At 42.7% G+C, this 144179-nt stretch overlaps 10 protein-coding genes across 12 annotated transcripts in view; 4 read left to right on the forward strand and 6 right to left on the reverse strand.

The window, feature by feature from the left end:
* Window positions 1–6592: 6592 nt before the first annotated feature.
* LOC306711013 (very long chain fatty acid elongase 4-like) lies at window positions 6593–11935 on the forward strand (the record flags this gene model as incomplete). The annotated part of the gene is made up of 7 exons (XM_079179781.1): window positions 6593–6728; window positions 8458–8550; window positions 9106–9293; window positions 10169–10249; window positions 10997–11168; window positions 11335–11462; window positions 11654–11935. The coding sequence occupies exons 2-7, from the start codon at window positions 8484–8486 to the stop codon at window positions 11933–11935; spliced, it is 918 nt and encodes a 305-aa protein (XP_079035907.1). The 5' UTR covers window positions 6593–6728; window positions 8458–8483.
* A 3635-nt stretch (window positions 11936–15570) lies between these two features.
* LOC306711060 (microtubule cross-linking factor 3-like) lies at window positions 15571–20482 on the forward strand (the record flags this gene model as incomplete). The annotated part of the gene is made up of 8 exons (XM_079179835.1): window positions 15571–16314; window positions 16969–17193; window positions 17463–17621; window positions 17868–17936; window positions 18491–18760; window positions 18847–19209; window positions 19583–20248; window positions 20372–20482. The coding sequence occupies 8 exons, from the start codon at window positions 15571–15573 to the stop codon at window positions 20480–20482; spliced, it is 2607 nt and encodes an 868-aa protein (XP_079035961.1).
* A 2179-nt stretch (window positions 20483–22661) lies between these two features.
* Window positions 22662–28007, forward strand: LOC306711326 (uncharacterized protein). Its single transcript, XM_079180204.1, has 6 exons — window positions 22662–22971; window positions 24118–24375; window positions 25326–25625; window positions 26030–26094; window positions 26183–27083; window positions 27188–28007. The coding sequence occupies exons 2-6, from the start codon at window positions 24232–24234 to the stop codon at window positions 27443–27445; spliced, it is 1668 nt and encodes a 555-aa protein (XP_079036330.1). The 5' UTR covers window positions 22662–22971; window positions 24118–24231; the 3' UTR covers window positions 27446–28007.
* Window positions 28008–35967: 7960 nt separating this feature from the next.
* On the reverse strand, window positions 35968–39061 carry LOC306711600 (E3 ubiquitin-protein ligase rnf146-like). The gene is made up of 2 exons (XM_079180611.1): window positions 38926–39061; window positions 35968–38309 (listed from the first exon to the last, which is right to left on the reverse strand). Exon 2 carries the CDS (start codon window positions 38306–38308, stop codon window positions 37250–37252), a length of 1059 nt encoding a protein of 352 aa, XP_079036737.1. The 5' UTR covers window position 38309; window positions 38926–39061; the 3' UTR covers window positions 35968–37249.
* A 759-nt stretch (window positions 39062–39820) lies between these two features.
* On the reverse strand, window positions 39821–42084 carry LOC306711167 (R-spondin-3-like). 2 transcript variants are annotated; one of them, XM_079179974.1, is made up of 5 exons: window positions 41693–42084; window positions 41107–41298; window positions 40830–40970; window positions 40550–40696; window positions 39821–40150 (listed from the first exon to the last, which is right to left on the reverse strand). In XM_079179974.1, the coding sequence occupies exons 1-5, from the start codon at window positions 41760–41762 to the stop codon at window positions 39966–39968; spliced, it is 735 nt and encodes a 244-aa protein (XP_079036100.1). In that variant the 5' UTR covers window positions 41763–42084; the 3' UTR covers window positions 39821–39965. The 2 variants fall into 2 exon arrangements, with proteins under 2 accessions (XP_079036100.1, XP_079036101.1); XM_079179975.1 differs by having other exon boundaries at window positions 40007–40448.
* A 2265-nt stretch (window positions 42085–44349) lies between these two features.
* Window positions 44350–46676, reverse strand: cenpw (centromere protein W). Its single transcript, XM_079180205.1, has 3 exons — window positions 46533–46676; window positions 46296–46409; window positions 44350–45084 (listed from the first exon to the last, which is right to left on the reverse strand). The coding sequence occupies exons 1-3, from the start codon at window positions 46617–46619 to the stop codon at window positions 45058–45060; spliced, it is 228 nt and encodes a 75-aa protein (XP_079036331.1). The 5' UTR covers window positions 46620–46676; the 3' UTR covers window positions 44350–45057.
* A 331-nt stretch (window positions 46677–47007) lies between these two features.
* hddc2 (HD domain containing 2) lies at window positions 47008–48773 on the forward strand (the record flags this gene model as incomplete). The annotated part of the gene is made up of 6 exons (XM_079180726.1): window positions 47008–47086; window positions 47535–47656; window positions 47843–47945; window positions 48078–48146; window positions 48255–48393; window positions 48616–48773. Exons 1-6 carry the CDS (start codon window positions 47012–47014, stop codon window positions 48771–48773), a joined length of 666 nt encoding a protein of 221 aa, XP_079036852.1. The 5' UTR covers window positions 47008–47011.
* On the reverse strand, window positions 48708–63626 carry tpd52l1 (tpd52 like 1). The gene is made up of 11 exons (XM_079180586.1): window positions 63520–63626; window positions 61347–61445; window positions 59885–60091; window positions 58440–58460; window positions 56995–57110; window positions 56751–56899; window positions 55250–55351; window positions 54268–54300; window positions 52903–52941; window positions 52457–52517; window positions 48708–51669 (listed from the first exon to the last, which is right to left on the reverse strand). The coding sequence occupies exons 1-11, from the start codon at window positions 63536–63538 to the stop codon at window positions 51547–51549; spliced, it is 969 nt and encodes a 322-aa protein (XP_079036712.1). The 5' UTR covers window positions 63539–63626; the 3' UTR covers window positions 48708–51546.
* Window positions 63627–64304: 678 nt separating this feature from the next.
* On the reverse strand, window positions 64305–75986 carry rnf217 (ring finger protein 217). The gene is made up of 7 exons (XM_079180460.1): window positions 74981–75986; window positions 72276–72497; window positions 72003–72167; window positions 70982–71079; window positions 70785–70888; window positions 69271–69342; window positions 64305–68678 (listed from the first exon to the last, which is right to left on the reverse strand). Exons 1-7 carry the CDS (start codon window positions 75938–75940, stop codon window positions 68599–68601), a joined length of 1701 nt encoding a protein of 566 aa, XP_079036586.1. The 5' UTR covers window positions 75941–75986; the 3' UTR covers window positions 64305–68598.
* Window positions 75987–84991: 9005 nt separating this feature from the next.
* The window catches only part of nkain2 (sodium/potassium transporting ATPase interacting 2), a gene marked incomplete at both ends in the record, with an annotated part of 59725 nt that continues 537 nt past the window's right edge, over window positions 84992–144179 (reverse strand). Inside the window, 5 exons of one of the 2 annotated variants that reach the window (XM_079179770.1) lie at window positions 84992–85077; window positions 90618–90678; window positions 100703–100903; window positions 113030–113110; window positions 114122–114259. In XM_079179770.1, the coding sequence (XP_079035896.1) occupies window positions 84992–85077; window positions 90618–90678; window positions 100703–100903; window positions 113030–113110; window positions 114122–114259 (567 nt within the window). The remainder of the gene's footprint in view (window positions 85078–90617; window positions 90679–100702; window positions 100904–113029; window positions 113111–114121; window positions 114260–144179) is intronic. The other variant, XM_079179771.1, reaches the window with a different exon arrangement.

Raw genomic sequence — 144179 nt, forward strand, 5'->3', positions numbered from 1 at the left:
ATTTTGCTCCATGCAGTCAAAATAAATGGCCGCACCGCCTGCCAGCGAGGAAAAGTCCTGAGAATCAGATTTCCTGCAGTTAACGCCAAGTCAGTGAACAAAGAGTAACGGCTCCCAGGAAGCTTTAGTCGAAGCAGAAAAATATTTCCCCTCGAGACATAGGCATAGACAACAATACTGTTCACATCACAAGAGTGATGCATCGCTGTGTACAGTACGAACGTGGTGTAAAGAAGACGTATGAAGTGGGCAATGAAGAGCTTGAAACTGTGTTTCACATTATGTAAATATACGCTTAATATGATCTAGGTTGTTGAATAACAAGTGGATTTTTACAAGTGGTTACTGGTGTCCATTTGCTGCTGTGTCTGTGAACAAAGAGTGACGACATCACCGCAGGGTTACAGAGGATGTATATTCACGACAACAAAAAGTGCCAGATCATTACATTTTGAGAACTACTTCAGACGGAAATCCATCTTCGTAATATTAACCGGAAGGCCGAGCAGTTACTTTACAATCCCGGTTTCCATCAAGTGCATTAAGTAACAGTTTTTTTTAGGATCACTGCGTAGGTACGAGCAAAGCCAGGACTAAGAATGTCATTCCTTACTAACCGAGGCCGCAGCTTAGAGCAAAGACGAGAGGAGAAGAAGCCCGACACAGCACCTCCAGATGCCCCCCTGTAGTACGTCAGTGGTTTGCTCTCAGCGGTGATGGACGTTCAAGAGGTAATTCAAATATTCCTATTTGTACAGAACAGACGCCTAATAATCTGTAAGACATCCTGACTTCTCGCTGAGTTGTAGGGAGAAGGGCTCTTGAAGCAGTTAGTTCATCCTCCACACTTAGTTTGAGTTAACCATTCAGCTCTTAGATTAACTACTGGAGATAATTATAATACTCGCCATTCTAAATGATATGGTTGGTCGGCCCTCCCTGCATGCGAGATGTAATAATTACTGGTGGGGTTTTTTTTTATTTCAAGAAGTCAGAAAATCCCCATCTCTACATTTCATCTTTACTTCTCTGGATCTGTGGTTCATATTTGTCTTGCTGCAATGATTAACTGAGGCTTCACTGGAAAGGTTTGAATAAAGGTGACTTTTACTGGGATTAAAGCACCGATATCCCTCTGTAATTTCAAGACCATCTTGAATAATCACCCATACGTGTCTGCAACCGCTTCAATCAACTCTGTTTGTTTATTGCTGCGTTCTGTCTGAGTCTGTCCCTGCATGCACTGCAATGTTAAATTCAGTGTTCAGTATAACTGTGGACAGGGCGTCGCTGCAGGCTCAGCCAATCTACTGTAGACTAAAGGTTAACAAATGTGTGACACAGCTCAGTTTAATCCGGTGGAAAGTGGAACACAGAGTCCACCTCAGTAGAGACGGCAGAAATACATCCTGAGTCTGATACAAAGTGGGACTGCTGAGCCCCGAGCACGGCCATGAATATGTATTGGTCCTGTCCACAACTGCAGGGATTCAAGTCTTCAGTGTTTAATACTTTATCTTCTGTCTTACAGCTACAACCATGCCCACTGCTATAGCCATACAGCCTGATTTCCTTTAAAACACTCTGAGCAAGAAGAAGTCTATTACTATTGTGGAAGTCTGTAAAACCACCCTCCTCTTCAATAGTTGATGTTTTTTCTACGCATGGAAAAATAATAAAAGATATGAAGACCATTTATTACGTTTTTTAATAACCGGTCAACCATCTCTCCAGACAAAGAATCAAATATCTGGCCAGTTTACAAGCTTAATCTGTTTTTCCTAACGTGATACTTGATTAAGTATACTGGTGCCGTTGTCCCATTTTACTGACATTTTTCTTTCTTTCTCATTGTTGTTGTTTGGTTTTGGTTTGTTTATCTATTTACGTAAATATATGTGAATGTTATACCTGTCCCATTTCCACTAATAACAATAGTTTTTCTGTTTTGTGCGTGTAAAGCAGACTAAATAGTGTGGATGGACACGTGGCATGTGGTCGAAAAAGCAAACGAAAAACAGAAGAGAAACTGTCTGGGAAAAAACGATGATTAATGAAAATGAGAGTTGAGAGACAGGAAGCATACCCAATGAATGACTGAAAACTGAACAAATAGAAACTGATTGGAGCAGGAGGTTTTGGCTGAGAGGGGGGGGGTTAGGGTTGGGGGGGGGGGGGCACTAATTGGCAAAGACAAACAAAGGAAGTAAGAGTGACAGTATAGGCCTGAAACAGGAAAACCATCACCAGCTCTGTGCTGAGGTACTTCTGGCCACACACTATAGCAGGGATGGGGTTCCTTTATGCAGAGGCCAAATGAGGACAAGACACTGTGTGTGTGTGTGTGTGTGTGTGTGTGTGTGTGTGTGTGTGTGTGTGTGTGTGTGTGTGTGTGTGTGTGTGCGTGCGTGTGATGGTGTGTGTGTGTGCAAATGTAGAGTACATATAAATGTGTGCAGCTCAAATCCTGGTTTTATGGGAATAAAAAAGAGCCAAGTTATCCTCAAAGATGGCACAAGCTGTGACCTAATGCCACATCTAGACAGCCACTATACACAGAGAGGGATCTGCTACTGAATGAAGACAGTTAAATATCAGTCTTTCAAATTAAAACCATATGAAAAGACTGATGTAAAGGACTTGATCCAGATTACACAGAAACTGTAAAATAAAAGGACTCACGGCAATTAGATGCAATTGGAGACACTGTAGTATATATACTGTGCACTTTTTCAACTGTGCACATGTTGAAAAAGAAACAGGCCTTCGTGGGTACATCTTGAGTGAGCTATATCTGTGCTCTCACACATCATGAAACATGTTCTGCATGTGCAAATATATGCAAACAGATACTTCAAGTTGCAAGATTGGGATCGTGCAGTGACGGCCCTCGTGAAAGAAATTACCACCTTATTCTTTTTCCCAAAAGTCTTTTCTTTTACAGCAGAGCACCGCTCCAGAGGTATGTGGAAAGGGGTTCGTCCCAGGTGGTTGGCTGTGAATACGCCCTGCAGAAAGAAATGTCCTTGACAAGAGATTTTGGTGGTTTGTGCACAGTGCGTTCCAGCATAAATCGCCAGCTAATATGTCTTTGATGGCTGCTTTGGGGGCCCACAAAGAGATGGCTATGCTGGGTTGGAAATTGTGAAATGTTTACCCTATTTGAAAATGGCAGAGCCAGATGTACGATGAAATATGAAGACCATAAAGAGTGTGCAAGATTAACAGACGCTAACTTTACAAGCCGTGAAAACACAACACGAGGGACCGGGTGTGAAGTGAAGTGAAAGGAGCAGCCAACGGGACACGAATGAAAAAGAAAAGAAAGAAAGAAGCCGAGGGGGAAGAAAATAGGAAGGGTGAAAACAGGAAGTTCAGTCACCAGCACATGACACTTAAACTCTACTGTAAAGCCACTTTGACACATTCAAAAGAGCATACAGATACAATCTTTTCTCTGTCCTGGCCCCACAGTGGCGGAATGAACTCCCCACTGACGTCAGGACAGCAGAGTCGCTGCCCATCTTTCGGCGCAGGCTGAAAACTCACCTCTTCAAGAAGTGCTACCCTGAGCCTTCCACTCAGCACTTAACTGTATTCATACTAGTTTGTTGCACTTATTGTATTCCATCCATCCATTCTCTTGAATGCCTGTGTTGAATACACTTATTGTAAGTCACTTTGGATAAAAGCGTCTGCTAAATGACTGTAATGTAATGTAATGTAATCAATCAGGCAGCCGGAGAAGCATTAGATTGGTTGGTTGCAACAACCATTTTTTTAAAGTCTCTAAATGTTGCGGGAACTTTCCATCATGAGAATCAAAACTCTGTGGGAATACAACAAACATGCTTCTCTGATGACAGTATTGAAACCTTATGAAGCTCATATTAACCTTTACTAATATAATTATAATGCCAATATGGTCTTTTAGGTCTTACATAACTGTTGAAGAACGTATGTTGTTCTTCCTGTCGTACATGGATGTAGTCAAATTCATCTGAATATGCGTAAACACTGTGCTTCCTTCTTCTTGACTCTCATTCCTCTCACATAATATGTCCAATATGATCCTACTCTTCGATTGTCTTTTCCATTTCGTCTCCTTCTTGTCTTTTATTTTCATCAACTTGAATATCTGATTTCAGTGTCTCCTCACGTTAGATTTAACCACAAAGAAACAATCTTAAAAATGTTTATTGTCATAATTGAAATGTTATTATTTCACTCGTATGACACCACAAAACACGAAGCCAATAACATTGTATCACCATATATTTACTGTAATAAGCACATCGATCTTAAATCAACTCTTTATCGTGTAGAAAGTACGGAAAGAAAACACCACAAATCCGAGCAACCACAACGCAATGGGACTCTCTCCAGATGTCACATATCGTGAGCCATACCACTTTACACACAAACTCTGCAATAAAGCCAAGAGCTGTGCACCGTTTAGGGCTGTTCTAATATTAAGTATATTTATTCACCCAGCGATCTGCAGCCAACACAACCTTCCAGGTTGCCCTGATGTGGTCGGTGCAGCTGCAGACCAGCAGTCGTGACATTTCTCATTACAGAACCGCCAACGTGCCTCCTTCAAATTCTGCGCTGACCACATTTTGAATACACCAAACTGAAGGACCACACAGATATGAGAATGTGTGTGTGTGTGTGTGTGTGTGTGTGTGCTAGGGAGGTATGGCCAATAGTGTGTTGTGCAATTGTGCAGACACCTCATGAAGTTGTATCGCACTCTCAAACTCACACATTCACACTAAAAAGGCTGCAAGTTCTCCTCATTGGGGATCTGTTTTGGTGATTTTCAGACCAGTACACGTGTTAACCCTGCACCACCTAAAGGACGGGAAGCTGATATCAGCAGCAGTTTAAGCTGCATATGTAGAAATATAGCTTAAAGACTAAAGACTGAGCATAAAGGCTGTTGGCCTGTAGACGACAGATGTCAATATGTTTAGCTGCAAGTTACTTTGTCCAATTAATTTAATAAAGCGGACCACTTTCTTCCTCAACCCTGAGGCCAGGATGGGGAGGATGCTCTTAAGATTAGCAATTTTAGAAATAACAGCTTTTCTGTGCTATTATTACAAGGTAAATGTGAAAGAAAGTGTGCCTGCGGCAACAATTTTTCAAGTGCATTCTTTGAAATGTGCATTCATAATTGACTTTAGAGTTGACTTATTATTCGCGTTAAGTGGATTAAATAGATGTCTTCACTGAGTTGATACATTACATTACAGTCATTTAGCTGACGCTTTTATCCAAAGCAACTTACATTCAGATGCTAATACCGTAGGCACAGCTATGGGAGCAATTTTTGGGGTTAAGTGTCTTGCTCAAGGACACATCGACATGGAACCAGTGGTGCCGGAGCCGGGGTTTGAACCGCCAACCGCCAAAGACGGCCCTGCTCTCCACTCAGCCACAGTCGCCCCAAGATACAAGATACTTCAGCTGCAGTAAAAATATGGGGTACTGCACAGTGTTATTTTGTAGAAAGTGTCCATATTATTGTGTCCACACCCTTAATACTCTGAAATATGCCAATGTTTTCTCAATTTATTTTGACACATTATACTTCATGCACACACACACACACACACACACACACACACACACACACACACACACACACACACACACACACACACACACACACACATATACACACACTCCAATTCTTCACTAATTTTAATATTATTTTTAGCGGCTTTACTTCGGGCCATGTTAACACAGTCCAGCTGCATCTGTAAGCCTATAAGAATTACATAAATGAAAAAAGGAAAAGGATAGAGCCTTTCTGAATGAACCAAAAATGACACCGTCCACACAATGCTGTGCCAAAAAGGCCCTGGATGTGCACGAGGCTCCACGGACGCTACCTGTCACATCACAACTAAATATTCCCTTGTTGTATGTACAGTGTTTGTGTCAAATAACATAATAAACTCTGTCAGACACAGACTGCAATGTGCCTTGCTAGCAGGATGTTTGGGTAGACTACAGAGAAAGGGGAACTTCTCTTTATTCTTGACTCACTGTCAAAGAACCCTCATCCCTCCAGAGGTAGAAGATCCAACGATGGATTGACAGCACCACCTAGTGGTACAACCCGGCCAGAGACGACAAGGGAAGAACATGGTGTCACCATCTGCCTGCAGAGCCAGAGGAGATAAATGGATTTGGGCAAATTGTGTAGAAACATATGCTTAGCTTATCCATTCACAAAAAAAACCATAGTAGAAATTTAATTAGATTTATTACATGATTTACCTCGTTTTTTTGGTTAATTAGTTAGTTCATTGTTGCTTTTAGTTATTTAGTAATAGTAAATACCGAGGATAAACGACTGCCGCGCGCACGCACGCGCACGAGACACGGGAGCGAATTCCCGCATGCGCAATGCCATCTGGCTTCTCGGCGTCAAGGAGATTGCAAGAAGATGATGCGGCTGAGCGGCCGGCACGGACTGAATGCATGATTGGCCCATCCGAGACATATATTTCCACTTGCCTTGTCTAGTTTCTTGCCAAATCGCTGTTTAATGTCGAACTGTAACCGGAGCGGCGTAGAAACTGATTAGCAGTAAGAGGAAGCAGCAGCAGAAGAAGAAGAAAAAGAAGAGGAGCGAAAGCGAAGCAGTAATTGAGAGGAGTTGGGCATCAAATTGCACCGGATGTCATTACACGCTCTTAAATATCGAGGACGTGAGTAACGTTTGTACGATTGTGGATGTGTGCTGCGTTGTAATTTAGTTTTTTCGGCATGCTAAATGTTTTTTCTGCATGTAGGCCTACATATATAAAAAAGAAACACCCAGTGTTTATTCGTATTTGGGGGCTTAATTAAGAAGCCTTGCTGGATAAGAGCCCAGCCCTTTGTCCACGTCAAGTCAATTATTTCTACGTGGTCGCGAGAGACACTTTTCACCACGTTTTTATACTTTTGTTGCTAATATTATTCTCTTATTCTTAATCTACTCTCAGCACCGTTCACCCACCCACCTGTTTATTAAAAAACAACAACATTTTAATTATATTTCAATTAAATCCCTAAGAGAAAACAAGTGTAAATAATTCATTGGCTGTGGAAAAGCTGAGTTTTTTTAATTGTTGTATTATTACTACAACATTACAATAACTGTTATCATAACAGTGTGTTATTCACTATTTTCCTCGTGAACAAGGTACTCTTTTAGTGTGTCACATAGCACATGGAGGCAGATAACCATCAAACAGGCTTGTGGGTCGTCGGGCATTTGTACTTAGGCCTACAGATCTAAGCTCGTTGATCAATTGAATTTAAGCCTCTTGAGCGGTCCGAGCGAAACCTGCTGACACATGCGCCTCTGTCTTTTTGTGTGCGCACAAACCCGGTTAACCCCTCTCTGTCTGAGTTCCCTCCGCGGCCCACTGCAACTAAACTAAACCCCGGGTGGGTATATGTTGTTTTAGGAAGTCCTGTAACAATAACAAAACAAAAAAAAGTCAGATTATCTAGTGCACACTGGTGTGCAATAATACTCAGCATTTCCTCGTCAGTGAACTCTCATTGGTGGACAGTAGTCACTGTATACAGAGCAATTAATTATTGAAAGGGAATCTGATCTGAGGCATCGGATTAATTATAGATTAATATGGAGACACCTGCTCTCAGCTGTCAGGTGGATAAGGAGTGTCTGTTATGTAATGCTGCTTAATTACAGTCAATTGGGTGCACATTTCTCTTGATGTACCACACCATTATTCTACATGTTAGTTTGATGTGTTTCTGTCATATTTGTCCCAGTCAGTGAGTAAGTTAAAGGAGGTTAATAGAATAATCATGAAGTCTAGTATCAGAAACGGGCGGGAAACGAATTACCCCGTATCATTGATCCTATTCCCTGCAGTTATCTCAAACCGTTGTGACTCGCCAGATTCTTTATAAGAATCGATGGAAAGTGCATTAACCTCTTGTGGAGGTTAATGTTACCATACTGTTTCCAATGAGGGCCAGAAAAGAGAGGCCTGACATGGTCCTTTAGGGTGTTTGCAGCAATGCTACAATGTACAATCCATTCATTTATAATGCGCTGAATGATTCTACTCTGTAGCATATATGACACAAGATACAAATCCCTTTCTAAAAGGCTTTCACTTGCCACATGATCCGATAAGACACCCTGCGACGTTTGACACGATGCTGAAAATGGTCGTCGTTGGGGTCAGCCTAGACGTCTTCGGCTTGATTATCTGCACATCAGCAATCACGAGCTAACGATGATTCAGTAGTTTACAAGAGTGTTTTGTAGAGAGGAACACGTATCATGGTTACGCAGCGTAGCTCCTCGTGCTGCTAGTTAGGATGATAGGAGACGTACGGCCTGTAATTTGATTTGGGTGACTCTCACTGACGCTGCCTGTCTTGCCTTCCGTCTCTTTCTCTCTTTTTCAGTATAATCAGGACCCAAAGGCAGAGCCATGGAGGCTGTAACACATCTGGTGAATGACACTGTAGAATTTTACAAATGGGGCCTTACTATAGCAGGTAAGATCTTTATAATCACTTGTTTCTAAACACGCAAGAGCAGTTGTTATCATTGTCGGGAGATTTTAGTCACTAGCTTATACTTGCTCAGCTCGGGGACAGAAAACTGCCCAATTTGACCATGTTGGGTTTCTGGTTAAAAAAAAAAAAAAGAGTCATACTTGATATGTATGTGAGAGCATAACTGCATAGCAGAGTCTGAAAAGTCAAAGTTGGACCAGGAAGCATCGGGCAAAGAGGTTTGTTTTCACCCACAAATACGTAGTTTAAACAAAATGGTCAAACTAAATGCTTATCATTACCCATAAGGGTAATGTCCACAGAAACAAAAGGACAAACACTGCACAAAATGTATTGTAAAAGCACTGGATTGTACTTGAACTTTTCTTTTAGCTGTTCATCAGAATGCTACAATGTAATATTCAGCACAAAGTGTCATAAAGGTTGTGCCTGTTGTGCATTACTCATGTGTTCACTTTAACAACAGTGGTTCTGTTGTTGAACTATCATACCTCACATTTTTCCCACCATTGAAACCACCCCTGTGTCCTCCAGACAAGAGGGTGGAGAGCTGGCCGATGATGTCGTCTCCCGTCCCCACTCTGGCCATCAGCTGCCTGTACCTGCTCTTCCTGTGGGCGGGGCCTAGATACATGCAGGACCGCCAGCCCTACATACTCAGGAAGACCCTCATAGTCTACAACTTCAGCATGGTGGTCCTCAACTTCTACATCGCCAAAGAGGTTAGGACGTGTTGGTTATCGTCATGTGTTACAGTAGCACACATAGCACGTAGTCGTTTTTTTGTCGGGATGTTAAAGGGATGTCGTGGCAACTACGTAGCAAAACAAGACACACAAGTGTTACCAAATGGCTTTTCCTCAGGCGACATCGAAAAAACACTTTGTGACAGTCAATCATGGATTCATGGTCACATTTAAACATTAAAAGCAGAGACATTTTGCACAGAGTGCTATGTTTATAGACTCTATACGTCTACTTAAAAAAAAGGAAATGCAGCTTAATACACTATAAAAACACTTGCTTTACTGCAGCTAGTTATGCATGTTTCATTTTGGTTGTTGCTCACTCAGAATACATGAAAAGGCAAGAAAAGACAATAATGGACGGATACTGCCCTCTGTGACAAACCTACTACTTAACGTTAAGAGACAAAACAATCACTCGCAGTTGAACCACTTCATCGGTTGAACACAAAGGTTTATGTATGGGTGTTCTCTCAACATATTATCTCAACCAAGCACCTACAAATTTGTTCTTTTAGAGCAAATAATGTAGAGATGCTTTGTGTTTTGTGACCGATCCACTCTAATCAAAAATAAGCTGCAGCAGTTCCTGCAAGATGCAGATTCTACTGTAGCAATGATTTCCAATCCGTGATGTCTAATAGCTCTGACTTGTTTACAACAATCCGCTGTTTTTTTTTAGAAAAACTCCAAAACGTATGTGTTAGCAACCTGTTTTTGTTTTTTTTAAAAAGAGTGTGTCAACACGGATTACTCGTGGTCGCTGCTGTAGTTTCTCCATATCTTAGAAAATGTCGACCAGTTTCCTCGCAGCCGTTTCCTGAGTTTGTGCTTTTCTTTCTTCCCATCAGCTCCTACTAGCCTCTAGATCAGCCGGGTACAGCTACCTCTGTCAGCCTGTCAGCTCCTCCAACGACGTCAACGAAGTCAGGGTAAGCTCCCTCCAACACACACACACACCTAACACATCTACGCACAGACACACACCTGTGTACACGACTACCAAAATAAATGTTTTTACTTTTGATAATCGCAACAGCAGTAGCAAGTGCCTTTAGTTTAGTCGGCGGGTTGAAGGAGAAAAGAGAGATTTTCAACTTTAAGTCTCCAGGGATTTCAGTACAAACAGGGTGTGGCCTACTCACATAGGCGGGGGTAATTAATAATAATTAATAATCAGGCCTTGCTCTTTCATGATGGCATGATACCACTCCGCCGTGGCTTAGAGAGCAACCATGTGCATCATGTGCATGTGTGTATCAGGCTGCGAGGAATCAGGAGTTTAAATAGGAGAACACACGAGTGATTTGTGACATATTGCTGTGGGACAGTGGGACGGCTAATAGTGAATCTGCAATATATACATGTATATATACTGTATATCATACAATTACTCTTAATATATGATATATAAGTGGTATCAAATATGTTAATATGTTACCTTGTTCACTAATGTATTCATAAAAACTGCTCTCTGCAGTATTAATACTTCACTCAACTCTCCTACACGAGTGGACTGAGGTGGGGCTTTAAGGGGTGATTAATTAAGAACTTAAAGCGACTGTAAGGAGTACTACATCAATGTCTGCTCATTGTAGTCGCAGGCTAAAGCCGTTATCTATCATCGGTGCTATCGAGAGCTGCAATAGTTCACTCCACCCTGTGTTTTACGTCTTCAGATAGCATCCGCTCTCTGGTGGTACTACATCTCCAAAGGAGTGGAATTCCTGGACACCGTCTTCTTCATCCTGAGGAAGAAGTTCACCCAGGTCAGCTTCCTCCACGTCTACCATCACTGCACCATGTTCATCCTCTGGTGGATCGGCATCAAGTGGGTCCCCGGTGGACAATGTGAGTGAAAGGATCGTAATGGTCGTGACGTCCAGCTGTTGAATTCATCAGATTGACGTTGTCTTCGTGCCACTTATAGAAGAGCTGGCATTCATTTGCATGGCAGCCATGTATAAATAACACGATGACAGCTGATGCAAAACTCAACCCTTTCATCTTTCCACAGCATTTTTTGGTGCAACCATCAACTCTTCCATCCACGTGCTCATGTACGGATACTACGGCCTGGCAGCTTTGGGACCTCAGATGCAGAAGTACCTCTGGTGGAAGAAATACCTCACCATTATTCAGATAGTGGGTATTTTGTTAATCTTTATGCATTTGCCTCTGTTGTGTGTGTTCTGTGGATGTTTCTGGTGAAATATCCTCCTTAAAATTAACAATGGTCTGCTTTTTCATATCGTACATTCTGCAAGTTTGTTGCATTTTTACTGCGCTTTAGTTGTTTTATTGTGCTTAATTATTTGAATTATGTGCATACACAGATCCAGTTCCACGTGACCATCGGCCATGCTGGCCACTCCCTCTACACAGGCTGTCCGTTCCCCGCCTGGATGCAGTGGGCTCTGATCGGCTACGCCGTCACCTTCATCATCCTTTTCGCCAACTTCTACTACCACGCTTACCGACGCAAACCCTCCTCCTCCCAGAAGGGAGGCAAGCCCGTGGCGAACGGCACCTCGGCGGTAGCTAACGGTCACAGCAAAGTGGAGGAGGTGGAGGATAACGGGAAGAGGCAAAAGAGAGGAAGAGCGAAGAGGGAGTAAAGACGGATGAGTGCTTGCTCGGCCGATTTTAAAAAAGAAAAAGAAAAAAAAAGACAGTTGTTTTAAGGGCCAGAGAAGGAGAGTGGGTAGGGATCATCCCTGCACATAGTGTAGAAAGATGTGATTCGTGACCAACTTGGAAAGGTGAATGGGTAGAAGTGTGTGTTTGTGTCTGTAAGGGGTTTTGAGAGGAAGAGAGGGGTGTTGGTTGTCTCCACAACAAGTACGATGCTGATCATGTAGGCTCCATGCTCTTCTGTCCAACTGGCTTTTGGACCGTAATAGGACCAAAGTATTATTGGACCTACAATCTGCTCAGCATCCGCTAACCTATCGACCAAAATTCACCTCCAACTTTTGTACTCTGGATTCCAGTATTGTTTTAACTGAAAGCTTAAATAGTCTTTAATATGCTAATTTATTTTCTAGTGCTCAATAAGAGTTTTAACGAATTTAACTATTACCAACAAAACGACATGCAGACGCATTTCTTTCTTGGTTCGGGGGGTAAATTTATGTTTGCTCATGATTAGAGTTGAGCAAAGTTAAGTGGACAAAATCACAGTACGGCATTCTCACAATTGCCATTTACTGTACTTTTCATTCATCTACTTCACCTACCAATCCAACATGTCCGGGACTTTACATCTCTCCGCTGTCTGAAACTGATTTAACTGTGCTGCATTTACAGAATGACATATTTTCTTTGTGATCATTGTGAATTAAAACTTGGTTTGATTCACTTTGTGGGAGGGGGACTGTAGTTTATTTTATTTATGCAAATTTGTGGGTATCTTTGTTTTAATCGTTTTTTGTGGGTCCTCGTGATTTTTTTTCTTTTTGCTCTGCAATGTAGCCGAGGTGCAAAAATAAGAGATTTGAAACTCGGTTGAATATTGTCTCACTGCCATGTAGGACTCTTTTTTTCTTTTTTTAAAGAAAACAAATGGTTATTTCATTGTCTTAAAAAGAATGAAAGCAACACAGCTTCTGGCTGCACATAGAACTGAAATAAAGACAATGTCAGCACCCCATAGTTTGTTTGTGTGTCTTTGTGTTGGTGCGCAAAATCAATTGTAAATCACCTAATTCAATGCTCAAGCAACATTGTACTCCACGTATACAGGATCAAGCTGTCATGCATTAGGAACCTAATCTAAAGACAAAGCCTTTGTCTTTCTTTTCCTATCCTTCCTCTATCTCTCTTCCATCCTGGGAATTTGGAAGTAGCTCTTCTATATGTGTGAGAGAGTCAAAGGTATACTGTGTCTTTGGCCTGTCCAGACAGATCTGCCCTAATCTTTGGGGGTAAATTGGCTTTAGCTCCAAAAGAGCTTACTTCCACGTCACTCCATGAGATACCCAGGAAAGCAGGTCACTGGAAGAGAAGCCTTCACTAATCTGCCATGAGGTTGCTCCTGTAACTCTCAAACTGTGTCGTTTTTATATAGTTTTGATTAATTATGCAAATGACTATACAATACAGGCAGGGCAAGTAAGAGATGCACATTTCGCCCCAAATATTGGCAAATACATACTTTTTTTTTTGCAAAAGAACCAGCCAAGTGATGTCTGCTGTGAATTTAATATACTGGTTAATTAAAAAAAACTTTACCCCTCCTTCTGCATCCATTTCTTCATTACCCTGCAACAATCTCACTACATCCCATTGCTCCTTCACCACATTGTGGTTACACTAATAGAGTCTATTAAATCATTCTTCCTCCACATTTTTCCTGTTGTCCAAATGCCTCAGATCTGTTATTCCTGATATGTCTCCTCTCAGGCCACAGTTTGGTTTTTTTTCTCATGCTTAGCCACTTTTTCGACCAATCTATCGCACAGTACATGACCTACTTTGCAGCCTTCCATCTTATCATGGTGCACCTCTCTGTAACTTGGCATCAGGGTGGAGGTGTACGGGTGAAGTTGTGAATGATAGACTGGATGAGATCAGTGAGAAGAGGAGTATTTGTCCTCCATGGGGACACAGAGGGATCTAAGCCAGGCCCTAAGAGGATTGCAAAGGGCGAAGGCTTTTCTACTGAAGGCATTTAGCACAGGTCACTATAACCTGCAGACATACAGCTGTACGCAGACATTCAGTGGAGCTGTGGCACAGGTTTGTGTGCCAGATTAAGTAGTATACATCCCAATACATTGTTAACAGTTAATACATCCCTATGCAACTCTTTAAAGAAAACTACTTAAGTGTAAATCAAATTGCTGGTTCCCAAACTCTTTCTCTGCCTTTGATAATGTGTAGCAAAAAGGCCTGTAATTTTCATAGGGTTACTGGCGGTCGACGGACCCCACCCGGCCTTCTGAGAGCGCCCGTCTGTTTAGAGAGTGAAGGGTAAGTTTTCAGGGGTTAAATCTTTGCAAACCTGCCCATCACTCACTCATCTCATTAGCAATTATATGACTAAGGAGCTCATTCTAGCCTAACGGAGTGGAAACAGTCAGCATTTTACTGGCCCGCCGTCTGTGTGTGGGACGGATTGCCTTCAGAGCTTGGACCGACTCGGTTTTACGTGAGGAGGGCACCCTCTTCTGGGCCTGAAGTTAGTTACAGGACATGCATTGGGTCGGAAGCGGATGAGATGAGGGGGATGTGTTGTGTGATTCCTGGCCAGAGTGAGTGAGGCATGTCATATGCACATGCCAGGAATCTTTTCTGTATTAAAATCTGTATTGTCAAGCAAGAAAAAAACGTAATCTTAAACTGAGGGAACAACAACATTGAACTGAGGGAACAAGAGACAATTTAAAAAAAGAAAATAACGGTCACTTCTCACAAGATATGCCAACTTTTAGTCACAGGCTTTCTGTTAAAAATGATATGTCTCAAACTCAACCGGAGATGTTATCAGTTATTTACTCAGACATTAGAAATCCACCGTCAGAGCTACAGAAGATATTATAGGCTTACAACTGCTTCCACAGGTGTACATTTGACTAGAATAATAATTAAAAAAGTTATTAATAATACATTTAAGAGATTATATCTGCATGTAAGTTAGGTATTCTGCTCATTCATTTCAATTTGTATACCTACATTGTAAATAGTGTGCAGCCTGCTTTGGCAACTCTGTAACTACTTAATCATGGATGTGCATGCCAATGAAACTCATTTAAATGTGAGACACTTCCTGGTGTGACGTACATCCTCGCGTCATATGGTCAGTGCCCCTAAACTGCCTGGTGGTGCCCCGTGTCAGCGACTCTCCTTAATGCCCCGCGGTAAGAATTCCCCCATTATGTGGAGCTCTCTGTGTAAAATGCATTAGTCTGGGCTTTAAGAATACATCTGTCGGTCAGGGCCAGCAGGTTACAGTCCATGTTTAGTGGTCAAACAGTAGCCTCGGCCTACACCTCCCGTGTAAAGTTATGGTTCAGCATGATGAGGGGTGAAGCAGTTGCACAAAAGCGGCTTCTAGTGGCGTGCATGCAGGAAGCATCTTCCTCTAAGTTGCGACTCTAGTTGAAGAATGTTTAAATGTAATTAAAACCGGGTTTAGCTTTGTAATATAGTGCATTTGGAGTTTTCTGTGCAGCTTTTGTCAATGTTCACTTGTGATAAACAACTAGAAAATCACAGCCTATGTTTGGAGCTTATTTCAGTGGAGCAGAAAATGAAGCCTGCCGCCAGCGGCGCTGCAGATCCTCCATCATCGTCAACATCGTCGGCAGACAATAGCGCAGGGAGGAGGAGGCAACACCGGGCTCCCTCGCCGGCCACAGCCCAGGAAGGGGCAACCAAACGAGCTCCAAGACACCCAGGCAGGTCCAAGTCTCCTCTCCCCGCAGGAACGAGCAGACACATCGGGGCAAGGGACAGTTTGAGGTCCGCCGACGGAAGGGAGAGGGAGCCCGAGAGCCGCGCCGGTGCAGCTGTTCACCCGGATGGTGCTGAGGCTGATGTAGTCGGACCAAACAGGGCGGATGCTGCCGGGGAAGATCCGACAGATTCATCAGCATCGGCCCGTCGCTCCGCTTTACGCCTGCCCTGTCTCAAAGGCGACCCCTCTCAGCGCCTATTGCCCGGAAGAGCTTCGTCTTCGTCGGCAGAGAAAGGGAAGAACCCCGGTGAGGAAGGAGGCCGTAGGGAGAGGAGCGGCTGCGGCGCGGGCCTCGGTTTGGGTTTGTGGAGGGGGGGATGCTTGCAGGCTGAACTCATCCAGTTCCACCTGCAGAAGAAACTGAGAAGAAGCGGGGCGAGGATGCAAACCAAGACAGACAACATGGGGACAGAGGAGGCCGCTCTGGGAGAGCCGGAGCCGGCTGCAGAGGAGATAGAGGCGGGGTCCGTGACACAGCAGGACCAGGCCTTCGAAGACGAGATGGAGAGACTGCTTGACGAAAATGAAGATCTTAAGGTTTGATACAGTTTAGTTTTGTGTGTGGAGCTGAGTAATTAGCAAGGAATGATTATAAATGTGTAGATACAAATACACCTCCGCAAAATCCACTGCAAAACAGTCGAAATGAGTTTGTTTCCCCATATTAGAATGACCATGTTTGTAGTTGAAGCCTGTGGGCCCATGAAACCCTGTTGGCACATTACTCTAGATTGTGTGTTTGCAGAACCACGGATAAGTAAACATCAATTGATTTGTCTGTTGAACATCCTCCACGTCTTCACAGAATATAAAGATTAGATTAAAATTGAAAATACACTGGCTACAGATGACTAATTGGTTATTGATCATATCGATCTGCCAGGATCAATTATATTTGTTAAAATGGGGGACAAAGGGAGTCAACAACTGGGATTTGCATGTGCCATGTTGGTAGAAGACATCGTGTTTAAGAATAAAATTTAAGCAATTCATTTGAATTCAGATAATTTTGTGTTGTTTCTTCTTAAAATCCTGTGCACATCTCTGAAGCTGACTACATTTGGCTCAAGTCCAAAACTTCCATCACTGACTCTGCAGAGTCAAAAGTCGACCAAACAGCAGAGATTTTCCTGGTCTTAATCTTGACCGTCTCATAACTGTGACACACAATCTTTACTGCGCACCCACCAGTGTGAGATTGAGGAGATGAGGACCGAGATGGACGAGATGCGGGACACATTCTACGAGGAAGACACGTGTCAGCTGCAGGAGATGAGACGTGAGCTGGAGAGGGCCAATAAAAACTGCCGGATCCTGCAGTACCGTCTGAGGAAGGCCGAGAGGAAGAGGCTGCGCTACGCCCAGACGGGAGAGATCGATGAGGAGCTGCTCAGGAGTCTGGAGCAGGACCTGAAGGTGCAGAGGGGAGGGGAAGGTTGTTCAACTCTCTGTGTCTGTTTGGGAGCCGTCCCAAAGGATGTGTATGCTAGCTTTTAATATAGCCACAGGGGGAAACATTGCCTTTCGAGAAACAATTGCCATGGTTGTAGCTGTGACTACTGTGCCCAAAGATAGTAAAGTTAAGTGTTAAGAGATAATTGAAAAGTGAAGATAAATAAAAGAATCTGCAAAGCTGGTGTGAAAACATTCTAAAATGATATCCTCACAATAACTCGACAATGCAGGTAGCGAAGGACGTGTCTGTGAGGCTGCACCACGAGCTGGAAAAGGTGGAGGAGAAGCGCACAAAGACGGAGGAGGAGAATGAAAAGCTGAGGCAGAAACTCATCGAGGTCGAGGTGACCAAACAAGCCCTGCAGAATGAATTAGACAAAACCAAAGAGGTGAGTAGACACTGACCCACATCCATCTCCATCACATGGCATTAACGAGCACCACACAATTCACGTTGATGTTCGGCTAAAGCTTTTATCACATGGCCTGTCACCTTTTTGAGTAGTGCACTTTATTCTAAATGCTTTCCTTCAAATTGCAAGCGGAGGAATAGTTGAACAAAAAGCTGCACAATCTGCTCAAATACTGTACATACTGGCACACGTTAATGTTCCAGTTTTCTGTCCTCCCAACAGTCTCAAAAGAGAAGAGGAAGCAAGGACATCCAGAAGACAGACAGGAAATTGGCACAGACTCCTACAGAGGTGAGAGGTGGTTGTTGTTTTTTTACAAATGTACAGAAATAATGCTGTTTTTCCTTTTCTTGCATGAACGATCATGGTGCCCAACATAATGGAGATAATCACCAGGAAGTATCTTTTTAAGTAACATCTGCTGTCCTGATTTAATTCTTTATCTTTTTCCTTTGGCCTCCTTGGTGCATATTTGTGAGAAGTCGTCAATAAGACAAATTAAAACTCATCGATGCTGAAGGTTTCGTTTGCTTTTCACCTCGGGGCCACGACAGGCCAAAGCAAGGGCTCCAATCATTTGAAAGAAAAGTATATTTTAAATGAAAGTTGAGAGTTTGCAGAGCTCCAAAATTACTTTAGACTTAGAAGACGTCAAACATCCTCTCTGTCCAATGATAGATAACGTTTTCGCTTTGAGAGACTGTGCTGCAAAATCTTCTCTTTAATCTTAAATCCTTCCGTCTTTATGTCTTATTGCGGAGACCAACTTTTTGAACTTCAGGATTACGTTTGAGCCGTTTCTACTCAAAGGCACCCACGGTCTGTGTTGTCTCTTTTTGCTCCAGGAGGACAATGAGGACCTCAAGTGCCAGCTAGCTTTCATCAAAGAGGAAGCGGTGCTTATGAGAAAGAAGACGGCCAAGATTGACAAAGAGAAGGACCGTCTGGAGCAAGAGCTGCAGAAGTACCGCTCCTTCTACGGTGAGCTGGACAGCACCCATCATAAAGGAGAGGCTGGGGGTCCGCCCACCACCCGGGAGTCAGAGCTGAAGCTCCGGCTCCGCCTGGTGGAGGAGGAGGCCAACATCCTAGGGAGGAAAATAGTCGAGCTGGAGGTAAGAGCAGACGATGCTACCTGGGTCTAATAAGGGAATACTACCTCATTGGGAGTCATGTGAGCTATTCTCTCTCTTCCCCACAGGTTGAGAACCGTGGCCTGAGGGCCGAGCTCGACGACCTCCGCGGGGAAGGAGAGGGCGACGGGAGCGGAGCGACTGGTAGGTCGGGCTCGGGGCGAGGCTTCGGCGACGATCTGACGGAGCTCCGACAGCAGCTGCAGCTAGTGGAGGATGAGGCAGAGCTGCTGAGGAGGAACCTGGCTGACGTGGAAGATCAAAACAAGAGAGTGACAGCTGAGCTGAACAAGCTACGGTTCAAAGCCCACGAGGGAAGCGGCAGGCATGGGAGCGGAGCGGGAGGCGGAGGGATTGATGGAGCAAAGGCAGAAGCCCTGCAGGAGGAGTTAAAGGCAGCAAGGCTGCAGATTAATGACCTAAGTGGCAAGGTATTAAAGTTGATTGGTAATATTACCATTCATGTCCTTTTTGAATATATTCTGAAATTCTGTTTATGACGTTTCTATAGTCATAGAACACAAAGTATCTTGTTAAACCTCATGAACTTGTATTATCTAATCATGTCCTTTTTGTAGGTATTTCATCCAAGACGGAAAAAAAGAGAGTCCTTGTTAGCCATCTTAATTTAGCATGTCAGCATACTCACTTTTGCTAATTATTGTTAAACACAAAGTACAGCTGAAGCTAATGGGAATGTGATTAGTTTTGCAGGACATACATAGCAACATGTCTCTATTTATAAAAATAAAAATCTTGATTACCAATTGTTATTACTCTTAACATCCCTTTGTCTTAATTCAGGTGATGCAGCTGCAGTACGAGAACCGTGTGCTCCTCTCCAACATGCAGCGCTATGACCTGGCCTCCCACCTCTCCCTGCGGCCCAGCCCGAGGGACAGCGACGCAGACAGCGATGGCGGCGGTGCCACAAGTGGTCGCCGCGAGAGCGACGAGGACTCCACCTCCTCCCGCCTCCTCCCGCCGCACCGCAAACGCGAGGGCCCTGTAGGCGGGGAAAGTGACTCGGATGAGGTCAGAAACACTAACGGAAGCAGCCGCTGCCTGACGCCCACACGGGGCCTCTACACCCCCACTGGGCCCGAGGGTGCCGCCGCCACCTCCGCCTTGGCCCGCTTCCTGCCCGGTGGCCGGTGCAGCCTGCGCGAGAGGCAGCACATGACCGACATCCGCGTCGAGGCGGAGAGGCTCGTCCGGACCATCGACCGGCTCATCGCCGACACGGCCACCATCATCTCGGAGGCGAGGGTCTTCGTCTCAAACGGCGACATGATGTTCGGGAGGGGAGGAGAGGAGGGTGGAGAGGAAGACGGGGGCAGGATCAGGGAACATGAGCTGCTGTATCGCATTAACGCCCAGATGAAGGCCTTCCGCAAAGAACTGCAGACCTTCATAGACAGACTGGAAGTGCCGAGGCTCGAGGACAGGGACGCGGAGGAGCCACTGTCGGTGAGACATGCACTTCAAATGTTTATTGGTTGTATTAAAAATGTCACAAAGAGTTAAAGCTGATTCTGTTTCTTCCCTTTTCTCACTAAATCCTCCTGGTTTGTCCACTCTTCCTCCACCCAGATGTTCCAGCCTATCATTTTGCTCATCCTCATACTTGTGTTATTCTCTTCCCTCTCTTACGCCACCATCTTTAAACTAGTCTTTCTTTTTACTCTTTTCTTTGTTCTGTGATGTACGCCTCCCTTTATTCACATCATCCCTTATTGTTTTTTTTTGTTTTTTGGCTCTGTCGTTATTCTTTCCTCCCCGCATCATTTGTTGCCAAGGTAACCAAAAGCACAGAAAAAGCCCAGCACTTCCCAAAGCTGCAGTCGCATTCAAGAGAGTGTGGCTAGATCCAACACTGGAGTCCACATTATCCACAACACACCGCTGTCCACATCTGTCCCCCCAAGAAGGTGAGGTACAAAGCGAATCCTATAAAAAGTGACTATTGCCCAAACGATGTGTCACGGATCTGATGTTTGTAGTGCTGCAGGACAAAATGTGTAAATAATGAAGATAACAAAGAAGCAAATATAATTTGTATTCTTTCATATTGGACCACGTTTATAAGGGGCAAGTTTGTAGCATATCAAGCAGCAGTCTCTTTAAATTGTTTATTACAATTGGATGTGTCCTCTTTGTCCTCAGAAAATGTGGCTGATCATAAAAAACGCGCACAGATAAGGTCACAGAACATGGTCGACTCAGCCTTGACGGTCTGAGTGTCAAGCGTGACCACAAGCCCCATCTTGAGTGTGTCCGGGCACATGGAAATTGAGTCTAATTTAGCCATTTAATGACCTCTGGGTCAGGACAAAGTTTATTAGTTCAGACGGCGTCATAGACACTTCCCAAGAGAAATCTGTGGCTGTCCACTACACTGCAGTACCCTTGCTATGTCTCGATGCTAAATGTGAAGGTAGAGCCAGCCGATGGTTAGCTTAGCACAAACACTGGAAGCAGGGGAAAACAGCTAGCCTAGCTTTCACGTTTACATTTCCTCTGCTTACACCAGTGAGATAAATCAAGTTGATTGCTTTAGAGGTGCGGATAGGCGTATTACATTTTTTTTTTTTATCTTTGAAAAGAGTCTTTATGCTAAGCTAGCTAGCTAGCTAACTGCTGCTGGCTCTAGCTTCATCTTTAGCAGAGTGGTATTTATCTTGTTGTCCAAGCCTTAGCAAGAAAGTGAATAAACTTATTTTTATGTATTTTGTTTTCTTTAAGCCAACAGGAAATTGGACAAAAGCCTTCCGTCTCCTTCTATTGCTGATGAAGACCATGAGATAAGGCCCTGCAAGCCAGTAAGTGGTCCATTAAGTTGATGTTATCACACATAATTAGACAGACACTGTAGATGAAGTATGTTTCAGAAATAGAGGGCATATAGGGTTTAGCATTGCTTACATCAAGCTTAGAGATCACAAGGCTGTAAGGGAGAAAACCAAAATCACCTTGCCTCACCCTTTTATGTCCTGGTTTAAGCTTGTTACTAAACATAGCCTAATTTATCCGGTAACAGGTTATGGAAGCAGTCGCTTCTTCTTAGGTAAAGTAAGGATACAGTTTGTTTTTGTCCCCTCTCCTTAACCCCCGAAGTATTTGTCATTTATCAGGGAACATAACAGGTGGAGGAATAATGGTGATGATCCCGGGGCTTTAAACTGGAAGGAATTCGGACGATCACATTGAGAGCCAAATGTCAGACCTTGTCCGAGGGAGGCCCCCCAAAAGTCCCTGCAGGAGCACTGATTAGTAATTGATGGCGTGTCAGATGAACAGTAGCAACTGTCTTCAGACGTCACTGCAGCGGGATGATTCAAGAACACGCACACACAGGTTCGGGTTACTCCAGGACACCGAAGGAGATTTCACACATTTTGGCTCTATTGAAGCAACAATATGCCAGAAAATGTTGTATAACATTGAAATTGCCGAGACCATGTGACATTTAATGACTTACAAGTAAAACATGTTCCAGTCATGCCAGGCATCCACCTTGCAGTTTCCTTTTAGTGACTATACCTATAATAAAGATATTATTGACTATGACACATCATTACTCACCCTGTCACACACACCCATTTGGCATCCCTTGGAAAAAATGATTTGCAGTAGGGTATGGTCACAAGACAAAATCTGCCCAAGCATCCCAAAGCAGAGTGGCAACAGAGAAGCCCATTGGCTGAGAGATTCCAGCAGCTGAAATAGCTATGTAAACACTTTCCCTCGCTCCGTGAGCCCCCAGTAATTATAGCCAGGATGCCGGTGACGACAGTTGTCCCATCGAGACTTCAAATGGCGGAATAAATTTAACATTATGATATTTGATCCCGGCTCCAATGGCGCGCCCACGTAAACAGTGGGGAGCGGTATAAAGGCCGGGTACCCCCGGCTGGAACAGAAGTTGTTTACCCTCTGGCTCAACGCTCCGGACTTAACCCCGACGCCGAAGGGGTAACTAGAAGAACTTGAGGGCCCTTTAAATCCAGTCAGCGGGGGTTTACGTAACACAGAGGAGGAAAAGCAAAAGGGGGAAGCACCGGAGAGAGGGGACTTGACAATTAGGCGCAGAGCGGAGTGAATCCGTCGGAGAGGCCGGAGCGCACAGCGCAGGAACTTAGAGCAGGCTGAGGATTTATACTGGAGCAGTGACAACGTTTATATTGAGAGAGGTAAGAACAGTTGAAATGGCTGTAGTTCAAATTGATTATGGTTTAGTGCCATGTGGAACGATGCAATTTGAAATTAATTGTATATAATTAATTGTATCCAAAATATTTATACAATTTAGACTGCATGAATGGCAAACCCTGCAGTTGCCTGACTTCTCTTTTGTCATATTTTAGCCTTGTGATGATTTTTTTTTTTTTTTCAATTTTATTATTCTCAATTTATCTCATTTATTTCTATTATCTTGGGCTGTCATTTTTTTACGTTTTGATTTAGTCTCTGATGTACATTCCCTCTCTCTCTCTCTCTCTGTCCCTCACCCATGCGCACAGGACATGCAGCCAGTTTACTATGCATAGTTACAAGATTATTAATATCTCTACTCTTGCATCACAAGTGGGAGGGAAGCGGCTGGTACATTCGTGCACTTTCTACAAGGCTACTTGTCATATTTAATGACGCAACGACGACGACAAAGCAAGGGGGCTGCAAAAATAGTTCGGCTATTAGTGCTCCCATTGGGACTCAACGCCACCATGTGATTAATGAAGGTTGACCAGCACACTATTACAGTGTTTGGGGATCCATCTGAGGGCAAACAAATACATCTGAGATATAACTCAGCACAGTTGACATTTTGATGTTGAACACTTACATTTTTTTCCCATGTGATGAGGCGCACAGAGGCAGACTGGATGTCACAGTGACCAAGAGATGTCATGCCACACTCTTGTCCTCACGTGCTGTATTAGTAGGCTTACATGCCTGTGAATTTTTTTTAAGATCTTGAAAGGAGAGGGACGCAAATGCCTGACCTTTGTGAGGGAAGAAAGTGTCCAACAATACAAGTAATTAAATAAGTAGAGACGAGTAGAAATGACTCAAACTGAATGGGATTATATGGGTTTCACTTGCTGTGATTTAACCTCAGTTTGGTGTCATCGCCACTGATGCAGCAGTAGACCAGCAGTATTCTGCCTTGTTTTAAGACGTTGAAACAGGTTGACCGGCATTGTAAAAAAGTGAAACAAAAAGATTCTCACTTGTCTGAAGAAACAGTGAGATTTCGAAATCATGTTTGGCGCTAAATGACACAGAAACACAGAGAAATAAGTATTCCATCCTCTTTTTTCCCCCCGTCTTTATAGGGTTTCCAGGCCATCGATCGCTCCAACCCTCTGTGACGTCTGACAGGAAAGTGGAACAGGAGAAAGGGGAAATTACCATCTAAAGAGGCCTCAGGGTATTGAACGGCCTGCGTCATGGCAGCCATTGATCTGGAGCGTGGGCTGGAACACAGTGGCCGAGCCTGGGGGAAGGAGAGGCCCGAGCTGATGGACAACTTTGACTCAGAGATGCAGGAGTGGGAGGACCAGCTGCAGGACATCCAGAGGAAAATCGAAGACGTAAGATTTCCCATAAAAACTGTTTCAAATCCTTTAGAGACCTGACTAAGTTCATTTCCAAAAAAGGTGATTTCAAGCTGCCGTTTGCCCTGAGAACACACATTATTTTACTGTAGTTAATGCATCATATATTCCATAGCTGGGTCTATGCAGTGTGGACTTCATGTGGATTAGTTGACAGTGTGTGCCAGTGCATGAAAATTGGACTTCATCATGCATGAAAATGGGATTTGAGGAGCAAACTGGAAGCTGGACTCTTAAACTGTCAGTATCATCAACAGTCTCCTCTTATTGATCTCTTCTGTACAATACTACACCGAATGATGTAGAAATATAGGGCTTACATTCAGTAGCTAATTATTTTATACACCTTTAACTCTAGAACGGAGTAATTTAGGTTTTTACAAGGAAGATAAAGGAATTCAGCATCATAGAATCTCTAAGATTTATTTAGGAGTTTTAGTTTAACTATGATCCAAATGTGGTTGAATCAAATATTCTAATGGTTTTGTTTCCGGGTTAGGAAGTGCTTCCGTAGTACCTTGAGTGTGTGTTAATTGGTGTGTGTGTATGTGTGTGTGCACCATAATAAACTGTTGGCAGCACACCAACTGATTCAACCTCATGGCCTTTGTTGGAGCAATGATACAGACAAATGTTAACAAGATAATTAAACTGATGTGCCGACAGACTTGCTGAACACACACGCACACACACACACACACACACACACAGTCTGAAAGTGGATACGAAAGGAGTATGAAGGGTTGCGACGGGAAACAGATGGTGCTGCAGAGTGGAATAACATGTGCTGATCATAAATATAGGCCGTGTAATGATTTTGTGATAATTATAAGACTTGTTTGTTGTGTAAACCCAGTTGTTTTTTTGCGTGTACAACACGTGCATGTAGGAGGTTGTTCATGTTTTCTCCCGTTTCCATTTCACAGTTGTACAATGACGTTCAGGCCCGCAGAGGAGCAAACGACGTCACTGCTGACAACCAGAAAAATGGCGGCGAGCTGGAGTGCGGCCTAGGCCATCACAGCAAGAATCACCCTGGAGCCATAACTGTGCCACATCACTATAGTAACGGCTGTAACTATAGCCCCAGTGGGTACAGCTACCCTGTGAGTCATCAGAATGGCTACGGGTACTGCAACGCCAACTCGGAGATCGGAGACTTGTTGCAGGATTATTTGGGGCAGGGTCAGCAAATGAGCCCAAAGAACAGTAGAGCTCGCCACGTGGTAAGTGAAGGCAGATCATGTCGTTTCCCTTTCTTGTGTCTCATTCTGTTGGCCTCTGCACATCTTGTGGAAACCAGATATGTGGATGTGATACGAGTCAAAGCTGGGGTTCAGTCAGGAACATATGGGTTTCAGTTAGCTGGTTCCTTCCAGTCTGCTTACACAGACAGACCGCCAGATAGGAGTTAGTTTCACATACTTTCACCGACTCCTGACAAAGCAGTCGGGAAGAAAGACAAGACGTTAAACTGTTTCCTGTGAAACATGAAAGGCCGTTAAAGTACAGTAAAGTAGTTTTAGCAGTGCTTTATCGAGTGATGATCAAGGGTCAGCTTTAAAGCTTCTAAATATAGCAGATGGAGGTTGATTTTAAAATATATATATATTTCTCCCATCTCTCTCAGCGCTTCAGTGACACAATCAAGGTGAGCCCGGCAACAGAGGTCAGAAAAAGCTCTGGAAATGAAAGGTAAGTGCACTGGAGCCACATTCATGAGCCCATTTGCAGAATGATGCGATTTTGAAACACCTGTTAATCTTATTTCTTATTGTTTCAGGCTCGGTCAAGAGCAGCTTTTGGCCAGTTTCGAACAGACTGAAAACAGGAAGAACCAAGTGTCCCACATGAAGAGCTCCCCCAACAAAGAAAACACAGGTGCCAAGCCCCCTCTCGGACAAAGGGATGCTCCTGCTTTAACGCCGCGCTCGCAGCTGCCAATCACAACAGCCGAATCTCCTGCCCTGGAGAGGAAGGCCTTCGGTCCGGGCGTCCTGGGAGATAGGAAGTGCGGCAGCCCCTCTGTCCTCAGGAAGTTTGGAGCCATGCTTCAGGAAAACGAGGGCAAAATGCTCACCGAGTCAGGGGTTGTGACACATCAGGGGCTGGCACCGGAGCCAAAGAGCCCCACCCCGGGCTGTCAGCGCAGAGCTCTGGGAGCCACTGCAGTCGCCGGCAAGGCGCCCGTGCGCGTGCCTACCCAGAAATGCCAAGCAAATTCCGACGTGCTGACAGCAGAGCTAGAGCCCGGCCAAGAGTGGGGGTTAGCATCAGACTCTGGTAGACAGAACCACAAGGATCACAGAGGAGCCTATAGTGGTTCAAAATGTTCCCAGCGGGGGCCCCAGCAGTCCCAGAGGAGATCACAGGCGGCGGGGAGCCCAAAGATAAGACCCAGGGCTAACAGTGGGGCAGACAGAGATGGAGGACTGGCTCAAGGAGAGAGAGCAAGGAAGCCTGCATCCCAACATGTGGAGCCCAAAATGGACTACAGGGTCTTAAGTGCTTCCTCTGGAGCTCAGAAGATCCAGAGGGCTGGGTTAGCGGGACAGGAGTCGGCAGGTTGTGGCCGAGTGAGGGATGAAGGACTTATTGAGCTGCTGGACATGCTGGAGATCCAACACGAGTACAGCTCCAGTCCCAGAGCGGGACACACAGCTTACAGACAGGATCCACAACAGGTAGGTGTTGTTTCTGCTTCTTTATATGTTTAGCTTACCAACCAACGCAACTTGTGTTGATGCTGCACAAGCTGACAAGTGTGTCCCGTTATGTCTCCGTTCAGGTAAACCCGGCGCAGCTGTCTCCAGACGATCTTAAGAGGAGCTTCTCTCGTCCTGCACGACCGGCCAACCAGCGGCCTCCTTCCAGGTGGGCCGGCCGCACCCCTACTGCCATCATCACCACCCCGTCAGGCCCCATCTACAGTCCCCCAAACCCCCGGACTCGCCCCCCTAGCCCCATGACCAGAACACCTAGCCCCGCTCTGAAGCACCGGCCTCTCATCTCCTATTCTCTTCAGACTGAGACCGTTATTATGTGATCCTTTCCTCCAGGAAAACCCATCTCTCTCTCTCTGTAAATATCAAAAACTTTTCTGTGAAACAAAGTGCTTTAAGAGAGTTAAAGAAAGGCTGAATCTCATCTTGATGCCACGTTCAGGATGAAAAAAAAACAAAAACATCCACAACATTCTCCAGTGTTGCTGTGGCTTTTTGCTTCGTCTGTGCTGAAACCTTTGCCAACACATCAACGTATTGCTTAGTTGCAGTCCACCCCCCTTTATCCTCTTTTTTTGTATTAAATTTCAGGTGTTTTCTGTATAATGAGATTTTGCATGCAGCCCTAGTTTGAGGGTGCATGCTCACGTGTTTAATCCTCATGGTTGCCAGGTTGGATCAAATTCAACCTGGCAACCAAGAGGAGGAGATTAAGTCGCAACTCTGCTCCCAGCAGCAATCTGCTCACCGTCAACAACAGTGTGTTTTACTCTATCATATTGTCAAAGTAATATATTTAAGATGTTCAGCTGTGACAAACAACTATGATATGCCTTTAATGTATTTTTTTTTTCTTTCTTGTTAATAAATATGACAGTGCTTTGACATACAGACTCTTGAGTCTCTCCATTGCAGCATTGCATTGTTCAATTAACGATGGCTCATATTTCAGGGTGTTGATGATTTACTGCATGTCGAGCCTATGGATATCTGATATCGGCAGCGCCCCACATGCCAGTGCGACGGCAGCTCAAGTGGTGTCAGTCGCTGTCGCAAATGAGCTAACTGTCCACCAACTTCCAACACACCAACTGGTTCAAACATACCCGAGGAACTGTATGATAAAAAACGTGCCAATTCACAGATTGTCCTCTTAAAAAGAGGGGGTTTCTGAGGCCTGTATTATGACACAGTGCTTGGATTGTGTGGCTTTAATTATATATTTCTAAAAAGCATTTGTCACTGATTATGCTGTGAAGTACATAAATGAGGCACAGTGTTGGTTCAAGAGCAGTTATGTTATTCGTCATTACCAGGATATCCAGTGTGCAGCGCACACACACTGATTCTGTAGCATGAGGGATCACTTTACATGCTCTTGTGTTTCTCGCCTCATAAGATCGCATCAACAACCTCTGGCTCCTCCGACACCTCCTGCACTGTGGAAAGTGAGGAAACGCACTCTCAGCTTCACACCGACGCCAAAGCTTGAGTTACACAATCGCACATATCTTGCAGTTTTCTCACCCAATACAACATTTTTTCGGTACACAAAAGCACACGTGTGTGTGCTCTGCCACACTTTAGTTATACACGCACTCTTCTGGCAGAGGCAGCCAACGTGTGAAATGTCATGTAAAAGGCTGGGGCGGGTGTACGGAAGTCACTTGGACGCCTCAGCCCTGTCACCCCACCTCGCGGTGCTATGTGGCACCTCAGACAGAAATAGCAAGCGTGACGTGCGTTATCGGTGCCAGAAATCTTACCCTGCTGTCTTTTGGGGGGGGGGGGGGTATAAATAAAGAGTGGAAGGGGGACGTTGGTTCCTCTCTCTGTCTCCCAAGCTTCTTTCATCTTACCCGTCGCTGTTTCTGCCTCCCAATGAAACATCGAACACGTACTATCAAACAAGTGTCGACAAATCTGGGATTTAGTTTGATTTGTCGTTTATCCATCACATCTATCCACTAATTAGATTTTTGGTTTGGTTTTAAGGCAGCACCATTCCCATATCTGCTTCTCTGCTTTCTCTTCACTCCTTTCCTGCCGCTTCCTGTCTCTATTCTCAGTTTGTATGTGTGCAAATGAGAGCCTATCTTACAGGTTGGCACCTACTTGGGCTGCATGAGTGTATTTTAACAAGGCGTCCATTTTAGCCATCACTCCTGTCTTCATCAGGCCCCCAGACTAACTCTTGGGAAGCTTCTTCTGCCTGCATGCTCCAATTGCTCAACATGCCCACCAAAGACACATGGTGTGGTGTGTATGTATTCCCCTCCTGTTGCTTCACCCTTTCACTCCCTTTGTTTCCCTGCTTCCCTGGCTGAGGACACTCTTTGCATGACAGCATGGCAGAGCTTGGCACAGCATGTACTCCAAAGGGACGGGCTATTCATGAGAGCAGAGACAGACAGATGACAGAAACAGAAAGAACATAAGAGCAGACAGCTGAGCTGTAGCTATGGCTCCCCTGACGTCAGCGGACCACGATACCACACCCACTGTGACCCCGGCAGAGGCAACACCCACCAAAAAATATCTCCACTGGGTTAGAAGATACTCTTACAATAATACTTAAACATACACCTACTCTGTTTACACCTATAGAGCGGATTTATCACACCTGATGGGCTGCATCTAATGTCATGGTTTTGATCATGGTAAAAGTGCTGACCAGCCCTTTTGAATAAGTACCTAGAGAGTGTGTGGGTGTGTGTGTGTGTGCGTGTACTTGTGCACGTACAACCGGCGCAGACATTGGAGAACACCCACTCTCAGTTGTGTCCCATGGTGCATCTGTTCTCATGGCTTTGATCATGGTAAGGGTGCTGATTTGCCCTTTTGAATGATTTACTAGAGCGTGTGTGTGTGTGTGTGTGCATGTATGTGTGTGTGTGTGTGTGTGTGTGTGTGCGCGAGCAGCCCGGCCATTGGAGGACACCCACGAGCGTTTGTGTCACATGTCACCAAAGGCAAAGCAGTGATGTTTAAATCTAACCTGTTAAAGCAATAATATCGTATCGGTGTTTAAATGTAAAGTTGATTTAGCATTAGCAGGAGACACTGGGGGTATCAATGTTATAAATAGGCCTTTTCCACAGCAGATGTATTGACGTGCTATAGCAGGGAAAGCACAGGTGTAATTAATAAACTAACGACTGGAATGTCTGACTGGGGCACTTAACGGAACTGAGCCCTCGTTAAGGTTATAAGTCACACCTGTGGTTTTCCTACATTTGAGTCCTGGATAACCCACTGGTTGGTTGTATTTGTAGAATTCAAACAATCACTGAGATATGCAAACTTGGTTGAATTAAGAGAACAGGCACATTTATTGTACTTAACTACTCTTTAACATAAGTCTGTTTTAAAATCAGTTGACAGTTGATTAGCTTTCCATTACAAAATTTAAACCATTCATTTATTATAACATTTTGAGGGGTATCAAATCGGCTGCTTAATTATCTAAAAACACTGCTGACACGATACACACATCTTATTTTGAGATTTGTTATAATAGAGTAAGGAACCATTTGTTTTCTTGTAAAAAAAAATATATATATATTTATCTTTAAAAATTAAAAATGGCCGCTCTGGGCTTCCATAAATATGTGCGTTTTTAGTGCATTTTATTTTTTTCAAAAAATGATCACTTATCTTAAATTTGGCTCACAAAGACGTTGAGGTAATTATTGTGATAACATTGTCAATTCAAAGTTCACTGACAGAGACAGGCTGTCTACAATAGTTGCTAGGCAGACTTCAAATCTACACAAGCTCAATATACCTTCTTTACATGCGTGATTATGAGAGTTACATCCGTCTGAATAGGCCTCTGGTGGCTGACATAATGTCTTCTTGGTTGTCTGAGGCATGTGTGAATCTCATGCTCCTTCCTGCCTCCTCTCGTCCACTTCCACCTGTCCCCTGCCCTCTGACCCTGTGTGCTGCATCTCTGTCCTGACAAGCCTCTCATTCATTGGAGCTGGGCTTTGGGGGGGGTGGGGGGTCTACCCTGAAATCCTCAGCATGTGTCAGTTGCCACTGCGACGGACTCAAAATAGACTGTTAACTGCCACTTGTATGTGTGCGCTTCTCACTAAAATGTGGACAGAAGAGTGACAGGACCACCCTGTTTCAGAGGTTAAACATGAAGAGGACCAGACCACCCGAAACTGAGCTGTTTTACAGGGTTCTCCGATGCTTCTCTTTGCATCATACAGAATGTTTTCTCTTGTTAAAACTTAACAGTCCAGAGACGTTTGCATGCCTCGAACAGCAATGCATGTTCGTGTACTTTCGAGTTCTACAGTGTTTACGTTCTTAACGATGTTCCCTCGTTAGCATCCACCTGCGCCGGACATGTGAGTGCATGGTTTCGAAAAACCAACCAAGGAGACGGACACGTGTTTTGCAACCACGTCATTTGGTGTTCTTTTAGAGGCTTAGGACGAAACTTGGACGCAGCCCTGGCATCAATTTACTGTGCCTGTAACACAAGGATTGTATCTCACAGATATAACATATCAAATAATACAGACAAATTAAAAGATAATAAATAAGATCAATGAAAGTTAGCCTTCTGTCAAAATCACGTCTACAATAGTTGCTGAGCCTATTCCTCTTGAACACCTCTATCAATAACAAGCACAACATGGATTTCCAAGCTCTTGTTCATGCTGGGGTTGTTGACGGTTTAAATTACGAATTTAGGGGTCAACCCTGTTAGTCCATAGGTGTATGGTAAATCCCACCACTCTACACATCCATTTTTCACCCACTTCATCTACAAAGTACAAAACGTTGCATCTGTCGGACTGTAGCTCGTGTCACAGTCCTGCTCGCTCTATCTTCGTCCACGTGTCCGAACTGTCAGTGTGTCTGCGTCCGTCCATCGAAATGGCCATCTCAAATGCCAGATGATGAGTGTATCAGTACAAGAGGTGGGACCATCAAGGACAGCCGTGAGGACCCTAAAGGGGTTCTTGAGAATTTTAGACCTCTCCATTAAAATAGAATGAGGCCCAAATATCTCCTCTTTGAAAAACAACCCGCGAGGCTCGCCTTTCAAAACAAGAGCGGATTGCTCTCGTGGGATTAGCTGGTGTTGCCTGGCAGAGGTGACTATAGTGGTTTATTTATCGCGTGACGAATGACCAATTTTAATTTGGTTTCAGTGGAGTGGTCCGCTGGGAGCCACTACTTGGCCCGCCGTCTGGCCAGTGGCCCACGCAAACATGCTCGCCTCACACAAATGCATACGTGCACACACACTTTTAGCACAGAGGAATGAAGTGTGTTGAACAACAAGACGATAAGTCTACATGCCAGCAGCTCTGTGAGGCGGTGCTAACTACTATTAGCTAAATGCTAACGTCAGCATGCCCAACGTGACAATGTAAACGAGGACCAATGGAATATAACACACTCTACGCAATGTGCATAAATACACACACCCGAAATTGATGGTGACAGAGAAACAGCCACCCATTCGTACAGGGTACACCCATCCGATCAAGTTGCAGAAGAGAACCATGAAGAACTAACGGAAAACAAAAAATTACAGAAATTAAAGACTTGAGACTTGGTCCCACCGCTGCAATTACATATCTACCCACGGTTGGTTCGGTTCACTTAGACTAATTCAGTCTAACACAAGAGCCATGTAATAAATCCTACCTTAATGAAGGTTTTAGTTCTTTTGCAATATGATAGAGCTGCAATATTGAGAAAGTGATTTATATAGTTGTTTGTCTATAGTATGGTCAATAGAGGGAGAACGTGTTGGAGGCATACTTGACTAACTACCTTTATTTATGCTCTTTTGAAAGAGTAGTTTGACAATTTTGTGAAATACGTTTGTTTACTTTCCTCTCTTCTTTTGAGGGTTAATGATCAATTTATGTCTGTATGCTAATTTGAAGCTAGAGCTAGCAGCTCATTAGCGTAGCATATCTCAACGACTGAAAGCAGAGGTAAACAGCTAGCCCGGCTCTGTTGAAGGCTTTAGAAATCTGTCTACTGGCACCTCTACATTTTAAAGTCTACTCTTCTCTACTACTTCTCACTAGGTTGCAACCAGCAGAGACTCCAGGAAGTCACGGTACTCCACCAAGACGGTCTTTTCAAGAGGTTACCTCATGAAAAACTCTGGTGAGATGTTTGACTTCAAATAGTTAAGGTTTGGCATTGACCTCGAATGGTTAAGCGGAGGAAGTTTATTTTGCAAAAAAAAAAAAAGGCAGATTAAACAAACAAGATATAATGTGTTAGATGTCAAAATGCAGAGGTGCTGGTAGGCAGGTTTGTCTTAACTTTGGGCAAAGAAAAGCTAAGACTAAGCTAAGCTAACCAACGCTAATTATGTTTAGCCATTAAAAAGCCATTAAAAAATGCCCTCTTGCACTGAGATTCTAGCAGAACATTTCTGTCTGTGCCTTAAGTCATATTTTTAACTTTCAGCTCAGCGTATGCAATAACGTAGCCAATAAAGTGTACTCCTCATTTTAGAATTTGATATCTCACCTGTCACAGTCTTCTTTAGATAGCAGTAACGATACATTACAAACTGTGGAGACTGTGCAGTCACAGGATAATACCCATAATATAAACTTTATGTAGTAATGACGTGAGGCTGTTATAAATGGTTCACTAGCACCGGGCTTAGCGAGGCGTGTCACTTGATAGGCTCTAATGGTGTTAGGTCGATGATGGTTACAGTAGGAGTGAGGTCATTCCTGGCTCCTGCAGCAGTGAGACACCCGGTCTGTGAATCCCAGCATTATGGTTAGCGATACTGATGACATAATGAACATACATGTACAGACGCAACGTGCACAGACAAATGAACAACTCTCACTGGACAGTCAACCTTGTTCGATAAAAACAAGGTCGACAATAATCCGCGCAACAACAATGGTCCACTGTGGGCCTTCGGGGTGGCGAAAGATGCGGGTGTGACGGGACTATTCGTGGAGGGATTGGAGACAGTATTTTCTGTGGCGTGAAGATGGAGGAATTTCACCAGGATATGATGGCACATGTGAGGGAGGTAAAGGGCAACCGTGTGCGTGAAAACATATAGTAGTGCGTCTCCCGTCTGTCTGTCTGTGTGTTCGGCTGGGTGCCAAGCATGCCAAGAGACGTCACGCTCAACTTCAACTTCTGTCCGCATTGAAAGACGCCGCTCTATACACGTTCAATCTAAATGCAGACTGTTTCCATGGCATATACATCTGCCAGTGTCTCATAGCATGTCAGCTAGTGTTGTGCTCCCACATAATGCTGCACATGACTTTATTCTTCTTCATGCACCTGGATACAGTACAGCATAAAGAGTTGTATATTTGAAAAAAATATCACAAATCGTTTCGTGTGATATCGTGACTGAGTGTAGTGTCGATGTGTGACGGACTGCTTTTATGATAAGTGAGTCTAAGTTATTCCCATTTCATCAGCACGCCCATTGGCACCTTATCGCCAAAGTAGCACAACAAAGGACCTTCAGTCACCACCAAATATTTCATTTGTCAACAACCTTCATGGAGCTTCTACATAGATTAGGAGGGAAAGATGTGACAGCTGCACTTTGTGTTGCAGTTACACAAATGTGTCTGTTGTTCCATCAGCCCCTCTGACTCCAGCTTCAACGTACCTTTTATCGTTTGTATCTGGTCTACCTTGTTCTGTTCCAGCCAATGAAAGAGTCTAAAATACAGAAGGTGTCTTTCTTTCTTGGAGCGAGATTGTTGGTTCTCAAATTATTATTTAAAAAGAAATCAACTGTTTTTAAAACAATGTTATTTTTATGGTGGCTGCTAATCCCTATGTTAGGAGTAAAGGAAATACATACAGTAGATACTGAACATTAGGGCTGTCCTCGACTTAAGAAATTAATTGACTTACACTCTTTTGTTGACGAAAAGATCAGTTGATTTAATCAACATATCCACAAAGATACAACTTTGTGTTTACCAGAGATGTGCTGATAAGTTTCTCAGAAATAAGTCTTCAGCACAAAAAATGAAAAAATAACAACTAATCAAGAGAAAAGAGATTTTAATCTAATTAGATCAAATCGACTAAGAGGGGGCAGCCCTCCTGAACACTAAAAATGATGTCTGATTTCTCAAGAATTGGATACGAATTTAAATAAATTGATGCCGTCACCACAGCTGTTGACCAAACCCTGTCACGAAGACATGAATTGAAATGTGACGTAACGATGGATGTGATTTTTATAAAGGAGGCTGAGCATATTTTATCATCTGCAGATGTAAATTATACCCAAAAGCAGAAACCACATCTTCAGTTAAAAATGTCCCCATCCTCGTCACTGAAGTAACAGAGAACAGTTCAGTGCAAGTCTGGCTCATTAAGACACGTTTCTAATTCTAGTCACGGCCCATCTGCACACACTGAGCCTGTGGTTTCCTTCAGTTGGCAAACGCTGCCGCTCGGCTGCATTAGTGGCAACTGTCTCGGTTTCCCACAAACCTGAATCAAACCTGTACATTCAGAGGACCACACTGGAGTCAGCACCAATAAAAGCAAGTAATCTTGGTCCCACAGACCCTGTTGGCATGTATTAGACAACACCAACACCAGAACGCTGTAAAAACAACCATAGTATTCTGTAGGGAGAGGACTGAGAAAATGTTATTGCTCTCATTGGCACGTTTTCAACCAATGAAAGGGTTTCAAACAGGTGGAGTCAAACGCTGCTTAATCTGTGAAACAGCGCCATCCTGTGGGCTTTGACCGGCCACTACATGTAGACAACACATTTCAAACAGGCCTATGCCGAGTATTCCTCCATTAAAAACAAAACAACATATGATTTTAAATTATAGACATTTAATAAGTTGACAACACACGCCACACACACACACAGGTTTGTTGGGGTAATTCAGATGGTGAGACACCAACAGCGAAAGGTTGACAGTTAAAATAATAGCAGGAACAAACAGAGCATGTGAGGACAGCTTGAGATGGTCCAAGTACACGTCAGTGCTCCGATAGTATCGAGAGTACCAGGACAAGAAATAGAAATCCAAATGAGTCGCTCTACATATATAGCTCGATACTTTCCAGTGGTTTTGCCAGTAGCTTTTCAGCACCCAACTCCACTCACAACAACACGAACACACAGCGTTATTAAAACAAGACGTCCACACTGAAATAGAGGGAAAGCAGTCCCTCCTCCCCTTAAACACACACACACACACACACACACACAAACAAACTCCAGTTTAAATATTATTAATTAGATCCTGATGCAAACTTCTCAACATTGAAAAAAACAAACAATCAGCAAGCAGGAAAATGTGAGCACTTTTATCTCTCTGTAACATTTACATAAAGCTGCTACAATTGAGTTGAGCCACGTTAAAAATGAGCTCACAGTGACAGATGGAAGGTTTATTTGGACAACATTGACCAAGAAGTTGCCAAAGTTCGTCACATTTTTTGGCCTGAAAAACAAGTCTGTTATGCTTCACTACATAACCTGTTGCTGAGGGCGATGCATGACTACCATTACAGTGTATTGCTGGATGAAACTGACTTTTTAAGTCTTCACAAATGAATGTGTTAAAGGTCCCTTGAAATGGCTTTAATGTTGTAACTGGGGTTGCAAAGTGTCAGGAGATTTCCAGGCATAATTTCAAAAGATTCCACCTTAAATATTCTCTGAATGTTGTGTCCCTGTTTCAGCATTTCTGCATGAAACACAATATTGGGTGAAAGAAAACAAACATTATTTCATCCCAGGTGTTAAGTATTTATATGTTAAGAGTGGAGAGAGCTGTCAGTTATAACATCCAAGCACACAGCAGTGACCCATGTAATTGCTGCTACTGCTGGTTACCTTTGTAGACCCGCAGGTTTACCGGATCCCATACAAACCTAACATTACATTCAATTGGATGGAGATCCTTGAATATTTTTGATATAAAAATATGTAAGATACATTTTAGGATCATATTTGGCACATGACGGATGCGGTAAAATACACCCAGTGACACAAATAACACAATAAACGGTATTTTTCCATTTCATGGGACCTTTAAGGATGCATACTACTTTTTTTTTGTCAACCTGATGTAAGGTAGAGTACCGTTGCCCAGTCACACTTCTGTAACAGTGCACTGTCCATCAGGACTCCGTGAGCGGAGGCTGAGAGCAGAGCTGGAGGGCCCGCCCCTCGGAGACATCCTGGCCGGCTGGCTCTCTCTTAACGGTCTTTGCCTGTGTCTCCGCATCGAATCTGCTCCCCCTCTCTCGCACTCCCTTTCCTCCTCCTCCCCCTCCTTCTCCTCCTCCTCCTCCTCCTCACTTTCACCGCTGCCGGACGCATACTCGTACGTCTGTAGCTCATCGTCTCCTTCCACCTCTTCACTGCCTGGCTGGCTGATTAGGAGCTGGGAGAAGGACTCTTCCACACTCGACGGCGAGGGAGGAAGGATACTGGTAAGATGACGCCCAAAGAAGGAAGTTTGTGATTGGCCATCAGTGTCCGATCCATCCGCTGAGTTGACGCGCTCCGTTGCAGCCGGGGTGACAACTGGCACAGAAAGAATGGGGACAGGTTCGGGGTCTAACCTCAGTCCCGCGACGCCCTTCTTGGGGATATCAACAATGTCCCGCTTTATCTTGCGTCTGCGGCCATGCTCATTTCGCCGATATTGCACCATGTTCTCCAGGTCGGCCACGTACAGAAACCCGGCAATCAGCATCTCTGTGCTCTTCTTGTCCTTAGCGAAGGACTCCTCCAGCTCACGGTTGGTCCTCTCATCGTACTGCCACCAGCCGTTGCGCCCCTCATAGTACCATGCATAGTCTCCCCGGGAACAGCTCCCGGTCGCTCCACTTCGGCTCACCCCCGCAGCCGCCGCTTTCAGCTCTTCGGGCGACAGGAGAACCGGTCGCTCCAGGAAGTCCTCTGGGACTTCTTGTCGGCAGAGGGCACAGCGCTTGCTCTGCCAGGAGGCACCTTTCACACACAGGAAACAGAAAATGTGGAAGCACGGGAGGCGTACTGGGTGGACACAGCTCTGGAGGCAGATGGCACACTCCGGGGTTATGGTGGTGGAACTGGAAGAGTCTGTAGTTTCTCCTACTTCCTCTATTAGCTTGGAGGGAGCCAGGGCATTCACTGAGCAGTCCACTTCTCCACAGCCTGCCATGCTACAAAGAGAAACGCAGCACTGTCACAGCAAATCGGGCCAAGGAAGACTTGCATAATATTACACAACTGTAACTGTACATTTAAATTAAATAGGCAAAGGAACTCAACATTTCAATTGAATAGGCAAAGCAACTTGGTGCAGTTCCCACTGCACGCTCTGTTGATTGTTTGGGGAACGCCCTCAAACACGCAGCATAAAGTTATGGTTTCTGTTTGTGTACATCATTGAAATAAAGTTCACAACTTAAACGAGTTTAAGAAATGTGACTTCAAGGACAGGCTGACATCCCTGAATTTACACTTCATTACGAGTTAAATCAAAGGCCTCTTTTCCGCCTGTCTGACAGAGCTAACCAAATTACTGCTATGCTAGCTTTAGCTAATTTGTTAGTTGCTTTAAATTAATAAAAAACAAGCTTATATTCCCAGCAGGGGACGTTAGAGTCTCGTCTGTTTAATGTGGAGTAACACTATTACTAAAGATACTGTGAGGTAAACGTCAAGCTAACAATCACCTAGCCAATGCTAACTTGACAGCTGCTTTAGCATATGTAGCATGTTAGCCGTCAGTGCGCTTACAGGCTTATTTAACGTCACAATTAATAACACACTCACCTGGACACTGGGGTGACTCTAGAAGCGTCCTCGGCAGAAGTGCAGGTACAGAAATGTATACAGCAGCATTTAAATGTTGTGTATAAAGTTAAGTACGTCAAAGCGATAACTGCGTTGTTGTCGGGACGCTTTTTTCCAGCCGTTGGGCCAAACTGACTTCAAAGCTGCTGGACGGACCTCACACCGTCTACAATGTCGTCTACATGTTGTGTAGATCTAACGTCAGTGCAGCAGAGCGCAGCACGTGACGTGCGTCAGGGTCCACGCGTGTAAGAGTCCTGATATACACACACGAGACTGTATAAATGTCTGTGGTGTATATCAATTAATTATTTCATGTATTGATGTGTTGTCATGTTCATATCGATCATTGTGTTACACAATATCCAATACAAATTATTCATACATAGAATATATAGATAATAATCGTATTTCTTTTAACACAAATATTTATTTTTAATATATAATTGTACAATATACACACACATATACATATATATATATATATATATATATATATATATATATATTATATTATATCAATTTACATTTTGTTAACATTTGGTGGTCTTCTATTTAATGTGCAGAGGTGTATCGTCCGAGCAGTTTTTACTTTAATGCATACTAATTAAATGTCTCACTTTGCCTTATTACAATATTTAATGTATAGTTGTAGTAGAAACAGCACAGGTGTCCTCAAAAAGTTTCAATGAGACAAACTGATAACTCAGTTATTTTACAATTTAAACACAGAACTGGAATTTATATTAAATTTCTGATTCAGCTGAAGTCCACATAAGCTCAAGCGATGCAGCGAAGGTGTTGAATTTATAAGTATACACAATAATGGTATAAAAGAACATCAGATCCATCTGGTTTATTAATTTATTGTTGGATTGCATAGAAAAAACCTTTTAGATTAATACATCTTTGCAATTTACCTTAGTTTAAACAGCCAATGTAAAATGTGCAATAACAAGTTGAATATCTCTGCAATATAAACAAACTAGTCTATAATCCGCTCTCTCACTTATAACAACCTACTCTGGTCTCTTTTTGATGACACACTTCCTGCTCTCTGACACTTGTGGGCAGGCGTCCCCGTGGACACTCGGAGACCTCAGAACTTGTCGGTCACGTGTCTCCTGTCCCCTCCTGGAGGCCTGCGTGCTCCTTTTGCGAACACATGGACCCCAATCTGTCCATCCCCCAACCTCACAGTGCACTATGAGGAGAGAGATGATGATGATGATGACAAAGGTAGCGTGAGATTAAAACTTAAGACCTTGTGCGTTCCAATACCAATACTACCATACTTTATAGTATGCCAGAAAAAATATTTAGTATGTCAAGTGAAGTAAGCAAAAAACACCAGGATGTCCTACTGCATCCGGTCGCTTTTCTGTCTATTCTGACCCACAAACCTCTGCACAGCGGATATATGAGCAAGAGGGTTAAACTTCAAATATGTCCCGATTGAATACGCAACAGTACGCACTTTGTAGGGGAAGCTGCAGTATGAACTAAAAGTAAAAAAAAGAAAAAGTATATGATTTGGAACGCATTCAGTGTATTCGACTTCTTAATCGTGCGGAAACAGTGGGTGAAAGTGCATTTCTCTAACCTTGGGGGATGCATTGCATAAGCTGCACGTCGGGTTCAAATCCCGTCGGGCAGGTGAGTTGGCACTGACCGTGCAGAAGGTAGAGGTCTGCTCTACACCTCACACACACGGTGCTCCTCACACACATCTCACAGTCTATAGAGCACTCTGAGACAGAGGGACACAAACGTCTGTTCTGTAGATCCCACGACATCATGGAGCTTATTGCATGCACAAAGACACACAAACACACACATTGTACACACAGCCTGCATGAGAAACATGCTGGACGGTGCCTCACCTGTGCATTCTCGCAGCACTGTGTTCGCCGTCAGCCCATCTGGACAGCTGTTCTCACATTTGCCCCGGAACAGGAAGTGACCGGGGTGGCAATGTGTGCAGAAGTTTTCACTGAAACAGGAAGAGCAGTCGTCCTTGCACCCTGCAGGCCAGTGGAAATTAACTTGTGGTCAGCGTAGAGTGACCAGTGTGGTGTGTTTTATTCTCTCAACACTGCCACAAAATAAGTCACAAAAACACCTTTTCTATCATGCCTACATGTGCCCATTGGTACCTACTTGCGCAGGTGCTGATGTGTGGAGAGCGCATGCCGTAGTGACCCCGGGGACACGAGGACACACAGGTGCCCCTCTGCCGCATCCCGTCCAGCTCCAAGTGGAAGAAGAGGCGAGGTTTGCAGGACAGACAGCCATTCGGGGCAGAGCATGTCGCACAACCTGCCGGACAGAGTCTGCTCACGGAGGAACTACCTGTGGATAACGGAGTACCAGATATGATAGGACTACAAAAAAAAAGTTTTATAGTCTCCCTGTGCTTGTGCAAATGAAACAAAACCAAAAAAAAACAAGCGTGCTCAATTTACGCTATGAAACTTTACAGGCGACGGGGTTTTATGAGAGCCGGGGCCGATACACAGAGCCAAGCTTTTTAAAATCATAGTGTGCAAGTGGGTGAAAGCCATGGAAATATATGACCCCATTTTCCCCTGAAAGCTGAAAGAACACATTTATTGTCTCCATATGGAGTGTCTGTCTACTATTTACTTTCTCCCACTGGAAAAGGAGGAAAGATAAGACACATTTCATGGGCGCCATGTCTAACAACAGTATTAAGAGAGGTGGGAAGGTACGCATGAATACTTACGTCTTGTGCCATCCAGGCCTTTTGTGAGATTCATGAAGTGCAGAAACCAAATTAACCACGGCATCCGCATTTTCCTCCACCTTTCAGTACGGCATCGATCCAGTCAGCGAAATCCCACGGTGTACATTTAAAAAAAAGGTATCCATAAAGATTCATTCAAATGGACCCATGCAGAGACTCCCGTCTGGGCGGGAGAGCGGTCGAGCGCAGAGCTCGGCAAAATGTTTTCTTGAAGAAGAAGAAGAATCCCGCGTACATTCCATGAGATCACTCACACCGGCAGAATGCCATGCAGAGAGCAAACCGAAGAGAAAAACCATCAAATGATCTAATGTCTGATTGGGTAAGCTGCTACGGGCTCGTCTTTGCTGTTTCTCACACGCTCACACACACACACATACACACACATACACATATACACACACACACACACACACACACACACACTCACTCCCTACCTCCTCTCCCGTATTACCCGTCCTTCACGACCCTCCTCCTGATGCTCTATCACATCAAACAGGGTCTCTCTTCACAGAAATGGAATAATACTGTAATGTCTACACAATTTATCCTCACGTGTCAAATACTCTAAACGTATTCGCTGAGCAAACCTCACAGTCCTGTGTCTTTTAAAAACACGTGGAGACAATAAACTATTCTTGAACGTCACTCATGATACTCATAAAGACATCAAGTGTCTTTTAAACCAATAAATGATTATTTGAGCAGTTTGATAGGATTTGTATCTACATTATGTCGTCAAATGACACTTTTTCTTTTTGTGCCACACGCACAACTTGCCAAAGTGTCACGAACCATAAATCTTGACCACAGTAGCGCAGAGCTTGTTTACGACACATCAAATACACAAACCCACTCTTTCACTCTCCTCTTTAAATCGAACACTCTCCCGCTCAGCCTAATGGAAAATAGGGCGAGTGTGTGTGTGTGTGTGACCAAGACAACAAAATATCTCCTCATGTGGTTCCATTTACCAATAAAGCTATGAGTATGCTGTTGTTTTTGTCATCACACGATTAGTCTTTCCCACACAGGCGGGATGAAGTCACAATGATGGGTTAGAAATAAAGTCATACTGCCATCATCAATTGCCCACGCTTTTTATATTCAGTTCAACTTAAGCCATGCTTGAGCACCATGCTTTTCAATGAAGACTGGGTTCAGGGAGTGAATACCACAAATAAGAGATTGATTTGACTACCTCCCAATGAAAACATAAAACATGAGGGCTGGAGGTGTCAGAGAGAATCTGTGATTCCCACCAAAGCGCTGGAAGGCGATAAAAGCCGCGGGCTCTGGGGGATTTGTTGTTTGGCGTCCCGGTGTGTATTATCACATGTTTTGGGAACTCGGTGGTTCTCAAAACAGATTTGAACTCCCCCGAGTTCCCCCCTTCTTGGAATTGGTTTCCCGTTGCAATTCGGGATTCTTTGCTTTAGTCCATAATCCTTTTCAGAGCCCGTCAAATCTCATGAAGTCAAATAATTTGAGTTTGCAGCTTTTGCTCATTTCTAAACGTTTTGTCAAAGAGTGTTGTAAGAGCGAATTGATTCTTTGCCTCCGCGGGGCAAAGACATGAACAGAAACAATGACAGACTTTGAAACCATGTGCTCCTTATTAGGAAAGGCACAGCAAGTTATCATAATAACATGCCGTGCTTTCTTTGGGCTTGTCTGGAGACATGTCAAAAGAGAAATCATCAGGAGCTTTGCAGGGAGATTCTTTTTACAATGGAGTTGATTTATCATCTGAGAGACGGCGCTGATGGTTACGCTGCCAGACGGAGGAGCTGGACAGGGGCTACGCTGGCTGGGCTTAAATTGTCAACAGGTGCTCAGACACAGAGACACAGCGGACAGGCAAGACAGAGCTACTTTTCGATTTTAATAGAGGAAGAAGGGTGTGAGCCTCTGGGTGTGCAGCCAGAGCAACACCATCCATCAATCTCCATGCACTACATCATAAGATTAGATTCTCCAACAGGAGAAGGTGAAGAAGTTTAACGTCCTAAAACTGCTGGAAACTGAGGAGGAATTATGAATTGTATGCGTTGTGTTAGAGCGCTCTGTCGTGAGAATATAAGAATCACGGAGAGAACAGCACGACAGGTGCAGTAACAAACACAGTAACAACCTCCTCAACCTGACGTGGAACATAAACACGACACGGGACACGGCTATGCTCACCGGGGAGCCAGATCAGATTCTTGAAGAAAATAACCGTTTGGAGGCCAAGGAATGTCTCAACTGCCGAGAGGAATAAAGGGAAACGGGCAAATGATGAAGATGGAGGACAGCGAGCAAAAAGGAGGGCGTGAATAATAGAGTTAAAACATATGGACATGTGTATCTATATATACCTGTATCATGTTCACGTGATCTAAAATTCAAATGATGGACTGAAGTTGTTGAGTTTTTGTATTAAATCTACTGTTTTTATTCTGGCCAAGGCTCTAAAAGGACATCTTGAACCTATGATGAAAGACTGCACTGTACTACAAACCAAAAACAGATTTCCACCACCTGCTATCAAGGTTCTGATAAGCAGAAGAAGAAAAAAACACAACAACACATACAATCTTTTTCAATAAAAAACCCAAAGACATTACGATCTGGCTATTCAACGACGTAAATTTGACTTTTTCACCACACACACACACACACACACACACCTAAGAAGGCAAAAAAAACCATGCAGGGATCAGGTGTGAGCAGGACAGCATCACGCAGATGATCTATGTAGCGTGAAGAAGTGAGGTATTTGGGGGGGGCTGAGCCCCATGCTCACTGAAGAAGCTGTGAGGCATGCAGCTTAAAACTTTTACCGTGACGGATGACGAGAGGCTGAAGAGATCTGGAAGTAGTAACGTATTCGAGCTGTCCACAACTTTGAGATCAAAGCTTAATACGCTTGGCACATTTGTTTTGCGATTGCTTTTACAAAACGTCTTTGTTGTATTTTTTGACACTTTTAATGAGTCGGTTGACCCAATGGAAGCAGGTTACATCCATTAAAAGTTGTTGTTTTAGCCACTGATTGTTATACGTATCTGACAACATTAAAGGATCCTACAGAGAAATTTTGTGATATAACATTAACGTTATATTATAGTTTATTACACGAGCAAGCTGTTATGTTGAGCATTTTAAAGTTTAGTAACTATAAGTCATTATAAGATCCACAAGAATTTAATAAAGAACAAAAAACTCTCATGACAGGATATCAGATACACAAAGGATAGAATAAAAAAACACATACAATGTACATTTCAGAAGAAAACATATTATATATCATAAGAAATTGCGGCTGTCGTAAATGACGACGATGACGTACTTCGCCGTCTTCACCCCCGTGATTTTTTCAGCATTTTCTATAATGAAAAAAACAAAACTCTTTTAGTCCATTTCTTGTTCAAAATGGAGAAATCAAAAAGTGTCCAAGAAATAAAATAACTATTAGTAAGAAGCACTTGTACATCTCATCAATTATTGTCAACGTCAGTTCTAGATAATATAATTATTATAAGCACTTACAAGAATGCAGAAAAGTGTGTTTCAGTCCTGTAAAGTTTGGTTGTATTAAATCAAATTCAAATGGACTCAATGTAAAATCATTTTGTTTTGACATGTGAATAAGAAGTAGGTTTAAGTGACATGAGAAAAAGGGATCTAAACTAAAGAATCTAAGAATATCTCTGACTGAGAAGCGATTGATAAACTGCATATTAAAAAGAAAAGGTATTGTTTTATTAATCCCTTTAGAGGAAATTATTATTTTTTCACTCTGTTATTTCACACACACACACACAGTTGTTGTGGAGGGATGTTAAGAGTTAATGGGGCTGTATGGTCAGCCTTGAGCAGTAAGCAGTTTGATGCCTTACTCAAGGGCACCATGGCAGTGCCCAGGTGGTGAATTGGCACCTCTCCAGCTACTAGTCCACACTCACACTGTCATAGTCTCTATGGTCTGAGCTGCTGCTGCCCAAAAAACTAAACTAAAAGCACTATAAATCAACTGTAAAACTAAATATACACATGATGTAGACTGCTTCTGGTGCCTGATAGTCATTAAGATATGGGCCATTTCCAAAAGATTAGACATGCGTTTCCTTTTATGCAGACCATGACAATAAAACAGCTTCAACAAAACATATAAAGTATTTAAAAACCTGTGAGTAGCTTTGTAAATACGTTTGATTTCACATAACAATATTGGGCCATCATATCCTTGTGGACTGAAACAAGCACGACAATATAAGATTCCCCAGTTTACATCGATAGAAACCCTCGTGCAACGTTCATTATTGTTTAGCATGTGCAGACAAAACGATTAATCGGGTAAATAACTGCCAGATTAATCGATAGTGAAAATAATAGTAGCAGCTAACCATGAAGCATTCAAACCTGTAATACAGACATAGATAAGACGCAGATTGCAGTCTGTGTATAAATAACTGACAGTTTGCTAATGTGTGGCCATTTCAGACTATATTGTAGAGAAGTGTAATGTTGAATGGACTCTGAGAGAAATCTAAATACAGGTAAGACGTGTAACGTTAGCTTAGTGCTTTGAACTCACCTTGGATATTGCTTTGAGATGATGAGCTCTGATAGTTGCAGATTTTTCTTCAAAAGCTTTGGACTTCGCCTCCTCGGCCAGGCTGTTCAGAAACAGCAGCGTCAGGAGTTCAATCTGAGATAATTAGAAGAGATTAGCTCGTTTATTCATCAGCTGCTGTGTCAGTTATGCTAGTTAGCGTTAGCCACAAACAAAGCTAATGCACATTAACGTTAGACTTAACGGCTACGTACTCACCATTGCCTCTGACGTCGGCCCCACATTTATGTTACTCTTTGATTTCGTTTTGATAATATACTTCAACTTAGATGCCTTCTTCAGCATGTTGGCAAATGTTCCGCTAAAGTTCACGCCAACAAAAAGGTTTGTTTACGTCTTCAAATCTCCCGCTCCTCTTACTTCCGGTAAACACTGATTCTTCTTCGTGGCCATGTACGTTGTCAGTTGTCATTAGCGCCACCTACAGTTATGAAGTAATGGGTTTTAAGTGCTATGTTCAAAGTGAGGACAAAATAACATCAAGTCAAATAGTTATTCAATGAATGGCAAACATGCAATCACCTAAATAGAAAAACAGCTCTAAACTCACAGAGCATATAAGTGTAGTACCTCTATCTCTATCTTATCTGTGCTACCATCTAGCGGCGGCTTTACGCAACTACATCAGCAAAACACCGTCAGACTTCTACTGTCTGTATCCGGGTCAGCCAGCAGTAATGGCGGCCACCATGGAGACAACAGCCGGCATGAGCAATATGCTGCAATTCATGAAACTTATCGGACAGCTCAAAGTAAGACGCCCAAACTCTGACCACTGCTCTGTTGATCTGGTCCCTGGCCAATAAACGAACAACAAATTGCCTCAAGTGTATTGACGCTCAATCTGTAGCTTGTAAATTGTTTTGCTGGAGCTGCGAGACAGTGCTTTTTGTCCCAAAGTGCAGCTCATCTATTCTCTCCCTGCCCACACATACTACTACCATCATATTACAACTCGAGAGTTGTAGAAAACAAAGCATAAGCAATCTTATCTGTGTCCTTTTGTCCAATCAACAGCTAAAACAAATATTATCACAAAAGACTACAAAAACAGGAAACATTCACCTTCCAGGACCTGCAGCCAGTGGAGTTTTGTTTAAAACCTCTTAAATGATAAAAATGTGCAGTCAAACAGCATTTGTTGTGAAGTCTTTGCTGTGCCACTGATAACTTGTGGGTTGTGGTTGTTGTTACCTGCAGAGGGTCCCACGGACTGGATGGGTGTACAGGAACGTACAGAAACCAGAGAGTGTATCGGACCACATGTACCGCATGGCCATGATGTCTCTGACCATCACAGACCCCACAGTGAACAAGGACAGGTACTTCATTCGCACATTTTGCACCCAGACCTTCTTCCAATCCATTGGGATGAACGGAGCTCTTTAATATCATTTAAAAAGCATAAATACTCATCAAATCATGTTGCTTATGTGGCCTAGTATGGTGTTGCAAAAAATGGTTCACAAAATACCTGAATACTAACTTCTATCATGCTCATACTTTAGATGCATAAAGCTGGCTCTGGTTCATGACATGGCAGAGTGCATTGTGGGAGATATTGCTCCATCGGACAACATCAGTAAAGCTGAGAAACACAGGCGAGAAGAGGCAAGTGACCACATGATCTAAACACAATAGAGTCCGTTCAGGGGAACTTTTGAAGTAAACGATGATGGTTTGTATAAAATGAACCCGTCGCTGTTTGGCTTTTTTCATTCCTCCGCCTCACCTCTCTCTCAGGAAGCGATGAGACGTCTATCAGCTCTTCTGCCGGAGGGACTCAAACAGGAGATGTATGGGCTCTGGGAGGTACGTTGCGTTTGTAGCTCACGAATGACCATTTAAACGTAGCTAACAGGAGGCTGTCACGTCCCTTATGATTGTATTATACCAGAATGTGGTGTTTTCTTTCTGCAGGAATATGAAACTCAGAGCAGTCAGGAGGCCAGGTTGGTGAAAGAGTTTGACCTCCTGGAGATGATCCTGCAGGCTCACGAGTATGAGGAGCTGGAGGGAACGCCGGGAAGACTGCAGGAGTTCTTTGACTCCACCAACGGCAAGTCGTCTTCTCCTTTTCACATCTGTTTCTCTCTTCTCCACTGGATCTCATCACTTAAGTGTCTCACGTTGTGGCACATCGCCTTTCTTTTCTTTTTCTCTGTGTCATTTGTTCAATGTTTACGTACATATATGCATTTAACGGGTTGTCTTTTGTAGTAATTTAAACCAATTATGACATGAAGTGCAGACTTTTTATGAATTGAATTCTCTCTCTCAGGCCGTTTCCACCACCCAGACGTGCTCCGGCTCCTCAGCTCTCTGAATGAAGAGAGAGGAAGTCACATGACTAAAACGGATGAAACAAAGAAATCTGGCAGCTCGAACACGGACGGCGCTTCATCTTCACAGACTCGTACGACGCCGCACGCCTCGTGACTGTAACGCACACAAACACCTCCGTAGTGGAGTAGTAACACAGACTGCGTGTACGAGGATGAACAAACACGCCACGGGATCGGTGGAAAAAAGTTTTTGGGAGTTTCGGCTGCCTTCTACATCTCCTCATCTTTAGGCATTCGCTACAGATCAACCGAGGATGATGGCGCGTGGATATCTTCCACGTGCACGCAGCTGTTTTGGCCCTTTAGTTTTATCCAGACGGTCCTGGAAGGTACAGCATCATCATATTATAAATACAATCTGACAACAAGTACCACTGAGAAAACTGCCAGATAACATACAAATGCATCAACCGGTCAAAATGTAATGAAATTATCTTAAAAATGTATTCAAACTCATATCAATGCCCAGATGTAATGTAGAGCGAAACACCAATATTTCTTTACATCAACAGGTTTTATTGTATGTTTCCAGTTCATGGACAAGTACATTTTTTATTACATTTTGACATGTTATATATGTATACTCTCTGCCAGATGTTACATGATACAGTTATCCTTTATAAAATGTGCTGAAGCATCATTTCTGAGCCTGTCTTACTGAACAGTATTCAGAATGTTAGTAACAGCAGACTCAGGAATTCTGTGTTTCTGATGAATAAGAAGGCCGTGCTCACATGACAGCATTTGTTAATTAGTTGCATAGAACTTTATTATTACATTTATTACTGTGTTTTTTTCGACAGTTTCAGTCAACGTTGTCAGTGTTTATTGTAAAAAATCAGTCATCCGTGATATTTGGTTTGAATGATCTTTAATAAATCGATCCGTCATATAAAATGTTTAATGGTGTGTAATTAATCACATGAATACAGATTGATGCATTACGTCTTTGGGTTTTAGAGTTTTAGTAAAAACATTTGTAAAAAGCTCTTGAAGCTGGAGTTTAGTTCAGTTTGATTTCAAACCAACACAAATACACAACAGGTCAGATATATACTGTAGTTAATTCTCCAATTACACAACATGCAGACCTCCGTTATTTGGTAACAGGTCAGACCGGACAACCTTTTCTTCCGGCACAAGATCCGTCAGTGCTCGAATGCTTCAACATGATTTTTATTAAACACATTTCTTCTCATCGTAACTTCTTAAACCACAGCAAAGAAAAAAAGATCTTATAACATGAAAGACACAAGCAGGAACACGGAAAAGTTTATATATTGAAAACAGAACGACTCAAAGAAAAACAGGATGTTTTTTACTCAAACATTTAATTTGACTTTGTGTTTTGTGGCACCAACCTTTTCATAACATAAGCAGTAAAACATGATTTATTTCAGCATTAATCAGATTATTTCTGCACCAAGAAGAGTTGAAAATCAGATCTGTGCTTCTGAAGCAACATCAAGCAGCAGTATGACGTCATATTCATATTTCACTGTGTATTAGTTACATAGACAACAGACTTTCACGTTATCTGGACCATCTTAGGGTTAAAATGTCGTCTTTTACACCTGCTAAGAATCCAGCACTGATGTGAGCTACAGCAGTTCAAAACATGAACATCAGCAGTTTATACTGCAGATGTTTGGAGAAAACTGTTTTTATTTCCAGCATTAGACTCAATTGTCAGAAGTGATTAATCCGATGTTGCACGACGTCACATCTTTCTAGTCAGCGTCAGTGTTTCACGTCTTTCTATAGACTAGTTAGTCTTATATGGTGTGAATGCACAGACTCATTAAACATGCCATAATAAGTATGACTCAGCATTCAAACAGGGCCCGGCGCCAACTGTTAGCAGCCGAAAATGTGTCAGCTGTGATAAAAAAAATAATGTAAAAGTAGTATGACTGGCTCTATTTGCAAAGTCTGCCCACAAAATATTTTTTTTAGGTGCCATAACAAAATTGTAAGATCATCTGTCTTAGTGTAAGATCATTTATACGGGTTTACAAATACACCCAGGACTTCTGGGTGGATCACATCAATATGGGTTTAATATATATTTTATTTTATGTTTTAGTACAAAGTATTTGAAAATGTAACATAGTTGATTTTTATACAATAACATAAAAGTGTAGTTTTTGGTATGAAGTTATATAGAGTTTGGATTCTAGCTGGATTGGCTGTCAACTCAAATTTCCACATCAAATGAAGGAATCAATAAACTCTCATTTTGAGTCTGAAGAACTCCAGCTTTCATTTTGACAGGTTTCGAAACCGTGAGATGAAGAAATACAGGCCAGAATTACAGGGTTTTAGTTCTGGAGCTGACATGGAATCTGCTCTTCCTCATTTGTTTTTAACTCATTTTTTTTTAACCCCCGCCCCCCCACCTGATCAGCGTTTCTGGTTTAACATCTGAAGGGCAGGTGTCATTTGTTAAACCCACCACACTGAAAAGAAGTCCATCACCAAGATCAAGCCGCTCTGATCTCTTGGTAAAACTCAAAGTGATCAACGGATTCAGTTTAGTTACATGTGGAATAATCGGAGAGGCTCACTATGTTTATTAGCGTGTGCTTCTGACGTTAGCTGTCTCAAAGTAAAAGTAGACAGCTGCCGCTTTAGAATATTTACGTTACATTTTCGGTCCAAACAAGAAATTGCATCAATTTTCTATCAGTCTTAAGCATTCGAGGTTGCAGGAAAATTCCATCCAAGTGTTAGGAGACTTAATAAGCGGACGCGAGATTGTTTGCAAAAGCATCTCGTTGCGTTAACACGATCAAACAAAAGTATTCTGTAACAATTGAGTCAGAGCATTGAGCACATGTGTGACACGAGTTCCTGGTTGAAAGGCTCTAACACGGCCTCTCGGAGCTGTCCGTCAAGTTGTTGGTGGGCGTGTCCTGAGAGCTGGCATGTGCTGCGGAGGAGAGGACTTCCTCAAAGCTGCCTCCCGTCTCCGTGCCGCCGACCTTTGTCTGTGGAAAACGCATCAACATGAAATGTGCCGTCATCACTGAAGAGCTCCTTTCTCCCCCTTTTGCTCAGACTTTTTCAAAGACTTCCACATTCACACAACGCCAGAGAGCACGAGAGGGGTGTTTCATTTCAACATATAAGCGGAAATGTTAAGTTTCAGGAACTAATTCAAACAGCTTTTGTTTTAACATCGAGCGCTACAGCCTGCATGTGTTCAAAAAAGGGCCCCGTTACCCTTAATATGATATTAAAAGTCAGAAACGTTAAGAGGCAAGTTTCCCAGCAATTTAGCATTTTGCTCAGTGATAAAATAAACCATAGAGCAGATGGTGGTCTTTACAGTGGCTGCTGCAGAGACTGTATCAGGATCAGTGTGAATATAAATAACCAGCAGGCTCACTGCAGGAGTCAGGAGCGTAAGCTAATTACAGTGTTCAGTCCTCTCTGCTTCACCGACGTTTCAGAACGTTCAGAGGCAGCGACGTGACCCGTTTCCCCCTGTGTGGCTTCCACATCTTACTGCTGCAGATCGGAACAAAGCCGAGCTTATATGCTCTTAATTAGGGACTGACAATATTTCTGTCGGCAGCACGAGCAAATAGTCACTTATATAACAAGCAATTACAGCATACAGACACTGGATATAGAAATGTGGACAAGAAGCTTTCATAATACACTACAAGACATTTTTAATGCCTTGAAATAGGTTGAAATGTTGTGTTTTTGTTCCATCATAATCTTAGTAATGCTTAATAATGCTCTCTCACACTCACAAACAGCGCTTACCTTGAGAGTGGACACTGTAGTCTCGACTTTTTCCTCAAAAGACTTGAAGCTGGGAGAGTTTCTGTAAAGAAAGAAAAGACATTCTACTTTATTATTATTGAACCACAACACAAAACGATATGCTGAGCTGTTTCGATAGTTCATAACCTGTTTGTTTGTGCTATAACAGTAAGTATTTACAGTGATGTCATGTTAAAACGTCTGGTATTCTATTTTTTCAGGTTATCTTATCACTAAATAAATGTTAACGGAAGGCACAATTCCCTCCTGAGGTATATATCGCACTAACGAGAGTGGATCGGACGGACAACACAAAAACACAACTCCTGACACACGGAGCAGCACTGGACCAGGTGTTTGAACAATATGAAGAATACAAAGATCAGAAGAAAGACTGACTCTCACACACACACACACACACAAAAGCAAGCAAGCAGAGTGGTTACCTCATGGTGGGCATGCTCATAGAGTGTCTGATAGAGTAGCTGTCCCCAGAGAGAGCGTGGTGAGAGAGGAGTTAATGATTAGCACAGGTCACACACACACACACACACACACACACACACACACACACACACACACACACACACACACACACACACACACACACACACACACACACACACACACACACACACACACACACACACCAGGAGAAATCATTGTTTTTATGCGTTTCTTTTGACATTGTGCTCATTAGACAGTCGCCGGGCCAATTAGAGGAGGAAATGGAGAGAAAAAGGTAAAGCTGATCAATATATCGGAGGAGAATTAGAGTAACAGCTCAGACCAAAAGGATATTACATCTATGGTATGATATCATGAAGGGATGCAACTTAAAATTGCCCAAAAAAAAAAAGAAAAACGGTATGGTTTTACATGCCTGTATTGGCTTCGTTATAGCACCTAAATACAACTGGGAGAGTTCATGACCACTTGTTCACATGATTCTTTGAGTGTCGGAGACCAAAGTCAATGAGATCTGATTCTGACATGAGAAAAGCAACTGACTGAGTGCTGCGGTCCGACATGGCAGCAGCATTTCCTCAACTAAGAGATGTTTGGAGTCCCCACTCCTCACAGTCATCAGTGAGTCGAGACTCCTTAGTGAGGAACAACTAATGTGACACAATCAGCTGTGGGATTCTTACCCGATAGAGCTGGACCTTGGGAAGCATGGAGGAAGATGGAAAAACGATCTCTTTTACAGATACTTTGACAGGCCTCGTGTACGTCACAGTCACACTCTTTCACTTGGGCGGAACATTTATGTTATTAATACAAACAATGAAAAGGTAAACTACCAACTCGTATCTGTTAGGGGAAGTAAACTGGCAGCCAGTGAACAACATGAATGTGAGGAACTAGATTGTACAACACTATATACTTTATCTCACTTGTACACAGGTGTGCTGAGAAAATGACATTGTTCTATTAAAGATAAACATTGTAACCACACAAAAACACAGCAATCCTATCCACACTCAGAGGAAGACCCTGAATGGAATAATGATCACAAAACAGTTTTGTACACAAACCAAACATCTATGTGATCACACAGACACACAGCAGATGTAAGAATAAAGAGTTAGAATTAACATTGGTGGCACGGAAACACAATCTGATATTTAACTGCACAAGAACAGACAGACAGACAGCATGATAGCCTGCATCCCTTGAGAATTAAAGGTGGAAAAATGACTTGCAAGAACACACATCAAACACACACACACTGCAAAAAATAAAAATACAAACATGCTTACTGTGTGTGCACACAAACCCAAACCTATGAATAAACCACAGGGACATACCTCCGAGGCAACAGAAACTCTAGACCAACCATGCTGGAATAATCAAAGATAAAACATTGTTTCCTTTCTGTACTTTATACTCCAAAAACACAATAAGCTGCAGTGTACACAAAAGTGACAATAAGCCCATTTGTCTTTAAAGTATTGCCACTGTCAACACGTTACAGGAGATATAATAGTTTTACAACTTTTTTCTGTTATGTTGTTTTTATAAATAAACGGATTTTGTCAAAGTAATATCAACATTTCTGGACTTGCTTTCTAGCTTTAAAATCCAAACCGTCTTTTTGCTGAAACGAATCAACGACTTTTACTGTATGTTGTCATGCGGCTGTCCCTCCAATCATCTTATCTTACGCATCCTAAGGCACATACATGAAGTCACACAGGCCCACATTCTCTAGCTGTTTCTTGTCATCATACACAGTGCCGTATTTATCGCACACAGAACAATGCAGGCTTGTGTTGTGTTGACTTTCCAGTGTCTCAAACAGAGCAGCACCGAGTGACAGAGAGGCAAAGAGAAGGGACAAGAAAACGAAAGTGACCGAGGAGGACAGACTTTGCCTCTGGCCCTTCAGCTCCCACAGAAAGCAGCTTAAAGTGGGTTTACATAATCTCAATCCCCCCTGAGCAGGATAGAGCAAAGAGTCAAAACTCAGAGACGGCAATGGATAGCACAAATATAAAACATGTGACTCAGATAAAAGTGGGAACGCATCAGTGTTGAATGGATAGGCTGGGGTTATGATGCTGTTTGGTGTTACGTAAATGTGTTTATGACAGGGGAAATACAACCATGGCTGCAAAAAGACACATTTCCTGCCTCAAGGAGACAATGTGACGACGTGTCCAGCAGAGTGCAACTGTCAACAGAGCCACCGGATTCAGTGGGTTGACTTGTGTCCACACTGTTTGCATGATAATCCTAAGACTAAGTCAACACAGATAATGTTCTGTAAAAATAGACATCATTGTGTACCTCATGTCCCCAAACTTCCTGGTGATGGCGCTGCCCAGTGTGTTGAAGGCAGCTGAGGTTTTCTGTCCTGCTGTGGACAGCGTCTCTGATGTCTTCTTATAGCTGAGACAAAAAGAAGACGCATTTAAAATATGTCATTATTATTTCCTAAACACAGTATTCATACAAATGTATACAGATGCAAATATGACAGGCACAAACACGTAAACACAGAATCATATAATAATAATCTTCAGAAGAGGTGGAAATCACTAGAGGCCCCACGATTCGATATTCTAACAATACTTAAGTCAAGATAGAATATTATCACGATACTTAAGTCATGATACAATATAATCACGATACTTAAGTCGCGATACAATATAATCACGATACTTAAGTCATGATACAATATAATCCTGATACTTAAGTCACGATACAATATTATCACGATACTTAAGTCTCGATACTTGCGTTACGATTCAATAATATCAAAATACTTAAATCACAATACAATATAATCACGATTGTTAAGACGCAATACTTAAGTCTCGATATGATATTACCAGGATACTTAAGTCAGTCAAGCAGACAGACAACCTTTTCCCCAAAAAGCTAAAATATTTCCTCTTGACATACTGCTTCACACGTACAGCACACACCGACATTGAGCTGCCTGACAAAGCCACCTCCCTAGACTTACTGATCAGCAACACTTATTGATCTTGCTTTTAAAAATTACAATCTGGTTTATTCTGACAGTATAAATTTGAGCTGTATTATTGTATTTTCCTGTGTTTTAACGTTTGGTAGTGTTGACCGTTTATATTTGCATCATGGATCGCAACTTCCACACACCCGTGTTACCCAGCTTCTCTAGGATCTTACACTCCTGTGGCCTTACTGGTTCATTATAGATGAGGACGTCAACTGTGTGTGTAAAGTGATCTTCAGGTTGAAGTGTAACTGGATAAGTCTCCTCTCCTCTGGAGACTATCCCCTTGCTCCTCTCTGTCTCTTGGTGTCTGGATGAGAGCGTATAGCTGATAGTCGAACGAGGAAATTAGGTTATTTCTCTGCACACTAAAATAAACTAACTCTTCAAACAAGTCCGATCCTGATTTGGGGGAACACGACAGATGTTTTTTCCCTGCTGATAATACAGTTAAAAATCATTGTGATATGTTAACTGTGTCAGCAATAGCCTTTAGCATTGTGTAGCATGTGTATTTAATCAGGTTTATGATATCTGTTACAGTGAGTGCAACATATTGTGCAGATAAGAGCGGAGGATTATGTCTTTAGAATTAGGTTTGTGATATCTGTTAGAAAACAGAACTACCTACTCTTTGTATTGTGTGTCCTGTAAAGGGCATCTTTGTTGACAGCAAACAGAAAAGCCATTTAGTCATGTGCTGCAGAAACAGACACACACTTTCTCCCCTTCACTTTAACTCAATTAAACCTGCAAACCGTTTCTTTTATCGGTCAGCTGTGAAAAACAAAACGCACATTAACTTACGCTGTGGTGGTCTGCACGTCGTGCCAGCCTCTACTTAAGTTGTTTCTGAGCTCGTTCAGCGAAGACATGCCCAGTTTCTGTTTGAGCTCCGCGTGCTGCTTCTCTTTGGACGTCAAAACCTGCTTCAGCGTACTGATCTCCTCCTCCAGCTGGACGTACACAAAAAGAGAAAAAGGCGCTGCTTAACGGTCTTCACACGATCCAACACCTCTTGTTCTTTCCGAGCGTGCACGTGGGAACATACTTTAGCCAACTCTTGTTGAATCTCCTCTCTCTCCTCCTCCGTCAAGCTGGAGTTTAAGTGGACTTCTGACGCCATATCTTCATCGGCCTCTCTCAGTGGCTCAGAGTCCAATAAACCTGAATGAAATATACGCAAACACACACACACACACACACACACACACACACACACACACACACACACACACGGTGGGATGTTAATTAAAACCTCTCTGTGAACTGTAAAACAGTGAAGGAGACACACAAACAGAAAAGGATCTGTGAATGAAATTAATTAATTTAAGTACAGTAACAAATCAGCATCTGCTCCTGGAATCAAAAGCATCGATTTGTCATTAATATTGCAAGTTATTGTCCATATAGATGCACATATGGTTAGTTGCAGTGGACAAAGCGTCTGCCAAATGGATGTAATGTAATTCTTATTTGTGTCAATGACAAGTTTAACTAACTTGCACTTTAACTTATATGTGAAAGACAAAATGCTTGTTCTTCTAAAATGTATTCGCCCTTTTTCCAATTTTGTTGTTTTGACTGTGTGCTGCTAACTGACGGCCTCGATGTCCGAGTCCACGTGTCTGTCTGTCTGTCTCTATGTCTGACTGCGCCTCTGACAGTTATGTAATCTGTGGCGGCAGACTGTAGAGCTTTAATCTGGATTAACTGAGGTGGATTATCGTGCTGCCGGACACTACAGACTGCCACACACACACACACACACACACACACACAAACACAAACAAACAAGATGCTATTTCTGGGGACAGATTGACTTTAAAAATTGCAATCTTGGATTTTAGCGGAACCAAAATTGAACCGATTATGAAACAGTCGTTAGAAGATATTCTCTCTTTCTGCCTTTCACAGAAACACATTTTTCTACTCCTTTCACGCTGCACTTCTGGAAACAGCACTGTGTCAAATACACACAATTCTCCACACACTCTGTAGATGCTGATCCACAACTAAACCACTGCATGCACTTCCAAGAAACAATAACATACATTTCAAATGTGTTTATGTATGAAACTTTGTGTCCATGCCGAGCAAGGAAGCTGTTTGCTGACTCTCTTATGACGCAGCAGAAATACATTGAACCAAACGACATTCATTTTCAGAAGAGTGATTTCTTTCCCCCTTCATAACTTGCGATATTCTGCGTACCTGATTGAATGATGTCAAAAGCGAGAGATTTTCACAAACTGTTTGAGTCTGATTAGCAACATTCTTTTGAAGGTAAATCAAGACAGACGGGTACCGCGCAGCACCAGGCCGGCGTCCAGCAGCGGGACGACCACGTCACTTTACACACGACCCAAGAAATGCAGATACATGCAGGTAATTACATCACTTATGTTCGTAGTGGACATGTGAACGTTCTGCATGTAAAGTGTATCTAGAAAACACCGGGTTTTTTTTTTACAGAATGGAAAATAATGACTGTACCTGCTGTGAGGCGTCCTCTCTCTTGATGTGGCAGCATTATAAGACAGGTGAGGACAGTGTAAGGTTAGTGAAGACGGACAAACACTGACAATAGTTACAATAACACAATTCTGCTAAAAAAAAAAAAGGTACTTGAAAATCTAAGCGGCTCAATACGAATTGCAGCAAACACATTTACATTTCATACAAGTGTAGCACTACACACCAGAACAAGGCCTTTCTATAGTAAGGAGCTATTTCTGCATACAGTCACGCCACTCAGCAGGAGCAGGACAATCAGATGTTTAACCCCCTGTGGGTAAGACGGAAGCTTTTCATGTCTGTTAGTGCATCGAGTGTTAAGATCTGAGTCTTTATTCATGTTCACGTGGCCATGAGAAGACCATAAACATGCCAGGAAGAGCACTTATTTAAATACTTTCTATCAGTTCAGTATTAACTGGAGGCAGGCAATTGCAATGAAACGTTAACTGTTGATGCTGAGAAAGCACGTTTGCTATTACAGATCAGAACCGGCTGTGTGTGTGTGTGTGTTATGTGAGTTTCTATCAAGTGTCTGAAAGATGTAAATAGTGTTTGTAAGAGCCACATGTAGTATAGTTTGTCACTAAGGAAAACAAAAAGGCACGGTGTGTAAGCTGCTTCTTTTACCATCAACGCCAACAGTTTGGATAGTGATAGATGTTGGTTAAGAAAGACCGTCCCTGTCATTTGATACACTGCTGTAGCGTCGCCATTTGTCAGGAATGTGAGGAATGCTGAAACAAGTTAATGATCCCAGTCACGGTTCACTGCATGACATCGGTTAAAGCTCAGATCCTAAGCTGAGCGGATCGATGAGACGTTTCAGGTCATGGTAGACAACATTTTAAAGCAATGTGGAAGAGGCAACTTTGCCGAAAGCTGCTAACTGATTATCTTTTTGGGCACGTAGGCCTATTTTACCACTAAATGTACCATCTACAGTACATTACTTCAAAACATGCTCATGTAGATCACAGATAAACACCTTTTGAAGTTGCTAATCATGTTCTATGACATACAATGCCAGGATTTTAGAAGGTCATGAGTTTCCTCACACACACAAGCTTTCATTATTTGGGTTTGTTGATTTTTTATTTTTTTAGTTTACAGTTAACGTGCTCTGTATTTTTGTTTGATTTAGGCCCAACATGATCAATGTCAGTTTAAAGCCGGATCCGCGCACTGTCAAGACTTACATCATATTTTCATATTATTGGTTGGCCTGAGAGTAGTCAATATAAGACAAGCAGTACCCGAATATGCCTATAATATCCCCCAAATGAATATATATATAGCCAAAAGGTTACAGAAGCAGCTACAGCTCTATTGTGACTTCAGGTTCCCACGAGGTCAGTTGTGGTGAGCAGTGATTGGGAGATTTTCTAATCTACAGGCTCTAGCTCTAGGCTATCCCTCTTCACCTGTGCTGTCCAGCTGCATATCCCAAGTGGTGGACATGGCCCAGTTGTCAGAGTGGGACATTGATGTCTCACCCCACTGATCGTCCCCTGATGGGGAAGTTTTACTCCACTCAGTCGGGTTTCCCCCATTTGGGGCCAAGTTGTCGCCATATGAGCGTCTTTTAACCGATTCCTCGCCAGAGGGGGAAAACACGGCCTGTTTCAAACCTGAGCAAAGTTACAGTTGAACAAGAGTTTCAGTAGACAAAACAGGAAGCGCTTGATTCATCTTATTGTGCAAGTGATGACTCGCCTTTCAATGGAGTTTTACTTAATTGACAAAAAAATACAGGAAGTTCCCTCTGGTGAGCGAGTTTTAAAAGAGAAGTCTCAGCTCCTGGAAAAGTAATCAATGATTTATTTGTTACCGAGATGCCAATTCTATTTAATGTGGCACTAAACATCTTATGTCATTAGAGCTTTGCTTGCATACACTCTGTGTCTTCATCGTGCCCATCGTGCATTATACTAGCCCTCTGACGGCAAACTGGGCAACAGCTGAGGGGCCCCAACAGCACATTTGATTGAATTTGCACCACTGAAGTCCAATAACTAAGACTAGTCCTCCTGCAGTATTAGCTAATGTTGTGTTTTTCTTATAGAGGGATGCCGTGTCAAAATCTCATCTTAAAAGTGTCAGATTGTTTCACTTGCCACACTTATATCTGTTATTCATCTGATAATGTAAGCAAGCTGATTTATGTTCAGATGTATTATAGTGCATCCTACATGGAAAGTCCTACTTGAATAGTTCAATGATGTGCCATTAAAGGGGCATCAATTATCAGGCTGTATTAAGATTCACTGTTATATTTGGGTCAAGGACAGCCCTGACCTGAATATAAATGATCATATTATATAAATTATGTTTTTGAGTCAAGCAAAAAGGCCAACGCCTCTCTCTTCTCTCCTGTTTTGAAAATGTCTCCTTAGGCTCTGGGAGATTTTAATGAAAATCTTTCACAATCTTCTAGCTTTTTATAGACACAATGATTAATAAGCAGTTTATTAAAAAAAAATAAAAAATCATTAGTTGCAGCCCTGCTTTAGAGAAAGTCTCACTTAGACCCTGCGTTAAGTCACTTCTGAAGGTCAATTTGTCTGAAATTGAAAACCTCAAGTTAGCGGAATGGCATTTCCTCCATTTAAAATGATTAATTAAGACCACACTCACTCACTCTCCTGACTATTAGCGGTTATATTAACACTGAATCACATGAGGAAGAAAACTGCTGCTGCACTGATATTTAAATAAAAGAATCTGTCAAACACTTCTTCCAACATCCCAGTCAGAGATCGTCAGCCGTCCCTTCCTGTGATGTGACCTGTGTGCAGCAGCAGCAGCATCCGTACCCACCTTGTGACTCAGCGTGGATCTATCTTATTATTTATTTATTTTGTATCCGGGAGAGACGAGTCTTACCCTGCTCTCCCTCGTGTTTGGCCGAGTTAACCCATTCCTCTCCGGGACCCACGCTGCCCCAGTCCACCACTGCTCCACTCAGAACACCAGAGTACAACTCTGCAGCAGAGCAAGGCAGCAGGGCGAGAGGAGACAAGAAAACTGGTTATACACACATGCACAAACACAGACAAACACACACACACACACACGTGTTTCTCCAGTGTCCGTCCCGGCCCTGTCAGTAACTCGATAACAGTGATGTCTGTTACAAGCAGCTTATCAGAGTCGGCATTGGCACAGGAACAGGAAGTGTTGACCCTTTGTGGTCTGTTGGAGCCGTTTTAAAACAGGATTTTCCCGATTCATGCCACGGAGCAAACCTAAGCCCCTGCAGAGATAACAATGGCACCTTTTGTAACAATTAACCAAGAATACACAAAAAAAGGTTATTGAGCAATCCAAGTTCCCTGTTTGCTGATGAAATCTCATTACACCATACTCCGGCACTGCAGGAGGAACAGACCAGCCGTAAAGCCAGAGACGATGGTTTCCTTCTGGTTAAACTTCTCCATTTATGCTGCTAAACCACGCTTTCAAGGGAGAAAAGGGTCACAGATGTCAGTGTGAAACATCAGCACGAGAGGTGGCGTACAGTATCAGTCAAGTATCACCTTTGCATTGCATTAGTTTCAGCGGATCAAAGCAGGTGAATATCACTCGGATAACATAGCACTCATTAGACCAGTGTGATATATTTCATGGGCTATCTGGCTTTACTGTAAAGTCAATGAAAAGTATCTATAGTCTCTATTCTCTGTTTCCACCCCCCCCCCCCCCCCCCCCCCCCCCCCCCCCCCTCCCCCTCTCTCTCTCTCCTTCTGTCTGGGGTGAAATACCTTTGGTCACAAGACTCCCATTTGGCCCGCTGGTCATGTGGCTATGCTAAATCAGAGGCCTGGGGATGGTCATATGGCTGCAAAATCAATTGAAGTCGGCCTTCAACATGACCAACAACAAAAATACTTTACATACTGTAAATAAACCTTGTTCAGTCCATGTTTCAGATCTTAAATACTCCTGTAAAACACTTAATCGTGGTTTTTAAGAGGCCATATTACCATTATAAATTCACATCAAGATTCACAGAGTTCACATTTATCAGGTTTAATGGAAAAGTTAAAGCTTTTTGCCCCGCTGCAGCCTCTAACTCTCCACACAAAGTCCTGCTGACTCCCAGTTAGCCATATGTACGCAATAAGACCAAATGCAATTAGCTACCCGCGTAAACAAACACCACCTTTATCCCAGTGAGAACTCCCCATCCCTCAGTGAAACATTAGCTGACTGAAAGAGCAACAAACTGTTGCATGCACGGTCGACTGTGAGTGTACATTAAGAGTTGTGGGGGAAAAAAGATTATTCCAGTGAATTTGCAACAGCACCCGTCACTGTCGGCACTAAAACAGCACAAATATTACACGCTGTATTAATGCCACTCGTGATAGAACAACATCATGAAAGGGTTACATGTCCTTCAAAGCCAGATAAGGCCAAAGGACGTGGTTGGCACATGTACACACCTCTCACATTGCTCAGTATTTGCATTGTGCAAAGCAAGTGAAGATGCAGGAGTGGATCATAGCACAATGTTATGGATGTCGGGGATCAGGAGAACATAGCTGATCTCCAAATGACACAGGAATACCTGAAACTCGTGCATTTGAATACCAGGTAGACTCTAACACAGGAAACAGGACTGAACTCTTGAATAAACATTAACACACACAGAACACCAGCTAAAAGTGTCTGAAGCTTCATGTCTGGATATGCATTTGTTTGTATAATTTAATAAAAGGTATAATTATGTGCTTCCTGAAGCAGCTTTGCATCCGAAATGTCTTCGGGAAGAGCAGCATGATGAATGGCACGTTTGTATGTGGACGTTGTAGAAACATTGTAATGAAGAAATGATAAAACGATACATGCGAGTTTAAATATTAGACTATAATTTAAGCGCACGTGCAGAATCAAGTTAACACTCCAATTATCTTTGACAATTCCCAGTATTTTTTACTTATAGTTACTATTTCTTCTTCCACTCCTGCAACCTAAAAACGGTGACGTGTGCGGCTTCATTATCAGATCAAAATAAAGAGTTGTCTTCAACATGAACACCGACACCGACTCTCACCTTGTTGTCTGGTCTCCATGAGCGCGAGAGCCGGGGTGAACTTCCCAAAAAAAACCTCCTGAGACGAGACGAGACACGGCAGCACGCGCAGCACAAGGCCGATAGCGGCTCCGGGTCGGCGTGTGTATCCTCGGGTTCCTTTGGGTGTCACGCGCTGGGCCAGTTTCTCATTAAGGCGGAGCTTGGAACACGAGCCAATGGGCCTCGCGCTTTCGTAATTTGCATAATTCACTGGTAACTGGACATATTCTTTGACAGGAAAAAGAGTATTTGCTTTTGTTTGTTTTTGTGAGTAGAAGTAGCAAAACATCAGTGTATAAATACACAATTACAATGATGATGAATTCAAAAGCTTACTAAAAATAAATGTAGAAAATGAAAATGTATTTTAAGTGTCAGAGGTTTAAAGTTTGATCTAAATGCTGCAGAGCAAGTTCACTCTGAAGTGTATAGTGAATATATATAAGTATATATATATATATATATATGTGTGTATATATAAGTGAATATGAAGCATCACATAATAAAAGCACTCAAGTAAAGTACCGGAAAATTGTACTACGCACAGTACTTAAGGGGAATGTACTTTCCACAGCTGGTGTTTGTATAGCATGTTTCCTGTTAACCCTCTTACACAATGTCTGTCTTTGTATTGTTGATAGCAGCTTGAAACGTAAACAACTTCTACTAGTACTACTATTACTGCCACTACTACTAGTACTACTGCTAATAATAATAAAAACAATAAAGGGATTCACTTTTCAAACACAGTTCAATTTGTTTTATAAAGCCATTATTTATTCGCAATTTAAATTACAATGTGTTTATAATAGTAATCCTCAAAAGTAATCCTAATCAACACTGTGACTCTGTTACTCTGACTCTGCATCAGGTTGTGTTGCTTCTCCTCCTGCGGTGCACTTGTGACCCCTGCTGACACAGAGCTGAAGTCACAGCGGTGGTGGCAAATAAAACGAGACCAGAAGACATTCATTCGGTTTGTAGAGCCGACTGTCAGTGACTCAAAAACATGAAACATATCAGACAAACCCGTCAACACAAAGAACACGTCTCTATCAGATAAAACAGCAACAGAACAGTTTGGCATTTGACCCAGTTTACTTTATTCTTCGTCAGATCCTCAAAACAACGTGTGTGTGCCTGGCTAAGTGAGCAACAATAACAATAATAATAATAATATCAGCAGACATTTTTAACAGAGGCAGCAGGTGGAAGAATCTGTTCTTAGTGCAAACAAGGAGAACAGTTATCGAGTCGAAGACATTTCTTTGAATAGAAATACCGTTGAAAACAAAGTGTCGCGTGTAGACATAAAAACGCTCGCAGGCCTCCTGAGTTGAAATGAAGCCACAACATTTAGTCCCAACACGACACATTTGATTAGTTGAAAACGCCTTTTTTGTCCATACAAGACCCATCCAATGTTGGAAGCGGTGCTTGATGTGCTGCTGCTCGTTTTAATCTGCAGAGTCCAAAAGAGTGAGGTTTGTACCCGCCAAAATAAAGTGACAGTTGTGCAAAAACAATATGAGTATTTTGAGATGCAGCTTACACACCTGTATTGTGGTGGCAGAGGTTTGGTTTAATCTTTAGAGCACATTCTTAATAGGCGGCCTGATTGCACTGCACATTGCCCAGTGTCGGGGTAACAGATATATTTATTATTTGAGTAGTTTTATATAAATCAGGGGCCCCATATTTCTATTCATTACACTTTGCTTTAGCTGTTCTAACACATCATCTTTGGAGTCACACGGGGGCCCTGAAGCACAGGTTGGCACACCCTGACCTATAACAGCTGTGAAGGCACTATTGCATATTTATGTCAATAATCACTGGGATTGTAACACAAAACAAAACAAAACAAAACAGGCCGGGGGGGGGGGGGGATCAGCCAGCCAACACGCCCCAGCAAAGACAAATGATTGGCTCTCTCGTCACTGAATGAATTAAAGGTTTAGCTTAACCCAAACAGTTACTCAGTGTTTACAGAAATGATGAAGTCAGTAATATGTAGGATTACAACAAAACAAAACAAAACAAAGATGGCGTCGTAACACACATGTACGACATACATGTATAAACGTGAAAGAAATCAGACATGCGGCACAAAGACCGTCCTGTCATTATTCATTTACACTTCTCTTGTCGCAAATTCAGATTTAAAATCACTGTTTGACAGCAAACCTGTCAACCCATGCTCCTAAGACGTACTTCGTCTGACCAAATATTTAGTGTCGTTACTCGATAAATGATGCAAATGATTGATCTCTTGTCAAAGATGCCATCTGTTCATTTTGCAGGCACTGAGCTAAACAACGGACCGATTCAGCGGCGGTGCAACGCAAATGGCACGGCAACGTTTCTGGTAAAATGCTGTGGAAATAGTATAAAATAAAAATACTAAAAGTATGTAGCTACAGTAGATTAAACAGTTTTCACTCTGCTGATGCATCTCTGTGCTGAAAATCATTTAAAATACAAATGTCCATCTATGTCAGCTTTCATTCAAACAAACAAAAATGCAGCATTTCAACATGTCAGTGTAGCGCTCGCCGAGCAGTCAGATAAAACCTCTACGCATATGATGCACGTGCGCACTTGTTAAGTAGATTATTTCAATGCTTTTCCCAGTGATGGTACTACGGATACATATTTTCCCCCAAAAGCAACGCTCACGATACAGCAGAGTCAACCCGGGAAACGTCTGCGTCGCCGAGATATTCGGGTCTCCAGTGTTGTTTTGACTTTACTGGAATTAAACATGGTCGCTGTTCAGCAATTTCTGCGGCACAGCTCATGTGGTCGGGCAGAGGGAACAGAAAACAAACTCCCTGAGAGTGGATTCAAACCCAGAGACAGGACCTACTGAAAAGCAGTGTGTAATATATATATATATATACGTGTCTTTGACAGCTGGTATTTATGAACTCCCAGATGTAGAGAATGTGTGAGATCCCTGGGATAAAGAGAAGCTAACCATGCCTAGCATGCATGAACATCACCCCTGCTTCTCCTTCATGCTGTAAATCCTGGTTTCAAGTGATGAAATCTGCAGCAACGCTCAGCCTGAACTCCACTAGTAACCACAGATTTCAATGCGTTGATACTTCACTGCAGCGTTTTATCATTTCCTTTCTGCAGCATCTTCTATGTGCAGATGTATTGTGCTTCTCCGCCTCATTTCGTGTGTTTTCCTTTAAAACATCTTCGTAATAGTCTCACGATGGAGTAAAAACCCACCAACATCACTGTGAGTGATGTGGAAACCTGTGCTTGACCACAGCGTGCGCCGCAGGTAGCTCTGTGTCATCGTCACGTATATAAGAGGCTCAAAAGCGTCCCGTCTTGTTTCATCTGGTTTGGATGATATTTGGACGCTCATTTAGGAAGCTGAGGGCTGACAGCAGGGGGGGGGGTTAGAGGGATAAGTGAAGGACGCCAATCTGGCTGCTGCCAGGTGACGACCTTTAAAGCTCTTGAAAATCTCCCGTTTCCTGGCAGCACTCCGCCTGTGTGTGCTTTCTTGCAGTTTGTGCCCGTTAAGTTTGTGTGTACATGTTAAAAAGCCACCGTGTCACTATCTCTCAAGCAGACAGACGTCCTCCCACCGCTTCAATAAAATCAAAACTCTCCAAATGAGTTCTTAAAAACCTGATCACCTAAGAATTAGCATTCAAAACGTAATCCACCGCACATCTGCGCAGCACAGCAGCCTGATGATTACCTCATTTCTTTAAAGAAACAAACACCCTGTTTAGCTCTCAAGCAAACCACCAGCCAGGCCACATCGACGTGAACAGTGAAACCATCAATACCTGTTTACCTACGCGTACCATTTGCGATAGTATGTTCGGTCGATTTAATCCTAAGCAGCTTTGCACTATCGAAAGCATATTCTTACAATCTTACTAAGTCTGTTTTTTCATGCAGACTCCGGTACGCACCGACAGCATCAGCACCCAAAACCTCTGCAACAAGCTGAACAACAATAACAACGGAATCCAACAAAGGGGGGGGGGGGGGGGGGGGGGCAGGGTCCACATTCAGGGTTTTGTTTTTGGCACAATTGCCGCACAGCAGCTGTTGTTGTTGTTGGCAGAGACGACGGGGGTGCGAGCCGCCGTCCCGCCAGGGCAGAGACCAAAAGTAGAAGTGAGGATGTCAGGGACAGATAGGAAGAGGAGGAGGAGGAGCTGATGGAGAACCTTGACAGAACACGATGGAAGCTCGCCAAAATACCACTTTACAATATTTCCTTTAGCCGTCAGTGGGTTGAATGTGCGTTTGCAAAGCAGGACCACTTCTTAGAACGCTACGGTGGGTGTGGCCTGTACAACTAGGTGCCACTCTCGGGGTGGGGACACACGACCCAACTTTGTATGTTGCATCTGTGAGAACTAATCTTTTCCATCATGGCTTGGTCCTAAATTCAGTTTCCATCTTGCACTTTTGTCAAATTACTGACGAAACTTTTCGCTCAACAAGGAAGATATAATTTCCTCACATTCCTCCGCTGCTCCTCCAATCACCTTCCAGCAGTCAGCGTTTATAGTTTTGTTTCCATCATCCACGACATCCGTACAATAATATGTCGTCACGTCAAGCTCTAAACAAACCTGCCTCGTTCTCCTGAGAGACAGCTGTTGTTAAATGTATGACTGAAGAGTGCAAAACTCGCAAACGCACACGGCTGAAACTTCCTGTATTGTGTCTGAGACAAGAGGCGGCCGGAGAGAAAGTACTCGGCTTAAAATAGGTTGTGAAATTTAAAAGGGGATTCAAACACTTCCATCATGTGAAGAGCACTCAGGCCTTTTCTACTCGAATACCCAGCATTCCTTCTGCAGCAGTGGTTCCACCGCGGCACACATATCCGCGCCGCGATGACGTACGATTAGCCAGGCATCGCTTGATATGTTTATTTCCCTTCCTTCCGCTCTAATTTCATTTGGTAATCTCGTGACGTTGCCCTCAGACGTTTGCCATGACTCTGGCGTGTTCATCCCCGAGGAGGTGCGGGCGTCGCCTGGACGAAGTGCAGTGAAGAGGTTTCAGTCAGATCCACCGTCCGGAGCCCTGTGTGCGCTGCTTCTTCCTCCTCTTGCACACATAGTAGACCGGGAACACTACCAGTCCTGCAGAGAGAGAAGGCGGCTGTAGAGATGAGGGCTGAGAGTGGGCGACGGACGGATCAAAGCAAACGATTCTTGATTCCTAATTATACACATTTGAATGAACTACTCATTAATGTACAATGTAAATCTGGAATTACCCATTAACATCAAGCTCTGACGAGTGTTCTATATGGATTTGATTTGATTATTCCGTCTTACGGCACGCTGCCTTCACATTTGGCATATTTAGAAATTAATTGAGCTGAGAAAGAGAGCAGCAGCACGACACTGATTCTAACGACGATGGAAATAAATGACGCTAGACGCCGGCCCGCAGCGGATCATCCGTCAGACACACAGACACGGGAAAGAGATTAACGCTAATTACAGTTCAGCCGAGGCATCGAAAGTTCACCATACTGCCTGACAGAGTGCTCAGAGAGAGAGAGCACTCGGATGATATTACTGGTAGATGTAGTTTTAGGAAGTAAAAGCCAGAAACCCAGAGAGTGATAATCTGGATCTACAGCTTTGGCATTTTAAAAACAAGAAGAAGAGTTTACTTCTCTTCTCTTAGCGTGCGCCTGTGTGTTCATGTGTGTGATTGTGTTACCTATCACCAGGGCGAGAGCTCCGAGCACCACGACCAGCAAAATGACCACCGGGGCGATCAGCACCTTAGTGGCTGCAGAGAGAGAAAGAGAGAGAGAGAGAGAGAGAGAGAGAGAGAGAGAGAGAGAGGGAGGGGGAGAGAGAGAGATAGTGTGGGGGGGGGGGGGGGGGAGTAACAGAGAGAGAGAGAGAAACAGAGGGAGGGAGAGAGGGGGATGGGGAGAGAGAGGTAGAGTGAGAGAGAGATGGGAGAAGAACAATAATCATCCATAATGAATAAATATTGCACGATTCAAAATGAATGTGTTGTTTTCTTTCATTTTGTTTAAACTTTAATGTATCGCTGCTAAATATTCAAGATGTTTGGCCACCAGTGCATCCATTGGGGCCGTGGAGGAAAGCTGAGCAGATTTTAGGGAGAAAAAAAAAAATGTCTCCACCCACATTAAGACGTCGTTTATTACATGCCAAATGTGTGCCGCTAACAGTCCGTGGCATGGAGCCGTGACGGCTAAGTGGTTCTCGTTGAGGGACAAATTAGCTCGGAGTTCAGCAGGCGCCCTGCTGGGATAACTAGCTGTAGCTGTCATGGAGAGCAGAGTCAAACAAATCTATCAGAGTTCAGCTTCCTGGAGGCTTGCTGGTGCATGAATTTGATAACTGTGAAAAGATAATTATAGCTAACATAATCTGATATGTGATGATTTCACACTTCGTTATCAAGCTTTCCTTCAGGGGGCCTCAGACTTTAATGTGGAAGTGTCCACTGCTGCTGCAATCAAGAGGCAATTTAATGTCCGTCGGACGGGAAGGGGATGGCTTTCCATCACTACTGCTCTCTCTAATCTACAGTTATAATCCACAGCAGAGTGCAACATGACGACGCTGATTTATTTCAGGTCATGGGCATTATTGGGCAACGCAGGAAATCCCTTACTCAAGCAGATTACAGAAAATAAAGCAGGTTGAGGGAGTGTGGGCAGACCACAAAGTTTAACAGTTTATTTGCTTAATAACTCACTGAATCTACCACGTTTGTCACAGTAGCTGACAAACTTAGCTTCAAAGTGTGAATATGGTATTAAAGTAAAACTCAATATTCCTGACTGTATGCTACAGCCATGCTAAGTCTCTTTGAGGCTGCGTTGTGCTTCATGCTAACAGTGACTATGTCTGTTTAGCAGCAGCTATAATGTTTACAATGTTCACGTCTTAGTTTAGCGCGCTCGCATACTAACAATTGCCAATTAGCAAATAATATAAAGTACTGAGGCTGATGGGAATATCAATAGTTTTGCAGGTATTTAGTCATAAACCAAAAGTATTGGACAAAGTAAAATGTTGGCGTGATAGCGGTGCTAGAGGCAGAGGATCACAGTGGGGTTCATCCTCTGGGTACCATGAATATGAGATATCTTAATTTGGACCAAAATGGTGGACCTGAGGTTAAAAAGTGTATCTCTTTCCACACACACACACACACACACACACACACACACACACACACACACTTACCACAGACCGACCCTCTAATTAGCCGTCTCAGGTGAGGTTTATCAGGTAGATAGCGATACTTGCATCCAAACACGCTGAGGTTTGACGTATGGTCCCCGAAAAACCTGACAACAAGAAGTGTTTAAGATTGAATGAGATCGTCACATAAAAAGGAGGAGGAGTCAGAGAAAATAGAAAACAAAACAAAAGATTCTAACCGTAGGTGTCGATAGCACTCTCCACAGCGGTAACAGAAGTTAGTGTTACACTGCGTACATGTCATATGGTCACATCCCTCTGTACGCTGGATATGGATCTACAGATGTCGATGGAAGGAAAAAAAAGAAGAGGTTTACTTGACTTATTGATATAATTCACTCTTTCACTCTTTTTTGGTTTGGTCCCAGTTTGAATGCGTCATCATGTTCTCCTTCGGGACTCACTTCATGGTAAAATGGGAACAGTTCCCCAGTACTTAGCAGCACTAAAATGCAACACTGGCAGAGTTTACTACTCTCATTTTCAAACTATCAGCATCTGGTTCAGCATCTATTGAGCTGCGCTGCAATATGCAAGCAGCGGCACACTTAATGGATCCTCTCTGTTTGGCTGCTGCAGCGGTGAGCGGTGCGACTATAAACTGGGCATTAAGTTCAGCTGCTCTCAGCCTCTTTCCCAGCTGAACACAGCAGGACGTCCCGGTCAAACGCGATCCTCTCTCTCTCTCTCCCGGCTTCCAGAGCAGAAAATACAGAGACGCCGGTGCGGCGGATGCAGATGGAGAGTGAGCAAACAGTTTCCCACACACATATACACACACACACACCGGTAATTAGCTTAATCTACATCTTGCTTTAGTCATCTCCTGACAGTCAAATTCAATATTGTGTGGACTAACTTGGTCGTAATGGGACCCGGCTTGTTTTATGACAAGTGGGCGGGATGCCAGTGAGTCTACCAGATTTGGTTTAGTGCAGCAGAGACATCTCGGTCCAGCACTTCAAATCTGAGCATCTCTCCACTTCCCCTGCAGCTCCCCATCCATCATCTTGTTCCTGCTCTCGTGCTTTCTCTTAGCCTTCATTGATTTTTTTTTTCATCCACGTTTATTGTGCCCTCCATCAGTCAAACCTCTTTTCCATTTCCCCACACACCCACGGCACACGGTGACAGCACTCCTCTGGCCGTGCTTGTTCCACAGCAGAACAAACCCGCGTCGTGATAACTTGGGATTCTCACCCTGCACCGTGGACACTTCTGGGCGTTTCTTTGCCCGTGCTCGATGACGCTGGCCCAGCCTCGTAGCAGCTTGTCTCCCTTCCTGTAGTCGCGACATTTGACCCCATTGTGCCACGGCGCGTGGCATTTAAAGCACCACACAAACTGGCAATTGCTGCACTGGATCTAAGGTGGGGACAGAAGAAAGCAAGCACATCCGTACGTTACTTTTAAACATATACATCAGCTTTAATTTTCTGATGTTTCGTTGGCGTACTGGAGCCGTCATCTTACCTTGTACTTGTGCTCGGAGCGGCTGGGGTTGATCCCCTTCAGGGAGGTGAACTGGCTGCACTGGGGGCAGGGTTTGGTGCTCGAGTCCAGCTGACTCAGCTCCAAAAAGTAACGATATTTTGCCACGTCCTCATTGGCTAGATAGGAAATCACCACTCCCTCCTCCAGGTAGCCGCTGCACTCTGGGATCGGACAGCCGATGTACAATTTGGCTACTCGCACCTGGGAAACATCACAAAATATATGTGATTCCAAAAGGTTTGCATGCAATGAGACAAAGAACATGTGTTCAACCGTGTGAACGTGACACACAAAATATTTATCACAACAATTTTAATCTCTTTTGTCTTTCACAACCAAATCTGCACGTGGAGTAACTTCACACCGCTGACGGGACGGTTAATGATTTACCCAAGATTAGAGGCAGTAAGAGGGAGCTGAATAGAAGGCTGGAGGAGGCCGTGGAGAGAGTGGAAGTTAATATGTATCAAAGCAACACAATGACACACATTAGTTACTTCACACCAAGTGCTCTGCAGTCATTTAGTGGACCGTATCCACGCATGAGTTACACCGTCTGATCACGGACATCACAGAGTTAAAATAAAACATTAAACAAATTCAAAATGTTTCAAAAGGAGTCAAAATAAACATAGTTTGAAACAATGCTTCACCACCTTCAGGGACATTTTTACGTCATTAAATTCATACCTGGGTTCAACACAGGTGAGTGTGTTCAGATCTGAACTAATCTGACCTCAGATACATTAAGTATCATACTTCATTTTCACCATCTAGCTCTCTCTCTTTGTTTTTGTCTTTCTTTCCTCTCAGGGCATTTCTTCTTCTCTGGTTCCATCTCTCTCTCTCTCTCTCTTCCTCATTTCATATATTCTTTCTGTCTCTGTTCTCCGCACATATTCAGGCCATCAAGACCAGCTGCACTGACACATGATAAGGCATTTTGTCTGTGTCTGTGTGTGTGTGTGTGTGTGAAATGACAGCAAGAACAACAGAATCCGCCTCTGACGGTGTTACACCCAACACACACACACACACACACACACACACACACACACACACACACACACACACACACTAAAAGCCTGTTACAAGATTATAAAATGTATCCTCTGGAGGGCATGAGAGCTGCGATGTGTTGGCGTTGTTGTCATAACACTGTGATGACCAATGCCAGACTGGTCGGATGGGTTGTGAGTGCTGCCAATCTGTCTCTCACATACACGTGTCACCGCCATTCCGGAGTACTCGGAGTATTTGTACACTGAGGTGTACTTCTGCCCGTTTTTAATTCATGCATGAGCCCATATTTGGAGACCTGACAGGTGGTGCTTGAGCTCATGTGACGGGGAAATGATGTAGAGAGATGCACATTTTCCCAGTGGACCTAAACATATCTAAACACCTACTGTTATGGCAGAATACGTTCTCTACTATCAGCTACCATATCCTTATATCTAACCTTTAGAATAAGCCCGACGCTGCCTCCTTGAATAACAGCAAACTACTGGTTTTAAGACATGGTTAGCACCAAAGCAGTGCAGTCTAGTGCCCAGGAGCAAGGCACTGAGCACATACTCCTCCTGACATAACGCTTAATGTACCTACTGAGGGTTTGCAGTAGCTTACATTGACGGAAAAAAAAAAGAATTCCACCCACACAGGATAGTTTACACGACCCGTATCTCATTCCAGCGTTGTTATCAGAGCTCGTCTCTGTGTTTGTGTGATTATTCACGCCTCGTTATCACAGCAAGACAGATAAAATGCTGTCCGTCTCACCGATAAACACCGTTGTATCTAAACAGATTAAAGGAGATTACAGAAACAGTAGCAACGGACCTGTGATTGTTACTTGCGACAGCATGCAGGTTTGTTATGATCAGAGGATCATACCAGTTCATGAAACCGGCACTTTAAAAAGACATCCATCCTGAAATACTTTAGCTCCGTTAGATCGGCGACGTGCCTTTCATTGCAGAGTCCCTATTTCTCTGGCAGCTACACTGAATCAAAGGAAGTTAATGTATCTCTCATGTATTATTCAGTTCCTTGATTTATAAGTGTAAATCATCACCGGAATCAATGAACAAGAGATCTCACTGAACATATAGAGTTGCAACATAATGCAGTGTAACCGATACGTTGTGTCCCTTTTGTGACCTATTTTTGGCTGAGTTAAATAATGACTTTGGGAATGGTGCAGCTGGGATGCTCGGGAATATGTTCTGGCATCAACAAGGCATTTTGGGACGTGAGGGCAACGATGTAGGACATGCACAATGTTGAAGGACACGCGCGTTCAACAGCTTTTTGTCAAAAACAATCCAATTTGAGTGCAGAATGTGTCAGTGACCTAAAAGCAGTTGTTATCACATCATGAGGAGACCTGCAGATGTTGCCTTGTGACATTTAGGTAACAATTTAATGAAATAGAAAGCCCATTTAAACCCATTTAGACCTGCTCAATGCCAGCCAGCTCCAGGTATTTTACAACAGTTCCCAGAATTGATCCATGCCCCATGCCTTTGAGCAGATAATACACCAAACATAACACTTCAGTATTGTGAGTGTGTATGTTGTTGTTGTTGCTCAAGGACACTTCAACCAGCTGCTGACTGACCCAGCAAGACCTGCACTACCCCCCCCCCCCCCCCCCGTTGCTCAACCTCCCTCCTACCAACCTGGGAGCTGACGTAGAGTTTCAGACACTCGTCGCACACGGCCTTCCTGCAGCAGGGCAGGGGTGCGATGGTTTTCTCCTCCAGGCACACCCGGCAACTCTGCACCGCAGTCTCGGCACCGGCCTGCTCTGCGGACAGCCGGTAGGCCATTGCACCGAAAGGGTCCACCAGGTCGTCCAGTGTGTACAGAGCCGGTTCGGGACTCGAACCCGCGTCCAGCTCCATGTCCGGTGCGCCTGACGCGACCGTTTCATCGTCCGTGATTTCAACTTCTCGCTCGCGGTCGTTAGCAATGCAGTAAACAGTGCAGTAGACGTGCTCTTTAGTGCTAAAAGACTCGTCTGAAGCGACCGCGTCGGTGTCACCGTCACGCCTGTGACGTCGCAGACCTGTAACGGTTAAGCGTTCAACTCCTTTTACGTTAGAAGTCGTCAAGTCGCTCTGGGTTGGCTCGTTTTTAGTCCCCGCGTCGCCCGTTTCTCGCTCCGACTTTTTACACTCGTCGCGTTCATTTCCGTGACCGTTTGAAACGTCACTGTCAACGTTTCCTTCGCGGGTTTCATGCATCCGACTGTTTGTATTTAAACACAGAGAGGGAGACTTCGAAACGCCGAAATTCCTCCTCAAAATCTCGACTGCACTCGCCCTCCTCCTCCTCTCTCCTCCTCCGCCGTTGCAGTTGTTGTTGTTGTTGCCCTTCGCATCCTTCCCTTCCTCGCCGCTCCTCTCCTCCGAGTACCGCTCACCTCCGTCGAGGGACAACCGGGAGTTTGATCTGGTGACACGACGACTCAGATCTCTGACCGACGGTTCAACTTTCCCGTCCGTGGAGGAAGTTTCTGTCGGCAGGTTGCGGGACAATTTCACCCTCGCCTCCTCGAGACTGCTCATAAAGCTCGGCATGTCACAGGCGTCGTCTATCGGTTCGTCATCTTCCATCCCCGATGTTGCTCTCCCCATTTAGTGAGCGGGTTCTCTCACCCGGACGGTCCTCTCTCTCTGCCCGTCCAGCTCTTACCCAGATGCTACTACCAAAACAAAACAAAGCGGAGAGCAGCTCGGTGCTTCCGGGTGTCGTCGTCAGCGTGTAGGAGAGCAGCGATAGGCCGACGGGAAGCCTAGTGGTGGAGTGCAGGCTCTAGCTATACTGTGGATAGTGTAATTATATAAATTATAAAACATATAAAACACATAAAACATAAAACACAACTGAAACAACTCAGGAATTGAAACTAGGATTTTTGACATAAGGGCTCTTTTCAAAACATGGGTTTTAAGATCAGGTGATAGCAGGATCCACTTTATAATTATACAATTGGAAAAGAAATTATATAATATAAATAAATAATATATATAAACATATATATATTGGAAACAAATATTTTTTTTTATGTATACATATATATATATCACATGAAAATAAATAGAAATATATACATATATAGAATTGTATTCCCCCCAATATATATATATATATATATATATTATAATTTATATATATATGTATATTTATATATTAATTTTATATATAAGAACAATAATAAAAATAATTCATTTTTTCACGTGATCACTTTTTTAAATATTTTATTGTTTTTATATATATATATACATAAAAATATATAAATCACGTGAAGAATTAATAAAAATATATACATATATAATGTATATAATATAATACCGTCTGAAATCAAAAAGTGGTTCCTGCTATCACCTTCACCAACGATCTTAAAATCCATGTCTTGAAAAGAGCCCTTAAGTCAAACATCCTAATTTAAATTCCTGAGTTGTTTCAGTTTTGCTATATATTGTTGCATATCCCTACATTAATGTGGCCAGCAAATTATCATGACCTGGTGGCCAGGAAGTCATCTATAACAGTGGAGACGACGTAAAATACATACTATGTGTGTTATCGGTGCTTCACAGCCTCGTGTCTACTGTTTGGAGCTCACTAGCTGTTTCCACCACTTACTGTAAGAGCAGCTTCATGAATGATTTCAATTACAGGTCCAGATATGCTCAAATATTCACAAGCAATTGGGACAGACCTGGATCATAATACAATACAAATTTAGTTTAATTACTTATCTGTTATCCCTTTGGGCAAACGTGTGGTGGACATTTTATTTTGCAGGTTTAAAATATACAATGTGAATCTGACGAAAGTCAATGTCCACTCATTAACTAGATTAACTAAGATCCAGAACTGCAGCTCTGGTGTTTTACGATAAAGTCGCAAGAAAAAAATATCAATAATCGTAGGCTAGCACCAGACTACGTTCAGCTTTTAAAGGGTTGTAAACCTCTTATTTGTCATTGCATCATACACACAATTGTCCTCCTCATTAAATCACCCATAACCAGAAGGCTGACGGGGAAAGTGACACAAAGAATGAAAGTAATTTGGACTGTCACATATTCAGCTCAGCGCTGTTGGCACAACTTTTCAATAAACCGAACTGGGGCGCCTGTAAAATGGGTTGTTAGCGCTGTTACAATTCCTCATTAATGCCATAGGGCGCAAGCCACACGGTAATTAGTTTGCTTGTCCCAGTTGTGCCCAATTGGTTTTAGTGGAGAATGCCAACAATGCTAAAAAGTTTTTTTCAAGTGTGAGTCACCCGCTTATTGCATAAAGCCAGGAAGCCCGTCAGATGCTTTCTGGAGTGTGCTGTTTCACATTTTAACAAGTCAAAAAGTGAGGACGCTCTGCAGGCTACAAATAAATATTTAAAGTACTTCCATTCTCGAGTATTTACTCCATCTTAAACTCAGCCTAATGCATCTACACGACGAAGGCTTTGCTTTCTCACTCGAGAGGTTTTCAGTCTTAATTGGGTAAATGTTTCATGATTTACTTTAACGCCGTTATCCTCAGGGATTTAAACACTGAATTTACCTTTGAGGATGTAAGAATCCCACCCACTCCGCTCCTCTTAATGACTGCCGGTGCGTTTCCTCGGCAAAGGAATAAATAATGCTTCCTGGCATTGACTCTGTCTGTGCGTGTGCACGTTAAAGAGACACAAATGCTGTCTTTTTGGATCCAGTTTCCACAGGTTTGGCTTCAGTTCAGTTGCGTTAGAAAGTAGATTTTTTCTATTCTTCAGAACTTAATTACTGGAAAACACTTTGCTGAACAACAAACTCAACCCCAAAGGAAAGAACTCAGGCAGTAAACTACTTTGGCCTTCGCAAGCATAATGTAGCAAATGTAAATAATTTAAGGTCGCAGAAAGTACAAAAAAAGGACGGAAAAGAGGACACGATATAGACTTTCCTTCTCCACGGTCTACTTTATTCCCAGCTGTTGAGTTTATGTACAGTCAGTCACCTGTGGGAAAAAAAACATCATGAAGAGAGAAGGAGTTAAACCAACATAGATGTTTTTAGTCAGTGGTGAACATAAACAAATCAACCCAGAGCCACAGAGAAAGTTTGAATATCACTGTTTTCACCGGCGACAGATTCCTGCACTGACGTCCTGACATTGTGAATAGTTGCTTAATGTATTGTGAAAATGTGTTATTGCACTCTCTAAATGCTCCTCTAACATAATAGTCTCCGACTACGACAGTCCAATGTCTCTTAGTTTAACGTCACAATGAAGGGAAAAGTTTCGTATTTGACTATTTTTTAGGAACAAAAGACATTTTAGCAGAAGATAAGAGCCGAAGCTGAGCTGTGGAATACCCACAGTAATGTTTCCAGGCCACACCCACACAGTCCTAACGAAACACATGAGCTAAGCTTTTGTTAACCTCCTAATGAATAATATCTATGAATATGTTGTTTTTTTTATTTGATTTAGTTTATAAATATCTGAGATTATAGAGAAAAAACCTAACATTCAAAATCAAGCTTTCAGGGGCTTTGAATTCAACACTTAAAAATATTCATCAAAATAGTTTTGATGAAGCTGAAAATGCTGCTTCTCGCTTTATGAAATGCAAAATTGATTTCGAAATTTTGTGAAAGTTTAGCCAAACCCATAAACGTCTTTCCATATTATTCATACATTTATTCAGCACCATATTACAGGAATAACTCATAACTGCATACTCTTACCACACGTTTAAAGCTTCGAGTGGAGGGATTTGTAACTCGTAATACAGATTCAGGACTTTACAACAGCTTGACTGAATGTTTATTGACACCATTTAACAAAATAAGAGCTCGCCTCAAGCTTCTGCTGCTAATGTTTAACTCTTTATGTACAGATGTGCATTCCTAGATCTACAGACAAGACGCTCTATTGACTGTTCCAAAGTCTAAATGTAATCAAGCAGCCGTGAAGATAAATGTACGACATGTGTGGATTCTGTCTTCATTATTCCTTAAAAATATATTTGAACTGTTGTTTTTGCTGTTCATTAACAATCTTTGTTGAGCTCTTCAATTTCCTTCCGCTTCGTTTGTGTTGAAGATGTGGCTTCGCAGGTTCTGGGTTAAGTGTCGTTCAGTTCACCATGACACAGAAAAGTCGCTCGCGCACACACACACACACACACACACACACACACACACACACACACACACACACACACGTGTCACATTAGATATCTGAAATCCTCTCCTGTATCTGCCAGATTGGCGTTTCTTTTAGATTGATATTGTTCCACAGTGCCGGGTAATATTGCCTTGGTCGACTCCATTAAAGGCAAATAAAATAACATAAATTCACTTTCAGTTCAAATTCTCTAACGACACAAGCAACTATCTTTTTCAATGACGCTTTCAATAATGGACAAGTGACCCTTTTCACAGCATTTGTTCCTGATTTGAATTTTGCAAAAAGACACTTCATCTGCAGTCATTTCATTTATTATTAAAAAGCAACGTGTGGTGCTGGTTATTAAATTAATATATTCAAATCAATTATGTGCTGAAGTGAAAGTGAATTTCCAGCCCTGACAGAATTGTTAATGAAAGAATTACAGACTATAGTGCAACTAATTCCCTTTCCTCCCAATCTCCTCTTACTCTCTCATCTCAAAATACACTGTACAGTTAGAAGAAATAAAACATAGTAGTCCCACTTGTACACAACATCATACATTAGTAGTCAACTAGAAAAAACAGTAAACACGGCCACACGTGATTAAAAAACGTCTAGAAGTTCAAAGTTACATTTCATCGTTTTACATTGTAGTTGCTATTTTACCTCCTTTACTCGGCGGACATTTCAGACTGCGTTATTTATAGAAAAATCACAAAGTTCACATTTAGGACTCTTTCGAGAGTTGAGGAGCATTCAACAAACCAAACAGTTCCCATTTTAAGTAGCTAGTTAGTCACACGCAGCATGAGATTAAATACGCAACAGTTTGGAAACACCTCATGCAAACACACAAAAAGTTGTTTCTGTCCTCCAGAGCGACTGTCTGTGGAGCCTCACGGGGCAGCGACTCTGAATGTTTAGCCCACAGTTCTGTTATAAAACATGAACGGCTGAAGATAACTGGCAGAGGGAGGGAGGACTTTGTAGTTTGTAGAAGGGGAAAAGTCCATCATTTTGTCAGTGCTTTCACCAAGAAACGTTCCTCGGTTTGACGGAGAAGGCCTCAAACATTTTGGTCCAGCGATTGCAACACAAATGCAACACGATTTGTTTCACTTCCAGAAGGAATCAGTTGTTTTCTTTCTGAGCAGAATATAAGAGAAAACCTGCTGGTCGCCTGGAATGCAAATGTGATTTTTCTTTTTTTATATATTTGTGATATCCTTGCAATTTTTCTCACATGGGAACCCAAGAAAAGTGAACCTGAGACCCATTATTTTTTGTCCCAGTCCTGTGGCTTTCAGAAACCGGGCTCTACAGATGCCCGTTAGGTGATATCGTTGGCACTTTCAACATTAGAATTTGAGTGGTGAGGTGAAGAGAGGGAGCTGCTAAGACTCTGGCGTCTCTCTGGTATCATTTTTGTCCTCGTTAGTCTGCAGGCGAGGGCGAACGTGTGCAGTGTCGTCGGAGATTCAGCCTCTGTCGTTTCCTTTCTCCTCCTTTCCCCAATCAATGTCACTCACCAGTGTTTCGGAAATGCAATATATCAACCAAAACAATAAATAATTAATCAGATAATCCAACTAAGATGCTTCTCTGTTCCCTCATAATGATGACAGCCATTTCTCAGCTTTTTGGCACATTTTGTATGGTACAAAAAATGCCAATCTATGGTGAGATTCAGGACGATCTGACAGTGATTGTCACGTCTGTAAAAGGTGTGTGTTTTCCCTTTGTGTAAGCGTTGTCTGTGGATATTCTGAAACATTTCTGTTGTTAAGGAGGGGTGGATGCTGCACATTAGGCTGATTGGGCACTTGATCCGGCCACCAGCTTTTTAACTTTTTTTTTATAATTCAGAAAAAGGGAAAAGAAAACGTTGCCTGCTGAAAGAGATGGGCGAGTGTGACGAAGGACGCTTGGCATCGAGAGCTACAAGGACTGAAGGGTGAAAGGGAAACTGTTGCCTGACCTCAATCCCTCTTCTGGGGTTGTTTTCTTTGTCTCTATCTACCTGTCCCAGTCTGCCTTGGATGGAAGACAACGTATTTAGACAGCAAGAGACCAAAACTCCTCTGTCTGTGTTGTTATGTTATAAAACACCCAATGGCCTTTGGGATGCTGCAGCTAGAACGTCTCCTGTCTGTCTCCCAGTCTGCCTGTCTACATGTCTGTCAGGTGTTCAGTCTTTCTGAATTTTGGAGTATTGTAAACATTGTTAAGATTGACATAAAAAAATGTTAATATACATCTGTTATGTGTGTGTGTGTGTGTGTGTGTGTGTGTATTTGTGCATGCATGTGTGGATTCACATACGCATTACCTAATGCCTGTGTATGTCAGTGTGTGTTTCCTGTACACATGCACATGTGGAATGAAAGTATGTAAATCTACACACAGCACTGTCATTTTAACATTCAACGTTTCTGATGAAACAACAGAATTAAATGTGTGGCGTGCACTCGCGCTCGAGTCCAGGCCGTGACTTGTGTCGGGATCCCATCTTTGCTGCTGCAACGAGAACCCGAATGCACCAAAAGAGTAACCGTAGAAAAGAAAGATGTCTGACATTCCTCTATCGGTAGTCTTGCTAGTAGACGCTTGGTCAGTCTGGGTGGAAGTCCAGTGTCTGGTGTTTCAGGCACGAAGAGCAAAAAAAAGGTCCAGAGATTGTTTAGCGGGCTCTGTTGTATACATAGCTTGAAGAAACCGGGCTGCACGTTAACACATCTCTGACAGCAGAACGCCGTGAGTTCTACTTGGAAGTCTGAAGAAACACGTCGGTAATTCACCCAATGGGCTGCTTTACATCCCTTTGGTTTCCTTCACAATGCAGATGCCCAACATCACAAGAGGAATACATTGGGTTTCACACATGTCCTGCAGTTACCGTGTTCAACCATAAGAGGCCAGTGTTTCATCAGGAACAGAACTAACCATTATAACAGCAGACAGGCAGACCAGGGAAGCGATCTGATTACTTGGTGGGGTGGGGTGGGGGGGGGGGACAGGCTGAAACGCAGAATATCTTAGTGTCTTCTGTATCCTGTCTACTTGTCTGTGTCTTGGTTGTTGTTTTGTTAAAAGACAGTTGGAGTAGTAAAAGCAGGATGTTAAGCAGTGGTGGTTGGTAAGGCAGCGCTCCTGGAGTAGCTCCTGGGTTTTTACTTTGACCTGAATGAAGAGAGGAGAGGGTTACACAAAATAGTGACTACATCTCTTTTATTGCTTCAGCATAGATTTAAAGGTAAATGTTTATGTGAACCTCTTAAACAGCAACTCTTTGAGAGGTAATTGAGGACAGTGAGGATTAAGAGGGTTATGTTCAATTGCTTAGCGGTGCATTTGCTCAGCGTCGTCCTTGATAAAGTGATTCACTCAGGCAAAAAAGCTGAACAACATTAATGTTCAGTGAGGACATCAGAAGCACTTGTCCTGTGTATTATAAGAGATTATAATAAGAGACAGCTTGAGCCCACCCACACGGCTGTCCTGTCTTTGATGCTTCTCTTCCAAACTATTAAGAACAAAAACAAAAAGCAAGAAAAAAATGCATTCTATGTTACCGCTACAAAATAATATCCCATATGTATGTCTAATATAATTGTGAACACAATGTAAATGACAGTGCTTTAAAGTGAGACTGCCAGTATGTAACCTTTAAGAGAAGTAATCGCACATCTTCCTTTTACTTTGTTGTTCAATCTGAATACTCACTTGGTCTGGTATGACTAGCTCATAGTGGCTAATGTTAGCAAACTTTAGGTAAATATTGATGTATAGCAGACTTACAGTAATGACTCCACTTGTGCTACTGTTGCATTAGCTTTTAGCTACCTGCTAATTAGAAGTAGTAATAGCGAAGATGCTCTCGCGAGCCAGATCTCTGACAGCTTGATGGAATAGCAATGGGGGGCGGGGCTTAGCGAAGGGTCAATTGACGTTTTAAGTATGTTGCATATTCTCTCGTTAAGGGAACTATTGGCACATTTATGCTTTTACAAATAAACACTTCCTGCTATATTGCATTTAATAAGTTCCTAATACCATTAGTTCTGACTTCTGAACAAAATAACATAAATTGTAGAGAACACATGCTTTTGGGGGTCAACAATAAGCTCTTTTTTCTATTCGCAAAGAAGCTCACATTTCTACAAAATTCTGGAGGCGGCGAATGTTGTGAAGTTATTTTGTGTGTGTGTGCGTGTGTGTGGGCGGTTGGGTGTGGGAGATTTCTATTGGGACGATACAGCTGATGCCTTTTTTCTTTTTTTTTACTGGTCCCTGTGGCCAGAGTCAATAAACACCAAAGTGAAGGGACAACAGCTGGGGAACAATGATAGCATATAGATGATGTTTGTGCAAGTGCGTGTGTGCATATGCATGTGTGTGTGTGCGTGCATTAATGTACAAGCACAAGATGTCTATCAGCACATTTACTGTGTGTTGTTTGTGTGTATGCTTGTGTGTGTGCCTGCATCTGTGTATATTCATGCTCCAGCTCTTGTGTGAGTTTGCAGCCATTATCTTGGGGGTCGATGATTTATGATCTGTGTTATGACTTCCACAGGGGACATATAAAACTACAGAATGGCCCTTTATTGCCTTTCTTCTTTGTTTAGCCCTTCGTTTCATCCATCACTCTGTGTTTATCTTCCCCCCCTCCTCTCTCTCTCTCTCTCTCTTTCTTTCTTCGAGTCTCTCGCCTATCTTGATCTCACTTTCTCTCTCCATCTCTGTCTGTCTGTATCTGTCTCTAATTCGTTCTGGCTCTTTTCTCTAATAAAAACAGTTATTGATCAACTGTCTGCTGTACGTCAGTGGAATCGCCATTATTTTTGGTGTTGTTGTTTGCTACAGTTGTGTACGCTTTTGCTGTATTGCTTGGCGCTTCCACGGGACGAAGTGAGACAGCGAGATTGATGCGGGGCCGTCTAAGCCTGGACTCATTTTGTGTTATCCGATTCCTGGCTCTTCGGGCACAAGGATAGCTGAAGATCTCAACGAAAAAGGATTCTGTGGTTTTGAGTCTCTGGAAATCCCCACATAAACTACAATCTAGCCTGCCAGGACACGAAATAAAAGCTTCCAAATGCAACGATAACAATAAAACAGCTAACAATGAAACAAAGCTTCAAGCAAGAATGACATCGAGGATACCGAGGCTTTGGTTAACACGCCCCTCATCTATTTGCCACTTGTGTCGAGGTGATAAAAGCTCTACATCAGTGATAACTGATGAGACCTTGGGCTGATAAACGATAAGCCCTTATGCTGATATGGCGAGAATGTGCTTATATCTTCCTCACTGCAACATATGAAACGCAGATAAAAAATGTGTTGATAGTGGGGTTGGAATTTAAGAGGGTCTGAGGGATCTGGAGTGTATTCAAGGAATGACAACTGGACTTCTGGTCACCATTTAGCACAATTTTACCCTCATCTTTAATACTTATCTTGTGGGTTTGTATATGTAACATTTGTATATAAATAGAGAAAAACTATACTTACATGTACATGGGCTGTAGCTGAAGGTGGGAGGTCTTCTGAGGCCCCTGGTAACCGTACGAGTCGAACCCTCCTATAAAATCAACTGCACAAAAACAACACCAATTAGAGAAAGAGTATGTCTTCGTGGTTATCAACTGGGAACCTCCCACCACCAATGAGTCATTGCACAAGGCCTCCTACACCTGCAGAGTCCTCAACACTTTGTAACAGAACTAACACCTCCATCGCTCTTCGAGCTAATCATGATGATTCAAATCTAATTCTATCTTTAGAAGGAAGACTACATCTTGTGAAGTGATGCATTTATGCCTTGAGAATACTCTTAACTCCTAAATTATATAGGATGGCTCTGCAGATTCCGGGGCAGAGGAGTTGCCAGCAGGTGGTTGCTTCTCTCAGACTGAGGCAGAGAGCCTGGACTTTTGAAGAGAGGAAGCCGTGATATTTTCTCTACTTTGATGTTGTAGAGCTCATAAAAGGGTACTTCCTTGCCTTGATCAGCAGCGTACTTTCGCATTTATTGAGTGAGGTTTCATACCATCAAGTACAATGTGGAAGTGGCAGCACACTGCAGAGATGAAAGTTGCTTTAGGAATGCCGTAAGCCTGCAAGAAGTCCAAACATGATGTGGAAGCCAAACACAGTCAGGCAATTAAACTAGTCAGTCAGTGTATGCCTCTATTAAAACACAATACAAATGCAATATGTATGGAGATGTTGTGTTACCATATCTTTAAATCTCATTATAATGAGTATAGTGGATATAATGCTGTAACTCAACTTTTAAACTTTAACTTTTAACTCATTTCCCCCTGGGGATGAATACAGTTTATATCTATCTATCTATCTAAAAGAATATTTTCACATTTTGCCAAAAAGGTTTTCCATAAGATGGTAAATTATAGCTAGCCAGGCTATTTCCAACCTCTAAAAGCTCACTGATTCACAGGTTATTTGGTTTTACATACTTTAACTATTTCTTGGCTTTTAGCACGTAACTTACCTTAAAAAAAAATGTTTGAGTTGTTTTTTGTACAGATTAAAAACAAACAAAATATTACTCAAGTTAGTCAAATTTAGAGGCGCTAGTAGGCATATTTAACTTTGAACAGAGCAAGGCTGTTTCCCCCTGTTTCCTGTCTTTATGCTAAGCTAAGCTAAGCTAACCAGCTACTGGCTCTATTGTCAATAGACAGAACGCATAGCCCCAATTTATTATTGATTCCCACTCAAATCTCTGGATCAATGTATCTTTCCTCACATACCTGTCTTCTTCTCTTCATTCTGTTGCAGTTAAAGACGACACAATTCATAATAAGCCACAACTTTCCCACTTCTCCCTTAATCCTCTTAATGCATTCATGTGAAATCGTGATTACAACCACACAACGGGACGGCAGACGATCTTCTTTGTCTATCAGCAGTTTTCCTGGACTGCTGCAATACTGTGGCATTTTATGATCATTCAGTTCATTATGGTTGTTCAGTCAGACAATGCGGAGAGGATGCCTGTACTCGATGTGCTCCTTCTTTGTGCGAATCCTTTTGTGGAAGAATGGCCTGGTGTGAACGGCAACGGTTTCCTGCTGATTCATGCTGCAGTCAAACAATCTCAGCAGAGTTTCTGCCATGCTTGACCCTTTGAACGCAAGAGGAAATCGAGCCTCTAACCTTGTCAGCGTGCCGCCTATCAAGCTGCAGCAGTTCAATTTAAAAATTCAGATATGTTATTCATAAGGCGCAGGCTCGTCCGATGAGCATGTGAGTACATGAACAATTCTCACCAGAAGCCAGAAACTGCAGTCTGGTCTGTAAAAGAACAGACCCCCTGAGTGTTATTCTATGGTCAGATTATCTGAAATTATTGTGGTATTTGGTATATTTTCCAGTTGCGAGGGCTAACTATTGACACAAAGACCGATTCGCACAAAGATTGTAATCTTTGCGTTTGTGTGTCCATCTACGTGCGTTGTTCATGCGTGTGTGTCTGACAAGAATCTGTCTGACACATTCAAGGAGCTGTGAGACAGATAAGACTCCCTATAATGATTAATCTCGGACACACAGACACAACCACACACCTATACACACACACACACACACACAAACACACACAGATACACACACACTTCAACACGCACACATTCACGGAATAATTATGAGAGTAATTAGCTTTCTCAGCAACTCAGAATCTTCATCGGTCCTCAGTGAGTATTAGCTTCTTCACCCAAGGCACATTTCCCTACAAAGCTCCCTGATTATTGTTTAGTCTCCCAGACTGCATTATCGCACAGTGCTTTTCCACAGCCTACGCCTCTGCAACATGAAAAAGATTACAATGAATCCCGAAATCATTCCGGAGAAAATGCTCTCCTTGTCGCATGAAAATGATGTACGTGACATGACGCTGCCATTGCATACATATTCATTGACGCTTAATAGTGGCCTGAAAACCTCAATTTGAATCCTGAGTCCTTCTGATAACATTCGTCCCTTGAGAAGAAGTGTGAAAATGACTTGTGTGATTGTGTGGCTCACAGTATTGCCGCTCATTTGTGTGTAGTGTGCAAGCTTTCTCCCGTCTCTGTGTGCTTTCGGTTCCTTCTGCGATCCAAACACATTATATTGAACTGGAAGCTCTAAATTGCCCTTTGGTGTGCATGTAAGTGTGCATGTGTTTGTCTACAAGTGTAAGCCCTGTTATAGAGCTGGATAGACATGCAAAGTCCAATGCATGCTAGGCTTCATCTCCCAACACACTTTCTCCAGCACAAGCAGCTTACAAAGTGGATGAACAGATGGTTGCAGCTGAATTTGCTAATGCTACTAAAACGTTGAAGTGATTCTTTATAACACTAAATATTAATGACTAAAACATATAGCTAAAGTGTGAGAGGACCACTTTTATAATTTGAGAGTTTAACCACTCAGCTAATGGGCTTCATCTGGACTGTGTTGATGAGATCAGATTTGACGGGCAGTGCCGTCAGTATGTTTGGATTCAAATGTTGCTAAACTCTGATTGGTGCATAGACATATTGTACATTCTAACATTGTTTTTTAGGCTTTGGCAACACAACTACTTGGTTAGGATCAGAAAAGGTGTCATGGTTTGGCTTACAATAACTACGCTTGTAATAAGCTACGGACGTAACGTCAGGTGACTCAGTGGCGTAATGTCACGTGACATAACGGTGTCAGTAAAATGACTTAACTTAGCTCTGAGTGTCTATTAATGATGGGTTTGCATTAGAGCTAGTTGAAAGGCTGCCTTGCCGAGGCAGCTATCAAGCTACCGAGAGCCATCAAGACGCCGAGGGCCACTGCCCAAGCGTTGGTATTCAGCCCCCTAGGGAGACTGACCAGGCTGAAACAAGGCTTCTGTCTAACATTTCAGTTGTTACAGTGAAGATAACAATGAATCAACAAGCAGCATTTATACATCACTGAGCACATGAACTCTCACATGGATACACAGCATACTCCTCGAGCTCTAACTTATCTGAATGTGTTTAGTTCTTCTAACAAGCTCGCTCTCTCTCTCTCTCTCTCTCTCTTTCTCTCTCTCTCTCGCACAACAGTTAATAAGCACAGGACCAATAATAACTGTTGGGCATTAAATATTTAGAGACGGAACAAGTGGCATTTCAGTTTTCCTGTCATCACAAAACGTATTAAAATGCATTGGTAAAAAAAGCCTCATCTCGCAGTAACCCCTGAAACTCAATTATACAGCATTACATCGCTTTTACTTAACAATGTGATGACGAATCCCATGCTGACCCACAGTTTTGTGAAAACTGGAAATAATTTCCCACAAAAATCTCGATCCCCAATCTGCTTTGTACAAGAAGGAAAGCAGGAAAACGTGTCTACCGCTGATCCCGTCTGCATTTATCACCTGTCAATATTTATGGGTTAGCAAACACCGCCCTCAATTCAATGTTGAATAAGACATGCCTGCGTATTGATCCGCCCGCAGCTGCGTCTACTTTAATGGAATAACTAATCTGATGGCCTCAGATAAATGGGCTCATTAAAGTGAATGCTCACAGGCACGCACTGCATTCAAAATATAACAATCGCAAAATCAACATGTTGATTTGTCTCATTTTCCTCATCCGATACTGGCATTACCCTTCAAATGCACTTCACTATCTAAATAGTAGTCAGTGTAGAAGTCGCACACTTCCCAATCAACATGGTTGTATGAGTGAATGGGTGAACGTGTTTTGTTGGTTTTTCCCTCTTTGATTCTCCCGATGACTGCTGCTTTTTGATGATGGTTGGGAGCGTTGAGTACGTGGTGGAGACGTGTGAATGAAAGACAACTTTGATCGAGCATGAAACTCTTCATCCTTCACAGTGAGTTATGTCGTCTCTTTTCTTTTCGTGCGCCGCTGTAAATGAACGAGCTTTGGCTGCAACAGCTGGAGGCTACAGGTTTCACTTTGAATTCTGTCTAAGCGTTAGTAAAGGCCCTCAGTCCAAGATGGCGTCACTCAAAACGTGCTGCTTGGTAGTGAAGAGTGTACGAAAAGGACACGCCGGGGAATAACGATGAAGAGAAAACAGAGGAACAGACTTTACTGCACAAGTCTGCCTCGATGCTTGAACTCAGGAGCACCGGGCGCATTAACTAAAACCACCTGAACCTACTGTACTAAATATGGTCCAAATTGACCAATCATGAAAATCATCCAATCTTAGCTTAGCAACCGTAACTCAGCACAGCAGGTCTGTGAACTTTGAATCTCTCCACATATTGAAGCAGCATGCTTGGGGCTGTAGTAAGTGCAATACATGACAGTTTAAGAGTTCGGAGGGTGGTGCATGAATTTGACCTTTTCAAAACCAGAAACACAAGAGCAAAAGTATAAGGAATGGATTAAACAGTGTTTGTCTGCTCTAACGTGAGCTGCACACGTTAGCATATCCTGCTAGTTAGCTTACTACCTACAGTAATCACTCAACCCAGTGTTATTTCCAAGGCCAAGAAGTACTTCATACTACGCTATTAATGAAGCAAAGGACATGATAGCACATCTACAGTCTGCAATACCAGTCTGATTTGACCTTTTCCTCATGAAACTCACAGTACTAGTACTAACTAGCTCTACACAGCAATACCTGAACAATATTGCTTCTTTATTTCCATGTCTTCTGCATGGATCATAAACTGGTGAGGATGCTGGGACATGCAGCTTTGGCCTCAGTCTGTTAACACGATATTATGTCCGTAGCCATCAAGTGCATATTTAAGAGTTTATGTTTTAAAACAAGTCAGCAGCAAATTGTCTTTGCCTGACTTTTCAACCAACTCTTTGAGCTTAATTAGCAGCTGATAAATCAGTTGTGACAAAATCCACAGTTGGCGACTGGTTTCCTAACTTAGCCTGCGATCAAGGACACATTGTTTAAAATAAATACGACAAATGTCGATGCTAAAGCTGCCTCGGTTATCACTGTAAAATGCATATGCGCCTGGATAGAGTGAGGAGCTTAATATGTGCAGCAACAATGGATATAGATGAATATAGACATCAAACATTTTTTTCGGCTTTTGGGTTCCGCTGGAAAATGTGTGTGTGTGTACATGCATGTGTGTGAACGTGTACTTACAGCTATCCTCCTCCTCTGAAATGAGCTTGACCACGTAGCAGGCGTAGATAAACCCCATCAACTAGAGACAAAGAGAGCAGCAGAAACATTATTCTTTTGTGCAAGACAGAGAGCCAGACAGACAGGTAGATAGATAACAGGGAAAGCATGTACATTTAACAAATTGTTCAAACAGAAAACAGGTGTTGGTGTAAGTGGAGCAGAACAGCTCTGTGGTATTTTGCTTCCAAATAGAGCCCTTGAATCAACGGACACACAGGGTGACTAGTATCGTCAATGACAACTTCAAATTTAGCCTAAAGTTTCAGGTTCCCACCCTGTTTTAATACACATCCTCAAAACATACAACTAATAAAAAAAGGATTGTCACAATGTCTCCATTATGGCGCTGTGGGTAAACATTAGTGAGATTGTGATCACTGAAATTGAATTTCCAGCTCCCCGTGTTACTTCGGTGTTACGATGTCAAGGTTGATAGTTCCCTATTTGTTCCCTCAGCGCCGCCGCCCACTCTGACAGGGCTTTGTTGTGCCGGGCTGTAACTAAACGCAGAGGTGTACCTCACATTGTTCTCTCTCACGGTCCCACCTCCGATTGGAGCCGTTCACAAACATGAAAACAACGAGATTGAAACAATAAAAGGGGCTACAGTGCTGCGATAGTTACAAAAAAAAGACAAAAGCATTAAACGAGTCCGTGTGTGTGTGTGTGTGTGCGGTGTTTCGACAGTGATATAGCCGTCTACACTAGCAGAACACCTTTGCGCTCTGATCTCCTCTCCCATTGGCTGTCTGTTTCCAAGGCGACCTGTCGGAGGTGGCTGATTGGAGGGAGGATGCGGTAAGGCGCGGTCAATGTAAGGTCGGCCTTTTAGCGACCTTATTACCCCGCAGCGTTAGAGGAGGAAAAGGGAGACGCAGGCCGGCAATGATGGACGTATATGTGTTTTCATGAGGCATTAAACTAACACATTACCCTGAATATAGAGGCCATGTTGTTCAAAAGAAGATTTAAGACATTGACCTGGTTGGTATTCTATTGACTACATGGAGACATGCCAGCACGCACGCAAACACAGTGAGCTGCAAATGTGAGCAACGACATTTGAGATTCAGAGTATACCTCAAGGTCTTGACCTCATTTAGTCTAAATAATGTTCAGCTCCCAGAGCTCCTCTCTCCTCCCACCTTTTCTCATACTTTCTCCCTCTCTTCCTATTTACCTTCCCGCTTCTGTTCCTTTCTCCCTTCCACCGCTATCTCTATTTCCTTCCCTCCTTTTCTTACTTCCTCCTACTTATTTCTCGCCGTGTCTCTCACAAGTACATGACTCATAGAAATATAGTGTTTTGCTCTGTGGGAGATGAATTCACTTAAAGCTGAACCGAACACTGGAAGTAGACAATGCTGCGAGTATCAGCATGGGAATCAACGGTGAGGAGAAAATCAATTTGGATAACGTAGGAGGCTTCGTGAGTCACAGATGTCTCGCAAAATTACCACTGGTCAAAGGCGGTTTACTGGCTGCAAAATCTCAGTGGTCTCTCCCATTGACAGCAGTAACATCAGAAAGATTAAGATGACCTCAAGCCACACACTGCCTCTCCTGTCCGCTGTCACTCCAGCTAAAATTATTCACTACCAGTATCCACTTAAAGGACACTTTAAATGTCACAAAGTCAAAAGATTATGTTTGAAAGACTTTCAGGAGTTTGGGGAGGGTTTTTTTTTTTTTTCCTGCCACGTGCCCGTACAAGCTGAACCGGAGCCCGTTGTGCCTTCTGCTGGCTCATTGCCTCCGAAAATGACTTTTGGGTGCAGTTTTGTTAGAACCACTGAACAGAGTGCAGAGAGCGTCGCCGCCCGGCTATACAGAACATTTGATCAGCTGTGACAGAGCGCGTTTCTCTGCACATCAATATCCTGTTAATATTCTGGATACTCAAGTATTCCATTTTGGTGTTGCTGCATGTAAACATAATATCCTGTCTACAATAAACCTGATTTGATCTTCTCCCGATGTGAAGGAACCCAAATAAGATTGGTGGGGGTGCACCAATATTAGCTACGGGGTTGAGCCTTATCTTGTTTATTGTTAGACTTCTGGCGCCTGGAGTTATATGTGGACTACCCTGCTGCTCTTGAACCCCATACACTTAAATATCTATCATTTTGAGTTTTGCTGAGCTGAAAAGTTCCCCATGAAATATTTTTAAGTACATAATAATATCTCCTATACAAGAGATCGTGATATGACTAAGAATAAGATGAAAAACCTCCAACCATCCGAATTTCTTAGCCCACAACACTGTACTGACCTTGAGGGTAACTGTATTTATTCATTTTCTCGTCTGCAATATTTACTCCCAGTGACTCATGCATTGAAGCTCACAGGATTCAGATTATTATATTGCCACCAAGTAAAATAACAAAGTAACTTTGGGGAAAGTTTACCAAAAGTTATGTTAAAAATAGTACTAGACATGAAAGGCTCATTCTAAGGTAACGAAAACACAACGACTCTTAGTTTCAGGTCATTATACACCAATGAAAACAGAGTTATGAATATTATATTCCCTTTCGCACTGGCCCTTTAAACTAAAAACAACCTCTTTCGGCTCTTCCATTTTCACTGCGATTTCAACTTCTTTCACTAATTGTATTTCAAACGCTACTTCAACTTCTTTCAGTATTTCAACTATTTCAGGTGTTGCAACTGCAAATCTATCTTTTTCTAGATTCAAACTATTTTTGAGGATCTAATGGATTGATAACAATTAATAATGGTGACTGACCACAGTTTGTTTGTGTGTGAGAATAAAAAGAAAAACAAGCATTTTAGCTTCTTCGTTGTTATATTTTCTTCCGTGGTTTTGCGGCTTCTGTCTGCATTTGTAAGGACTGAATGAAAGTGAGTTTCTCCAGGGTTTCTGGTTCCTTTTCCTTTCATTTAGTTTTTGGATTAAGGTTACCTAGTTACCGCAGCAATACTGAAGGGTGTTCGGAGTGACAAGTGGAAATGAAAATGGCACCACTTAAGCATAGACAGGATCCCTGCCCTGATCAGCCTGACAAGCAACAAATTGTACAACTTCACCAATTCCCCTCACAGAGGCATGTACCTCATTCTGAGCAGAAACAATTTTAATGGGGTTTTATGTGCACGGTGACACTCACTATCCCAGGAGGCAGGGAGACATTATCCCATGTCTTAAAAATACCGTGCAGCAGGTGCTTGTGGCCATTATAAACAGTGTAGTTAGTTAAGCCACAGTGAGTCAGCAAAGCATCTATTGTCTTAAGGCAGGGGATGAGTAAGGGTAATAAACTGTCACACGTGCGTGTACTTTCCTCTTCACTCTAGTTGACTGTAACATTTATTTTCCCCTTCAGAGCTCGAACCGAATGTTCCGTACAAACGTTTGCAATGATAATGACTCCGAAGTGGGCTTCCTGCAGTGCAGATGCAACCTTTATTTTCACATTGCCCTCTCAATTCTGTTTTTACCATCTGGGTTTAGCGTGTTAGCATGCTGACATTTGCAGGTACTTTTTGACCCGACGATGGCGCTACATTGGAAGTTAAACCATCACTAACGTCTCTACAACTCATCCTGAAGGGGACATGAATGTGTGCACCAAACTGACAATGACGATCAATCCAACAGTAGTCGAGACATTTCGCTCAAAACCACAAATGTGGACCTCACGGTGGCAGAAGATGACCAGTCACCAGGACGCATCTTCTGGGCACCATGAATGTGTGGAGCAAATTTGTTTTTGCTATCTGTACAGTGTGATAGCCGTTGAGATATTTACGATATTCTGGTGGACCGACCGACCAAACACAGGCGGAAACTTCCATTCCTATGTCACACAACAATGTAAAAAATTACACCAAAACCTTCAGGCACTGATATGAGATCATAATACACAATGGGTATTTGTACTTTTAATAGCAAACAAATCATATAATAATTACAAAATTGGCCATTTGTTTTCTTTATTTCTACCGGAGCAATGACGTAGCGTATGAAGCTACTTGGACATTACTGGGTTTATTACAGTGAATGCTTTATCATCAGTGCCCCAAAATGATCAAGAATCCCATAAAAGTGTCGGGCTCCATTTGCCATGTGGCAAAGAAATGTCATTTAACCAAAAAAGAAAACTGAATCATCATTTTCTCCTACAATAATGAAGTCCCAACTGCTCCCTTAGCAGAGATTCTGATAACACCTGGACTTTTTTTTAAAGGAGCTTGGGGAGAAATTAGTTGAATGTCAAACAGCTGGTGTTCGATTAGGAAAGAGGGAACCTAAAGTGTGTGTTCTGCATAGCCTGAGACCAAGGACAGATGACATGGGGTAAGCAGTTATAGGTCAGTCACCCGGTGACGCAGTTTGTCCTCCACCAAGGAGGAAGGTGAGGTTGCATTTTGCCAAAACAATCGAAGTGGAAAGTGCTGATGGCACCGCATCGTCCCCCCCCTCAAGGTTTGAAATGAATCAGCTCACAGGTTGATGTACGACCAAGATTTCCGCAGATCATGACGTTATTTAGATGCATAATGAATTCTTTCCCATTGCCTGCGACTTTCCACCCTCAACCTTCACACCGTTTATGAGGAATCTTAATTGTAGAGTTGTTTGCCTGCCCGTGTGATAATCACATTTGCGTTGGATGCATTACTCTATTATGAAAATGTATTCATCTCAAACGAGAGAATCCATTACGGCCGCATTTCTCTGCTGCGGATAAATTGTGCCATGAAGAAGGTGTCACATTCATTGGATTAAATCTGTTTTGTGCTGAAGATGCCCACTTAAACTCAGACTAATGTTTTGCTCTCTGTGAATTATTTGTGAGGAAAACATTTTGTCAGCCAGTCAAAGCTGCACAAAAATCTCTGCAATTACTAATTATGTCCAATCACTTTCATTTGAATTTGTTGGTGCTGTTTGATGATTGCGTAAAACTGCACGCAATTTACAGCAACAACAAATGAATCACGAATTAAGTGAAATCCAGTATCAACCACGCTCACCCTCCAATGTTGCGGCTGCCATTAACATCACTTCTTTCAAGCTTTTCTTTAATTGATTCAGGAAGTTCTTACGTGTCTTAATCTGAAAAAAAAGGGAGGTTTAACATATTCAGCAAATATGGGATTAGTGCTTTAGAGCAGAGCAGTTGCTTTGGTTGACTGACATTCAATTCTCATGCATTGTTCTTTCTCTTCCCTGATCTTTGAATAACAACAGCTATGAAAACCAATCGGGTCCCAGTGCTGCTGCCATGAATACAATTCAACCTTAACATGACATCATCAAAGACGACAATGTCACACTCAATTCAGTCAATGAAAAGTTAAGTAAAAACAACACTTCATATGCAAATAAATCAATTTATTTCCCCCATGCTGAACAAGGAAAACTAGAAACCTAGTAATAATAATATGACAATATTTCAATGACTAAAGAAACAGAACGCAGAGTACAGCATGTCCTTTGGTTTTGGTCATTAAAACACGATGCCGTCTTGATCATTGATCACTGATCATTATGAGAAGACAGATCAAGGACTGTCACTGAATGTCTACAAACTCATATAAATGTGTGTCACTTTTTTGGTGGTTCACAGTGGTCCTTGTTTTTTTTTTAATTTAATACCTACACAACGAAATACTAATTTCCATCAGCCACAGCTATACTTTTGTGTTAAGCGCTAATTAGCAAATGTTTGCAAGCTAACTAGTTGTGATCATAAAACTCACAGTTTGGATCAGAGTCACGGATCGGATCACAGATCGGATCAGCACAAAAGAAAAAAGGGAGTCAATATCATTTTTTGATATAATTGATCACGTTTTTCTTGCCGCTGATATTATTTGATGATCAATTGCTGATCCATATTGGCAGATACAGATCCCTTTGTTGTTTGATTATAGCAGCTCTAATAAGGCTGCAGCCTTTTTTTTGCCACTTAAGTCTGTAAACCATCAAACATTCGAAATGTTATCCTTTTACTTTGTTCACCTATAGTGTTTTTTTATTTCTACATAAAAACCTTATACCTGCTAAACCTGAGCATGTCAGCATGAAAACATTAGCATTTAGTGAAAAGCACCGCTGTCTCACAGCCTCACAGAGCTGCAGCATGGCTGTACACTTGTCGTATAAATATATGCATGATAGTTTAGTATCAAGTATATATTTGGTGTACGCAGAACAATCTGCAACTGAAAAGTTTACTTCCGAAAGTGTGGCAGGGTGAGCAAAGGGTCATGACTGTCTTAAAAGTTTATATTGCCTGATGGTTATGGGCCGTTTCGACAAAACTCCTCTCCACATTCTGGATTCTACACCAGAAATATGTCAAAGTTATCAGCCAATTTGGAGCAAAATAAACTTGACTGTTGTTCAGTATTCAGTCTAAAATGTGAGCACAGTCTCTCAGTAAACTGTTTCAGTGTGAATATGTGTAACATTAAAACAGCATCGGTAATGATCATTTTCCTCACATGAACACATAACATTTCACAGACAAGGCTATTCGACTGTTTGCTGTGGATTGTCGAGTGTACAGTATGGAGGTTGTCTTTCCGACCAAAACCAACAGTGGGTGATTTCACTGATTAGTTCCTCCACTCTGGTTGAAGTTATGCTAATCACTGACATTACTTGCAGGCCTGCACCCTAGACCACTGAGCCGGCAAGAAGCCTCAATTTAGATGCGTTTTTTGTTGTTGCAAAATGTCATTTAATTACCATTCTGTGCTACTAGCAGGTAGAATAAAGCTGAAAGAAAACAAAACTGTGATCACAGACGTCTTACTTGCACATTCCCCCTCTGTGCTGCAGTCTGGCAGAGATGGCGTTAGCCTACATTTCACTGAGGACTCTCTGGATCTCCCTGGAGAAGCCCTATGCTCTGCTTCAGCTCAGATCTTCATACAGTGCACAAATTATGAAGACACTTCTGCAGTTTGGAAACTAATCAGTTGGTTAACTCTTCAAAAATAACACGGTAATTTGCAGTCAGGGAACAAACCAATCAGCTCGTAACATTATAAGTCAACATTACAACACCTGAAGAAACTGGGTGTGTGCAACATGTCATCTATGAGATTAATGTTCTCATCTCATGAAGAAATAAAGAACACCTTGACACGATTTGGTGTGAGGTCATAAACTTTTACAACAGATGGGCCTGTAACTATAAACCAGAGACAAAATCAGGGAGAAAGTGAGACCAGTCACAGCCAAACAAAAACCTGCTCTGTTGGAGACCTTGACAGCTGAAATGCCTCAGTGGCTTTTTCCGACTTCCACACTGTCTTGACGTACCGTAAAACTGCAACTAAAAGCGGGTGGTTGCTTCAATCACTGAACTCAACTGGCTTGTTGGGACAGGAGTATATGGGACAGGCCTTTAATGCCCTACGCACAAACCTTTCGCTCAGCAAAGATGAGAAATACTATTGAATTCTTCATTTAAGCCAGTACGAATATCACCAGGGAATCTGTGAATGATATGAGACGATGTTCAATTAACACAATCAGTTACACTCATATCAAGTCACAGAAAGCAACTAAAACATGATTAGACAATTTGATTACTGTGAAGGAGGGACCGCTCGACAGAAATGGGGAAACATACGTGCCATGGGAATTTCAAAATAAAGGTATACACCTCTCTTTATTAAGGGACTAAGGCGTCTAGTTGGGGATTGGTTTTTAATAGAAGTTTTACGGTATGTTCGTTTGAGATTATTTTTTACACTTTCCAGCCAGAAGTGCTTCTAATTTCTGAAAAAACATCGGCCTCACCTGTCACAAATATCCCCCTTCTTTTTATTGCCCAGTACCAGTTAACCAGCCAGTAAACATGCAAACAACCAGTCAACTCAGAGTCCGGCCCAACCGAACCATAACCCCACATTTAGTCAACCAGTGGGCTGGTTCAACGTATGCTATTAAGGACCCTGACAGCGTTTCCACCAATTACAGTAAACCAGCCGGCCAGTCAGCCAGTGAACCAGTCAGACTGTTGAGTGTGTGCTCATGGAGCATGACAGTGTTTCCACACACCAATTACTGCGAGACAGTGGTACAGCCGTGTGGTGGCTTGGCACTCAGCCACACTATAAGTACCACTATCGATTGACAGAGTGCATGAGGAGAGCGGGCGCGCGCCGGAGAGCGACGGTCCTGCTATGCGAGGGAGGAAGACGCAGAGTGAAAAAGACACGCTGAGACTCCCAAACTCGTTCTCTCTCTCCGTTGGTTTGTTTATTGCCCTGTATTCATAATTGTGAGCTTCATTACAAGAGGAGAATGGGATGAAAGGTGACAGGCCTCCGTCATTCCCGCTCTGTATTTCTCCTCTCTCTCTCTCTCTGCTGTCTCTTCTGATCCTGCTAATTATCACAGTTTGACAGTGCAAGAGAAGGAGAAATACAGAGGGCGAGGGTAAGTGACAGGCAGAGGGAAACAGAGAGAAGGAAATCGCTTTTTTGTAAGAATGAAATAAGACGGAGTGAGCAAGAGAGAGATAGAGGAGAAAGTCTTCTAAAGCAGCTTATCCAGCCCTTTCTATGTTAATGAGGGTAAGAAGTTATTAACTTAATGGAGCCTGGGTGCTTTTGTTCAACCACAAAGTTGCACAATTACCCACAATTCCCTAACCCATGGCAACAGACAAAGTTGGCACGGCATGGTTGTAATACACTTTAGAATACATTAAACTAAATGTATTAGTGACTGTAACTGTACAGAACATCAATTTAGTAATTGCATTCATTTCAAAGCACTGCATCACACACACACACACACACACATCACTAAGAGCACATCATTGAACTACTGCATGTAACACAGAGACTCACACAGCAGATCGGTTTTAATAAACACCTAATGCACTAAAATGTCATAACTAAAAGAGATAGTTCAATAGTTTGGGATTTTTTTTGTGTTGCTGCTCTTTTCCCCTGAGAGTAAAAATGAGAATATCAACACGACATCAATCTGTATGGATGAAACCTCTCATAATATTCAACCATGGAGCTTTCTCCGCTCCATGTGTTGTTTGTGCTGATCTCAACTATTAGGCCGACCTCGCCGCTTTCATCAGCGAGCAGTAAGAGACAGAAGAGCATCGCGGCTAGCTGGTAAACATTTTGCGGCTAAAGAGCCGGATATTTCCCCGAGGAGTTGTTGGGAGGCAGGGAGAGTGAACGTCGGTCTTACTCTTGTCGAGTGGCTCGAGTTGCTTCTCCGAATGAAGGCAAACGCTGTTTCCTGTCTGTTAAATGTGTTAGTATGAAGCTGTTTGCAAACAGTTTTATTGCTGTTTAAAGTAGGCTATACAGTGCTGGAGTCACTGTTTGTTGAGCCTAATTTAGCATAAATACTCTAACAGTCAGCCTGGCTTTGTCTGAAACTTGAAAGAAAATGCCTTCAAGTAAGTTAAAACATAGATAATTAGTATTTTGTATGTTTGGCTCGTACAACAAATTAAAAAACAACTGTTCTATTGTATTGGTTACAAGCTGGGCTGTTTCTTTTACAAGCAGACTTAATCTGCCATAAATAGCTAGCAAATTAGCGCTAACTGTGAGATGACTGAATAACATTTCTTACATTTTAGCTTTGGAATGCCGATAAAAGAACAAAACAAGACCCTACAAACGCTTTGGATACTGAATATCTTTTTATTTTACGAGAACCCCATGTAATCTTTCTCACAATACTAACTCGCGAACACTAACCATGTGCTCACAAATAATTGGACAAAGCCAAGATGGCTGCTTCCCTCAGCTGTTAGCCCTCATGCTATCCAGCTACATAAGTAAAAGACACAAGGGTAATTTACTGTCTCTGTCCGAAAGAAGCAAATACGAGTAATTAGAAAAATGTAACGTTATTTTATTTCTTTTACTAAAATAACAAATACGAAGACAAATGTCTGTTTACAACTGCTACATAGTTAAAGTAGCACCCACCAAGTGAATACTACACGCGAGTACTCCCGTTTGAAATTGCAGTGCACACTATAAAGTATTTATTTAGCTGAAGTACTTACAGCCAGGAGTATCTGCAGCGAGGAGTGGGCCACCTCTATGAACTGGAAATCCATCAGACAGCCGGATATAGATATATATCGGTGGTCCTCAGGTGCCCAGGAGGGTGGAGGGGTGATGGGTGTCACCCTGCACCCTGGGCCGTTCTCCATCCACCAGGAGCGATGCATGGACAGGTTGAACGTCAGGACAAGGTCAGAGTCCTGCCAAGAAAGAGCCAGGGAGACGGACAAGAAAGAGTTGAATTACATCAGGAATGAGCTACGACACAAAGCAGACCTGGAACAAGGCAGCAGTGCAGGTTATAACCAGGTTTTAATTTAAAGCAAACTGTTTGTCAAATCGAGGTCTGAGAGATAGAGACAGTGGAGGAGAGGGGTTTTGGCGCGAGCTAAAAATAGATCTGTAATTCCAATGATCTGGGATCACTCAGATTAGATCTGAATCATGCAGAGGCCGGGTTATGATAAGGACAACAGGGGAGGGAGAGGGAAGAATGATGGGAGGAGGCCATGAAGAGAAAGGAAGAGAGAGGAAAATGGAGGAGACGCTTGGAGAGGGAGGCAGGAAGGGAGGGAAGGGGAAGGGAGCTGCAGCAAAACTTATTCTAGCCACCCAAAAAGAAAGGCTCGAAATCAATATCCGTGCGCTATATTTAGAATATTTCCACTCCTTTATCTTGTCGTAAGGCAGCCCTTTTTCATTGGGGACCTGAACTGAAAGTGAAACTCATCCATGCTCTCGTCGAAGCCACCGGGCTCCGTTAACAAAAACAGTCTCGATGAGTTCGGCTTTCAGTTCAGTTCCCCGTTGGAAAATATTCTAAACATGGTGTACACATTGATATTGATTTCTACAGGTGGGCCTTTTTCTCAGGTGGCTAAAATAAATGATATTCCCATTAGCCTCAGCCACAACATTTTGTTTAGTGCTACGAGGCAAATGTCATCGTTATCGTGATAGTTCTTGGTGTGGACGGTCCTTTAGTCTTGTTGTTCTACAGATACGGATTGTCTTCTCTTTTTTAAACTTTGTCCACCACGGCATGAGCAGTCCCGTCACTGGCAGAGATAACTTTTAAACAACAACCAGAAGCTGCAAAGAACAGCACAACTGACAAAGAGTAAATAAACAAACATGTCAGTCGCCGCCTTGTTGCTTCGGTTCTACTTCCCCGTAGCAGAGAGAGAGAGAGAGGCCACGTAGCAATCGCCCCTGCAGTCTGCTTTGGCTCCCCTACAAATCCTTTTAATTCTAAAAGCCTAAAAGACGCACGATAAATCAGTTATGATGGTCGTCTTGGTTTAAATAATGCAAATATTAACGACTCCACTTAGCAAGGAGAGACATAGATCATTCCACAGATGGCCGTGCAAACCGCACAAACTAATACACGCGCTAACAAATACATTACGCACACACACACACATGCTTTTTTTGTCTTGCACTGCTTTGCCATTAGTCTAATGAAAAGCCTTAATGCTCTTTAAAAGCATGCTGAAAACAAAAACTGACTCACTTCATTTGCTAATTTTTTTTTGCGGTGATGCGTCTTCTTTTTATACCAAGATATCAAAAAGTTCTAAACATTTCCAGTTCATTTCCAGTTAATTTGCAGTTCCTTTAAATCTAAAACCAGTAACAGCATCACAGCATATTAAATAATCTCGCTAATGAGGCAAAACCCCACTCAAACTACATTTTTACTGCGAAAACACACATTTAATGACTATAACATAGGGGAATGAAGGGGTAAATAGTCCCATAAAAGGTACGAATGCTCATCATTTTTCAACAGGAAACACTTCTTCACCGGAACTTATTGTGACTTATTCTAGAGACGACAGCGAATGATAAATAAATAGAGTCAGGGATTCAGTTCTCACATCAATATCGGTTTCTTAACTGCATACTCCACTTTGTCTATATCTACCTGTACCACTAAACCTCCCACCACATCCCTGAACTCCGTCACCTCCCTCCATATTGTTCTTGCTTAATTTTGAACCGTTCCCCTGTCTATTAATTCATACAATGGTCTCTCTTTCGTCTCTGTGCCCCCTCCCCTTTTTCCCCCCTCTTTTTCTTCCTTGGCCTCTCTCTATTTCAGCGTAATGAGTAAACGCCTCATTAGCGCCGAGCTTGATTAATGCCATCTCCCCTTGTTGTGCTCCCCTTTTTAATGAGTAAAATCTCTCTAAATTTCTCTCTTGCTCCTTCTCTGCCATCACTCTCCCGCCGTCTGTCTCTTCCTGTCACTGCCTTGCTCCAAATCTTTCTCCCTCTATTCTTATATTTCATCCCCTCTTTTCTTCCTGTTCACCGGTCTCTCTCTCTCTCTGTTAAATGGGGTTGCGAAGGAGGCAATAATTATTTCAGTACAGTCTCTATCAGTGCTTTTCTAATGAGCCTCTCGAACAAACACACACACACATAAATAAAAAAAGTAATTATGAGGGAAAAGCACAATTTGGCAAAGTGTCATCAAGGCCAAGCAGGATGCATTGCTTCTAATTCTGCAGTTTTCTCTCACGTTGTGAAGGCAATGAATGCGAAGAATGTGCCTGTTATTTATTTGTTAAGTTAGCTGTGCTACTTGCCCACTTGTGGAATGTGGGAACAACATAAGTTGCAACTTCATTCAACTTGAGAGAAGACAAAGCAGCACTCGTTGATTTATACGTATAGCTTTAACAAAAGAGCATTTCTAAAAAGAGCTCATGTAAATTATAAATATAACCAAAAAAAAATAGCAACAGTAACGAGAAGAGGTAATCACGCTGCTAGAAAATGTGTCGAAATTGTTTATCCGCTTGGGAAATTAGCTTTCTTGCTTTTGCTTTTGCATTTACCAAAATGTCTATTGTGCCTGTAGTGAAGCTATGTCATGTGATGCCATGCTGTCTATATGGTTTCATTTAGCCACATCAATATTAAACAAACCACATGGAACAACAAAAGAGACCTGGAGAGGAAAGGTACCCCTCTCTGGTTTTGCTCTCCATTCAGCGGTGTCTGAGGATCCTGTGCATGAGTTCATTGAGGTCACGGGGTCGGTAATAAAGCTTGGAACCAGACTGGTACTAATAATAAAAACCTGCATTATCTCCTTTCTGTTCATCCGGCAGCAGTGAGCCGCAACAACAGACCTCTACCCCCACAGAATGGTATAATATAAAGTATATTAAAAATCACATTCGAAAATTAAGCTCATTTTTCAAAAGTATGCATAGTACCAGTGTGTCCAGATACTTTTATAATAAATAAATAAATCCCCAAATATGAACAGTTTCAGTGTTCACAACCTGCACAAACAATTTTTCAATTATTCTACATTTACCAGTGGAATACAAAACAATTAGATTGTAGCTGCGCTGGCATTGATGTATTGATTCTATCTGGTGGCATTTAACCCACCAGGATGATGAAGCCATAGCTCCACAATAATGTTGAGATATTAATCTGTCCGGCGATGAATGGGCTTGTTTGGCTTGCAACTTCAAATAAAAAATATTGACTATAACTCTCTCTCTCTCTCTCTCTCTCTCTCTCTCTCTCTCTCTCTCTCTCTCTCTCTCTCTCTCTCTCTCTCTCTGTGTGCATGTGTTCCTTACGAAGAGCCTGACTGTTTGTCTCCGCATTTTTCCTTCACATACTTCCTCCCCGCTTTGCGGATGCCTCACCTCTCTCTCTCCCTCACACACACACGCACAGACACACACACACACACACACACACACACACACAGACAGACACACACACACACTCAGTCTATAATTTCCAGTGTGCTAGTTGAGGATCATGCACTCAAGCTCTCAGGTCTTTGTCTCTGACTGTGGGCAAGTGCCGCTTCAATGAACCACATCTGTTTTTCCTCTGCCTCTCTTTCTACCCTCGCCTTCTCTCTCTCTCTCTTTCTACCCTCTCTCTCTCTCTCTCTCTCTCTCTCTCAATTTCCCACTCTGTTTTCCTTTGTCTTCCACTCCCAGGAGATGGAGGGATGGAGGGGGAAAAGACTAGTAAAAATGGTATTTCCCTCGATGCCCCTTTTAATGCTACCTGGAGCAACATTTGAAAGCAGTTTAACAATTAAAATAAAAAAACAGGGTCAATCTGGCAAAAATGCTGTGTTTTTAACAAAATAAATAAAGCTCTAAACCTTGGCAGTACAAGAAAAAGGGGCACTCTGAAATGAATTATTCAGCGACACTGAGTCCAATTCTGATCAAAGCAGTTGTGACGTTTTTTTTAATAATCTATTAATGCTGTTTTTCAGGATATGCAAATGTCCAGTTCACGGTTTACACTGTCTGGACAGGATGTTACCAAATGTGTCAACTCTTTGGTTGTAATAACATAAAAGAGACCTTGAAGTTCAAGGCAATTAAGGAAGAATCTCAAGCTAAGATAATTGTCTTTTTTACTCTCCGGTAGCAGATATATTCCGAATGGATGGGCAGAGGTCATAAGGGAGGGAGGGCCAGTTTTTCCCCACGAGTGCTTCAGCATCTGCTCCCTGGACACAAACACACACACACACACACACACCTTATAAAGCATACCAACTTCCACATAATCGAACACCTTCCACAAGCTCCAAGCATACGATACAAGCTCCAGCAGTCATGTAGTGAAGCAGACAGACAGACAGACAGTAAATACAACAGTCAGTTGGACATTCTGACAGACAACAACTGTCAGTCAGATGTTCAGTTGGTCCAGCAAGCAGCCAGAAAGATCAGCAGCAGATCATCAAACTAAAGGGCGGAAATTCAGTGAGTGGGCGATATTAGCTTTATTCTGTCTAAAGTCAATTTTTCACTCTATTTAACTGAACCGTGGCTCTCCCCTTCTCTCTCTCTCTCTCTCTCTCTCTCTCTCTCTCTCTCTCTCTCTCTCTATGTCACTCTGTCTGTGTTATTTCACACCAATATCATCAGTCACGGTGCATCTCCCTATGTTGTTTTGCTGTGATTTCCCATGGGTGTTAGATGAGGCCTTAACCCATAATGCCTAAAGCACTTCTCTCCTATAAGATTGGTTGAGGGTGTAAGGGAATTGTTTGTGTGTGTGTCTGTGTGTGTGTGCGCTGGGGTGAGGTAGGTGGGTAGAGATGAAGTCCGTTCCAGATCCTTACCCTGACCTTAACCACCCCAAGGCCATTACCATCTCTAAGCAAATGTCTCAACATAACCATTTTAACCCCTTCGATCTTTCAGTTCGGTGGGGCCAATTATAGCAGCGCTACCACCCGGACACCAGGTGGGATCCATAATTGCATAAAGGAGGGGGGTTGCTGATGCAAGCTTTCAATGGGTTAATTGGTATTTTTGAAAAACCACTAGGCATGCCGTAAGCAATAAGTCTTATATACATTAAAAAGGGAATGAGAAACAGACTTTGTGTTATGGGAAAGGTGTGGCTCGTAGTGATGAACACAGAATTATTAACTCTTCAGCTCCTCTCAGCTCAAAGGAGCATGTATGTGTATTTAGCTCATTGTTTTTGTTTCAACGAGATGTACTAGAAGGATACACAAATGATCATAATTTCTGTTGGTCATGCAAAACATGGCACAAGTTGTAATACACTTAAACTTTCCCTCATTGTTGAAATGAAAAGACATTACTCAGGCCTTAGATCTGAGGAAGCTCATTTGACTAAATCTTTGAAACATCACAGAAAAGGAGTTTTAAAGTACAGGCAGTTTAGCAGTTTTTTCTGGCCTACAATAAAACAAACATTGCCGCTTACACACCAGGCTAAATCCATTACAATCAAGGCTTGGAATCAACACCAGACATCCAAACCCCTGGAACAAGTCTCACTGTGGCAGGCAAGTCAATCAAATCCATTATCTGCTGTGGTGTACAGCCAATCTGTGTTTAATCAGCTGGTTCTATTTTAACAAGTGAAAAACAACTCTTGCCGCTGCACATGGAACTATACAGTAACGACGAACAATCTCAACGAATCACCAGCAATAATAGCTCAGAGCTCAAAATGATCACGTCGGCTGGCAGGAATGTCCCACCAGAGTCGTGTTGATGAAAAAAGGCAATTTCATGCCACGATTTCAACAAATGCATCCATTGATCAAACACACGTCAGGGTTGATGCTTTAACTCAGTGGATGTTTTAACTAGAAAGTCTATGATTAAATGTGTGGGATTCGTTGACTCATTGTCTCAATCGGCGGTAGAGAATTAATACATGGGGGTGGGGGGGGTAATATTAAGTGACTATTAGCATTCAAACTGGCCCCAGCAATCTGTTTTTTAAAATTTCTTTTGTACTTCCCTCGCAAGATGAATTAGGTGGTTTGCGATTTGATTCATTGTCAAATTTCTTCTACGATTTATCCTGCAGTACAAAGCTCGCCCTGCACCGCCAACAGCCGCTTTTGATGTTGATATGAACTTGATATGAAAGAGACATATTTTTCTCTCTCTGTTAGATAAGCGATCTTCCCTCGAGGTTTTGTTGCTAACTTTCTCTGTGTCTGTCCTTCTTTTCCCCTTGTCCCCTCTTCCCTTCTCTTCTCTCTTCCCACAGATTTGCATGTGGCTCCATCCATAACACGTCACATTTTATAGCTGCTATCATACCTCCGCCTGTCTAAAGCTCTCCGTCTCTCTGTCCGCCCCTGATGCCTGCCTCCTCTACCCCAAATCTTTCAGTCTTCTTTAGTTTCTCTTTCTCCCCTTTTCTCTTCCCCCCCTTCATTCATTTTTTTTCTAATCTCTCATTCTACCACTTCCCCTGCAGTTATTCCTCTCCCTGTGTGTCTCCACTGTGTGTTTGCAAACTGACTTAAGGCGCCTGGACAGATTTGGGATTCAAAATGGTTTTTGCTGCTGTTTGTCTCTGTTTGGTTACATTTGCAAGTGTGTGTCCCTCATGTTTTCCTCTGACTGATAAAGTGAATGACACGTTCTCCAACTACTTGCAGAGCAAACAGACGCACACTTTGACACATACAGTATGCAAAAAAGCATGTGGGATAAACCCTCCCACACAGCACCCCAAACCCCTTCAGTAAATGACTGACAGCTGAGCGTGCAGTATGTGTGCACAATATGTGTCTGTATCTGTGAGTCATCAGCCTCTGTCTGCATCTTTTATATGACACAGTGGACTACTGACAGTGAGCTGTCTAAGAGTGTGTGTGTGTGTGTGTGTGTGTGTGTGTGAGAGAGAGAGCTGATGTGAATATGCGCGTGTGTGTGTGTGTGTGTTTGCAAACGCAACATGGTGACAGTTCCCTCTCCACAGCCTCCACTCCAAATCTGTCAGGGGTGCCACATCAGAAATCTTTTTAAAAGATTAATTCTGTGGCATTGCTGCTATATTAGATAGTGCGGTGGTGAGTGGCAGGAAGGACGGGAGTGTGACAGACTGATATATGGTATGAATCTCAGGCTGAAACTCAAATTATTGTCAAGACAGGTTTTACACCTTATCTTGCCTCTGGGGCTCTACAGGGGCCTCATGGGAGGAAAAGATACACATTAGATAGAAAGTTCTATCAAACGAAAAAAAGGGTTGAGAAGGAAAACATGTCGTAACAAGATTTGCTGCATCACAGATACAAAGATTTGCCTTTTCTTTGGGTTGCTGATCAGACCGAATACGCAATTGTAAAAGCTGGGGAACGCTGGCTTGGATACTCGTTTGTTAAACGGGTATTTTCGAAGGAAGCCGGCCGTTATGGAGAGGGGGGCGAGATGCAAATGAGAACATTTGCACACAGGCAAGATACAGTTGTGTGAAGAATGAAAAAATAAAAAGAGAGAAGTTCAAATCCAGCCTGCTTTCATACCTCCACACACCTGGCCAATCGCTGTGTGAAGCGGGCAGTGTTTTTTGGAGTTGTGGGTTACAGAAAGTCACAAAAATGGTCTGACTGACTTCGGCTGAAGTGTAAAGATGCCTAATCGTTATGTATTCGTTTTCTACCACTATGTACATGTAGACAAGCAGCTGCTGTGTGAGCATTGTCGAACGTAGCAACTTCACAGATAATGAAGCAAAAGTCAAATGCTTCAACGCAGTGGTCACGTTCAAAAGAATGAGGGGGCAGATCAGATTCATAGAACGTTTGAACACCTACGCTTCCACTGCAACGGAGCAAACTGAAGCAGCTGATGAGAACTGCGTGATACGGAGATCGATTTTGGTCAAGCTCAAATAACTTGATGAATAAACAAAGTGTGTCATATCCGCCTGTTTTGTTACAGCCCTACTTTCTGCGTGGGACAATGTCGGCGACTCAGGACAAGATGTCTCATCGAAGCCACCGTTATCTCAATCACGATGATCTGTTTGCTCCTCCGACGCCCGTCCATCTGGCCGTCTGACTGCAGGACTTCACACTGAGCTGTTAAAACTCTGACGGATCTCCACTCTTCGATGTCTCTCCGAACCGCTCTATTCACTGTCTGGGGTTCACTTTCCTTATGAACGGGAAATGTCAGAGGCGTTTGGCAAATTTCATACCTCCGCAGCCCTAATCTGTCTGACGTTCCCGCACTATAACACAAGGGAACATTTGCAGTTCACCTGCTGAACATCAAACAGTCTGAGAGGAGTGTTCTGCACAATTATACTGACAAAACCAACATCTCAGTCACGACGGAACGCAACTTTTCTCCCCCTTTTAAAATGGGAAGCCCAGCCTCTAAGTATTCGCTTTACCTCCCTGACAGCCTGATCAGCTTTCTAATCTTACACTGCTGGCACTCAGGATGCAAAATCTGGATATGAGTTCTATTCATGGATAAAACAGAGTGTTGGTACTGGAAAATTACATCAACGCTACAGTATGAATCCAAGAGTCACTGATAACGTGGCACAAAATGAAACGGCAGCTGATTCTCTGCCTCTTTCATACACAGAAAGATGTCAGATCTCTGTAATGAAGAAAAATGGAGTCTGTCGCAACCACTTTTGTCCTGTGACCCCAAAGTAATGGCCCGAGTGTATAAAGTAATGTATTAAATTGGCACTTGGTACTGGCCAATACATAAATCCCCGCACGATGAATCTCTATACTATCCCTGTGCCCATAAATAGCAACGCCTTCTTGACGGCGACACATTTCCTCAAGTCTTGACATTGGAAAAATAGAGAGAGTATGATTGAAAAGGAGGCGAGAAGGTGAGGAAAGAACGAGGTGGAAGAGGAGCGTGGGACAGATTCACATGGCACTTTGGAAAACAACATGAAAAAGACTTGATTATAGGGTGAGCAAAGGGAGAAGAGGGATGAATTACATGGAGATGAAGAGAGCAAGGCACAGGAGGGGGGGGAGAGAGAGGGAGCATGAAAGAGGGAAGTGGCATCAGAACGCAAAGGAGAGGGAGATTAAGACATCTTCATTTCGATCACAGTATTCTTGAGGCGCGCAACGTGCCATCATTACCCCGATCAAATACCAACGAGTTATTTTGATCCAGCTCACTCACTGAGATCCAAAAAACGACGGTATGAACTCATCTTGCTCTTTGATTTCTATCTGTGTTCCTTTGTGATCCAAATCTAAAAACCTGGGCTTTTATGTTTAAACTAATGTGGCTTTGAATTCGGAGGCTTGTTGATCTTTTATTTAAATATCGTTCACCGGGTTCAGCTTGGATCGTTAGCTTACGTTATCTTACTTTTTTAATAAATGTTTCCAAGTTTTTTCGCCCACAGTTTTATTTCATTTTTTTGTCACTTCTTATTGTATTTCTAGAGTTTTATTTCTCTTCCAAGAACCGGTGACGTTACGTAACGTTGCTGATATATAATGCTGCTTCTAAGCTCAACAGGTTAAGCAGCTAATAAACCTTTGTAATGGCCACATATGCGTGCAGATCATTAAATAGGATTTTTTTGTATTGAAACAGTAATTTATGTGATTCTCCCCGCCAGCAGAGAATACATCTGGTTTCATCATCATTTGGGGAGTTTTTTTGTGTTCTGGACTGAGTGGCAACAATCTCAGACATATTCACACTTTGTTTTACATTTGGTCCATTGTAATAATAGTGCTCAGGTCAGTAAACCAGCGCTGGAACGGTGGGTGATGTATTAGTATCTCATACAACAGCTGGTGGATGCGGGCGGCGGGGGTGGGGTGGCTCCCCTTCTCCCTCAGCAACTGGGTCAAGGTTGATGTGCCCTTGAGCGCGGCGCACGCAACCTGTTCTGGTCATAACAAGCAAGCTGTTCGGCATCTGGTTTCGAGTGTGCCTCTCTCTGATTGGTCAGCAGGTAATTGATAAAGGTGTCCCTAATTAACTGGCTGTTTCACCCTCGTTAGAAACCTGATGTGAAGATTTTGGTCTGAAGGGCTTTTTTATATTAGAAGAGAAATATTACTCGTAGAATTTCATGAAAGAGAATAAATGATTTGGTGACATAATTCATTTTATTCTATTCAATCAACCTTTGAAACATTGATACGCTGCGTTTCCAGATGTTTCTAACAGGCTCTCTAGCTTTTCCAAAATCGCAGACCAGCTTGTATTTTCAGTGATAAAAACAAAACCCACACAGCAGCTCCCTGTCATGCCAGCTGTAGTGGTTCTTGTAACTGCTGAAGTCCGCCTCTGGGACAGTGAGAAGAGTAAATATCATTAAAATCAGAGATCATTGAAGCAGCATGTTTCTAGACAGAGAGCGGGGTGTATATATATATATATATATTATACAACTGTCGAACTTCTGGCCCTACTTTGGTTGGCAACAAAACTTAACAAGGCTCCCAGTTTGTGTGTGTGTGAGAAGAGCAGACAGTCGGGAAGAGTGTATCGAACAATGAGTGAGTACCAGCTGGAACAGGAAACACTAGCAGAAGAATACGCGGCTCTTGCTTTTCAGTCCGAACGAACGGTAATCATGATAAACAAGCTGGAAAAAGCGGGAAGATGAAGATTCGGAGAGATGATATGTGGTGTTGTAGCATGTTACATAACTGTCCAATGGAATGAGTCACTCAGAGCAAATTGTGATGGGAAAACTATTTACATTTCTTTTGCAACACCACACTGAGTGTAATCAGCTATAATCAGCACTCCCATCAACTGATTTCCTCTGTTTATGGAAGCGCTGATTGGACCTAATTAATTGTGTAACTTTAATATGTATTCGAAACCGACACATTTTTACTGCAGAAAAGGCTAAACTATTGCAGAGAGAGTCTGAAAAGACATCGGTGTGTGCCAGCAATGCAAAGAACTGACGTGCTTTCGTTATACAAACATTAGCACTGATCAGCTGGGGAGAATTATACCGTTTACCTAATATGTCTTGCGACTTCACATCCTAGCGAGGTGTGTACATGAATTTCCTCCTCTCAGGAAAAACAGTGTCAGTAAGCAGCATGTGGAAGTGGCCACTGACAGGGTCTTGCCCCCCATCCGTGATTATGGCAGCTGAAGTTACACTACAATGACACTCAAATGATGGGACCCTTCCTGTCAGAAGAGGCAGGTTGAAAGCCGCTTCAGCGATTTCAGCGCTTACGGTCCAAGTAGAAACATCATCCCACGGCCTATTATCATGCAAAAAGGTGTGTCTGTGAACTACACGACAGCAGAGCGGTGCTACAGAGTTTCACTTCTCTTTTACTTCACAAGTGATCATTTGCAGAGTGCAGACTTTTGAGCACATCAAAAAGACCACAGAGTAGTTTCAAAGAGCAGGGATCTGTGTGGATAGATGTGTTGATACAGTGTTTTTGGCAAAGGAAGATACAAATGTGTGGCTAAATGTAAATTCAATTGTATTTCATTCTGAACAAACCCCAATAAAAGATCCAACTCTCTACCCTGCTTGTGGCTCTCAACCCCAAACCTAATGGTTCCTACTCAAATGTAAATCTTAAAAAACACGGGTCACAAACAAAAATATAGTTTTATAAAAAATAAAGAAACAAAGAAAAACAACATTACCGCCTCATGGTTGATTGCCTCCTTGAACCAGTCAAGTTGCAGTTTACATCAATGTCTGTCTAATATGTCATACTTTTAATAATTTATCTTGTTAGACATTTGTGTGAAATTAGCATAATTAGCATATTAATTATTAAGTTATGGCCAAAAATGGGACGTAACAGTGGCCTCTTTTGACAGTTGACCACTTATCAGTTCATCATTGAGTCTAAGTTGATGTTTTTCCAGGTGTGTGGTGGTTAAAATGAAACTCTATAGTCCAGAGGAATAAGTTATATCAGACTCTGGTTACACCGTCAATACTTGTTAGTAGAATCAAAGCATTTCTACATCGTCAGCCTTATTCTTGCATCTGAATTTTGAAATCCAAGTTTATTTTTGTTTCCTTACTCTGGATAGATCTCCAACCTCCAGGTAGAAACAGATGATGAAAACATTCCAGGTCATCCACACGACCAGCCAGGCTGCGTACTGCAGAGAAAACAGGGCGGGGGAGAAGAAAGTGAGAGGCAGACGAGATCTGACAGGTCTTTGTTGTAGATTAAAAATGCATGTTCATGTCTTGCATTTGGAGCGAGATGGAGGGAAAAGACAGAGGGAGGCTTCACTTTTGATGTTGTTAAGATGCGGAGAAACAAAAACAACGGCGAACAGTGCAACCAATCAACGGAATCAAACCAGACAGAGAGAGAAAGTACAGAAGTGTGTGTGTGTAATGGTGTGTGTGTGTGTGTGTTACAAGGAGTTATATGCAGGAATGCATGATTGATGGAAGTATGGCAGACTTTATAAGCTTGGATGAAACTTTTATTCCCTTTCATTATCTGAATCTCCTCACTCGATTTTCTGTGTGTGTGTGTGTGTGTGTGTGCACGTGAGGGTCGTTGAGAGGTGTCGTGGGGGGGGTTACATGATGTGTGGGTGGGTTGTGTGGAGGCCCTGCAGCCGCTGTGAGAACTTCTGAACGTTTTCTGACACATGAATTATTTCGTCGACAGCTGAGACCAGAGTATAGAAACAAATAAAGGCAAGTTATTCGTATACGCCCACTCCACATCACTGCTATAACCTTTTATTTACCATATTGTCATTATTTGTTATCAGATTGGCATTATCAGTCGAATATATATGAGAGAGAGAGAGACAGAGAGAGAGAGACAGAGAGAGAGAGCTATTTGCAGATATGAACATATGAGGGAGGATCAGTTGTGAAACATATTTTTTGTAAAGTGATGACTATCATACATTTTTAATGGATGGTAGTGGTATGAAACCCACAAATTACTTCCAGAGAAACAGAAAATAAAACCTTTAAACTTTAAACTCACTCCAATCCAGTATCGTTCAGCCTTCGTTATATTCGATGAGGAGAGCTGAGTATAGTTTAATTAGAGGCTGCTGCGAAATCTAGGGCAACGGATATGTAAAATGGCTGTTTCAAATGTGTGTGTGTGTGTGTGTGTGGGGGTGTGCAAAACCCACCCCGGTGACATATCTCGGCCTGAACTGAATCGTGCCAAACAGGCCCAGGATGACGACGATGATGTGGAGGAAGTTGATCAGGATGGGAGCCCACTGGTAGCCCAGGAAGTCTATCACCTGACGCTCCAACACACTGACCTGAGAGGAGGAAGAGGAAGAGGAGGAGGAGGAGATTAGTGGCGAGAAACAACAAATCAACAACAGTGACATTCTAAGCTTTTCTTTTCTTTCGTTTTTTCTTAAGTCATTTTATTCTGTTCAAACACTTTGTTTCTGCACAGTTTCAGACCAGGCGACACTAATATCTACTGTTTGTAGAATTTAGATTCTAGTGGTGCATGGGATTGTTTACGCCTTCTGCGATCCAAACATTTTCAGTAACTCAAGAGCTTTGTTAAGTCCAACAGTCAGATTTTATTGAAAAAGGACAGATGTAATCATTTTCAAAATCCACAACATGTTTTTATCGAACCAAACATTCTGCTTCAATCCATATTTATTGCCCAGGAAGCTTTTCTAGCAGCGCGGGCGCCAAAGGATGAGTCCTTACTGCAGCAGCCCAGGTTCAAATCCCACCCGAGGCCCTTTGCTGCATGTCGTCCCCCCTCTTTCCTGTCTATCTGTCCTCTCTTTCAAATAAAAGCAAAATGGCCCAAAAGAATAAAAAAAAATTTGCTCCTCCACTCGTCGCACACAAAAGGCAGGCACGCACCAGTATTGGCCGGTCTAGCAGAAATGTAAGAGCACCGTAAATTACATTTATATAACCACAGTGAAAACGTCTATTTTTGGGGGGGTGATGGCATTATAAAACATGATGACAGACATTCATTTGAAAACCACAATAGATACTTTGAGTGTAAAAACAAATGTAATTCAGTGCCGCCCTAATAAACTGTCATCTATACATTACTGTTAGGCTTCCAGGACTGTGTGTGTCTGTACTGTAGCTTTATTATCATTCAGCCACTAGAGCCTCATGCTGAGATAGTTAATGAAGTCAGCACAGCGTATGATACGGCACTGCTAAATATATTAACCCACACAGGGAGACAGAGAGGGGGAAAGACATGATGAGGACGCAGGAGACAAAGAAGGTGGTGCATTAAGAAGAAAGAAAGAAATCATCATCATTACTAGCTTCATTTAGCCCAAAAAGATACTGATATTTACAGTTCTACACTATGAGCCCCAAGTGTTTAAACATCGACAGCTTACGTATCAAATTTGTGGATTATTTTCCGTTATTCTCACTCTCTTCGCACAACACACTCGCACACGCACACACATGCACACACACACTTCTGGATGGCTGAGTTTAGGGAGGCCTAATGTGAGACCATATGGCAACACTACAGCCATTCACAGCCAAATAGCAGGTACACACACACATGCACACACACAGGCACACACAGGCACACACAGAGATAAACACACACGTGAAAAGTAACCTTGGGTAAACTACACCTACTCAACATTAGCTTTAAGTAGGAGAATGTTTATTGGATGCGAGAGTTAAAAGAAGAGGAAGGTATGAGAGTGTGTGTGTGTGTGTGTGTGTGTTTCCATGTCATGGCAGGGCTGCTCTGCTTGCACTTGACAGCACCTGCTGTTATTGGACACACTGGGCTCAGCTGGCACCACAATGTGTGAGTGTGTGTGAGACATTGTGTCTCTTTGTGTCCCTGCCTTTATGTGCGGGACAGGCTCCGTCTCTCTGCATCTTTGTGCATCGGCTCCATTTTATTATGGAAACGCGTGTCGTGTCCTCCCATTGACTATTATGTAGTGCTGCAATTGTGCCTCTCTCTCTCTCACACACATATGCAGAGGCCATTATAAGAAGTCATGGGTCTCCCAGCCCATTACTGAGGCCCCTGGGGGCCCCTCTTTCATCACCAATAATATAAACAGTCTTTACTCCAGCCGGGACGCACACACCCCCCTCAAAGAACACACAATGAATTACACACAAGCACAAGTGGCCAAGAGAATATTTGTTAGAAAGGATAAATAATATTTGTACGCTTTGGAAAACAAGCTTATTGATTTCTCTTTATAGTTACACACACCTCCTTAATGGTCAGTCAGCAAAAACTAATCTTTTTATTTTCTTTTGCTGGTGTTTATTGTTCTAACCTGGGTAATAAAGAGCAATGCTCAAAACCAGACCATCTGCTCATTTGCACCGCACTCATCTTTTGATGTGAAATTCTCATTACATGGCTCGGCTGCAAAACAACTAACTTCAGCTGCCTCACTACATCACTCTGTGTAATTAAGTCGCTGAGTTCTCCTGGCAGACAAAAGACAAAAGCATAGCACACAGCCTCCCTCTGCCACAGTCCCAGCATCCCTTGCATGTGTCAAATGACAGAAGCCTCCGATAAGGTGTGAAGTCGCCCGGCCTCTCAACAACTGTGACTCTGGGGAGAGGGAGAGACAGAGAGAGGGAGAGAGAGAGAGAGAGAGAGAGATGGAGAGCTGCAGACGGCGCAGTCGCTAGCAGCAGCTATGTTAGCAGATATGTCTGTTTTGTGATATGTGCAGCTGATGAAAGCGCCTGGCGCCTGTACAGGTGGAGCTCTAAGCGGGCTAGCCGGGTCCTTTGGGATCTGCAGTGACAGGCTTTGATGCAGGCGACAGAGATGTTTCTTTCAGTTCGGCTGCTTCAAGCACAAGCGAGGGGCCGTGTTCACATTCAGCTTGTTTATCTACACTGTGCATCCACCTGTGGACGCAGCACATTAGTCTTAATATATGTTGATTTTGCAGAGACAATTATTTAGAGTTGCACGTATTGACTGAGGACCTCTTTGTTTCTCTCCTAAAGCTGCAGTGGTCTTCCATAGCTATACCTGTAGAGCTAAATTAACGGTGCGCAAGTCTGCTGTGAATATAGTTGATGTGTCTATGACTACATGTACGGTACAGTATCTTTTTGTGTGTGTATGCTTCACAAAACACAAAGAAAAAGACGCCGTCTGTCAATTCGTCTAAAACCAGCACAGAATTCCTCAGGGACCAAGGATGTTTATTCCACCCGCTGTTTTGTTAGCATAGCGCTCTTGTTAGCATGAGTTTCCCAAATGCAGTAGTTAGCAGAGAGCCTCACTACAAATCCACAGGGCATCCATCGCTGTCCTGATGTCTATACTCACAGGAGACAGTCTCCCATGTAATAGGGCCAACAATAATATAGGTTGGTAGTGGCAAGGAAAAAATTCAAAGATGAACAAAGGCCGCGGACATGCTGCTGAAGTGATCGAGAAAGACACTTAAACACTCGGGGAACAGACTGGCAGGAGGAAGACGAGTGCGATGGGGGGGCTGGGGTCTTCGGTGAGTTTGGTCTATTTGACAATCTGATAGAATGATAACGAAGGACTTGTATTTCTCCAGACAAGGCCATTATTATTATGAGACACTGCAGAGGGACTTAGTGTCCTTTATCTTAAAACTGGGGAAGGGAAGAGAGAGAATAAGATCCGACAGTCACTGAGGATAGAGGAAGAGATGAGAGAGCGGTGGTGGGTGAGAGAGTCATCTTCTCATCGTCCCTCGATTCCTCCCCCCTTCTTCCCGCTCCCGCCCACTCTTTCTTCTCTCTCTGCTAATCTTCTCATTTCCTTCTTCTTTTCCTGTTTCTCCTCATCAACCCCAGTGCTCTCTTTCCTCTCCTACATATTTAATATGCATTCATCTGTTACCAGATCTGTTGTGTCATAAAACAGCAAATTACCTCACCTCCCTCTTTTCCCCTCCATTGCTCCATCTCTTTCCTCCATTACTGCGCTATACCTTCCCGTCTCTCCGTTCACCTCCTTCTTCTCGGGTTGTTTACGTCTCAACCTTCCGTCTTCTCCTCATGCAGTGTTTCCTTCTCGACAGCTCTCCTTCCTTTCCCCTCCCTACACCCTCCACTCCGCCAGCCTTGTTATCTTTCCCTCTCCCTCGCCTCCCCCCTTCCTCAGTCTCATCCTTCCCATCCCTCGTTCCCTCTGTGCTTTTGGCTGAGAGTTTTTGCTTGGTTCCATGACCTTTAAAAAAAAAAACTGCTGATCAAATTCTGCCACTCATCCCATTATAGACGACAGAAAGGGAGAGAGGGATGGAGAGGCGGTCAGACGGGGTATAGGGCGAGATAGATAGCAAGAAGAAGAAGCTGGAGGAAGGAACGGGAGAGGAGAGGAGAGGAGGTATGCAAAGCAGCGGGGATGGAGTGGAGAAAAAAAAAGAAACAGGCAGAGGAAGTGAGGAAATGTCCAACCAACTGTATGAGTCAGACAGGGAGCATCACGACTGAGTAGCAACTAATCAGAAACACATCGAGGCACATGTGACGTATTTCTTTCTCCTCGTCATTCTGAAACCATCTTTTTTTTACCTGCCTCTGTGTTCCTCGTAAAGTTTATTCTCCTAATAAAACTCAAAAGCGAGCGATCGTGGTTTACTGTTAACTTAATTAAGGCCGCGTGCCCACGCCGTATCCCACTGCGTACAGCAAAAGCAATCTCCCATCGATTCGAATCACGCAACGATCAATTCATCTCCATTGGAGGCTATTAGGGACCATTTGTGGCTACTTAGGGCTCGGAGAGAGAGAGAGAGAGAGAGAGAGAGAGAGAGAGAGAGAGAGAGAGAGAGAGGAAAAGACAGCAGGGAGGATGGGCTGAGCAAAGTGAGGGGGGGAAAAAAGATAAAAGGATGAAGAGGAAAGGAAAAAAGGAAAGGGAGAGTAAATGGAGGAGAAGGAATGAGAGATGGAAGGAGGGTGGGTATGGAAAAAGACAATGATGATCATAGGTGAAAACCTTTCCATTAAATATCCAATTTCCCCACTCAGGCCCATCATTACCATCACAGCTGTTCACTCATATCCGTAATATCCATAAAGTCCATAGTCACTCATAGACTGCACTGCACACAACTCCAAGAGTTACTTAAGGCTGTGGCCATAAACCTTATAGCAGTGGTAGCAGCTGATGTGTTACCTTTGAATGAGTTAGCTGAACTTTCCAGAGAGTAGCGTTAAGCTCCTTTTTCAGCCCTGAAATTGCCCAAAAAAATGTCATCACGTGGCTTTACATGCTGAGGTGAGAGTGGAAAACACAGCGGGGTTCAAATTATGTGGGTGTTTGAAAACTGACTCTGAGAAAGTACCAATGTTTCTAGGCTGGAAATAACTAAGTAAGCCGATCAATTAAAGGAACGTGACAAGAACAATTCCACCCTGTCCGTTAAACATGAAGGTGCAGCCAGCCGGCCGTTAGCTAGTTTGTCATTTTTACACTTTGGTTTTTGTACTTGTACGAATTAAACATGTGTGGAGGCAGATTTTGTAACCGTGTAACCAACTGCTGGCTGTAGCCTTTTAAAGGGACAGTGGGTAGAAATCGTTGGCATCTATAAGGTGTGGTTGCAGATTGCAACCAATACTTTGGGATTGGTGCATGACAATAAACACAGTTAATAAATACAAAGACATAATCAAAAATACAAATATCTAAATTTACAATGGTAAACATTTTGAATGATATGGCACCCATTAGTTATCGACATTAAGTAGGTTTGTAGTGTAAAATAGTAATTCAACAATAAATTGAATAAATAAGATGTAAAAGAATATAATAGTCATTTTTTAGTTGGATGGACATCAGTCATAATTACAGCAGCACGAGTAGCCAATATCTGACATTAAATATATTGGCCAAACAAATCATTCTGACCCAACGCTTGTCACCGCTCATTGATCCCCGTCCAGATGACACGCATTTGGTTAATCTGTTTTGCACGTTTTGTTGGCCTGTCATGATGTCACTTTTATATATATCTGGCTGCCACGGCTGTCAACAGATGGAAAGAGCGCATGGAGGCAGCGTTAGCCAGCTAGCAGCACCCTGTGAGTACCCTGAAGTCGTGTGGAACAACCGAGATGGATCAAGATGGCAGCGTGTTGATGAAAGCTGTGCTGTGGAGGAGCACACTCAGGCTGTCATTATGGTCTATGCCACAGCTCTAGACAGGCTAACCGCTGGCCCGTGGGCAATAATAAGCCCAAGCACCTGAACAAATTGGAACCGCAGTTTAAGTCCAATGGACGTCCGGCACACTTAAATGGAACGTCCTCGGAAAGACAGACGGATGGACCGTACATGTTTTCTTCTACCTAACCGTCACCTTTTGTTCTGTTACTGTGTCTGCTTCTCTTCTTATTGTCGGTGACAGAGTACATTCAGCTTCTTGAAGGAACACCCCACGCGGAGAAGTTGGTTCAGCCCAGCAGTCGAGGTGGAGATGTTTCGAGGTAGAGCACCGCGATGTCACCCATTAACTAAATGGGCTGTGCCGTGTTCGGACCATTGACTTAGAAGATGACGTTGTCAGAGGTTCCGTCTCACGCTGGAACAACCTGCTGACAACGTTTGCATTCCTACGACTTTACGGTACTTTGGATGAAAGCCATTAACTAAATGGTATTTCTTATGTATTGCTGGTCCCATCATGTTTGTTGAACACCATTGGGCTTTGAAGGTCACCAAAATACCAGTACCTTCGTCTGATCATAAAGACGGGTAATAATAATAATAATAACTCAGCTAACATTTGAACCACCTATTTTTGAGGCATTGCCATTGATACCAACAATGCACCAGTCTGCCAATGTTCCCTCTGTATTCACTCCTCTTCCAGGCACCCAGGGATCCCTTCCACGTCTCTTTGTGAATTAACTGGAGTGATTAATATTCTCAGGAAATATTTCTTTATGGAAACGTGGCATTTAAATGTCAGAAACACCAGCTAATCAGTTTGGTATTTCAACACATCTCCCCTCTCTGTCTGTGACTGTCCACCCCTCTGTCTCTATCTATTTCTGCCTTTGCTCTTTTGTTTTCTGTCAGCTGGGTGCTGCTCTCTCTTTGCCTGGAAAACGACAATTAATAAAAAAAAAAAAAAGGTCTGGTTTTAAAATCCTTGTATTGTATCATTTCAATGTTTTGTTTTTCTTTTCGTTCTTTCGTGGCCAGAATTAATACAACTATAATTGAAGTGAATGACAAGTGACAAAGACAGTGATTTGGACTTTCAAAAGGGGATGAAAGCTTTTTTGGTCACAGTTGTAGAAACAGCGTCTGAAATTCGGTCCTCTCGGCGGCTGACCGACTTTTGAAAGCAGGCGTTGCTAACAGATACACTACTGACATCATGTTTGCGAACATTCAAACAATAACTTTTCCCTCCCTCTTTTCTTAATAAAGCCCACACAGCATTGGCTATACGCCATTAGCACTATATGTCCTCATACAACCCATTGCGATGTTACGTTTTTGTTCTGCTCGTAAAGTTTGCCAGCGTTAATAAAGGAAAGAGAGACAACAGTCAAAAACAAAAACCGTGTCTTAGCATGAAATTATTTTGATTTCAGTTGTGATTTACGTTCCGGTTTTGACTTTAAAATGTATCATGAGAGACACACTGAAGCCTAACACCAATCAAATTCCGTGTTCAGGTTCATTCGCCCAATCAGGTGAGTTGGAGCTTGTCAAAGCAGATCTAAGTAGAACTTAAAAATAGGGAGGGTTATTTATAGCATCTGAATGGTGCACACACACAACAACACACCTACATGTATTCAAGTCTCAACAAATACAAATACACACAATTAAGCACACACACGAAACAAAAGCAAGGAAACATTGATACAAGGATCCACACACACACACACCTATACACACAGAGAGCTTGAGGACATTCTCTCTGCAGACTATCAATCAGATATCATAAGACAGCCTCAAACAAGAACATGTGTGTGTTTGAGTGTGTATGACAGTGTGTGTGTGTGTGTGTGTTTTCTGCCCTGAAGCTGATACTAAGCTCAATGTGTCATTAGCAGTAACTCCAGGTTGCAGCAGAAGCTCTTTACAGTTATTTACCACAATTGACCGACTGATTATAATTAATGCCATATACATCATCTGCAATAATGCACCTGTCCCCCTTTTCACTGTCTTCCTCCTTATATGCCTTCGTCTCTGTGATGGAAAGCTCGTCCACCAAGGCTGTTTGTCTTCCCCCGCTGCTGCCATTGAAAGCCTCCTCTTCCTCTATCAGTCTGTCAGATTGCCTTTTTCCATCTGATCTGGCCTGACCAAAGAAGCGCTGACATTATCAGAGGCAAGCAGAACGTGTGAAATGCTCGGATTTGTCTCAATATGTTTTATCTGCTCTGCCGCTTTGATCTTAACTGGACCGATTTTCTGATGAAAGCACACAAGAGAGGAGAAGACAACAGGGCTGGACAGTCCTCTCTAGAATTAGATAACTCGTTCAGAGATGGAGGAGAGACGGGTTCTTTTAAATTTCAAATTATAGTCCTGATACATTATTCAGAAGTCGGTGATGGATTTTGGAGCTGTTAGGGTAAAAAAAAAAAACCTTGTTATGCCCCGTGGTTGTACATTAAAGAATTTGCAGTGAACTGGATCGCTGATTTTAAACAGATGTCAGGAGTTACAGAATATTTGCCAACATTTTTGCTCTTTTCCTTTTCCTCTCCTGCCTCCTTGATGGTTTGGGCTTCCTCTGCTTGTTGCCTTTTCTCTCCTTCTTTATCTTTTAACCCTCCCTTCGGCTCTCCCTTTCTCTCTTCTTGCTTCTTTGTCTCTCCTTTAAGAAAAACCTCTCTCCTCTTGCTTTTTGCTTGTCAGTTTTTCTTAACCCTTTTCTTCTCTCTCCCTCCTTCCCTTTCTCCTCCATCCTTTCCTCTTCTCCTCTTCCTTTTTCTATTTCTATCAGCCTTTCTCCCTCTCTTTCCTTCAGCTTCCATTATCTCTCCTTCCTCCTCTATGCTCCTCTCTCCCCACGCCACCGTCCTTCCCTCCCTCTCTTAATCGGCTTCTGTGTTACTATTCACCCCATACACACACACACACACACCCACACACACACAGAGTAGCATCCCTCCTCAGTCCGTTTGTAAATGAATTATCAGCCCACCAGTGGTTTTCCGTTCGTACACTCTTATATCTTAATGGCCGATCTATGCGGGCAATGCTTTTATGAGGATACAATGTGTGTGTGTGTGCGTGCGTGTGTGTGTGTGTGTGTGTGTGTGTGTAGGTGTGTGTGTGTGTGTGTGTGTGTGTGTGCGTGTGCTGGTTAGAACAAGGGGGGTTCAACTGCTGCATGATAAATAGGAAGTATTAGGAGGGACCTCTATAGCACCCAGGGGCTCTCGTTGTGTGTGTGTGTGTGTGTGTGTGTGTGTGTGTGTGTGTGTGTGTGTGTGTGTGTGTGTGTGTGTGTGTGTGTGAGCATTTTGTGCTTGGCTCACGTCTACAGGTTTAAAGTGTGCGGCTCATTGTTGGAGCCTGGATTTTGCCCAATTTTCATTTGTGCAAGTGGTGTGTGTTTAGTGTATTTAGTATGTTAAGCGTGTGTGTGTGTGTGTGTGTGTGTGTGTGTGAGAGGAGTAGCGGGATATGTAGAGTGGAAATGACACCAGACAAACCCACAGATGGACGCCCAGCGGGCTAAGAAACATTAAGGCTGCACTAACACATTAACACACAAAAACACACAAACACACACAAACACACGCACACACGGGATGGTAAGTAGATATTGGCCTCTCCCTCTCTCTGAATAACCTCATGGGAGCCAAATGAAATCAATAACATCATTGGTGGTTGTGGCGTGTACATGTAGGTCTATTAACACATGCACACGAGAGGAATACATGTGAGTGTGTGTGTTGCATAATTGTCAGTAAAGAGGATAAATATCAGCCAATAAATAATAAAACACTTGAAAGGGGGTATTTCGCATGTTAGCTTACTGTATCTGGGAACTTGACTGCAGCATGAAAACAGCCTGGGAGACTGTTTTTCTTAAAGCTGCTCCCCAAAATGTTTCGGCTCCTTCAGTAAGTCAGGAGACAATAGCATCAGTGTGGTTTATTGTGTTTGGGTCGCCGGCCAAGACTAAATTAACTTTGTGTCCCGGGCTGAATGGGAGGCATGAAAGGAACCTGTGGTGTCTCAGCTGACAATGAACTGCCGGCCAACTTTGTCACCTTATTTAAATGAGCTTCATTGTCCTCACAGTGCTCATAGCATCAATGGGCGCCGGGTGCTTTATGTCCTCCCGCTCACTGTTATGAGGCAGAAAATGTGGCTGTATTTCCATAATATTACTCTGGGTGCCATCACCGGGGCCGCGCTGCTGATCGCCCGTCCGCTGCCAGTGGAGCACATCCAGCCCGGCACTTGCTCCCGGTGCATGTGGACACGGAAGCTCGTCTGTGTGTTTATTACTGTACAAAAAAACGCCCACAAGCAGATTGCACTTAAGCCATTTACGGTGCTGTAAATCTGGAAGCCTCTGCAGCTTTCCATCAGCGGGCGAGCTGCTACTACAAACAGATAGCGTTTTTTTCCAATAAGGCCAAACATGTTTTTCGATTCGGGGGCCAAGCTGATCCAGCCTGGTGTCTGCTTTCATGGCACACTTGGCCCGGTTTCAACACTGGGTTATATCTATAAACCCTTCATTTACCTGCGATTTGCTTTGCACATTGTCGCTGGCAAAGCTTCAGAGAAACTGATTCAATCGCAGGACAAAATATGTCTGCAGGTGCTTGCTGAGTCATAACAAGAAGAAATCAGAGCACTAATTAAATAACAGGTACTTTAATAAATAAACTGATATTTTGGCTGTAACTAGGGATTATTCTCATTATAGATCAACCTGCTGGTTACAGTTTTTCTCATTCGCTTTGGCTCAATTCTTGAATGAGTTCAAGTCTCTGAGCAATTATTTTGTTGTTCATAACAGAATTGAATTTCTCTTTTATTCAAGCAAATAGCATGTGTTTTCTCACATGTGTCCAAAAAGAGTCAGTACAGTTGTCTACAGTTTGCACAACAACCACGTGCACGTGGCTTGCTGATCAAAACTGATGAGTTGATTTTAGGAGAAATGTTTTTCACATCTTCTGTAATTTTCTTTCACTGTTTGAGCCATCGCATAAACATCTACAACATGGATGAACATATGGTGAGGAGGTAGACTTTTTTTTATCACTGCATCAGAGGTTTTGTTGTTGTTGTTGTTTGGCATGGATGTGATTTTGTGGCAAATCTAACTGAATACATACACATGTGCATATCATTTGTCTGTGTACTAGAGTATTGTACAGTATTGACTGTTCCCAGTAAACTGGAATCTAAAAATCTCGATCCAACAGTAAGCAGTCCGTTGTAAACAAGAAAGACGGCTCACACGATGACAAAACTATTTTTCATTTTGGTGGCATTGGACATTTTACTGACTGAACTGACTGACTGAGTGAAATGTTTTGGGTGAGTCATACCGTTTGAAGACGTGTAGTAGAGTTATGATGTCCCATGAAACAGTGTTACTTTATTGTTTGATTAATAGTTAAATGCCCCAAAAGAGTGAACCATCACTGTGTTTTTTCTTGCTTGTTTTGTTTGACTAACAGTCTAAATACAGATATTCCATTTAATAAATCCTTCAAAATGATATAAAACGGGGGAAAGTAACAAATCCTTGAATTCCAGACATTGGAAACAGCAAATGTTCTTAATGAATTATTTAAACAAATGAACATGTATCAATGTTCTTGACGATTACTTTTCTGTCATTTGACTAATCGATCAAATTATTAATTGTTTTGGCTCTATTTTACCTTAAACTCAGCAAAACAGTTACTGTGTGTGTGTGTGTGTGTTATGCCAGAGTCGCTACAATCCTGTTTGCGCGGTCCTCTAAATGCTCTTATGTAATGTAATTTATCGACCACTCCAATTCATCAAGTGTGTGTTTGTGTGTTCAGCATCTGTGCCTGTGTCCGTCTTCCCAGAAGCCCTCTTGCTACTCCAACTGTACCACTACTTAAAGATTACTCTTTGCCGTCGCACTGCTCAGTTATCTCTCTCTTAATAACCTTAAGAAGGTTGTTTCACTAATGCGTAATACCACTCAGCAACAGCGTGGGACGTTTATTAAATGAGAATGTCATTAAGACCAAACGTTATGAGTATGGAACATGGATCTGAGAGTTATAATAAGCTCACAGGACATATTAGTCCTCCAAGCAGACGGTTTGTTGGGTTAGCGTTTCCCTTCCTGTAAAAAGTGTAACTACTGCAGCCGATATACAAACACATTCACTCACACAAGCTCCTCATGCCTACAGTGGTGTTCCGCTACAGGGACTGCAACGTATGATGCAGTGATGCAGATACGATTTTGTCTTTTTTAAGTTAATGGGTGCAATGTGGTTTGTGTCAGATAACCTCTGCAGTGCTGAAATGGTTCCCCAAATCACAGCAGAGCAAACTGTAGCAAAGTTAATTTGGTATCGATGTTTAATTCGAAGGTGCGGCGTGGGGCTCTGCTTCTGTGCTTGGAAAGTTTCAAAGATGTAATTTCTTTTCCTGAAAATTGGGAGCCAAAAGCTGGGGGAAGAAGCTGGAGCCCCGCCACACTGACGCTGTGTTAATAAGTAAAGTAAATAACAGAGGAAGCAGCTGATTGTAACACGTTTCTCCTCCCGATGTGCAGAAGCATTGATTCCTGCGCACACAACAACATAAAACGGTGTGTGTGGAACCAGTTAAACATCAACAAATGTTTAAGCTAGCTCAAAGTTCAGCATATTATACACTGTTAATCGTATTTCATTAACAATTATGTTACGTTATATAATGTGGTGTTATGCTTTTTGAGTGTTTCTAAAAAAAACAATGCAGTAAGTTAAAGGAAACAGCTGTAATGACACACAAAAACAATGCAAACACGACTTAACAAAGAGACCATTCGGACCCTTAATCATTAACTATGTGAAAAAGTTTAATCAAATCCAATAATTAGACATTTTTGGGGGTCTGAACCAACTTTCGATGAAACTTAATGTCATTAAGGTCAGACAATGAGCATTGCTTGTAAGTGAGCAGAGAGCTAACGTGATTAAAACAACGAACTTTGACATGACAGCTTTTCTTTCTTGCATCCTGAGGGAAACTAAGTAAGTGTGTGCCAGGTCCATGCATAAAGGATCTACAGAGATTTACTGTGTCTTTACTATAGAATCAATATGTGGACACTGGGCCATTAGATTAAGTGTTTAAACATCTGCACTTCTTCACACGCTTCCTGTGAATGGTATTGACCGCCGCTTTAGCTCTTAACTTGCTGTTTTTCTGTTACTTAATGCTGTATATACACAAACTTGGTAATGCGTTATCATTGATATTTGGCAGCTTGGCGAAAAAATAAACAAGTTCCCACCGCAGGCTTGCACAGTTGCCATGGAGATATAGTTATTATTACACAAAACACAGACACAAAAAAACAACTTAGTTAGGGCAAGCTTGGGGATTGGGTTGGAATGACTTCTTCGGTAAGGTCAGAGGGACCTTCATCGGCAAACTTTGTCGACCCTTTTCCTGCCCTCCAACCTCCTCCCTCTGTGGCCGTCTAACAACATCGCACTACTGCCAACATCGCTGAGGGCTTCTCCCTCGTCTCCTTCCCTTCCTTTCTCCACCTCCCTTGTTTATTCCCCTGTTTTTTTGCCACACCTTTATGTGTCCTTCACTGCTCAAACACAACTCTCTCTCTCTCTCTCTCTCTCCCATACCGATACCGGCATCCCTCTACTTCTTCCCTACGTCTCCCTATCCTTATCAATCCTTTCCTCACCTTCACACCACCTTGTCTCTCTGCTCCCCATCTGCTGCAGCTTTATTTAACCGTCCATCCATCCTCCACACCTTTCCGTTTCTTCCTCCGGACCTCGTCTGGTGCCCATTTATTTCTCTCATCCTTCCCCATGCATCCCTCAATCCCTTGACATCCTCCCTACATCTAACCCATTCTGCTACATCCTCCCTTGTCCTTCACTGCCTCCCTCTATCCCCCCCCGCCCCTCCCTTTAGTCCAACATTATCACCACTAGCAGTCAGGGCTCCACAGCAACAATCACGCATGGACAGACTGCACCATCACCTTTGCACGCACACACACGCAAATTCATGCAAGCTCAGGCGAAGCTCGACACCGTAATCAACCCCACACATGCAGAATCACACACAAAACATCAACGCTCTCTTCCTCCTGTTCCCAGGTCTGTCATACACACTGATGGCACACACACACACACACACACACACACACTCTCAGATGTAATCACTGTGAGTGCTGAGAGTGCAGTGCAGAGTTGTGAGACTTCTAAATGCTACTGCCTGCCATCAATCATAAAATCCTTTCTGGGGATTGGACAGCTGACACTGTCTGCATTACGCATCGTCTCTCTTTATTTCAATCAATCATGTCCTCCGCTCTGCAAAAGGCCCACAGATTGCCAAACGATATTGGCTCGCTTTCATCAGACTCGGTGAGTGATTATGTCGGATTCAGAGGAGAGATTTTGCTTTAATTTGTTTTGTAGTTTGTTCAGGTTATCTGTTTTTGTGTTTTTTTTAAGCGAACGTTTTCCATTTGCGCCGCCTCAGTAACGGCTGCACACCGGCAGAGTTGATATTATGATATGATGTGAAAAGTTTGTAGCAGTATAGAAAGGATTTCAAATGTCTAAGTGCAGGCTGCTATTGCACTCTAGGCAATGTCACTGGTGGGTCAATAAATACAGACAGCGACACAGACTGAACTTGGCTTTAAAAAGTTGGATGTAAAATGATCTGCAGACTATGCGGGTCAACAATTGTTGCCAGAGGTGGCAACGCAAGCAACTTCTTCTGTCAACTCAAAATGAATCATGGCCGCCAGTGAGTATGAGGGAAAGTTTAAGAAAAGCACCAAACATACGTATTACTAGGAGAAGTGATATTCCAGAGATATTCTTTTCCTTTGTTTATACAGTTTTTTTGGGGGCATTGCATGCTTTTGCCAGACAGCGCCAGTGGCGAGATGTCAGGTCACGGTCAGCGTCTTAACCCCGAAGCCATTTCCTAACACAGCTGCTCGTCGTTTATAACGGTGATTCAGCCAGGAGAGTTTCATGCCCATCAAAGCCTTGGGATTACTCTCCAACTGACAATCACCAAATATTGTCTGTGCAGAAAATGACAGGCTTTTTATTCTCAGAACCTTTTGAAGCATAAAAAAAAAAAAAAATTCCACTTTGCAACTCTGCTATGACTGTCCTTTATGTGACAGAGTTGGACATTGCATGATGTTCTTGTACCACTGCCAAAGCTCTTCGGATGAGGGAGAGAGGACTCATTGAATCATCGAGTCTTGTACTGCAATTAAATCCCATTCTATTGAAAACTGTGAGGGGAAAATCTACTGTGATACAGGTAAGAAGGACCAAGTTGCACAGACTTATAGTTTCACTATAGAAATATATTCATATATTCTATTTCGTGTTTTTGTTTTTCACCTGAAGTGTTGCATAATGTGTCCAGTTTTTATACAGGTGGCCCTGTGGGAATCAAAGTCCCAACCCTGTTAGTGTTAATGGCATGCTACTGGGGCACAGCATTGCTCTATACACACACGACTATGTATGGACTCCCCTCCACACACACACATATACACACTCACACTGAACCACCACGTCTCCTTCATTCAAATACATACTGTGCTTCTATTTTGGTGAGACGTGACTACCGTTTGGGCTGATATGCTGATACGGAGCCAGGCTGAAAGCTGAGACTGCATCCGTATCTCACTTTAGCTGCCGTATTCAAAAATACAAGAGATTGCCGGATCTGATTACTGTGTGTGTGCGTGTGTGTGTGTGTGTTTGCGTATGCGTGAGTATGACAGAGGGAGGCAAGAGGAAAAAAATAGAAGGCAGTATAGATGTGTGTCTATGTGTGTGAGAGAGAGATAAGAGTGGAGCCAAACCAGAGGGCAGGTGTGTAAGGTAATAAGACCAAATCAATTCATACTGAGAGGAAGGAGGAGGAGAGGAAGAGGAGAAGAGGGCCTAAGAGAGAGGGATGAGTGGCGAAGGCAAAATGATTACAGGTAGAGATGAAAGTGTAACGTTGAGCTCTGTCTGCTCTCACACATCACCCAATATCTTCTATAGTCCTTAAAGGGATTCCAAACTGAAACAAAACTCTTCTTCAGCGGTGCCTTCGGGGACCAAGTGAGGGAAAGCGGGTTCTCTGGATTCATATTTCAAAACATCAGAGCGAAGAACAGAAAGGCTGCCTCTCAGCGTCTGTGCCTTATGGATATGACTTTGTGCATTGCATCTCGGTGAGTGTGTGTGTTTATTTTTGTGTGACAAAGAACAAAACAGAAAAAAAGTAATATATTTATAGATCAAAATAAAGGCAGCGTTTGGAGAAGCGACAGAAGACCTTGGCAGACGGGAGTAAAAATGTGACCCATCACATAAGAAAGCTGCTGTCAAAACACGCTTTTGTACCTTAACTTTTTTCTTCCACGCTACCAAAAAACAAAGACGCTAACACGTATCAGGACTGTAAAAAGCTGTACCTAAACCTTTGAAAACACAAATGCACTTGTCAAAATGAAAGTGATGTTCAGGTGAAGCAATAGGAACTGGAAGCAGGACTTTTCACTGAGTCATGTATATTTGGTGTGTTAGATTAATAAAATAAATGTGTTGATTAATCAATTTGGTAAGTAACATCAAACTAAACAATATTATTGTCTTCCTGACATCTTAAAGGAACAGTTTGACATTTTTGATAAATACCATACTTATTCGCTTTCTTGTCAAGAGTTAGAGGAGAAGGTCGATGCCACTCTCATGTTTGTCCGTTAAACAAGAAGCTACAGGAGACGGTTAGCTTAGCATCAACACTGGAAGCAGGGGGAATCAGCTAGCCTGGCTCTGTCAAGTTCAGAAACACGCCTACCAGCGGAGATTCCAGGAAGTCAAGAATTAGTTAAAGCACTTAACTCCCCATAAAACTACAACTTTGTTTTTCACATGTCTACTTCCAGTCTTAAGCTACTTCTCTCTTAAAGCTGAAATATATGAGACTGCAATTGATCTGAGACATTTTAGCATATTTCCAAATTTGTCATCTGTAGCTAACTAGTTAATTATCTAGTGTTGCATGATACACATGGCAAGGTCTGGTAGACAAAAGAGACAACAGAGTCAAGAGAAACAGGTTTAAAATGAACAAGATGATGTCCAGGGTGGCGGGTGGCGGGTGCACAAGGTGAAATTGGATTCTCATCCCTCATAAAAGTGTCTTTCCGTGGATATTGCTGCAAACACGCTGCCCATTTTATGTTCCGGGCCAAAAGTGTTGGAAACAAACTGGCTCAGCATTTTATAAATTATTCTTTGGTCCCATTTGAGGGTCTTTTGGCCTAATAATTAAGTTCAGTTGTACCAACTGAGCATATTCTGGGCCAGATGCACTGACTCTAGCGACCGTCTTTTAAGCATTCTGGTCTAGAAAGACCAAGATATCAAACAAGCTAGAAAAGCCTTTTTTATCATTTCGGTGAGATTTTGCAAGGTGCAAGTTAGAATCATGCAGAAATGTAGGCAGAGATTTAATGAATGAGTGAATTATGTGAAAATACACTAAAGCTCACACATTTGCAAGCTGTACCATTTGTTGTGTTGCTGCACTAGTCCAAAAAATAACAAAAAACTTTCAGTATCAATAATTGTACATATCCTTATTAGACAATAAACACTTTAAGACAAAGAACTTGTAACGTTGAATTTTACAAATAAGCAAATGCCATTTCAAGACACAGAGAAGAAGAAAAGGTAAGAGAGGGATATGATTGTGTTGTGTTAAATTGCAATGCTTTTTCATTCTATAATTTTGAAGTGATATCCTGTCTCTTGGTATAATAATGGCCTAAAGCTGCCTTCTTATCACCTCGGTACTCCGCGCTACATGGCAGAGGTATTGTTAAAGCCATGTGAGGAGGCAGATCTCATTAAAAGCATACTTGAAATCATACGTAAGTTATACAAGAACAGAAAGATTAGCTTCACAAACAGATTCAACCTTTTCATGGCTACCAGAACAGAAAACTCAGGCTGGATGCAGTTCCTTCTTGTTTCAACAGCCATGAATTGATGGGAGTCAGCGTTAAAAATGAGACCTTTAGTCCCTCTGTGGATCGAACCTCTGAACCCGAGGAAGAGTCTGCATTGACCAAGTGACAGTAAATCTTTGGTAGAAATATCAATAAAGGTCGCGCTCCATATTGGCCAGAACTTTATCTGACAATAACCCTTGGCTTCTTCTCAAATGTTGTCATTTTCTGGCCACTGTCAACTATAGAACGGCTATAATATCAAATAGGGGACTTGCAAGTCAGACAAACTATCCCTTCAGTACAAGTTACTATCAAACGTGAATGTGTGTGTGTGTAACCCAGTGAAAGACTTCCATCACTACGATGTTTATATAAAGGCCAGTGTGGTCTCTAAGATAGCACTGTAATAACAGCTTGCACAGCCAAAAGGAGACTTTCATCCCAAGATCAACAGCATTAATCATTTCAGGAAGTGCCCCGAAAAGGTCATATGTCACTTTTAGGTGAAAGTGTCTTCTGGTATCGGTAGAAAAAGCAAAAGAGGAAGTCAGATGATGTTGCCAAACAGTCTGTGTCTTACATTTTTGTACCCGTTCCATAATCTTTACCATGTATTGATCATTGTGACCATGAAGATGAAGGTCCTCTGACCTTAGTGATGCAGTCTTTCACTAAACCTAATCAAACCTCAACAAAAGCTTTTTTGTGTCGCTCTAGAAGACATTAGTACTCACCTCCCTAATCCTTCTTTGGTCCAGCAAAGTTCTCTATCAAATGGCGTTAAGCACACAAAAAATTTTAAGCAAACAGACTTCAATGGAGGCGCAAGGAAAAACAGCAACAAAGGTAATAAAACAGTCAAAAAACGTTCAGAAAATTCCTGTGTAGTGTTATCCAAGTGTCTGGGATACATTAGTGAGCTAATGGGAATCCCCCAAAGAACTACTTTCACTAAACTATCGCTAAACAAAGCATTGTTGTGTGTTGCATCTTTCGTTCGGGCTTTTAATTTTTGTTTGATCCGCTCTGCTTAACGGCAATCATTGAAAACTTTTTCAGGGACCACAGAGCGCCTGGGCAGGCGAGTTCTTTTTGGCCGAACTATTCCTTTTTAACCCAAATCTCAGAGGGCACTGATACGTGAAACACTATTTGAAGGGGCTAGCAGGTAAGCTTGCTAATCAGCCTTTTGGACTCCTGCTCTTATGTAGCTTATTGGTCTTTTGAAGGTCAGCTGAAAGGTTTATCTAGGCCTTAAACCACTGTTTCTCGTCAGACTACAGCACGTACACATTATTTACTCCACTGTCACAGAGTCAACACCAGAAATATTTGGCTCCCTCCACTGTCTGCCATCTACGGTCATTACTGATAACTTTGCAGTGTTAAACGACCCGCTCCTCCATTAGTCATCTGTTCATCCATACGTCTTGGGTATCTATCCATCATCGATCCATCCTTTCTTGTTATCGTCTGCCCCTCCCCAACTCATCTCCCACCCGGCCTTCTCTCCGTCCATTCATCCAAATCCCAATCCCTCCATCCCAATATCGATCGGCGCACAGACATTCATCCATCCTTTATGAATATGTCTACCCGACCGTCCATTCTTCCCTCCCTCCTTCCTCCCTTAGCTCCTTGTCCCAGTTGAAGGGCTTCTACAGCGAGACTTAACGCTCCACCACCTTCCCGCATGTGAACACACGGGCACTCCCTTCAGGATGCAGATGCAAAGACACACATACTTCGTTTTCACAGCTCCCTGAGCAACTCCAATGGGCCCGAGACAGACGGATACTGTGCAGAGCAGCGAAAAGAGAGTTAAAGAAAGAACAAATCTGGGAGGAATAATGGAGAGACGCAGAGAGAAAGGGCAACGATGATAGAGAGCGACAAGAATAAGAAACCAAAAGAGAAAAAAGAAGCTGGTGAATAGAATAAAATTAGACCTAAGAGCAATTTACAAGTTTCTAACCATGTTAGTGTAACTGTAGATAATATGATAAACTGTATAGCTTCTTGGTGATTTTAAAATATTCATACTGGTGATGCTTCTGATACGTTTCCTTTTAGTTTTATTCTCACTCGACATGTGTGAGGATCTGTACACATCAGAGGGCATTCTCTGGACCTTGTTTTTATTCTAAGGATCTTATTATTTTAGATCACAATTTTGTTCTATTTGACTTTTCTTTTAATTTTGGATATTTTATTCATCTCTCTGCAGCAATGTGCTGAACTACCTTTTATATTGGCTCCCTGTTGATGTCTAATAGTGATGTGGATTCTCAAGTACAATCTCTTAATCAGTCCTGGATAAAGTGGCTGTTATTAAGGCTAGATCAGCTCCTTTGATCAATTCGCCCCCCTGGATGAATGACAGTAATCGCTCTTTTAAAACGTACCCGATGCCAAGCTAAGCGTTTGTGGAAATCCACCCATCATTACTTTTAATGGATTTTTAAGTCCAGCTGACATTTGTTTCAAAACAAATCATACATGTTAGAAAATAATTGCTGAAAACCTGTAAATTGTGGAGTCAAACCGTTAAACTGGCCTGAAATCAGGGCTCGATGACATAATCCCTCTATAAAATCTAGAGCACATAGCATCAGTGGTGACAGGTTTGCATAGGGCTAAACGGGACTTCAGAAATGTGGTTAAAGAGATACCTTCTTAGAAGCTTGTAGATGACATCATCCTAAAAAATCTTTTTAGACACCATCAGAAACCATGTGACTCCTGCAAAAGTATGGCTTCCGAGTAGCTTTCAGCTGTCGTAGACGTGCATCCTTTTGGTCAAGTTTCAGTCTGGTTTCCGTCGGTTGAACTCAACAGAAACAGCTCTTCTCATCTCGTCAAATGATCTCGTAACGATGCAGAAGAATGTTCTATATTGGTTCTGCAGGATTTCCGCTGTCATTAAAATGACAATGGCTTGAGCACCTTAAAGGTCAGTCCACCTTCAATAAGCCTGGGCCCAAGTTATGTCTTGACTTCTAAAATTCTCTTTTCGCCTGCCTTAGCAAAAGACTTCTCTAAATCGCCTATAAGTGGTCCAAAATGCTGCTGCCAAACTTTTGACCAAAGTCCTCCAAAAGGTCCCATGTGACCACCATTTGGATTTTTTTACACTGGCCCTCCCCTGAAATTTAGAATCTAGTTCAAGATTTCTGTGGTCACAGAGCTGCTCCGTCCTCTCTGAGGTCCTCTGATCAGGGTTTGTTGGTTGGTCCTCACTCCAGGCTCCAGACGAGAGGAGACTGTGCCTTTGAGGTTGTGGCTCCTAAACTTTTGAACTCCCTCCCATTGGACTTAACATCTCTGGACACTGTGGACACTTTTATGAAGCAGCTCAAGACCCATTTGTTTGGAGTTGGGTCTTTTATGTTTGCAGTTTTATGACTGCATTACATGTTTGATGCTTTATCTGTCGCTTTTAAAAGATGCTGTGTAATTAAACATAGTATTATAATTATAGACCGTATAAGAAGATGTTTTATCATGGGCAGGTTTACTGCTGATGGGAGGACGGTTAGACCGTAAGTAGAAATAAAATGTAATCACTGCTCCCAGCTAAAAAGCCTTATCTCTCTTCTTGCGTTTTCCAGCTAAATATTTAGTGTTGATAACCTTTTCTGTGCTGAGCAGCTTTCCCCCCCAAAAATCCATTACGCTCAACGGAATATCAGTGTCACCCTGAAAATATGGTTGTTTTTTTCCTTCCCCATAGGAAGTGTTCATCTGACACCAGCCACATCTCCTTCTCATAATTATGTGTAATGAAGCTCGAGGCATTGCTTCGCAGTCGCTTTGGCCATTATAATTCAAGCACTCCTTTGATGTGATAAGATCAAAACGACTGCGCAGGCGGAATATCAGGATTCACGGCAACAACAACAATAGCAACAACTGCATCAACAGGATGTGCGTTCTCACGGAACAACGGGGGAGCGTTTCACCTTGAGGGGAGCGGGCGAGCACCAGCGCAGTTTGATGTCTATTAAAATAAAACGGAGGGAAAAGCAAGTGTCTGTCTGTACGTCTGCCTGCGCGCCCTCCGTGTCAAGCCGCCTGTCTGCCTGTGTGTAAATATTGAGGCAGCAGTATTCGGCCAAACACCATCAGCTCATCCATCAGCGGTGGTCACGCACAAGGTCGGCTTCCAGCACCGTACGATACACATCTTGGCAGCTCAGCAGACACACAAGCAGCCGGAGGTATCGCTCGCTCCAAATCCAGTGCGCGACCCTTTGTTGCATGTCGTCGCCTCTTTCCTCTCACTCAGTCTTGTGCCATTTTCATTGTATGGTTTTTCCTCACACTACTACAGGAAGACACCAATGTGTTTGCTCGAGAAAAACACTTTGGACGAATGTTGTCACTCTTTGAGTAGTGAGCCCCTATGAACTTTGCCATACATCGATGTATCTTTTGATACATGTCCTCTTTGTTCCTTGCATCGGAGACGAAATAACTGCCATTGCCGCAAAGGATAAACTTCCTGCTGTTGAAATAACGAATCAAAGAACAATACCAAGACTGTGAAACCGAAGCAGCTGCAGAGAATTCGGCCTTGATTAGTAAAAATAGCCTTCTCCCACTGAGACATGTCAAATGTCTTCAATGACTAAAAAAAAAAGGGCCAATACTTATTTTTACAATCTGCAGCTTAACTGAATTCAGTGTCGGATTCTGGGTCCATTTTTGGGTGATTTCAGCAGCTAAGGCGCCATGTTTTGATCATAACTGCAGTAATGAAGTGTATAAACTGGCTTCCTCTCCATAGCATAGGTGGCTGAGGCTCATGGGCAGTGTAGCATTAAGAGCTATCCGCAATAGCAAACATGAGGAGAAGAAAACTTGGTTTTTTTAAAAGAGAAGTAAAAGACAAAGTCATACATCAAAAAAACAACAAAACATCGTCTGTCTAAACTAATGAAGTATTGCAATCACACTTTGTATTTTACTGATAATTAACATTGTTTGAGTGATATAGGGCACAAGAGTGTTCTACACAGTGGATGTGATTCCGTGTGCGTGTCAGTATCACTGAGACTGTAGAACAAATAATACAACTGTGTAAGGGTTCAATTTAAAGCCTCCACTGAGCTGCGGAAGGATGTAGATTGAGTCAGCCTTCCCCACTCAAAAGAAAAAGATTTCACTTTTCACAGATTCCACTCTTTCACAGTTTCGCAAACTGTTTCATGATGACAGCGTGAGCTGATACAGTGTCATGGTTTTTGCGCCCTCTCTGTGAGCCACCGAATGCTTTGTACACGACACGCTACAATCTCAACTAGGAGGAGAACTCCCGCCGTGTTTACGATAAATAAAACAAAGACATCTAGTGTGGAAAATTGCAGTTCATGAGAAAGCTTTGCAAAGGAATAAACAAACAGAAAAGTGAGGTGCTCTTTTTGGAAACAGATAAAAGACCAGAAAAGACTAACGTAAGAACATCTCTTAAAGAAGTACAGATGCTAGTAGGTAAGACAGGAGGAGGGTCTACAACACTCAAAAGCCAGAGCGACTCATTGACTTAAATATGAAACCAGAAGCTAAGTGTAGGGCTCAAATAGCTATAGACAGCTACACACATCCGTTACTCTATCCACGCCATCAGAGATCAATTGGTGAAGAGAGAGTCACCTCCAGATGTGTTGTGAAAGACCTTGTCATCAGCAGCAGCAGCACTCAGCAGTAACATCAAGCTGGGAGGCTCTAACAGCCTCCTGCTCGGCCCCTTGGACACATTCCAGCGTGAAAACACACCTTGCTGCACCATTTTCCGCTGCAAAAGTTGGTCTGAATATATTGGCTGAATTTTGAAGTCTCCAAATTGTGCAGAATAATGGGGCTGTGCTGTTGTCAGCACAGCACATGTGGTGCCACACAATTACAGCCAAACGTCATATGTAGACCGGGGGCAAGGTTTTCCCCTCATACGGTCGTATTCATCACAACATTACAGATGTAAAAAGAAAATGTTCATCTTTGACAGCATCAGTTAAAGTAGAAGAACATCTGGAAATGGGCTTGTGGTTAGTGTGAAATAATCGTATCCATGTTTTATATAGTTTTTAGAGGAACATAAAAGTCAACTATCACAGAGAAACATTTGCAGACAACCAGCGTGAGTCCGCACGCCGCGTACTGCTGTCAACAGCTGTGTGAAGTCGGGCTTTGCCTTTCTTCTTACACGTTTCGGCACAGGCATTATTTGCCGCGTTAAACATAGAACTGTGTAATCATTCGACGTTCGAGGATGAGACGTTTTAAAGAAAGTTAATTAGCAAAGAACTAGGGCGAAAAGAGGGAAGATCGATGCTGAGAACTAAGAAAGGAAGAAGTAGCCTACTTTCAATCCGCGTTAGTGTACTAGAGGAAGCAGAGGTTCCGACAGAGTCATCAGAAATATCTGTTCGCTTCAACAGAGCTGATCCATTTGCCTGATCGATGATATCACAGCACCACATTTGCCCTGAAATAAACTGAGTGTCTCTTAGTGAGGTTTACTGTCAATAACACCGTTCAGACTTTGCAGATTGAATTCCTGCAGCAGAAATGTTACTTCTGAACCACTGCGAAATAAAAAAGGGTTGCATTTTGACTACAGTTTCCCGGCACAAGCTGATTGGCCTGTTGTTTTTTCCTGTCTGTACCTTACGGGCATCTGCAGATACGATGAACTAGCAAAAGCTCATAAAGGCTCTTAAGAATCTGGTGTCAGTGAGTTTGCTTTCAACTGCACAACTTCAAAAGATACAATCAGACACATTTATATGGGGCTATAGAAAAATACTAGCCATGTAATGAGCACTTGCTGTACATGATCCCATTACACGTTACCTGCATTCACCAGCAGTTTCTCAAAAAGCCAGCACCGTCATATTTTATTGACAGCTGAAAGCCAGAATAGTACAATAATGTTTTTATCACGGAGAACCACCGGAACAATAGCAACGCAGCTTGGACTGATCCAGGTTGTCGGACGGATTTGGCACAATGGAACCACCTCAACAGGACCAGTGGGGGGGGAAGGTACTTTTTCTGCCTCTATTGAAACACGTCGAATGGATCGGCATTCAAGTGTCAGTGGCCAAGGTATGATGGCTGCATTCCTCCGAGTGGAGAGAGAGAGGGAGAGAGAGAGGGAGAGAGAGAGAGAGAGAGGGAGAGAGAGAGAGAGAGAGGGGGTGGAGAGAGATAAAGAAATGAAAAAGGTAAGAAAGACATCCACAGAAATGGTGGGCAAGACAGACCCTGGCGGCAAGAGAAACTGACAAATTAGAGGCTGAGAAAAAGAAAACGCGACAGAAAATCTATAGACTCGGAGCTGGCATGGCGTGTGGCCCTTGTTGAAAGCGGAGTTGCACATAAAGGATAGTGAAGCCTTTTTTATCTCACTGAGTCGCGGCGATGAGGAAGGAGGTCTAGAGATTGTGTTTGTTGCCAGAGAGTGCAGGAGCTCCCGTCGCTTTCAACTCAAAGCACTCTCAAAGTGGATTAGCTTCAAAATGATGCACACCCGGCATATTGCACAATAACTGTGACTGAATATCATGAAATTATAGGAGCTGGAATAGAATCAGACTGAGTGGGCTTTTTTCAAAACTCCAATATCTTAATTTAAGTCGACAATTTATTCCAAATTTGCAAACCAGATCCACCGACATTAACCAAATTCACCGGTAGATGTTTTTCCGTTTCATTTCATGTTGAGGGAATTGACGTTTGCATATATTTGCAAAGCCAAACTGTTCCTGGTAAAATCCAACATGTCAAGAATGATTTATCTGTGTTTTTCTATTTTTTTTTTATTCTCACTGAAATGCATCTCAAATGAGTATTGACTTCTTTTGGTTCGAACGACTGCACACGACGGTTTTTGCAATCAGGTAACACACACGGCGCACATGCAGAGATACCATTTCTGCATTCATGTCGCAGCTTCCAAAGTGGTAAATTATTCATCATGTCCCTCAATGGTGGAAATGTCACAGGGATGTACTGCCACTCTCCGATAGCCTACGGACACCGTATGTCAGGCCCTGTTACAGTACATATAAAGCTTGTACTTGTACATTGGGGTTTTCTTTGTATTCCATCGGATCATGAATCATTATCTCACCGTAATTCTGCATTACGCCGTGTCGCAAAGCCGTAATTATGCTCCATTCACTGTATTCAATTAACTTGCACACCAACAACATCATTAACGTTCCATCAACGTAAACAACGCGCTCCACTGAACCAGCCAATGGAGGAAGGCCATCGGCTGCCGTCATTGGCTGATTTAGTAATCATCTCTGTGACAGGTTGGTGGGTGTGTGGACCGATATAGCAACCGCAATAGGGCCACAATCATCGGCACACAAAGTGACTCACCAGTGGCATAAGTGTGTGTGTGTGTGTGTGTATGCAAAATTGTATTGGGAGAAACACCATCTGATCTGCTTTGATCTGTTTGCTCTCTTGTATTTGGTACCAACTCTCTAATTTTCATCTCTCTCTTCCGCTCACAGCACTATGAGACAGCGTGTGTTTCAAATAATATTACTGTCGCAACTAATTCAGACTTAAATAACTCATTTCCATGTATTTTTCTCAATATGGAGATATATAGGGAAATAGGGAATTTGGGGAAATATCCTTATTCGCCTGGTAGTCACGAGTTACTGTGGACCAGAATACACCGCTCTTATGTCGATAGGGTAAATATAGTATTTTGTTGGTTTAGCTGTGTGGGACTATTTCTTGGCCAGGCGCAGTGTTTGATTCTTCGCTGGCAACCTCACAGTGACAACAAGACTCGAGAAGCTGCACTGTGAAACTTCAACCTGTCGTTTTTTACTCTTTGGTTTTGTACTGATTAAATAAAACAACATATAATGTCTTAATCATTGGGCTTAAAAATACTTTTTCCCTTAGAAAATTAGGAAAGAGGCACATCAGAGGATAATTTTCTCTGAGGTAAGAAACGACCCCCTGAATGGCGCTTATTGAAATCGTTGTAAAATGCACTAATAGCCAAATCCAGAGTATTGTATGGTCCCTGAGAAAGAGGCGGGACCAAGAGCTGGGAGGCGGAGTTAAAGAAAACGCTAGTGCACTTGTGCCATTGATCAAGATTCGCGAGATCTTCGGCATCAGTATTTTATACTCGAGAGTCGAGCTTTTTCTGCTTAATGCACGACAGAGCAACTCTGAAGGAGGCCCCGCCTCCAATGCTGTATCCAGTCCTCTTTATACATCCATGGCCTTAATTAGAGAGACGTGCAGATTTAGGTACTTTTAGACAGTCAGGCTAGCTTTTTTCTCTTGATTCCAGTCTTTATGCTAAGCTAAGCTATCCAGCAGCTGACTGTAGCTTCAGATTTAGTGTAACATACAGATTTGAGAGTGACGAGAGAGTAGTTTCTCTCATCTCATCTAACTCTCTGCATGAGAGTAAATACGCATCTTTTGGATATCTTAAACATCTTCACCCATTTGGCCAACATATCCTTGACTATACAGATATTTAAGTCAACATTTTTAACATTGTTATTCATTAAAAGCAGTACTTTCAAACCAAATCTCAACAAATCAACTCTTACTTTGTGGTTAGTACTATTTTCACTGCCAGCAGACGTGTTGATTCAACAACAGCTCCACACTTGATCCCACAGTGTGAGGACCAAATCACATGATTACAGTACTTCAATCAACGTCTCCCAGCGTGTCTGAGACGCCTCGATTCGGCCTTTCAAATGTCGCTGAAACAATTAGTATGATTCGTGAATTGGCTGAAAAAAAAAAAAAAAGAACCTGTAACAATCATAATCAACTAACTGTTGAAGTCATTTTCAAAGCAAAAAGGCCACACGTTCTCTGGTTCCTGCTTCTGTATTGTGAGGATTTGCTTCTTGTTTTTGTCTCTTATGTAAACTGAATATCTTTGAGTTATGCACCTTGGGTTTTACAGAAAGGTGGTCCATTGAGCTGTGGTTTGCCCCCCCCCCCCAAAAAAAAAGAAACCTGAGTAACCTTAAAGGTAACTAATAAGCCTAGCACACAGGAATACACTACATTTACTCTCATTTGGATCCCATGCTGGCTCAGTTTCACCTGTTGGGACCGACCATACTCGACACACGGTGACGTCAGCTCTGAAACAGACGTACCTCCAACCCGGAATCACTGATCCCTGCATAGCTACAGTGACATCGCATATCTCGACCAATTAACTTGGTAAATGAAGCAGGAGGAGGGGGGGGGGGGGGGGGGGAATGCTGTTAAGTGTTAACATTAAGACATCAGTTCCACTACATAAGACACGCTGACCAGCATTGTTTTCCTGCTTGGCGGGGTCAACTATTAAGTGGGAAGCTTACATGGCAAAAACAATTACCTTCCGCTGAGAAGCAAGCGGAGAACGAGGCCGTCTTTTAATTTGTGGTCAGTTAGGTTTCCTTTAACACAGAGGGATGTGGGCAGCTTGGTTTCCTGTGGGTGACTACAGCAATGACACTATAACTTAAGATCTTTATCAATACATTCTTACAATGTGAGACTCATCGGGCTGCGACTACAGCAGAGCCGACTGTGCACGGGCGAACTGTAACACACTGTAATGTTAAGACCTCCCACTCAGCTGGTGGTGCTATCAGCTGGCTACGCTATTACAACGACTAACAGAGCAAAACATGTTGTTGACTATGGCATAGCATTAGTTCCACCACATTAGACTCAATGACTATCACTGTGACAGCATCTTATTCACAGCACACACACACACACACACAAACACACACACACACTGGTAAAACCCTCCCCTCTTTTGTCACCTACTGGAACACACAGCACAATGGTTTCATGTATGTGCAGCACATGAGCCAATCTCATCGGCATTGTGCTGTAAACACATGTTGGCTGTTGTTTCCGAAAAATGGGTTTAAAATGAAAAACAGAATGAAAATGTGCATTAGGACAAATGTGCCATTTCACAGCACAATGGACTTTTCACAAGCACACATTCATATACGTTGGTAAATGGATTGACACGCATGCTATCAGGTCTGTAACAGTGTCCTATTCAACGCGACAAAGGGTCTTTACTGTACATGACTCCATGAGCGGAGGATGCTATGACACAAGCACTTCTGCTCATGTTTATGCATCAGTGCACGTGTGAACAATGTCCCATTCTGTACCTCGGTATGTCTTCAGTTTCCATACACATTTCTAGATCTTCTGTTACTGCATCATTTAAAGATTTTTTTTTTTTTTTATGATAGCAATCAAAACACCACAAATAACAGGCCAAAGGTCCAAGTGTTTGGTTTTGGGGCGCACAACTCGTTCTCACCGCTCTGATTAGCGGTGTTTCCGGACGCAACTTTTTCTTCTACGACCACTGAGCACTACCTGCTCAGCACTAAAACAGCATCCCGACAAACGTTAGCAGCTAGCCGGTTGAACACAGAGCAGTTAACAGCTAAAGGAGTTCCCTCGGGAGTAGGTGGAAAACAAAAGACACATTCTTACATTGGCCAGAAACACAACTTTAAATGAATGCAAAGATTGCTTATGTTCTGTAAATAAGTAGCCATGTGCTAACATGTTTGCCAGATGAACTTTAACCATAATGTGTCAACGTTGTTTTAAATTTCTCTTCCTTTTTTTCCTGTGATGGATTTTCTGTCCGTATGATTTAACAATCATCGTGCTTCAGCTAAACATTTCTTGACCTGACATTCGCTGCTTCATATCGTTGTTAAAGGTCTACATGGGATTTTCCTTTTGATGTGAAGGACTTACATGACTCAACTAATGACAGCACTTCCCATTGCACATCCTCACACACACACACACACACCTACAGACCCTTCCCTATTGTCTTGCCTGTTACCAGTTTCCATTGACACAGATGGTGATGGGAGAGTACAGTAAAGAGAGAGAGACAGAAGGAGTTGATTCCATGAGTTTATATCAGCTCTATTGCTCCCTCCCTCCATCC

This window comes from Pholis gunnellus (genome assembly GCF_910591455.1).
Source record: "Pholis gunnellus genome assembly, chromosome: 19".
NCBI lineage: Eukaryota > Metazoa > Chordata > Actinopteri > Perciformes > Pholidae > Pholis > Pholis gunnellus.

What these genes read in the sequence shown, in the direction of transcription:
- rnf217 (XM_079180460.1), bottom strand. Translation starts at nt 75,940, where the DNA reads ATGGGGAGAGCAACATCGGGGATGGAAGATGACGAACCGATAGACGAC. An exon ending in AACTCTACGTCAGCTCCCAG is followed by an intron (nt 72,498 to 74,980) that starts GTTGGTAGGAGG and finishes GATGTTTCCCAG; the next exon opens with GTGCGAGTAGCCAAATTGTA. An exon ending in AGCTCTCGCCCTGGTGATAG is followed by an intron (nt 68,679 to 69,270) that starts GTAACACAATCA and finishes CTCTCTCTGCAG; the next exon opens with GACTGGTAGTGTTCCCGGTC.
- LOC306711600 (XM_079180611.1), bottom strand. Translation starts at nt 38,308, where the DNA reads ATGGCAGGCTGTGGAGAAGTGGACTGCTCAGTGAATGCCCTGGCTCCC.
- LOC306711167 (XM_079179974.1), bottom strand. Translation starts at nt 41,762, where the DNA reads ATGCGGATGCCGTGGTTAATTTGGTTTCTGCACTTCATGAATCTCACA. An exon ending in ACACATCAGCACCTGCGCAA is followed by an intron (nt 40,971 to 41,106) that starts GTAGGTACCAAT and finishes ACTGGCCTGCAG; the next exon opens with GGTGCAAGGACGACTGCTCT. An exon ending in AGTGCTGCGAGAATGCACAG is followed by an intron (nt 40,697 to 40,829) that starts GTGAGGCACCGT and finishes CCTCTGTCTCAG; the next exon opens with AGTGCTCTATAGACTGTGAG.
- LOC306711326 (XM_079180204.1), top strand. Translation starts at nt 24,232, where the DNA reads ATGGCAGCCATTGATCTGGAGCGTGGGCTGGAACACAGTGGCCGAGCC. An exon ending in TCCAGAGGAAAATCGAAGAC is followed by an intron (nt 24,376 to 25,325) that starts GTAAGATTTCCC and finishes TCCATTTCACAG; the next exon opens with TTGTACAATGACGTTCAGGC. An exon ending in ACAGACAGGATCCACAACAG is followed by an intron (nt 27,084 to 27,187) that starts GTAGGTGTTGTT and finishes GTCTCCGTTCAG; the next exon opens with GTAAACCCGGCGCAGCTGTC.
- tpd52l1 (XM_079180586.1), bottom strand. An exon ending in CAAACACGAGGGAGAGCAGG is followed by an intron (nt 60,092 to 61,346) that starts GTAAGACTCGTC and finishes AACTTTGCTCAG; the next exon opens with GTTTGAAACAGGCCGTGTTT. An exon ending in GACGTGCAGACCACCACAGC is followed by an intron (nt 55,352 to 56,750) that starts GTAAGTTAATGT and finishes TTTTTGTCTCAG; the next exon opens with CTATAAGAAGACATCAGAGA.
- cenpw (XM_079180205.1), bottom strand. Translation starts at nt 46,619, where the DNA reads ATGCTGAAGAAGGCATCTAAGTTGAAGTATATTATCAAAACGAAATCA. An exon ending in GGCCGACGTCAGAGGCAATG is followed by an intron (nt 46,410 to 46,532) that starts GTGAGTACGTAG and finishes TAATTATCTCAG; the next exon opens with ATTGAACTCCTGACGCTGCT. An exon ending in ATCTCAAAGCAATATCCAAG is followed by an intron (nt 45,085 to 46,295) that starts GTGAGTTCAAAG and finishes TTTTCATTATAG; the next exon opens with AAAATGCTGAAAAAATCACG.